The sequence below is a fragment of the Arctopsyche grandis genome, chromosome 2 (assembly GCF_051622035.1).
Source record: "Arctopsyche grandis isolate Sample6627 chromosome 2, ASM5162203v2, whole genome shotgun sequence".
Classification (NCBI taxonomy): domain Eukaryota; kingdom Metazoa; phylum Arthropoda; class Insecta; order Trichoptera; family Hydropsychidae; genus Arctopsyche; species Arctopsyche grandis.
In genome coordinates, this window is record NC_135356.1 from 15094761 (window position 1) to 15238939 (window position 144179).

At 32.8% G+C, this 144179-nt stretch overlaps 3 protein-coding genes across 4 annotated transcripts; 2 read left to right on the forward strand and 1 right to left on the reverse strand.

Moving 5' to 3' along the window:
• Positions 1–22997: 22997 nt before the first annotated feature.
• LOC143922554 (peptidoglycan-recognition protein LC-like) lies at positions 22998–49636 on the forward strand. 2 transcript variants are annotated; one of them, XR_013261589.1, is made up of 5 exons: positions 22998–23465; positions 46010–46207; positions 47225–47373; positions 48044–48828; positions 49580–49636. XR_013261589.1 is itself a non-coding variant. In XM_077445825.1 (4 exons), exons 1-4 carry the CDS (start codon positions 23105–23107, stop codon positions 48440–48442), a joined length of 1107 nt encoding a protein of 368 aa, XP_077301951.1. In that variant the 5' UTR covers positions 22998–23104; the 3' UTR covers positions 48443–49063. The 2 variants fall into 2 exon arrangements, 1 of the variants encoding a protein (XP_077301951.1); XM_077445825.1 differs by lacking the exon at positions 49580–49636 and having other exon boundaries at positions 48044–49063.
• A 3343-nt stretch (positions 49637–52979) lies between these two features.
• On the reverse strand, positions 52980–62693 carry LOC143922553 (zinc finger X-chromosomal protein-like). The gene is made up of 13 exons (XM_077445824.1): positions 61677–62693; positions 60685–60929; positions 60484–60595; positions 60296–60400; positions 60158–60220; positions 59917–60035; positions 59683–59764; positions 59476–59608; positions 58646–58768; positions 56913–57086; positions 56657–56828; positions 55122–55452; positions 52980–53528 (listed from the first exon to the last, which is right to left on the reverse strand). Exons 1-12 carry the CDS (start codon positions 61803–61805, stop codon positions 55284–55286), a joined length of 1626 nt encoding a protein of 541 aa, XP_077301950.1. The 5' UTR covers positions 61806–62693; the 3' UTR covers positions 52980–53528; positions 55122–55283.
• A 3264-nt stretch (positions 62694–65957) lies between these two features.
• Positions 65958–109929, forward strand: fax (failed axon connections). Its single transcript, XM_077445874.1, has 6 exons — positions 65958–66300; positions 108245–108380; positions 108463–108665; positions 109043–109180; positions 109264–109545; positions 109699–109929. Exons 1-6 carry the CDS (start codon positions 66007–66009, stop codon positions 109774–109776), a joined length of 1131 nt encoding a protein of 376 aa, XP_077302000.1. The 5' UTR covers positions 65958–66006; the 3' UTR covers positions 109777–109929.
• Positions 109930–144179: the final 34250 nt, after the last annotated feature.

Genomic DNA, 144179 nt, shown 5'->3' on the forward strand with positions numbered 1-144179 from the left:
TCCAACTGACTTGGTACCAATTACCGTTATAGATGAAGTAATATACTGCTGATATATTTTGACTAGTTGGAATATATTGATTCGTATGGCGAATTACATTCCAACCGGTCAAAATATAATACAACTGAAAGTACACTTCAACTATGATTTGGTATCAGGTTGGATGGAAAGGTTAGGTTTTCGTGAAAAGGTCTTTTAAATTAAGTTGGAAAGTCACATATGTATTTGTTTTGGACACATTTGTAGAGTTATCTTATTACGTTACTAATTACATAATTACGCTATTAATTCGTAATACCTAGCAAATATTTACGCATTATTGTATAATTCTAAAGCATTCCTAAAAACATCAGAACTGCCAAAACTCAAAGATACTATATTACAATTAGCGCACATTGTTGACAGTCTATTTGAGCTTATATAGTTAATTATAATTATAATTTGCTAGTTGGTTTGTATTCGAATTTAAATAACCTAAAATGCCAGTTGGAATATGTTACAACTGAAAATACACTTAGGCTGTAACACATATGTTAGTGAAAATTTTTTTACGTTAATTGTAGATTTTTATATTTCTTGTTATCTTATTGTCTTGTTATTACTTTAAATGACATGAAAAATAGGATCAAAAGTACCTAAACTATTATTTACAGTTGATGGATCTTCACCAATTTTTTTTTATTTTCGAAATTTCTCACGGAAAAAACATGAACTTTATTTGTTGATACGTCGTATAATTATGTAGACAAAGTAAAAATAAGGGTCTTAAGGCGCAAACACACTGAATCGTACGGCACTGCATTCCCAAATATTTTTTTTAATTAAAAATCAACAATTAATTCAAAAATATAATTTTAGAAAACTTTTTCACTTTACAATTATGTAACCAGGAGATTGTGTCAAATTGAAAACTGGATTTTCATTGGGGACGGACATGTGTATGTACATTTTTATTAATTTACTTACTCAAGTGCTTGTTCCGTTGAGCCACTAAACATAATATTATAGCTCGATTGTCAATCTCGTGAATGATCTAATGATGTTGTTGATTAATTATGAGTTGTAATGACGAATTCGTTGTGATAAAAAAACGAAGGCAAAGAATATTTATAAGAATTTCGTGAGAAAGATTTAATATATTGTTTCTCACAGTCAAAGATAAATATTTGCTCCTGAAGGAAAACTAAAACTTAGCTCAAGGTTGTTTTAGGAAAATAGATTTTTGGTCAATCCGATTCCGGTGACCGTCACTGCAAGGAAAGTGACTTAATGGAATGTCGAAAGATGGAAATAATTAAAATCGATTCGTCGACTTGTCATTAGCGTAGGTCGGGGTTAGAGATTTGAATGAACTTTACCATTTGACTGTCACGAACAAACAAACATATATATTATACTAAGTCTCTTTCGAAATTATATGTATACCAGAATCCGGCGCCCCCCCCCCCCGGTGCCGTCGCCCCCGGGGACTTCGAATCCTTTGAATCGAAAAAAATTGAATCGGCGTCTATGAATAGAAAAAAAAAATCGAATGTGTTGTCTACGAACCAACCAACCAAGGCTACATCTGTATATGCAAAGTCTATTTCGAAATTATATATTAGATGGCGTATATTTCGGTATAAAAAATGACGATGAAAAACATATTCCCAATGACTATTATTATTATGACCAATGACTATTATATAATGACCGTATTAATTTAATTTAATTTTCTCACAACTTTTTTTTAATATTGAACAATTTTTTGTCCTCAATTCACTGGAATACTAAAATAATATGTTTTTCAATAAATGAGGTTTGTAAAAATAATAAAATATGTTACGCTTACATATTATATTGTACTAGTGTTGGACCCGTTGATTTCAACGGGTGGTTTCGAAAAGGAATTGAAACTCGAATAAAAATAAAGTTAAAGATATTGAATCGACTGGTTTCGGAAAGAAATTGATGCACGAATTACGAATGACAAATTACGAAGTGATTACGAATTACATTTTGTGCATCGCTGACGCCTCCGGCACCCCGGGGCCTTCGCCCCCGGCGCTTCCGTCGCTCCGGGGCCTTCGGCCCCAGCGCCGCCGACGCCTCCGGCGGCCGCACCGCTCCCAGCGCCCCCAATGCTTTCGGCACCCCGGGGGCTTCGCCCCCAGCGCCCCCGATGCCTTCGGCACCCCGGGGGCTTCGCTCCCAGCGCCGCCGGCGCCCCCAGCGCCCCCGATGCCTCCAGCACCCCGGGGGCTTCGCACCCAGCGCCACCGACGCCTCCGGCGCCCCCAGCGCCCCCGATGTCTTCGGCACCCCGGGGCCTAAAAAAACTGGGAAACTGAAAAACTGAAAAAAATGAAAAAACTGAAAAAATGAAAAAAATGAAAAATATGAAAAAAAAAAATTTGTTCCCCATACTGGTTGATTCATTATGTTCGGCGAGAGTTAGGACACACACACACAGATTACCGTCTTTATATATATGATGTATGTACTGTTATATCTACATAAGTCTTTATTTGTTTTATGTTAGCTGTATTCTACTCCCACGACCTTTAAATCAATCTGCGAGACGAATTATGTTTCCCCCAAAAATATCAAAGCCCTTCTTAAGCCTGCACAACAAATTGCGTGCATCTACTCAGCCATTTCTCGATACATTCAAGACACATATGTTAACACTAAAAATATCGTTTTTCAACTAACTTTATCGCTTTTCTGCATTATTCTCACGACTCTTAATCCGCACAACGAATTGCGTGAAATCTACCCTCAAGGGATACATATGCAAACACTAAAAATATTGTCTTTAATTAGTTTACCAGCATTTTTCACACGACTCGACTCGAATCGTATTCCCTCAAAAACCCTTTTAAAGCTGCGTAACTAATTGTGTGAAAACCATTTCTCGATACACTCAAGGGTCAAAGTATTAAAGTCTTAAGATATTGTTTTACTTAACTCGAGTTCCCCCCTATTTTATCACGAACTATGATTGGTCCAAATTGTTACGTCTATTAAATATATACTGATGTTAAACATATGGAACATCACTTGCGATCGAACCGTCTGACTTACAACCGAACCGTCTCTTACTAATCACTGACTTACAATTGAACCGTCTAACTAGTGACTCGCGATTAGACGACTTAACTAGTAAACTACTAACTAGTAACGTGTAATACTAACTAATCTCGTGTTTACTTACTACTATTAAAGAAGATAATCATCTTATAAAATAAAGTGAGTTTTATTTACGGAGTAGCGTTCCGCAAAAACGCTTGGTGGCAGCGGAAATAATAATAACAACAAAATACACATCACCCACGAATGTAATAGTACATATGTAGTTTGCGCTTTTCAAATTCGAACATATGAATCTATGAAGTTTCGATGTTTGAATATCGAAGAAAAGTCAGGGTTGTATACATATTTTAGTAGCATTTTATAGAAGTAAAATTTTTGAAAAGCAGGCATGTAATTATCTATCTGTGTATAAAACCTTCCAATCTGTCAATAGTGTGTCACGAACGGCACGCGCTAATAGAAAACATGGCAGACATTCGAAAATAGTCAGAGTCAGAGTCGGCTTTTATTTGACTCCACCATAGCCCTGGGAAAAACTCAACGTTTGATATTTGGCACTGCAGAGCGCATTTTTCAATCGGAAAAATAAAAAATGAAAAACCAGTCGTTTTCTCTTTCACTCGCATATTGAACACCGACATCACCACGTACATATATATTTTTTCGTTCACAGTTATTTAGTTATAATTTAAGCTTGTGGATATCCAGTTTCTCTGTCGACGTGCTATCATCATCGTCGCTCACTCTCTGTTTCAAGTCTCGGTCCATTGATGAGATTAAAAATCACATTAACTCGTACCTATCAATCGTCGCGAGCGCATTTTCGACTGAGTGATCTCATCTAAACTCAAACAAGTCATCTGGAATCGACTTTGCTAGACATTGTTGAGACGTTTGCATTCCTCATTTCAATCCAAAAACGTGCAAATTAAACTGTTGAATTCAATTCAAAGACGAACAATGTATAATATTATTACATCAGAAAATTGTACATCTAATATGAATATAATTTCGAAGGATACTTTGTATATAATATAAGGTTTAATGTATATAAAGTTTGGGTGGCTATCGAAAAAATCCAATTTTCTATGACGACGATATCAATATCGATTTCGATTCCGTTTCCGGATTACTTTTTCGATTTCGATTCCGGTTCCAGATTCTTTTTTCAGTTCCAGTTCCGAATTCTTTTTTTATTTCCAGATCTGGATTCCTTTTTCAGTCCCTGTTCCGGATTCTTTATTCAGTTATGTATCCGGATTCCTTTATCAGTTCCAGTTCCGGATTGTTCATATAAAATATGTACGTATTCCAAAAAAAAAAAAAATAATAATAAGACTTACGATGTCTTGTAACATTGTAAAGAAGTAAAATAATTTCTTAATTTTATTCTTAATTAACTATATAATAATATTACAATATAAATCAATGCAAGGTCTTTAGTTGACTTTTATTTTTATTTTTAATAACACGACGTTAACAATTACTTCTATTGCCTAAATTAAAATATGAATTCCATTAATATAAAATAAATATTATATTTCATAAATATATTAATAATATCAATAATTTACGTGTTTTATATTAAAATTGTATTAATGTAAATATTTTAAAATACGAAACACGGACTGAAAACTAACAAAAAATAAAAGTCAAATTCTATCGATCGCCATATGCACGAACAATGTAGTATTTATGGACCAAAACGCAATGCGAAACTGAAACGAAATGTAATTGGCCATCGTGGGTCAAATGGGGGGTGAATGCAATAGCATGTACATTGTATGTAAGTCTCATACTAGATCCGTTCGACTATAGCATATGTATATATAAAAAATACAATAATAGAACACTTTACGATCTCAAATTAAACAATCCCTCAACCAGATCAGCATATTTTCGATTAAACAAATCCAAGTTAATAGAAATCTGGTTGAGAAGCTTAATGCCGCTGGCAACAGGCGACGAAACCATCGAATTGGTACGTGCGCCAGATGAGGAGAATAAATTTCGGTGTCTAATGTATCTGAGTTGGCTGGGAGCATTGAAGCTCAATTTTGCAAGAATTTGAAAATTGCTCAAACCAACCAGTAGTTTATAGAATATTTTCTGAGAAATTTAATGCTGAGAGCGAAAAAATTGAAATGGCAATAAGTACCCGAGAGAATTTAATAAGTTGTAAAGATGGCCATAAGGGAGATGATTGGATGAAATCAGAAAAATGTGTGGGATGAGTTGGATGAAAGTTGCTCAAAACAGAGACGAATGAAATCATGTTGGAGAGGCCTTCATCCATCCATGTATGCCAAATGGCTTTGTATTATGATGATGATGATGAGTTATTGCACTTACGAATAGCGGTCGGTAATCGGTTGACTTCAATTTTTTGTATTTCGTATTTTGAAACATTTACATTAATTAAAGTTTAATACAAAATACGTCAGTTGTTGATATTATTCATTTATTTATGTAGTACGCACATATTATTAAATAAATAAAGTAACATTATTAAATGCCTTGCATTGAATTATGTATATTGTATTCTAATATATAATTTCGAAAGAGATTTTGTATATATGTATGTATGTATGTAACCTTCGTTCGTTGGTTCGTAGACAACACATTCGATTTATTTTTTTTTCGATTCAAAGGATTTGAAGTCCCCGGGGGTGAAGGTTCCGGGGGCGTTGGCACTGGGGGCTAAGCCGTAAGGGCGAAGGCGCCGGATTCTGGTATACATATAATTTTGAAAGAGACTTAGTATATATGTTTGTTTGTTCGTGACAGTCAATTTAATAAAAAAGTCACTTTGTATTTTTGTTTGGTTCGTAAAATCCGTGACGTCATCGAACAAATGAATATTCAAATAAAATAAAATTCTATTCAAATAAATTTAATAAAATGTTTACAAATAACGAGCGAAGCGAAGTAAAACCAATAGTAAATAATATAGTCCTCTTAGTACTAAAAATATTCCCCTGAAAAGTTTGTATTCCACAGGTTTAGTATGCCCGACAATACCAAAACTCCACCACAAAGTCGATTTCTGTTTCAATAAATACACCCCTCTCTCTTGAGTGATTCGTGCAATCTTGACAGTAGAATTAGGCCCCGAGTCTACGTCGCGTTCGTCTGATCGATCGGTATGCGACCTCGCTGAATTTTCAAAGCGCCAAAATGATACCAGCCGGCTGTGGCGGCAGTCATTAGCGCCATCAACGTGGCCGCCTCTGTCGTCGCTTTCGAACAAAACCACCAAAAGACAACCAACTGTAAAGGATTAAATGAATCGTGGTCGAGAGTAGCACGTGCGCATTTTTCCGTGCTATTTGTGAAGAAAAAAATTTTTTCGACACACTATATGCACACGGACGCTGCCGTCGGCTAATTCGACAGATTCACAATTTTCGGATAGCAAGTGAATTTATTTTTTTATTCAACAAATGCTATGACAGTGCCATTTGTGGTGCTTATTGAGAAAAAATATATTTCACGACACTCATTCAGTCAGTATTCTTTTCATATTAAGCAGGGGCGTCATCTGGGGAGGGCTGGGATGGGTAGCCGCCCCCTCCACCCTAGATGTGAACGGGACTATCCACATTATTTAATGTATTATTATGAATAAAATGGTATTGTAAATAAAATTATATAATAATAACATTAAAGTTTCAACATTTATTTAATGCTAATTTTATATTTTTAATAATGTATTTTCAAGAGATTATTTTGTACTTCATAAATATGCGTTTATACCCAAATCTCTTAATAAAATTTTTAAAATTATTTTACTATTAATTTTTATCTTATGCTACTTATGAGTAGAGGTAGGATAGTCACAGTGCTATCCATTGTTCGGAAAACCTTTAACAATGCATTTACAACCTTTGAACAATACACGGCCCCCTCAGGCTCCGGTGACTACTTATGAGCCTTATGATAAACTAGTGTAGGGCCCGTTGATTTCAACGGGTGGTTTCGAAAAGAAATTGAAACTCGAATAAAAATAAAGTTAAAGATATGGAATCGACTGGTTTCGGAAAGACAAACGCACAAAAAAATGAAAATTATGAAAAAAATGAAAAATATGAAAAAAATGAAAAAAAAATTTAAAAACTTGAAAATAAAGAAAAAAAATGAAAAAAATGGAAATAATGAAAAAGATGAAAAATTTGAAAAAAATTAAAAAAAATTAAAAAAACTGAAAAAACTGAAAATAATGAAAAATATGAAAAAAAAAATTTGTTCCCCATACTGGTTGATGGTTGATCATAATAAATCGGAAATCGATTCGAACGAAAGTCGATTGTCGACGAAAGCCGAAGATACGCGAATGATTGGTTCCCCATACTTCTAAAGGATAATCGAATATTAAGTAATTTTAGAGCGTCTTTTCTGTCGAGGCCATAGTCTGATGGCTAGCGTACCTGTTCTGGGCGTGGGGGCCTTAGTTCGATTCCGTGATTTGGAATAAATTTTATTTTTCAAATATGGCTAAAATATAAATTAATTTCAATAATTTCAATTAAAAATATATATTTAATTGTTTTATATGAAAAGAAAAAAAATGGTTCAAAACCTCGCTGAATAAAATTATTATAATTACGTATTTTTATATGGCGAGAAGGAATATTTCAATTAATGTTTAAAAAAAAAAGGCGAAATGAAGAATTGGATTTGGCGTGATGCACGTGACCATTAGCTCAATTTAGACCCATATTTCAGGCTATTTGGGGTGATCGGTATAAGTCGTCTCGTCTAAAAATAATTTATCGATTTTTATCGATTCATTCATTATGTTCGGCGAGAGTTAGGACACACACACACACACACACACAGATTACCGTCTTTATATATATGATATGATATCTTTAAACATTAAATATAATGTTTTGCGTTTAACAATATTTAAAAATACTGGTGGCTTGCAATACGTTTATTCTGCTTTTCCGAGATTCTAGACATATCGATTCAAAAGAAGTGATAACAATTTGTGAATTAAGTCAAACAGAAATAGTGTTTTTGGAATTTAAAATTGGACTTGCGCCACTTTCAAATATAACGGCTCATATATTGGTGTTTATTCCCCACCCAAGGAGGGGGTGGGGAATAAAAGCAATCCCCCCCTTCTCCAAGTTTGGGAATGAAATTTCGGTGGGTTGATAATTTTAATAAGATCACAGATTTACATCAACGTTGTCTTGATATTTCAACTTCCGATTTGTACCTGTGAGGATATCTGCATGTTCTAATTGAGCAGCTCCAAGAGAAATTATGTACAGAAATGCAAACGTCAGGGCCTAAAAATTAAACGACGTTATGAAAACTGCAGTCGAAAAACTCCCACTTTGGAAAGTGGCTACGGGAAATGGACCTTATTTAATCATAAATGAAAGTGAAAAACATGGCTTTTTATGTAACTGTTTGCCCGTGAATTGTGAAGAAAACCATGTTTGGATAGCTAGCTGTCATCATTTCGAGTAGACACAGGATTCCGATGTAATTTTTAATGAGTTCGTTAATGATTCAATTCTTCTATGTACGTTCACGTCGGATTCATTAACAGAAATCGTATGTCGGTAAGATATCAAAGCGACTTGAAGAGTGGAAGTGGTTCAAAATCAGATCACAATTTTTTGATGGGCAGGAATGTCAATGAACTAATAGAGTGAAGCTTATAAAAAGCTTGTAATATAAATATGAATTCATAATTATCTGGTGAAAGTTAATTTTCGCCATAGAAATTTATAATTATGTTATGTTTTCTTTTTATCATTTTGTTTTGTTTCTTTGTATCATATGTTAATTTTTTTTAAATTTGAGGTATTTGACGAAGTGATGAAAAATGTCCTGAGAAGATTTATTGGGAATCGAAGAAAAGAGGGGCTGCGGTGCCACAATGTCTGTGACGATTCAGTGTCTAAATATATTTTCCGTCAGTTATGCTCAAACTGTGATTCTGTGATATTACATATACATATATGTATAATAATAGATTTTTTCAAGGTTGTTATATACGCACATATAACACAAAGCAATATTAAAAGTTTAATAGAAAAACAAAACAAAAAAATGTTGCGGTGTTTATTTTTAATTAAATTAATTTTAGACATAAATTGTATGCATGTATGTATGTATGTATGTAGTTAATTTTAAAAACAAAATAAAACATAATTTTTTTACTTAAGATTAGCTTGGCACGGGTTCGAATTGATTTCCTGGTACATTTGAGGACAATATTGCCATACAAATTTTATCCCTATTATAATTTATCAAAACTTTCCATAAATTTATTTAAATAGATTATTGTGTAACAAAAACCTACTTTTTATTTATAAAAAAATACGAATATAATATAATTTTGAATACTAATCAGTGATTAAAATTTTATCTTCGAGATCAGATTCTGATCTATCTGATTTTTTTAAAACACCAATGAACGTGTACTACTTTTTAAAATTTTTAAATTAAAATTCTACTATATAATTTTCCTACGTACCTACTACAGTCATATTCTGGTAAATTTGATTAATATATTTTGATTTTTTAATAAAGGAGGCATGTAAAAATTGTTATTGATATTACAAACATTATTAAAACACACACTATTTCCAATCCATGAAAATATGAAATTTCAATCAGCTTGAGTTCGATTTTTCACAACTTCATCTTTTGTTATTACGCATTTACATATAATACATACATATGTAGATAAAGTAAAAATATCAAATTCAAGATTTAAGAATACACTTTTTTCACTATTTAATATTTATAATATGATTTTATTTAAACTAAGCACTAATTTAAATAAGACAATATTATAAATATTGAGAATAAAAATAATTTCTAAAATACATAGATAATGATCACTAAATCAGTAGCTATTAAAATAGACTTATTTATTTGTTTAAAGTTTGGACCATTGTAGCATTACAGAAATTCCTAATACGCCTTATTCCTAATAAAAATATAACAGAAAAGAATCAAAATAATAACTAAAGAAATGAGACATGATCAAAACAAAACATATATATATATATATATATATATATATATATATATATATATATATATATATATATATATATATATATATATGTATGTATATACACAAACAACACATCTAAATATGATGTATTGTGAACATAATATATGAATGAACAATAAAAATCTTTTAAAAATCGAAATCAAATTTTGGGGAAAAATTTCTGAATTCGTAATATTCCACGAAATAAATCGTCTTGACACACGTCACAACCCTCGACATATTCCATTCGCAAAGGACCTTCGCAAAAAAAATCGTCCCCTTGTCCTTCCTGTTGCTTGAAACATGAGCCGGACACCCGTGAAGTCATGGGAAACTTAACGACATTTAAGAAAATTTTCACGGACCCACCCACCTATCTGTTTGCCATTAACGAATCGGAACGCTACTTGACTTTGACACGTGTCGTTGAATAATTTCGGCAGCAGCAAGTAGCCGAGATAGTGCCCTTATCTTTCTCTTTGAACGCAACGAAATGCAGCTCTGGCCAACGAGTGGTACTCGAGCGGCAAGAACAACGATCGTGATTATATTTTCTCGTAGAAAGGGTCGCCACTCCCTCGACTCTGTCAATCTCTCGTGTTATTCCAACGTCAAAATCAAAAACGCCATCACGCTCTCGTAATGAATGCCGTTCGCGTGTCTCGTTTCATCCGCTGATGCTTAGGATCGATTACGTCAGTGGGTCTCGAACGGTGGTCCGTGTGACGCGTCATGCGTCACGTCAAAATTTTGACGTAGAACTACATGAGGGTACCTACAAGTTAGCCTTCAACCCTCCCTCACCAGTGCCTCAATTTTTACGTTTTTCGTAATAACTATGTGGTTTTCAAAGCTATACACCCTATATTTCTTGTATTCCTAGAATGGCTACGTCCACACTACCGATATCTACACCCGATATTCTCGAATTTTCCATATCCAGTTCCTATATTGCAACCTGTGGTTGCTATTTCGGAACTGGTTATGTTATCGGTAGTGTGGATGTAGCCACTGAACTACAACAAATTTATTTTAATAGATTTTGTATGATTTAGAAAAAGGGTACATCGTAAAAAATACGTTTATAAATTTCTACCTTCCAAAGTATGATTTAAAGGCGGTAGCGATAAGTCATGTTTTTGACTGTTCCCTTGTATATTCTTGTTGATCGATGAATCAATGCGAGATAAAGAGACAGCTATGTTTTCGTCGTTTTTGGTGCGTGGCTATTGAGTCATGCAGTCGCCTGTTGGCCTTACCCATGTGCGTTTGCATGTCGATGCTTGTCGCTATTTTTTAATACAAAAATAGTCAAAAACATACTATACGACTAAAACTTTTTAATGTTGATGTATAAAATGATTAATAAGATATACATACATATATTGAACGCATTTGTATTGATTAAAGCTATATTTTGATTTAAAAATACTGGGTTTTACTCGACCCCGGTTCGGGACGCTCGTTCGATCTCGACGCTCCGTCCTTCAAAGGTTAAATTGCAATAAATCAGGGACTACCTCCTGCATATCAATAATACTTACATACATCGTCGAATTATATATGTACATATGTATATGAATGTAAATATAATCAAATTCCACAATAGTTTTTTGTGGTAACGCTATTAGATATATAATCATCATCATCATCATCATTTACAGCCATTCACCATCCACTGCTGAGCGAAGGTCACTCCGACACGCTTCCGTTCATCTCTGTTTTGCGCAATCTCACCCCACATGCTTTTAATTTCATCCACCAATCTCCCTTGCAGCCTTCCTTTCACCCTTTTACATTCTTTCAGTTACCATTCCAGCACTTCTTTGGTCCCCCTTTCATCCATTCTTTTAGTTACGTGACCCGCCATTGGCGTTTTAATATCTTCACCCTCTCCACTATATAAACCACCCTTGTCATACTTCTCATTCACTTATTCCGTTTCCTATGTCTTCTCGTTTTGCCGAGCATACAGTTTTCCAAACTCCTTCGAGTGCATTGGACTGTGTGTAACATTTTGGCGCTCAATGACCCAGTTTCAAATCCATACGTCATTAATATTATCAAAGATCGTCATTGGGACGGTGCTTTTTGCAAAAAAATGGTTCACAATTGTCAGCCTTGCTTTTTTTTCTTTCTTGCTTTGTACATAAATGTTATTTTACGAGCACCTAGCTAAAGCCGATGACTAGTCATCACCAGAGATCGACGGCCAGGATTCTTTTCAACACAAAAAATAATTCATTATTGTCAATTACTATTGTCCTTCGATGCAAGAGAGCAAAAAAAGGTAAAGAATCCTGGCCACCGATTTCTGGTCATCACTATCAAAACACAATGATCGAAGATCTTTTTCTCTTGGTTTATCACTAGTAAAATAATAATGACGTTTTGTAACAATAATAATACTAAGCAAAAAAAAAATAGTAAATAATTTAAGTTTTTTAAAGCAATAAAAAATCAGAATCAATAGAAAAAACATTTGACTATTGGTTCGAATACTGAATTTCGGTACAGCAATACTAGATTTCGCATTAATTTGAAAATGGCGTGAGTCCAATTTTCACTATTTCTGTTTGACTTAATTCACAAATTGTTATCATTTATTTAAATTCGATATTTCCATAGTCTCGGAAAAGCAGAATAAACATATTACAGCCCACCGGTATTTTTAAATATTGTTAAATATATTTAATGAGTTGCGGGATATTTCCCGAATCGAAGAAAAGTGAACTTATGCCACTTTCGATTATAACGGCTAAATTATTTGTTTAAATTCAGTTTTTTTTTAATGGAAGTCTGACATTTTTCATTCATTCAAAATAAGCACATTTCAATATAACGAGAACCTTTACAAACCCGTCATGTGACGTGGGGATACATTCAAGTGGTTTATTGTCGGATTTCAATGGCAAAGGAAAATAATAACGACTAATCAATAACCATCAACTAATTTTATTGTAGTATGAGTCATCCTAAAAGTATGCCAGAAAATAATTAAGAAAGTTGGATTATAAAATGTCAATTTGGACTATGTAATAAAACCATCACGACGTGTACGTATGTATGAACAAATCGAAATTGCAACTGAACAATGCGATTTGAATGGCTGGCACTGTATAAGCATAAACTACAAAGTATACAGAGAGTTGCTAACGACAATCACTATTTTTTTTTTTTTTTTGTTATGAATAGGATCGAAATTGTGTGATGGCAAAGTGGGGTCGACAATGCGACACCCACGGGCCACTTCATCACCACCAAAACCCGAAATCCTTTTCCATTCACATCGAGGATGGACGTGTCGACAATGGCCACTCCTGAACGCCTCGTAAATATTATATATATCCACATCTGGTGGGCAATTCCTTTCCCGCTTTTGGCCTCATCATCAAGTGCTTTCTTTGTCCCGACAAGGTGCTGACTCGATCAGAGCTGCTCAAATTTATTATATGCACGCATTCTTGTCTCAAGATTAATATACATACATAGGTATAAAATAACGCAATCATACTCGGATGGAGCGTTCAGCTCATAGATGAGAGAGAGAGGTGTTGGAAAAAATTGAAAAGTCACTTTCCTCAGGCTATTGATGCATTTTTTTAATGTCAAATATTTGCCAAGTACATAGTGCAGTTATCTTCAGAAAGGTACATTTTATCACCATTAGTTTTTAAAAAGAATGAATGGCGGGAAATTTTATTTTAAAATGCTTTTTATTGTTCACAATACATCTTCGGTCTATTGTAATAGCTACTGATCCAGTAATCGTTGTATATTTTTACACAGTATTTTTCTTTAGTATATATAGTATTATCTCATTTTAATGCTAGTGTACATATTTGTTACAGTGTATTTTCAGTTGTAATATATTCCAACTGGCGTTTCAGGTTATTCATATTCGAATACAATTCAACTAGTAAATTATAGCTCCACAAGCGCAAATATTCTTTCAATAATGTGCGCCACTTGTAATATAATATAACAGTTAGGTTTAAGACAGTTCTAATGATTTTACGAATGCTTTAGAATTCAATATTATGTATTATGAATTATGGTAATGAGTAGAGGTAGGATAGTCACAGTGCTATCCATTGTTCCATTGTTGTAAAAGGATCGGCAAACCTTTAACAATGCATTTACAACCTTTGAACAATACGCGGCACCTTCTGGGTCCGGTGACTAGTAATGAGTAAAGAGCGGACCAACTTTGCGCCGTTCATTGTTCATTGTTCGTCGTGCTTTGTTCATTTTTATGATGACCCTTTTTTAATGCTCTCTAGCTTTGTAATTTGCCCTGTTTCCTGGAAAATAGACCCAAAACGCACTGTTTCCTGGAAAAAGCACGCTTCCGGCCCTACCTCTAGTAATGAGTATCGCATTACGATAACTCTAAAAGTGTGTTCAAAACAAAAATGTGACTGTCGAATGATGTTTTCACGAAAACCTAACTTCTCTATCCTAACCTGGTACCAACTTATAGTCAGTGCCGGCCTTACACCCGATGGCGCCCTCGGGCAATTTTTTCTGAACACCCTTAGAAATAACTTTCGCCTTCGGCGTTCTAATCTTAAATTTTGAATAGCTTTTGGCGCTCTAATTTTAAATTTTAAAGCGCCTTTGGCGCATTGTTCGGCGCCCTAACTTATTTGGCGCCGCCCGACCTAGCCCCGCCCTAAAACCGGCACTGCTTATAGTTGAACTATTTTCAGTTGTAATATATTTTGACCAGTTGAAATGTAATTCGCCTTATGAATCACCTTAAGAGAATAACACACCTGGCGGTGGCGTCGTACGCTAATTGCCATATAAAATAACTCTAATAATAAGTACGCTTTATTTCAACACTGACAAAACGCAACGAAAATAAATCGAAAATAACTTCAATAACCAGCCATAAATTTCATGTACATTCCAATGTGTCTGAGAAGGATATAAAGTATAGATTGAATTTATCATTTTTGGTGATTATCATAAATGGTTAGGGAATCGATTTTTAATTTTCTCTATGGCGGAAAAAGAAATTAATAATTATGATGTATAGAAAAATTAATCAAACCCACTTACACAGAAGAGCTTTCTTAACTACTACAGTATTTTTTGATTCGCATATATGTATGTATGTATGTCTGTATATAAAAATTGAACAGATGTCACAATTAAATATGGCGCGATTTAAATTATCATAATGTAATGGGATTTCCACTGTAGAAATTGATCATATTTATAATTTTAATAATTTTATAAAACTATTTCCTCTGCGATTTTTTTGTTGTTGCTAAAATGAATTCTATGCTCGACTTTATAAAGATTTGTTGAAATAAACGTATGAATGAATTTGAACGTCAATGGATTTGTCATCTTATATTATGTACATATTATTCACTGGCGCTAAGAGCAGAACGTGTGGCCGTGACGTTGGGAGGTCTACTCAAAATGTGGAATATATTCAGTATACTTAAAATGCATTAAAGAGGTTTTAACCACATCTAATATATGTAGTTCACAGGGGAATACAACCATTTTTTTTTTGTGTAAACAATATTTTACATTTACTTATATGAAATAGAATGAGAAATTGTACCAAAGAGGAGAAATCTTTTTCTTCATTTATACAAAGTGTTACGAAATCACACAGCGGTGAATGTGGCACGTGGTTTTGGCGTGCGGTAAAACTCTTTCTCCCCCCGTCGTACATCCTCGCTTAATTTGCGCGAGCAGGATACAACAGGAACAAGAGGAATAGGCTTTTCCTCCCGTATCCTGCGCGCGCACATTAAACAAGGCTGTATGACAAAAAAAAGATAATTTCACCACATGCCACTCATATATATTATATATACATAGTACCGTTTACCATGCACCCTTTTTTATCTTTCGATTTTCGATCTTTGCCTTCCGATATTTGTTTTTTCGACCTTTTCACTTTTGGTGCCGTGAGGTAGACCCAGTTTTAAACATATAGAAAAAATGCAACGTTCATGGCACGCATGCATGGCACACGATGGACCACGTCCTTTCAAAACGACACATTCGACTTATGTCGTTGAAATTGTATGGTAGTATTTATCCTTGATTGACAGTGATCTATACCAAAACGACCCTTTGGACCATTTTCGGTAAAATTATATCCTTGCTTGACAGTGATCGATAATAGTGTATCCCTAAACTATCTAAAAAAAAAAACCACGTGCCACATTCACCCCTGTGTGATTTCGCCCTTAAACTTTTTTTTTTATTTCATTTTTAAATATATTTAGTAAAAACACAAATTCTCACAGTTGATATTGCCCAAGTTAAAAGTCATTTAATAGTAATTAGTCTTTTTTTTTCTTTTTCTAATGTTTATTTAATCAAATAAAAACAAATACAACCATCTGTGTCAATACAAAAAAAAATTTGAGGCACAATAAGTTTTCAAAATTTTGTCAAGAAGGAAAAATCTGATATTTTTTTTATATTCAAAAAAATAACAAAATTTTCTTTAAGATGTTAAGATGTTTCTTCTAAGATTTAGTAAAAACACAAATTCTCATAGTTGATATTGCCCAAGTTAAAAGTCATTTAATAGTAATTAGTCTTTTTTTTTTTTCTTTTTCTAATGTTTATTTAATCAAATAAAAACAAATACAACCATCTGTGTCAATACAAAAAAAATATTTGAGGCACAATAAGTTTTCAAAAGTTTGTCAAGAAGGAAAAATCTGATATTTTTTATATTCAAAAAAATAGCAAAATTTTCTTTAAGATGTTAAGATGTTTCTTCTAAGATATCACTCATGGAGATGTCTTGCCTATTATCAAAATCATGGTGTAAAAACCAAATTGATTGAGCGCGCCGAACAAAGGTCACAATTCACAAGCGAATTTAATTTTAACTTCTGTCAAATAAATAAAAAAAATTGCTAAAATTATTCACTGTTTAATTTCAAATGCATGCTAGAGTCCTTCGTCTCACTTCCGTGATGGTAATTTTGAGTTTTATCTCTTCTTCGTCGTTTGAAATGATTTTTATATATTTTTGATTAGATGTTATTTTGAACGATGAGTAAATGAGAACAGTATTGAAAATTGAACAATGAGCAATGTTGTTTTGCAGTAGTAAATATAACTTTCGTGCACCATCGGTTTAGAATCCCCGATGACACGTTCGTCACGAGGACTAAGCCGTAATCCTATTGCAAAGCCAAATGTGTCAAATAAGCGAAGAATGGACACATTTCTTCCGGTCAATTTTCACATAATTGCTGCCATTTAACAGGTATTTTGGGAATTATGGGATTTAGACATTGTCCTGTGACAAAGCTCCCTTTTCTGATCGAGAACACACGCATGCATAGGTACAAAAAATAAGTAAATACAAATCTATAGAAATGTCAGAAGATTTTTATATACCTACATATGTATTATACGTATTCATTTTAAAAGAAAATAAAATAATAATTAAAACAACAGCGTTGAATCACGTCGTTTCTATATTGAATACATATATAATAAAACAATTTCACTCATTATGGCCCAAATAGTCACCACAGATACATATGTATGCACCTGTTTATATAAAACAAAATGCATAAAAACTTCAATACATATATACTGTATTTTTCTAATCGTACGCATTCCATTATACTCATTTAATACATATGCACGTACATATGTTGGATATGTGAAATATTTAAGTTTTATAATTTGGCACGTTTCGAACGATCTGTAAGAAGGAAATATCAGTTTTCCATTGAAATGTTGGTCAGAAATTTGACAGATCTTTGCCAGGACAAGATTACGGTATAAATCTTTGGGTGTCGGATTTTGCACGTATATAACGAGTAAACAATGAGAGGAAGTGCATTTTTTTAAGCAACCTTTCTTCGATCCTTAGCGACTTAGGATAGCTTTTATCCAATAAATAACACCATCAAGCGTTGGAAAAAAAATCGAAATGTGTTTAAAATTAACAAGAAAAACAATTTATGTTCTTCCTTTACTAGTAGTTTTTTTCGTTGTATGCATTGATATTTGAAGAAAATATTGATTTAAATAAAAACAATTGTTTTACGACATAAAATTTATTAAGTCGATTTAATTCAGATATTTTTTTTACGATTTTACTACGACAATTTTATTACGACATAAAATTTATTAAGTCGATTTAAATAAATGACTGAAAACATCAAAATTTTCAAATAATATGTAAATTTACCGTCGTTGACCAAAGCGCACATAATGGCAAAGTATCAAAACGATCGGAAGACTGTAGGAATATATACTGAATAGATATCGAAGTGAAGCATAGAATAGGCTTATAAAAAATTATATTAACTTTATATAAAGATAGCATTAATTTTACATATACATATGTATGTATTGAAATTATTCTTTGTCTATTTTAAAATAAATCTCAGAAAAGTTAATAATAAATCAGTCTTAAAAAAACAGTCTTGCGTATTCTGAGTAAAAATTAAATGAACACGTTTTCATATTGCGTTTTAGGGATCACTTTTGCGAATTTCGTCGATTCAAAGTGATTCCTATATACGTATGTATCCATTTACTTGCTCAAGATGTAAGTATTTCGTCGAATTCGATTAAGATTCGACCGGAGATGAGGATGACAGATTTACGAGGTTTACCATACTCGGTGTTTCTAAGGGCATCTGGATCCGCATCTCGATCAAAGATTGACTCGTTTCGGTCTTCTCTCTATCTCCGCTAAATTCATTTCCGCTTCCTGTCCGATCTGGCATACAAATGTCGACAAAGCACGATATTCGAAGTGTTGATTTTGGTCGAATTACACTTCAAAGCTTTCGAATTTAAACAAGGGAAATTAGCTACGAATATAGTTCCCACTGACGTATAAATTATTATGTATAATAAATAGCTGTAAAGTAAACATCACGATCAGAATGATGAATAAATATCAATCTATAATGCTATATCCATACGTTATGTTGTAATAAAAAAAATCGGGTTGAATGAGAATGAGAATTAGAATTTTGGATTCATATTTAAAACACCTATAATTTATTTTATTTTATTTTAATTCAGTGTATAATTTCAAATGATTAAAAAACAAATAAGTAGATATATTGAAACTATGAATGTGTTGCACATTAGTTATTCAACTTATAATATAACTAATGTAGGTGAGATCAAATATGTGTTGTGCAAAACAGAAACGAATGGAAGCGTGTTGGATAGACCTACATCAAGCAGTGGATGGTGAATGGTTGTAAATGATTTATCATAAGTATTACGGAGATTTTGTATGTACGGATATCATCATAATCATCATTTACCATCTACTGCTTGATGTAGGCCTATCCAACACGCTTCCATTCATCTCTGTTTTGCTCAACATTCATCGATCTCACCTACATATTTTTCTAATTTCATCTACTGAGTTTCCTTGTGGCCTTCCTTTCACTCTTTTAAATTCTCTCGGGTACCATTCTGGCACTTCTATTGTCCACCTTTCGTCCATTCTTCTAGCTACGTGCTCGCCCATTGCCATTCTAATATCTTCACTCTATCTAATATATCCACTACCCTTGTCATACTTCTCATAGGAAAACTAACCAGTGATTAAATTGTAACACCCGATTTGTGATATTGTTTATTTCATGAAATTGTCAAATAATTGCATAGTTAATGAACGATGCAAAACCTGTTTTTTTTTCTTTCATAAAATTGTCAAAATATCTACCAATTCAATAAAAAATAATTTTCAATTTCAGGCGTATAAATTATACAAAATCCTCAAAATATATGACAGTCGAAATATTTGTTCAAATAACAATTATGTTTAATATGATAACATCTTCTTGATAAGGTTTAATTATTATAAAATGCTCACACTATGAAAGTTTAGTAAATATGTACTATCAATTGTATGTATTAATACCTATATATTCAGAATGTTATATTATTTTCAATATTGTAACTACAATATTTACTGTCCATGGATATGGATTCACATAAAGCCAATGCTGCGATTCGGAAACACGTGAGGGTCGGAAAGTAAACTCGCTGTGAAAGTTATGGGTTTCGTCCTGATTTATGGATTTTGCGAAACATTTTTCGGCGCGTTTTGTCCCCGAATGCCACCCAAATTAGTCAAGGCTCGGCTCATTAATTACGGAAGTATATTGTCCCTGTCAGATGTCCGCGAAGCTCTAGGGATGTTGTTCCAAGTGTTGGCTCACAAAAAATAATCAAAACGTCCGCATCCTCTTCCCCTGAAAAATTAAAAAAAAAACACATTCAAGGGTATGGACCTTCGTCGTAGGAGTAGAGGAGGTTTCGCGTGAATTTGGGCATTTCATATATACGTGTTTGGTGTGGTCTCAGGCCAGACTGCTTGCCGCCGGATGCCGCAATTAAAGTCAACAAAATTCCTCTTCGAGTGGCTCAGGTTGTTTTTTTTGCCCCCTCTCACTCACTTTCAAAGTCGAATTCCTGGCGTTTTGTTTGTTCACGGACCCTTTGAAGTGATGAAAAGGATATATATATTGGCCTGACGATGATGATCCAACACGCCCAATTGGCATCCAGCAGATCAGCTGTCTGCGCACCACATGTAGCAGGGGATGGGAGATAACAGATTTATTAAGACAGAATTATCGGAATACAAATCAATTGTGTTCTTATTTAAAATTAAATACATACATACTTAATAATGAGTGGTTATATCAAAAAACATGTATAGTTACATACGTAATTGTAATTTAGAATATGAGTAGTCGAACAATGAAACGCTTTTTTTGTTATTACTTTTGATTTTGCTTAGAAAAAACAATAAAAATAAATTTAGAATTATTATTTTTAAATATACCGCTCTTAATGAGACATCTTTGTAAGAATACTTCTAAAAGCGACATCTATGCATATTTATTTAAAAATATTATGTAAAGCTTTTATTTAATGAAGATAGATGTCACTAAAACTTTGTCAAAATGGTCAATGACAAATTTAATATTTGGCGCTAGATGACTCAAAGTTTGGTTAGTTTATTTTTAAATTTAATATTTGCGTAAAAATACCAAAATTTTAACGTAAACCTTTTTTCATCAAAATAAAATATGAACAAAATGAATTGTGACGGATTGCATATCTGTGTTTGGGTTCCTTGTGTATGTCCCAAATGTATTTATTAGAGAAACGAGTTATACATTTTGTTAAAATTTTTTGATTCAACAAGCTTTTTAATTAGCTTCAGGTATGTTAATTAAAAGACTTACTGGATCTGTTAAAATACAAGAGTTAAAAATTTTAACTTTTCAAGATTAATATAAGATAAATCTGACCTAATTACAAAAAAAAATCGGATGCGACCAACCTACGACTCGATGTGACCAGTGGTCTACCTATTTGAGGAATACAAGGATAAAAAACAAAATTCGATAATGAAACATGTATAAACACGTTCACTCATACCGGCTATGAGAGCATATAACAAGAGAAAACTGCCACTTACGATTGACGATTGCTCACCAAATTTTATTTATAACTTATAATTATTAAGCTTAAACTTCTAGATATGAAATTTCAATTCAATAAACAAAAGTTTTCTGAGAAAAACAAAAAAAACCTTTATTTTCTATAGTAAAAGTACTACTTTCGGCTGAGGTAAAATCATTTAAAAAATGTTAAAGTATAATTTATATTGCATGTAAAAAAATTCAGTCTGATTCGGTTAGCTGCTTGGGAGATAATTTAATGCAAAAACTTAAAAAAAAAAGAGGACATCTATAAGGGAAAGTACCATTTCCGGCCAACTTAAAAATTTGAAAAATATTATCGTCGTATCGATAAGAATATAAGTAACCAATACTAAGTTTCAGTTCGATAGGACGAATGGTGTTTAAAAAATCCCCAAAATACACACATACACGTTCACACACCGATGGCTTGGTGCACAGATATTGTATGTCTATTTGTGAATTCGTATCAAATTTTAAATTTGTAGATGCCGGAATAATTCAGGCCTTTCCTTTCAAGTTAATTTATGTACACCACATACATTAAGTATTCCACTAAAAAAATCAGTTCGATAGGACTAACGGTGTTCAAAAAATCCGCAAAATACACACACACACACACATATTTTTTTCTAGATCATGAAAACATGATCAGTGATCGATTCCGAGTTCGAATCAGTTAAAAAAAACTTCATCTATTGTTACTACGTACATACATAAAGTAAAAACTACAGAAGACACAATTAAAATGGCTTTTGATTTTTGATTTTTAAATGATTTTATTATTACGAAATTATGTTCACAATACATCTTATATCTATTTTAATAGCTTCTGATCTACTGATCATTTTCTATTTTACAATTTAATTTAATTTGGTTAGTAATCATAGTATTATATTATTCTAATGCTCAAAATAGCTCAAAAACCTATTTACAATCCTGTTAAAATGGCTTTGGGTCTTGGTGCAATCTTTAAAAAAGCTCCACTACTCAAATAGTCAAATCCCAACTAAACAAAGAATCATCCATAAATCTATATATGTATATATAAAACTGAATGTCTGCTGTGTGTCTCGTATAGGTTCCTAAACCACTGAACCGATTACGATGGAACTTTCAGGATTTGTTGTATGCATGTCCAGGAAGATTAGTGTGAAAAAAATCGCCCAAAATCGGGAATGAGTGTCATTGCAACGCAATAATTTCAAATGTGTTCTATGACTGCGTTTTTCCGACAAATGGGACGAGAACGAGAACAGGAACGGGAACGAGAACGGGAATTGCATGCGTTAATGTGGCATTCCAACGCATTCCGGGTTCAGCTAGTTTATAATATTATGTAGAAACAAACTGCATAGAGATCGCAAGCCACGGATTATTAACCTCTGTACATGCATGAGACTTCCGCTATCAGTATTCGTTGTCATCGTCGACAGTTGTGAGCGTGCCATTGTTTACTGCGGTTCGCGGACCTAGTGCCGCGGGCCGGAGGCGCCCTGGGATAACGTGTGCCAGCCCTGAAATGGTTACCAGGGACGTGTACGCGCTGGCTCCAGCAAGATGGGACGTCCAGCATCCCGAGGACCCCAACCAGGAGGAGGCTCTACCCCCAGACGAAGCCTTAACCCACATCATCGAGTCGACCAACACTGCTCACAATTTCGGCCAGATCAGCGTGGCGGAATCCAACGAGATCCACTTCGGAAACAAGACCTTCATCCACGGCCCCGTCACCATCAAGCAGTTCATCTCGACGGTCAACAATGCGTCCGAAATGGCACAAGACAATCCGACCTTCTTGCCCGATAGCAAGAAGGTCATCGAAGACAAGGAAGTGGTCCCCGTAACACCAAAAGAAGACCCACCTCATTTCAACTATCCGTGTAAGTCCTGTTCTATTATCTATCTAACTCATATTTTTACTTTATTTTCCTGTTATCTATCACTCAAACAAACAAACCTACGCAAAATACAGACTTTATATATGTATGTAGGTACATATGTATATACAAAGTATTCTTGTTGTAAGCGCAGGGCCGACGGTAGCGAGTTGGGAAATAACAATTCTGGACCCCCTTTTATGGGGGAGGAGGGGGGTTTAGAATTTGGAAAATATAATATTTCCTTTATTAGAAAGCGCGACTTTGACTCCCATTTTAATTGACAGTGCCGGCCTTACACCCTATGGCGCCCTCGGGCAATTTTTTCTAAGCGCCCCTAGAAAATTGTGACAAATTATTTTGTGATATTGAACACCGGAGATAAGTTTCAATTTCAAATAATCAATTTAAGTTTCGCCTTTGGCACTCTAATCTAAAATTTTTTAGGGTTTTTGGCGCCCTAATTTTAAATTTTAAAGCGCCTTCGGTGCATGGAGTGGCGCCCCAACATACTCGGCGCCCTCGGGCGCCGCCCGACCCTGCCCCCCCCTAAAATCGGCACTGTTTGAAGAGGCTTTTAACTAGTGGTGTCAATTTATTTTGGAAAAAAAAAAAAAAAAAAAAAAAAAAAATATATATATATATATATATATATATATATATATATATATATATATATATATATATATATATATATATATATATATATATCGAATCAATCGAATCGTCGTCATAGAAACTTTGACTTGTTGTCGATTCCCAACCAAAAATACTTACATACAAAGTCTCTTTCGAAATTAGATATATGTATCTCTCTAATACATAATTTCGAAAGAGACTTTGTATGTAACTATGTATTGTTGGTTCGTAAAATTCATGACGTTCACTTTAATAAAAAAAAAATAAAAGGAATATTCAAATAAAATGAAACTATTCAAATAAATTTAATAAAATGTTTACAATTAGAAGCCGGGTAAAACCACTAGTCTAATATATAATTTCGAACGAGACTTTGTAACTATTATATGTATGTAAGGTTTGTTAGGAACATCGAAAACAAATCAAAGTTTCTATGACGTCGATATCGATATCGTTGAATATTATTTTTTTTCGATTCAAAGAAATTTAATAAAAAAAATAAATGAGTGTTCACTATTAGATTATTTGGGATAATATTTTTGGCACGGCTGTAACATAAGTTACCCGACAAATGTCAAATCTCTAAAATAGCTCTCACGACAGAATCGGCGTTCTTCAGGCAAATCAAACGTCAAACGGGCTGCCAGTAACAAAAACTAAATTTTACGTTTCAATGAAATCATAACCAGTTAAATTTTCACTGGATAATCGTAATATTTTGGCAGCCAACACTTCTTTATTTAAGGTTTAGGTTAAGTTAAGTTAGGGTTGGCCATATTCATTTAAAATTAGGATGTTGGGTCGGTATTTATTTTTGTTACCGGCAACCCATTTGACGTTTGATTTGCCGGGCGAAAACCGAATCTGTCGTGCGAGCTATTTTAGAGAGGGCCATTATTTTTATTTGCCGGGCCGATAAATGGTACCCTAAGATTATTTTGCCATATTTAAGCTGTTTATATTACAAATACCGAGCCAAGCCGGGTAAAACCACTAATATATAAATATATATATGTATATAATGCAAGGTAATTTATAGGCGCCCGCGCACTTATTAATAGAAAAAGTTTAATGCGTGCATTACACGCTCCCGCAGATCTGACGCTGACGTCACCCGTCGCTCGGCCTGACTTAGCTCGGTGTTCAATATCATCCACACCCTCCCCCCCTTCCCCGCGTCTCTTCGAAGCGATCGCTCGTCATACCATATACCTATAGCCAGTGGCGGACTGGCCATACAAGCTAACATGCCCGATGGCACGTGGGCCCCACGATCTGTTAGAAAATAGGGGCCCTCAGTAAAGTTAAATAGCTTTTTCACTATTTCATTTTACGTGTGTAAAAATGTACAGGATATTGCACTTCGGGACCTAAAGTTTGGGTATTTCAACAAAAGAAACTTCTTACGATATACAAAAGCAACTAATACCTGCTTTAATAGCCCAAGGATCGGTTAACTTTTTTTATTAGGCTCGAAATGTAAGTTTCAACATTTGTGTGGGCCCTTTTGTCAAGCCCATTTCCAACCTCAAGATTATGTATATACCTATTAACCTACATATGTAACAAATACCTACTGAAATAAAAATGGGAATATACAAATTTCCGTGAATAAAATAAAGTAAATTTCATAAAACAATTTTGATACTCATCATCAACCAGCGATTTAAATTTACTTCATACTTTAAAAATAACATTTGATTATACTTCGACAATATAGTAAGATTTAAATACACAATTTTAAATAGTTTCCGAATATAAAATTTATTCCTAATCTTGCCCCCTCCTCAAAAGCCCGAGTTTTGATTAATATTAATCGAAAATATTATGCATTGTTTTCTACCGAAAGTAAAAGCCGCTTTTGTGCCACATTATTTTATGATGCATTCTATTTACCTAGGACAAGGGTTAAAACGAAATATACAATGTAATTTATAGATCTATTTTGCTTTTGCCATTTTTATTGCACCTAAATTGAAAACGAAACTCTTTAAAGCGACTTTTACCCACGATCTTTCGAAAGAAACCAGTTAAAACCGTTGAAAATCTATTCCAAAGATCTGTCGGTAACTTTGTACGATTCTCCGGCAAACCTTTTTATTTTATTGGCTAAATACGACTTCGAAAATTTCAATATTATCCTTTTATTTTCTTCGAAGTGGCATAATCCAAAACATATGTTTTCTTTTTTACACATTTAAAGCAACTTAATATCGTACAATTTACTTTAGTTGTGTTTCGAACTAGTACTATTCAACATCTAGTACAGCAGACAAGGCATAATTACAAAGTGTTTGTGAGAGCGGAAACATTCAGAATTTTATATTATTTTATAAAATTCACATTGATTTAAGGTAAGTGATTTTTTTAATTTTTTCATTGTTTAATTTTGTTTGTTTTGCATAGAAAACCAAATTACGGAATACAATAAAATCTCTCAAGGGTAAAAAAAACTATCGATAACAATAAAAAAAGGAGTTTGATGTTGGAAATTTAGACAGCTTTAAAAAAAGTACTAAAACTTTAGATATACCTATATTATATAACACATTAACTTGCTGTGTCGTCGACAGCCACTGAAAAAGTGTTCTTAAATTCGCTCAAGTATGAGTTTTGATCTATTTAATGCGTTGATATTTTAAAATTTAAACAACATTTTTCGTGTTAATGAATTTCAATTTCTCCCTCGCACTCATACGCGACAACGTTTTAGCGGATGTTTGTTTTAATTCGATTGAAATTCACGTACCGCTCGAATTATTACGTTTAGATAAAAAAAATATATTGAGAAAAATAAACCAATCCCTATAAACGTGTTGAAATAAAAAAAACTGTCCAAATGAACCCATAACAGCACGGGGAAAAGTTGTGTAAAAATATGTATTTTTGACTTTAGAAATTCGCTAGAAAATTAAGTATTTTAAAGCATAAAAATATTACAATCAATAGAAAAAATATCTAGTACAGGGTTTATTATAAGAACTTTTTAATTCTTCGTATTGATAAGGATTTTCGTTCAGTTACAATTATTTTTTTAATTGATGTTAATTATAAATGCTTTTATATGTAAAATAATCAATGGTACTATACAATATTATGTTTTTGTAGTTAATATATGTATGTTCAATTCATCATCCAAGACGGTTTTATTTTGAATTATTGTATCTAGATGTAAATAGAATACAATAAAATCTATGTTCGCAAAGTTTTTCCAATATATATACATATGTAGGTTCAGGATGTGAATGATTCCAAATGATAAGCGTGGATGCGGTTAAATACGCTTTATTTTTACATACCTCCTTTACGTTTTTACGTGTATCGTCGAGCGACCCCAAAGGGGAAGTGTTGCACAACCCACGCTATGCCTCAAATTTTTTTGTGAATATGAAAAATTGTAATGCTTGAATAAATTCTCCGCAGTGGAATCGAATATCGTGGCAAGTGTTGTTAACTGACATTTATTTGGTCAACTTACTAGAGAAAAGCAAATTTAATAAAAAAAAACATTGCCTTCACGATAGTAATTTTTAGTAATATTTTATCGATCAATACTTTAACTTAATTTGAAAAAAATTTAACTGTTATGTTTTCTCTACGATATGCTATTTCAACTGCAAAGTTTAATTATTTATCGATTTTTGGACATAATCTCAATTCGATTTCAAAGGCAAATCGTATCCGGTGAAATTGAGCCGGAGATCGAATTTTAATTTTAGTTTTTTTGATAATTCTTTATATTGAAAATTTATTTGCCGCATTTTTTCGATTTAAGTTTCTATTTAGTTAATGAACTATTTCCTCACGTCACATTTGTAATACATTTTTGCAATATTTTTAGGGAAAAGAAAGGAAATATTTATTGTAATATTTATAAACTCAATAAACTGAAAATAGAAAGCGATTAAGTAAGTCTGCTTCTCTTAATATTGGGTATCCTACCCAATACGATTTAATTTTAAGATTTCACCAAAGCACTATAAAAAATCTCAAAATAATAAAATGAGAAGAAAAATTATATACATACATACATATATACATTTATTTAAAAACTGCACTCTCTAAGAATGAATCCAAGGGCGGTCCAGGCTTTAGATGTGTAGTGGGAAGTCCAGTATGTATGTAGATAAGTCGTGAAGTGATAAATCCAAGGACGGCCAGGTCGTAGTTATTATGTATACGTAGCAGTTGGTTCAATAGTTAGGAGTCGCGAATTAATAAATAAAAAAACAGATCGGATGAAATTTGATCAGATAATGGATGAATGTCTCCAACGAAAGTTGAAGTAAGACTAAATGTACTTTACCTATCATATCTCGTAAAAAACGAAATTGTGGTTTTTCCTTTATTTCGAAAAGGTAGCGAAAAGTCCACTTTTGCTAAAACGTATTTTTACTAATCATTTTTGTCTTCCGGTGCATAAATATGAAACTTGCTAAAATTGTTATTTTGACATGGGTATTATTGTCAATTGCAAGATCATCTATTCATAACATAAATTTTTCTATAGACATGACAATTAAATAATAATTATAGTTAATTGTTGATTGTTCGCTGCGTAAAAAAATGTATTACATGATGTTTTCCAGGTATCGAGACACCCTTATTGTGTAAGCAGGTAAATCGATGCAAATGTTGGCCATTTAAAAATAAACTGATAGCATCATAGTAGGATCATCCATAATACATTTTGGTATATTCCCTTTTTTTTAAAAGTTTGGTAAAACCCATGGGGAATATAAAATTACATTTAGAGGCATTTACAATTAGCATCAGTTAAAAAAATAATTGTAACCATACGAAATCCTTAATCCCGAAAACCAAACAATTAAAGGGATAGGCTCGTTATATTCATTGAATTCGTTTCAAATATTGGTAACTTTTGCATATAAAATTATGTAGTTCTTTGATTCAGATACGAGGTGTTCGATTGAACATCATTTATAATCTTCTTACTATACCATAATAATTTAAATATTTAAAAGTCAATTGACAACACCTGCCATGGTAGTCGATTTAATTGTGGATTCAATCGTTTTATAATAGTCTTGGATGATGAATTGAACATATATTAACTACAAAAACATAATATTATATAGTCCCGTTGATTACAATGTTCGACAAATGACGACTTTTTTTTGGTTCAGAGACGAGATATGAGTTTTCTTATAGATCTATGCCCAATGAACACGAATCTGGTAATAAAAAATGTTGATTGGCTAGAGATTCGGAGATATATGTGTTTTTTAAATCACGCGATTTTTCTATATCTTGGTGTTGTTCGGTCGATGTCTCAAAATCTGTCAATTTCCTGTTCAAAATGATTTAAAATTCAGCACACTTCCGATTAACCCTTTTAAACGAAAAAAAAAATAGTGTGGCCAGAACACTATCTCAATAAACATGTTTCAATAGAAAATACTCAATATAAAATAGTATTAACAATGGGAAAAAATCCCAAATGAAAATACGTACTTTTGACTTTTGATTTGAACTGGACGACTATTTAGAGAGATTTGAAAGCTGAAAAGTACTACAAATGAAAGATAAAATACCCGACTATAGATTCCAATATTCATTTTGAACAGTAAATTGACAGATTTTGAGACATCGACCGAACAACACCAAGATATAGAAAAATCGCGCGATTTAAAAAACACATATACATATGTATGTATCTCCGAATCTCGGGCCAACCAACATTTTTTATTACCAGATTCGGGTTCACTGTAAATATATCTATAAGAAAATTCATATCTGGTCTCTGAACCATTTTTCGTGTAGAGCAGTGTTATTTTACATATAAAGAATTTGTAATTAGCATCGATTAAAAATATAATTATAATTGAATGAAAATCCTTATTAATACGAAGAATTAAAAAAATCGTATAATAAACCCTGTAAAAACAAAAAGAGAAGAAACTGCTTTGCAAAAATATAAATCGGTTTTGATTTTCAGATATATTACCCCTATTAACATGGAAAAGAGAAGGTATAAATCTGGATCACTAAAACGCAAAGAACGCCAAGAAACAAAAAAACAGAAGTCAGCCAAGTATTGCAGATCTATTACAGATTTTATAGTACCACAACCACTTCCCGCATCAATGTCCAGTTGCGCAACAAATAATCAAGAAACAAGAAACAATACTCATGGCGATGATGTATTGACAAGTGAGTTGCAAGAACAAGAAAGAAATTCTTTGGATATAGAGACAAGAATAAGTGCATCCTATATTAATCAACCCAGGCCCAGTACTTCAGGCTTCATTATTCCGGTATCTGTACAGACTATATTTCCTATAGTTGCAACATCCGCGCATATACCTATAGTTTCAACTAGTGACAAGGAATTAGATATTACTTCAGACATAAATTCTGAGGCACATGATGTTATTGAACCTACACAAGAAAAAAAATGTACTACTGGAATATTTCAATATCCATCGCGAGACAATCTGAAACAATTTTTTGCTGAACATCCATTTCAGCCTGTAAGTGATCTACCATTTGATGCTCGATTATATGAGAGAAACACTATGAATGATTCAGTCCCAAGAAATTGGCTAACATATAACATAGAAAATAAGTGCTTATATTGTTCATATTGCTTAGCGTTTGAGTGTCCCAAATCGGATTCATCATCATTTGTACATGGCTTTAGTGACTACAGACGTATTAGCCAGAACTTGGCTGTGCACGAATCGACAACAACCCATGTGCGAAATGTTCATCAATATATCAGTGTGGTTAATAATGGAACATTAGATAATTTTTTTGCGTCATCATTAATTCAAAAGAAAGAAAAGGTACTAAAGCAAAGAAGTATTGTCATGAGGATTATAGACATCATAAAGATGTTAGGCAAGCAAGCAGTTTCTTTTCGAAGTCACAGAAATGAATCGGCCTATACTCTGGATGATGAAGCTTCGAATCATGGTAATTTTTTGGCTTCAGTGCAGTTGATGGCAAAATATGACACCATTATAGCAGCTCACGTTTCTGCAGTGCAAAAAAAGTCATATCAAAGAATGAAACGACTTAAGCACCAAGGAAAGGCGGGAAATAAAGGCCGTGGTGGACTAATTACCTACTTGAGCAAAACAACTGTTAATAGGTTAATCCATATTATGAAAACTATGATTCAAGAAAGAATTAGTCATGAAGTTTTTGAAGCAAAATATTATTCTATCCAGGTTGATTCAACACAGGATAATACAATCATCGATCAATTTAGCATCATTATTCGGTATGTGCATAAAAGCATTGTCTATGAGCGCCTACTTTCAATTGTGCCGTGTAATGATGGTACAGGACAGGGACTTTTTAATTTATTGACTGAAAAGTTGCAACATCTTAATATTGACCCTAAAAATTGTATATCTGATAGCACCGATGGTGCTGCAAGCTACCATGGAGAGTATAATGGTTTGCAGAGTAAACTTGCTAACATGGCAGATCAACATGTTCATATATGGTGTTATGCCCATGTCTTAAATTTGGTAGTAACTGAAACCACAAAATGTTGTGTGTCTGCAGTTTCTTTTTTTAATTTGCTTCAAAATTTAGCAACTTTTATAAATGGATCATATAAGAGAATGTCTGTGTGGATAGGAGTTGTTGAAAAACAACTGGGGCAAGAAAAGATGAAAAGATTAAAACTAATTGGTGAAACCAGGTGGTCGGGAAAATCTAATGCAGCAACAACAATATTTGGACATTTTAATGATCCCACTGCTAGTACTTTCGTAAATCTACTTACATGCTTATCAATGATACAGGATTCAGACAAGTTTGATGCAAAAACGAAGCACGAAGCCACTTATTTACTCCAGAGTCTTCAAAAGTTTGAAACCATATTGACAGCATTTACTTACTTGTACATATTTGAAACCACAGCCCCCTTGTCTAGTTATTTACAAACAAATTGTTTAGATATGTTTACTGCATGGAGTTTGGTAGATACAGCAACAACAAAGTTGATGGAACAGAAAAGAACATTCCATAATGTTCACAGTAAGGCTTTCGAATTCGTAACAATATGTAATGATATGATTTCAATGATTAATATGGATGAAAATCAAACATTGGAAATTGATTCTATAGAAACAGCGTTGCCTGTTAAAAGACAAAGGAAGAAGAAAAGAATGGCAGATGAAGTAACTAATGATGAAGGAAATTCTTCGGATCCTCTGGCTGATTTTCGAATAACTGTATTTAACCTTATAATGGATCGCATTGTCCAATCGCTACAATCACGATTTATACATCACAAGCAGTTGTATAAAGATTTATCTTGGTTGGACCCAGCTAATTTTAAAATTATTGCAGAAAAAGGCCTTGATGATATTGCATTGGATGGTGTTGTGAAGTTCTTTCCACTAATCAAAAGAGGCAATGTAAAATTAGAATTGGTTTCATTTGCCTCAAATTTTGATATATTGAAGCTATTACTTCAAATTAGTGAGAGTGAGGATGACAGCAGCAGCTGTAAAACTTGCAGAACATGTCCATCGTGCGTTTTAAAAATTTTATCGTCGAACAGACTACACGACAAAGCGTATGATAACCTATATGAATTATACAAAATCGTCTCCACACTCTCAGTTACACAAGTGCAATGTGAGAGGACGTTTTCAAAATTAAAAATAATTAAGAACAGACTGAGAAATACGTTGTCTGAAGAAAATTTAGAAAATTTTATGTTCCTTTCTATTGAGAAGCAAATGTTAGATGATTTGGATGCAGAAGAAATTATTAACAGATATGCACAAGCGTCGAAAGGACTCAAACGTTTGCTAATATACTCTTAATTTTCCAATTTTTCTTTTAGATTTTTTATTATTCTTTTATAATTATGTATTTTATGTGTATGTCCTTGTTGAATCTCGGTTCAGTCCTATCTTGTAAATAAAGTTTCCTATATACATTTTGTATTTCTGTTAATTGCCAGTAAGACGTGTAGTATGTGTATATTCTAATTAATAAAAATAAAAATAAAAATTGCAAAATATAATTGCAATTTTTATTTTTGATTCGTGCATTTTTGAAAATTTGATTTATTTTTTACCCTAGATTTTTAGCGTGATAAAAAAAAAAGATTTTTTTTTTATATATGGGGGGGGGGGGAGGAAAATTTTTTTTTAACCCTGGGGGCCCCCTTTGACTCCTGGCATGTACTAATTTCAGTCCCAGTCCGCCACTGCCTATAGCGGATGCTTAAAATGCCCCCATTGGTCAGAAAGTATCGTCGTTGCTCTAATTGGTCAAACGTTTTACTTCAAAGGTTACAAGCAGGGCTTTGAACCAAAAACCGGAAATACAATATGACGCTTAAAGCCACTTATAAATACGTCTCTCAAAATTGCATCATGAAGTTTGAAAAATGAATCCTTTGCATCGCATCATGAAATTTGAAAAAACCCTTGAGTCCTTTAAAGTTGGACATCCCTACGTTAGTCATTGGCTACGTCCACACTACCGATATCTACACCCGATATTTACGAATTTTTCCATAACCAGTTCCTAAATAGCAACCACAGGTTGCAATATGGGAACTGGATATGGAAAATTCTAAAATATCGGGTGTAGATATTGGTATTGTGGACGTAGCCATTGACGGATACATCAAATCAAGAAGCACAAAATAAATATGCTGTTGTGTTTTATTTGAAACTAGCGATTTAATTTTGCGTATTATAAGAAATAACCACAGATCGGTGGGCGAGTTGCCGCCATAAAATAACAATAGACCTCTCCATTGTCCAAGAAAGCAGGAGAGCAAAAAAAATGGTTGACTATTGTCAACCATTTTTTTAAATTGACAATAGTGTCAATAGTGAACCATATTTTTTAGCCGTCCAGCATCTTGTCCGCCGGTCTCTGGTAATAACTAGAGCCCGGAATCTGAAGGGGCTGTTCATTGTTCAAAGATTGTAAATGCATTGTTAAAGGTTTGCCGAACCTTTTTTACAAAGGATTTACTACAATGGAACAATAGGGGGCACGTTTCCGGGCCCTTCAGATTCCGACCTCTAGTAATAACTACCTACCTACCTATAAAGAAACAATATAAAACAACAATGGATGGCACTAAATGCTCATGACAATATTTTACAAGAGGAAGTATTGGAAGCAAACAGTATAATCACAGGTTTTTTCTTAATTCGTTATTATATTCGTACGTTATGTTGGCAGTGTTTTAACTGTGACTGTGACTGTTGACTATTATCTTACGAAGAGCGTTACTTACACACACACACACATACACACACCGGCCCAACGAAGGCAAGCGAAGGGGATTTGGCGATGGATACACGTTCGTTGGCGATGACATATTTTTGGTTAATAAAACGATCGCTGGGCTAAAACCAGTGGCGTAAAAAATATCGAAATAAAAAATAAATTTGAAAATTAAAATTCTAACTATTATATTAAAATTAAATATCGAAAGTTAAAACAGAACATACACAATTTAAATAAATTTTTGAGACTGGGCTAAAATTAAATCATCGCCACAGACAGCAATCATATACTGGTAGTCCTCGACTTACAACGATTCGCGCTTAATCGACCGAGAAACAATCAACGATTCTCCGAAAATTATTTTTTAAAATCGTCACTACAGCTTCTGGTCCTTTGAGAAAAAATGAAATCGCTCATACATAACTAAAGATTAAGTAGGTCTCGCAGAGTTGTTGAAATGCGTTCGTGCTTCGTATTTTGAAATATTTACATTAATAAAATTTTAATATAAAATACGTAATTTGTTGATATTATTAATTTATTTATGGAATATTTTATATGAATAGAAATTTATATTTTTTAGACGATAAAATTAATTGTCAACGTCATGTTATGAACAGCAAACCTTACAGTAATATCATTAAAGACCTTACATTGAATAATATTGTGAAAATATTGTACATATACATAGTTAAGTAAGAAATAATTAAAAAAAAATAAAGAAATTATTTTACGTCCTAACAACACATTCCACGAATGCGACAGCATTTTCGGTTCTAGGAAGTCTTGCCCTACATCGGATCGACTATACCATCTATTATATTATAATTAAGTCTTGGGAGATTAATCATGCATAAATACAAAAAAATATATATTTGTTTTCGAAATGAACAAATAGCTTCCTACTACCAATTTATTGTAAGAAAAAAACCTTCAGTGATTTATAGATATATTTAAAATCTTCCTAAAATATGGTTTCAATAGGATAGGACTAACTCCCATACAGCTAGGTCCACAATAGATTTCCTGAAACAATTCATCCAGAACCGAGAAGAGGTTAATTTCATACATATTTATCTTTTCTCAAAAATATTCCATCATCAAAAACTAAAACCACATTGCCGGAAAGCGACCATCACAATATATAAATATTTAAACTATTAAAATATATAAACTTTATATATATAAATATTTTAAATTTGGATCATAATTGAGACAACCGTCTGATCACATTTATTACGATTCTGTTGGTCTGTGTTTCCAGTGAATTTATCAATTTGAAATTGCCACATTTAATACTGAAAATAAACAAATTTCAGACTACCTAATCCACAATACGCCATTTGCATCAATTTTTAATGTAATATTATGCAATAATATTCTTGTACATGTACTTCTTTCACAATAAAAGATGGTGAAATTTAAGCAATTTACCGGTTAACCCACAGTCGGCAAGCTATATTTGGGCATAATTATTTTTTCCAGGATTATCCTGTTAGCCTATTTTTTTCTATAGATGCAGTTGACAATATAAAATATAATATGTACATATAAATAAATTCAAAAATAAAATATAATATGTATTTTAATTAAATAAACAAATACTAGTTTATTTAATAAAATAAATCAGTAACGATGTAAATATTTTCGTGTTAAATATTTAAGATAAGATTCCTTTTTCTCTGTGTCGGGGAGGTTTACACCTACTTTTGTATTTAGGCCTGCACTTACATTTAGGGCGAAAACACACTGAATGCTATGGGATGTCACGTCCATGGCTTGTAAATAGTGCGTGTTCCGTGACCGTAAGCAGTAAAATTTAATGACAATAAACAACAGCCCACTTGCTGCTGTTGTGTCTAGTATTATTATATTTTTGTTTGATTTTGCTTTGTACAAAAAAAATTGCCGAAATCAAAAAATCATTTACTAAGAGTAGAATTCAATACGCAAAATTATTTTCATATAATTTTAGTATATATATATTAAGATGAATTGAATCGATAATATTAAAAATCTCGAAAAAAAAAATAATTGCGACCTATTTTGCGAGCAGTTTTGTTGCGACCAACTTTCCTGTGCGACCAATTTTCGTGCGACGGGAGATCTGCGTGAGCGATTTTCATGCGAGCGGTTATCCTGCTAGCGATTCATATTTGACAAGTAACCCGTTTACGAAGATGATGAGAGCCGTTGACGAATCGGTGGAAAGGCTTCTTGGTTTGTAAGAATAGTTTTCGCCGTAGATACTCCTTGGTATACCATTTGAAATGGTAATTGGACTATTCGTCACATTGGGGTGGTCACAAAGACAATTTTTGTCATAAAAATCGCGAATACATAATATTTGGCAATCAAGTTCTCGTTACTATGATAGTTATCGTTAGTATGATGGACTTTTCGGCTGCCAGATGTTCCGTTATAGAGATTTTAGTGACTTTGTGACGAGTAATTTGTGACCAGTAATCACCGAACCCTTTGAAATATCCCCTTTGAATGCTGACCAACGCCGATCGGTGTTGTATTTTGAGCATGTATAAAGTAAACAAGAATACTACCCCGTTAAGCCTTTACAGGTAGCATTGAACATGGGCCGTGTAATCCGGGTCTACCTCACGAGCCCGAATGTGAAACGCCCGAAAACGCAAATATCGGAAGGCAAAGATCGAAAATTGAAAGATCTTAAGTCCAAAGATAAAAAAAGGGTCCATGGTAAACGGTACATACTCACTTAATTTGCGCGAGCAGGATACAACAGGAACAAGAGGAACAGACTTTTCCTCCCGTATTCTGCGCGCGCACATTAATACGGGATACCACAGGGTTTTAAATTAGGACCTCTGTTGCTTATTTTATATATTAATGATTTAGTGAAAGTATTTGATGTACATATGTTAAATTCGGGTCTACGTGACTTGACAGAATGTTAAATTAAAGAAAACGCAAATATCAGAATGCAAAGATCGAAAATCGAGTTAATGTGCGCGCGCAGAATACGGGAGGAAAAGCATGTTCCTCTTGTTCCTGTTGTATCCTGCTCGCGCAAATTAAGTGAGTATGTACGTGAGTATGTATCGTTTACCATGCAACATTTTTTTTTGATCTTTCGACTTAAGATCTTTCGATTTTCGATCTTTGCATTCTGATATTTGCGTTTTCTGTAATTTAACATTCTGTCAAATCACGTAGACCCGAATTTAACATATGTACATCAAATACTTTCACTTAAGGTTAAGTTTATATGTTTGCGGATGATACGTTAGTTTATTTTGTAGGTAATGATGTGCAAGTCATGACTGATATTTTATGTAAGGAATTACAGTATATAAGTGATTGGTTATGCGAGAATAAACTGAAAGTTAACTTAAGTGAGACTCAGATATGGATAAATAATAAAAGCGTTGTTAGTGGTGTGATTATGTATGGGAGAGTGGTAGAAGTAGTAGATAATATTAAGTATTAAGGCATTTATTTGGATTGTAAATTAAGTTTTAAGGTGCACGCAGATTATATTATTAAAAAATTGGCAAAAAAGTTGGTGTACTTTGTAGGTTAAGAAATTTATTAACTATAACAAGTAAAATATTAATATATAATTGTATTTTACGGCCTCATAATTTACATATATTGCGCTACGGTGCTCAATCTATTTAGTGGACTGTGCATTGATAAACTGCAGAAAGTACAGAATAGGGCAATGCGTGCAATTTTGAATGTGAGGAAACGTAAGAATGTAAGAATTATGTTAGATGAATTGAAATGGTTGGATATTAGAAATAGTCTTAAATTAAGCACTTTAAAATTTTTATATATGTAAGGTAGATAAGGGTCTATTACCTAAATATTTTAATAATTACATAGTTAGGAAGAGAGATATGCGTAATAATAATACTAGAAATAGGAATAATTTAGTTATAGGTAGAGTTAATAAAGCAAAAACTGCAGGAGGTTTTTTCCACAGCGGTATTCAAATTTATAATGCCCTTCCTGGGGGCTTTCTAAATTTTAATTGACTTCAAAACAATAAAACAAATTTCGAAAAAATATGTTTTTCTCACTTTATTTGGTAATGAATTAATGTACATAGGTATACATATACATATGTACGTATTTATTTGTATGCGTAAAATACGCATACAAATAAATATGCACACACATTTTGACAAGCCACTATGTACTGCTCACAATCTCGCTTCATTATTTATTATACACATTTTCCTGTTATTTTATATCAATACTGTATCAATAATTGCTACATAGATACATACACATGTACATCAATTAATACACATTAATACAATTCTTATAACATTTTTACACATTTCTTTACCCATGCGTCCTAATCAAATGTACTTTTAATTTTAGTATTTTTTTAAATTCATTGGCGTTTCGGCAACATCACAGGATTTAAATTGGCATCCTGTTTATTTGGCATTTTGCATTTGGCATCCTGGCTCTCTCAATTTATCACTGATAATTCAGAGAGCCAGGATGCCAAATGTCGGGGTACATTACAATTATTTTTGAAGCTTAGAAGGATATACCAAAAAAGAGTTTATCGGTTCTCCGCTCGTGAATGTGTACATTTTTCAACTATCAATGGCAAGGGGATGTACGAAGTTCAGAAGAATTTGACTGCCGAATAAAATAAAAACAGTAAATTTACCGTGCGGTTAGCGTTTATTTCTATTTATGTGAATCATCATAATCTGCAAACTGTGACGCACTTGAAATTACCACTTCTCATACTCACCAAACCCGTTCTTTATGTTATGGGTCATTTCTGTTGATTTTGCGCGATGTTAAAAATGTAATTTGAATATGTAACATGTGAAAGCAGTCGTTTGAGATTTGGATCAATAAAAAAAGTGCATACCTCTACTGGGTGTAGTGTGTTTACAATTCACAACCATAGATATAGAATACCATAGATACGCCCTTACGCTCTAAGCCGGTCACCCTGTTGGACCATGCACAAACAAAAAAAAAAATACAGATCATGCACACTCTCTCTCAGTAGCTAGTTAGCTTCTAAGTAGGAAGGTCGATTGACATTTTTCGAAAATGCCAACGTGTTCAGTGAAATTGTGTTACAATTACTCAAGAAAACATAAAATGGCGGATGGCATCACATATCATAAGTAAGAATTAATATATAATGTCTTCAATTATAGTATTATTTTAACATATAATGAAATATCGGCGCGATGTATGTAGTGTTGTATGCAGTGATTGAACAACGGTCGACAACCTCTGCCACAGATGTCTCTAAATGCATACGTATATTTTGTTGGCACTGAAGGAAATTCAGAAATCGACATTAAGTTTAAAACTACAAACAATGAACTAAATATTAAAGTGTCAGCTTTAAAATTGATCTTTGTGGAAGTTACTAATATTTAAATATTGTAATAGTTAATGATGGTTTTATTATAGTTATATACATTTGTAGTTTAATATAGTGTGTATAGCTAAATATTTTTTTCTTAATATGGCTTTATTAGTTTGGTTTACTGTCACGCGGAGTGTCCAATAAAATAAAATAAAACTTCAGTGCATGTACATATGTATGTACATAAACTGGTTGCTGACCACTGACGATCGCTGCGTCGACCTTTTTTTTCACCACTTCCCCGCTAGTTAAACCCCCCACACCCCTCAGTTAATGGCGACAACATCTCCAACGAAATTTGTATGTAAAGGCATATCTATGTATATTCTATATCTATGTTCACAACTCAATCGGAAACATGTCTCTCTCCTTTCAATCGATTAATTTTTGATTACTAGACACCGGATAGTCACAGTACTATCCATTGTTCCATTGTTGTAAATCCTTTGTAAAAAAGGTTCGGCAAACCTTTAACAATGCATTTACAACCTATGAACAATACACGGCACCTTCTGGGTCCGGTGTCTACTGATTACACATAGACTTTTGTATACACGATGACTTAGTCGGTTATTATTGCATGATGATGATTTGATATTTATTTCATGGTAAACACTTTTTCTGCCAGTTATTGAAAGTCACAATAATTGATTCTAAAATATTGGATTGTTTCGCATAAAAGTACTGGCTAAATACAAATTCAAAATATGAAGAAAAGTGTTAAAAGAAGTTGTCATTTTAGTTTTTACTAGAAATTATTAAAAATCTTTCAATATGTAATGTATGATTCAAATGGGATAATATTGTTGGAACGGCTGTAAAATAAATTACATGCCATACATATCTCAAATTAACATCTCTAAAATAGCTCGCACAACCTAATCGGGGTCCGCCCGGCAAATCAAACTTCAAATGGGTTGCTAGTAACAAAAATAAAATTTGATGTTTCAGTGAAATCATAACCAGTTACACTTTGACTGGGTATATGTAGTTCAGTAGAATCATATCCAATAACATTTTCACTGGCCCCTATCAGTTAAATTGTAATTTTTGACAGTTGATAGCAGATGATAGCGCGTCGCTCCGCTTCTGTCCATTCCCACTCTCCTCGTGGTCCACACATGTAATATCCATCCAAACACATCGTAATATCTTAACAGCCAACACTTATTTATTTAAGGTTAGGTTAGTTTAAGTTAGGGTTGGTTTTATTCGGTTCGGTGATTACTGGTCACAAAGTCACTAAAATCTCTATAACGGAACATCTGGCAGCCGAAAAGTCCATCATACTAACGACAACTATCATAGTAACGAGAACTTGAGTGCCAAATATTGTGTATTCGCGATTTTCATGGCAAAAATTGTCTTTGTGACCACCCCAATGTGACGAATAGTCCAATTACCGTTTTATTCATTTAAGATTAGGTTATTAGGGTGGGTGTTTATTTTTGTTACTGGCAACCCTTTTGTCGTTTGATTTTCCGGGCGGACCTCGATTGGATCGTGCGAGCTATTTTAGAGAGGAGCACACTTTTTATTTGCAGGGCGAAATGTTTTAGAGATGGTCATTTGCATATTATGTCGTGATAAATATCTCATTTGTCTGGAAATAGGGCTATTTTGCCGGGCTGATAAATGGTACCCGATTCAAATCTGTCTATATTAGTGACTTTTGACCTTTTAATATCAGTGAAAAAATAGAGAAAGTATTTTGCGAACCGGTAAGGTAGAAATTGAAACCATTATTTATCCAATATATGTATACATACACAATCTTCATCTATGTATGTTCAAAGAATCTATACTGACAAATTGAAACGGTTCACCTTCAAAATAAATAAACAAACAAAAACGTACGCTACCAACCTTGACGGTGTACATGTGTAAATATACAGTGTGCAAAAATCTTCCATATTATGTATATCAACTGTTTACTGTTTAATAATAAATTTCTGTACTTACTCATTTTAACTGTATATGTAAACACCTTTAAATAAAAAGTTTTATTGAATACCCTATTCATTAAAATGTACAATCGTACATTTGTATATTATTTCACTAGATTACCTTAAGTGGAATTGTAGTATTAGTCAATTTATTTGTTTTATATTATAGTTCATTGAATTGCATTTTTACGTGATATTTGTCATATGCCAAAAATAATTAAACTAAATTGAAATACCATCGTTTCTTAATCTGTTTTAGTTCTTGGATTTCTTTCATAATCGGTAGAAAGTAGAAATAAATTCACTTCGATGACCACTTGGTGTTCTGTTCACATCCTAGTTAATTTCTAATAAAAAGATTTTGGTTTTTTAGCATACACATATTTCAGGACTTGATTTACCTATAAGCTAATAAGACTGAAGCTTAAGGCCTCAACGCTACATATGTTGTAAAGTTAGTGTTATCTCTTATGTCCTCGATCACATGTACCTTGATGTTAATTTGAAGAGTGATATCACCGCAGGGGCGTCATTTCAGCTCTTCCCAGGGGGGGGGGCAAAAATTTTGACCAGTAAGGAATGGCTTTCTAGGGGGGAGAGGGGGTGTAATATATAAAAAATGAGTATCAATTTAAACTATGTTTTTATTTATTTATATATTTTTATCAATTAAATTAATAGTAAAATAATAAAAAAAAAATCATTAAGAGATTTATTTTACTATATCATTTTATTCATAATAGTACATTAAACAACGTGGATAGTCCCGTTCAAATCTATGGGGGGGCAGATTCCCACCCCAGCCCCCCCAAATGACGCCCCCGGATATTAGGCCTAAAACTAACAATCTTTTGCGGAAAATAGAAGAATAAGAATTAGTGTTTATACCAGGGCTGTGGAGTCGTTTTAAAATCTACCGACTTCGACTTTATCTTATGATTCGACTCCAACTTAAACGATTTTAGTTAAGATCGACTTTTCTTACCAACGTATAAAATTTTCAGTAATAAGATTAGGGATTTTCAAAATATAAACAAATTTAAAATATCACTAAAAATTAAAGGAAAGTAAAGATTAGTTGAATTATTGGCAATGAATAAAAATGAAATTGAATTATTGGCAATGAAATAAATAAAAATTGAGTATGTTCATAGTGTATGTTTGTGTATTAATTTTATACACAAAAAAATCAAATATACATACATTAAATGTACATCATCTCCATCTATCTCAACTAATAATTAAATTATAAATGTAGCCGAGTCATAAATTTTTGAATTATTAAAAATATTTATGGAGCTTTGTTTATGTGTAAACCCCCCCCCCCCCATACATTTTATTTTTGAATTTATTGTGAATAGATAAAACAAAAGTATAGACTGAATTTCAGATATCTTCATATAACACATTGTGGCAAGTGATAAAATTCAACCGTTTGAAACATTTTTTCTCCACATATCCTGTTTGGTCTTAAATAAAAATTGCAATGTGTTTTTCATATCATAGCTTTGTTTACAGTTGCATAGTATTATGGTGCTTACGGACTAAACCAACGACGATTTTGGGCCAACTTTTTAACCAGCAGTAGCGTACAAAATATCGAAATAAAAATTAAATTTTAAAATTGAATTTAAATATCAAAATCAAGCTAAAGAGCGAGATTGAGCTAAAATTAGATCATCGTTGATGTTTTGAATTACAACAATGTTTTGAATTACGACGAAACGCATTTAAAACCAGAGAAATATTATAATTTCTCTGCTTACGAGCGAAAAAAAAAAATTGTTAAAGTCGTCACGAGATGTTACTTTATTTCCACGTGGATGATCGATAAAAAAAAACAATTCATAAAAAAACGCGGTGTCGGATGTCGGTGATTTGTCAAAGGGTTTTTTTCTTTCGTCGAAATAAAATTAATAATCACACATTATCCGATAAATTTTACCTCTGAAATGATTTAATTACTTGATTTATTTCGACGAGAGAAACAATTGAAGAATAAAAAAATCCGTTTGATGTGACCGACAACACCCCGGGTTAGCAAAAATCGTTGAAAAAAAAGCAAAAAAGTGAAATTATAGAAATAAGTATGCTCACGAATTACGTTCAGCGTAGACGTGCGTTTCTGCAAAGATTTTTTTTATTTCATTTCATTTGATTCATTTGTATAAAAATTACTTTAATTTATGTTTTAAATTGCTTGTGAGTCTTAAATACATTTCTTTAGATAAGTCAAAAAGTATATCTTTCTAAAGAAAGAAATGCATGTATTGTAGCATTAATAAAAAGTGGAATGTTTTACAAACGCCATTCAATCGGGTGGCCTAATTTTATGTAGCGGGACTGTACATAGTACAACATTTTGTTACATATGTATGCGGCGTTAAACGGGTTACATCTTACATACCAAATGTGAATCGCTAACAGGATAACCGCTGCTACGAAAATCGCTCGCGCGGATTTCCTGTCGCACAGGAAAATTACCATACAGAAAACTGCCCAAATATTGCGCAGTAAATGCTTTGTTTTTACAGATTTGGACAGTTTTCTGTACGGCAATTTTCCTATGCGACGAATTTTCGAGCGACAGGAAATCCGCACGAGCGATTTTCGTAGCGGCGGTTGACCGGTAGCGATTCACATTTGTAATCACTGAACCGTATACATTATGGGGGTAGGGCGATTGAGACGATGGTGTTATGCACAACAATTTATTCCGACGGCCGGGAAGGAAGTGATTGCTTTCCGCGAAGCGCTGGCCAACTCGGTGGTTTTACGGCCAGTACTCCGGGGTTGCCACATCATACATTTGAGCAGGATTTGATCCATGGTTTTTTTTCTTTTGACTGATTCACTTGAGTAAAATTCTATGTATGTCTATACATATGTTCTTTGTCAACAAGTCTGTTGTTTCCATATATAATTAAATAAAAATCTACCATTTCCTTTGGCAATAATGAGAATTGAAAAGATATCAGTCAAGCTTATCGGTCAAAGGAATGAAATATATCATACATAATTAATTGTATGCACTATGAATAGCGCTATTATGCATTGTCTTATGATCTACGATTATTTATGACTTCTTCTAAATGATGTACTTAGCAAAATCTCATGCGTTATTTCAAGTCATATAAAGTGTAAGTTCACACTGGGTGAATATTAATTCTAATAATAATTCCAAAAAATTTGTTAACATTAAAAGGTGTTTACATTAGATTTATCTGATTTTACTGAAAAATGTGCGACTTTCGTCGCCCGCAATTTATATGTATGTGGAGTTAACACCATATGTAAATATAACATTTTAGTGATCAAATTGTATGTACATACATATGTATGACTATTCAACATTCACCCAAAAAAAATTTTAGTGTCAGTTTCTGGTAGCTTATGTTTTATATAAAATAATATGTATATATTTCAACCGCATCCTGTGATAACAGTTATTGCTAAATTATTAAATAGTATTCATGTACATAAAATATTTTTCGTCACAACCACTTCAGAAAATACCACACAATAAAATTCATGACATCCAATATAATAGAAAAATACACAATTTCATTTGTATTTCGAAATCAATGATGAAATATAAATACATATAACTAGACATTTACAAGTGATTTCATAGATTTAACAGAATCTCTTTCTAAACAAATTTTAATATTTACTTCTAATGGTGCGATGAAATATATTGAACAAACTTTAATATTAATATGATCTAAATATAAACGTACATGACGTTTTGTACGTTTATATTCAGATCGTATTAATAAACGTTTATATTCAGTTTGTTCAATATATTTCATCACACCATCAATTATTAGTAGTAAATATTAAAATTTGTTTAATGTGTTACAAGTATACTACATACATATACACACATACATATCTACATAGTATATATTTTAATAATGGAGGATTGTGTATAAAATGGAGAGCTTTGTGTATTTTTAGCCACTTGGGTTCAAGCGCTTCATTTTATAAAGTCAAAATTTCAATTATGAAAACTAAAAACGATCAGACATTGACTACACCAGGTAGATGTTAAATTAAAAATTTGTTCAATTTAATCGATCAACTTAAGTTTTTATTTAATTTCATGTGAATATATGTATTTTAGGTAATTGGATTTACATTTCGGTGGTCATAAAGACTATTTTTTCCATGAAAATCGCGAATACGCAATATTTGGCGCTCAAGTTCTCGTTAGTATGATGGACTTTTCGGGTGCCAGATGTTCCGTTATAGAGATTTTAGTGACTTTGTGACCAGTAATCACCGAACCATATTTTAATACGTGGAATTGTCTTGTTTTTCAGATGGTGACATATTAAGAAGGCAATTCTCGTTGAAAAAGAAACTGCTGTTTGCATTTGGAATCATCTTCAGCATCCTATTCATAGTCGGTTTAATATATCTTATCAAAAGCCTACACATTGGATCGACATCTAAATTGACGGATTCGAAGCACAATGATGAAGATCTTGTAAAAAATATACCCATTGAGACTGATATAGGTTGTTTATCATACTTATTTCTTAAAAATTAGCCATGCGATATTTTCCAATTCTTATGAATGCGTTTATTTCTAACTTGTATACAGCTAGCGATATATTATTTCATTCCATGGTTCATATTGCCTTGCGTTCTCGAGTTTACATTCATATATATCTGAGATGAGTTCGAGTATTAACTCATCCGAAAAATACAATATTAAATTAATACATTTTATAAAGAAAAAAAAATATTGAAAATTTATTGCTATACTCTAATCCATTTTTTTTTGTAATTGCGTTAAATATGCTTTTTTTTAATTATCTGGAGGCTCTGTGAATTTACAATAGCATGTATTTTGACTACATATTCTAGTATCTTGAAAATTAACATATTAAAAAGTAAATATTCATTAATTATCTATATGTAAGATATGAAAGCATTATACCACAAATCAATTTTTTTGTAGTGTTATTCAAATATATTTAGTACGTTTACGAAAATTGTTCATCACTCTGAATTTCCGCTTGAATATTATCCTCTGGATGTTTGGCTAGCATACTTATCCTTTATCCTTCAAATAGTCTGCAAAAATAAACCGCACACTGATAAGGCAAGGGTTTTTAGGTCTGGTAATGTCTTCAAAATGAGACATAATCGCAGAAAAATTTCTCAGACAACTTGCATGGAATTGAATTGAAATGTTGAAACCAAACCATTCCAGAATTTTAAAATTTTGCTGACAAAAATGGTGGACAATGTTCGAAAACGCTTTGAGCTCACCCGAGTGACATTATCTTTAAAAAAATGTCTTTTTACATAATGCGTTTTGTATTATGTATCTAGTTAATATTTGCCTTTCTATTCAAATGTTTTTTATTAAAGATTTTTATTGTTTTCGTCCTGTTCTGTAGGTATGGGAATTTCTGAGAAATTTTGAAATGTTACAATAATGGAAATCATTGCACTAATACATAATGCCAGCGAGTTTTCAATAAATACTTGAATGTATTAATTAATTTATTTATTTTTATCCACAGATAAGGTACTTATATTGTCGAAAAATTTAAGAACAATATCTCGTTCGGAATGGTTGGCTCAACCACCAAGTGGTGAATTGGATGTCATGACGACGCCTGTTCCATACGTCATCATAACGCACACTGCAACAGAAGGTTGTAAAGATCAGGTATACAGTTTAATATTATTCTTTTATAATAAACTATTGGTTTTACCCAGCTTCGCTCAGTATTTGTTATATAAACCTGGAGAAATGTTATAATAATAGAAGTGGCGTTAGGCGTTATATTGTTGTCAAGTGACGATTGTCCACAGACATTCTTAAATAATTTCAGCATCAGTCGTATTTGATGCTTGGTGGTCGACGTATGTCCGATAAAAACTTCTCTGGGCAAGTGGGCGCTTCTATTATTATAACATTTCTCTGTATAAATCATAGATGTAGAATAGCCTAGATAGGCCCTCACGCTCTAAGACGCTCTACCTGGCATGCATACATACAAACAAAGATAACCGAAGCGTTTTTTTGCGTTCCTTCCTTTTATTTTCACCACTTACCCGCTAGTTAACCCCCCCCCCCGCACCCCTCAGTTAGTGGCGACCAAATCTCCAACGAAATTTGTATGTAATGGCATATCTAGGTTATTCTACATCTATGGTATAAACCGCTTAAACATGGCTAATCTAATCGTAAACATTTGATTAAATTTATTTCAATAGTTTTATTTTATTTAAATTTATTTGAATATTCATTTGCTCCATAGTTAAATTTTCAATACTGCTGTAAAAACAAGTGCGATTTAAAACTTTGTGTTTTATGTTATGTATGTATTTTTTAGGCCCAATGTACCTTCCGAGTTAGATTTATACAAACGTTTCACATTGAATCGAGAAGCTGGTTCGATATAGGTTATAATTTTGCCATCGGAGGCGACGGATCGGCGTATGAAGGCAGAGGTTGGGACAAAGCCGGTGCACACACGAAAGGATACAACGCCAAAAGTATCGGGATCGGACTAATAGGGACATTCACCAGGGAGCTGCCGCCCCAACGTCAACTCTTGGCCACCAAACAATTGATCGAACTTGGTGTCAGCTTGGGAAAAATTTCCAAAGATTATAAACTGTTTGGTCATAGACAATTGATACCGACAGTCAGTCCGGGCGATGCCTTGTTTAAAGAAATTCAAACGTGGCCTCATTTTTCAAATAATATAACCCTTTCCACTCGAAAATAATTTTAAGGTTTTTACGTTTTCCAAAAATTAAAATTAAATAAATCAATACTCTCCACAATATGATAAAAGAAAAATCATTCATTGACTCTTTCATATGAGTGCTTCTCAATTTTTATTTTTCAAACCTACTTTTTTCTCGATATAAGTACAGAGCTTTAGTTTAGTGTTGTATTCGCTGATTTTTCAGTAGGTAGTTGTCGAAAGGAATTGAAATGTATATATATGAATTTTGAATAAAAAAAATATTGACGAAATTTTTTTTATCACACAAACATTTTAGTTGAAAAAATGTAATTTTTATTTTTAATATATCACAATATGTATATTATAAAAATAAGGGTACTATTAATCGGCCTGGCAAATACAAAGAATGCCCCTCTCTAAGGGCCGGGCCGCACTGTGCAACTTTGTCGGCCGACTACATAGTTGCGCGACACGAAAAAATATATGGAAATGTGTGCGACAAACAAGTTGATGGGTGTGGCATGTCTAATGAGACCATTTATTTTTGTCCTCAAAACGGGACATCTACCAATTTTTACGTAATAGTATGTGTATTCAAGAAAACGCGTATTTTTTCATAGTTTTTATTTATTTATAAAAACAACAGGAATGTTGACGAAGAAAAGAAAAGAACAGGAATGAATAATATAAATATAAAAATTTATGTTGTTTTATATTTTTCTGATGAACAAATTTTCTTAAGTATTACTGGGTTTGCTTTTAAATAAGAATGAAATTCTTGGCAGGATTTCTTAAAATTGATTTTAATTAACAACATTGCTTTAAGAACTGCGACTTGCAATTGCGTTTTTCCGTCGTCCACAACTAGTTCATCTGTGAAAAGACTCTTTCTACGGGTGCATTAGTTCCGGGCAGGCATAAAATGTATTCAATAATTATACGATATATATATAAAAATTCAATAAATCTACTCTCTTTTTGAAAACGGGACATTTCGACGTCCCGAAGCTGTGCTTGGGGACAACGGGACAGGCTACCTAAAAAAGAGACGGTCCCGTTCAAAACGGGACATATGGTCACTTTAGGCATGTCCCATCTACCTGCATGCATTGGTCTGGTCGCCCTCAACCATGTCGCTCGCAAGTCACACGGTGCGGCCCGGCCCTAAAATAGCTCGCACGACAGATTCGGTTTTGGCCCGGCAAATCAAACGCCAAATGGGTTGCCAGTAACAAAAATAAATACCGACCCTAACAACCTAATCTCAAATGAATAGGGTCAACCCTAACTTAACCTAACCCTTAAATAAGTGTTGGCTGCTAAGATATTACGATTACCCAGTGAAAATGTAACTGGTTATGATTTCACTGAAACGTCAAATTTTATTTTTGAAGACTGGCAGCCCCTTTTGATGGACGGACACCGATTCGGTCGTGTAATTTATTTTACAACCGTGCCAAAAATATTATCCCTAAAAATAATATACTGTGAAAGTGAGAGTTTTTTTTTTAATAAGTTTAGAATTTAAAAGTGTGCATGCTTTCAATTTGAATATGAATGGTCGCAGTGGAAAGTTTCATTTATGTACTTGTGTATGTAACTTCATGTTGTGAGAGCTAAATGTGCATGAAATCAACATTGTACTAGTATATTATCGTTTTTGAACTGAAATTTTTTATGTGTAAGCGTTAATTATAAATATATATATATATATATTGTATAATTAAGGTGCGTATATGTAGTTTGTGAAAAAGCTCTATTGATTCATTTTATTTTTGAAATACCCTCCATATTAAATACATATGCTTCAGCTCGATAATAATTTATATAGTATTCGATTGAATTCAATAATAGACACATACAATCAATTTATGCTAAATTTCTAAAGTATTTTTAAAAAGCCATAAAATTGCTTATGTGCGTAGAAAAAGTCTGTGTTATTAGTTTTTTTTTTTACTATACTCACAATGAATCAATTTAATGACGGTTAGATTAATTTAATATTATCATCCTTTCAAGGTCCACTACTCTTAAAGGTTGATTTGCAAAATGTTGACAGATTTGTCTGAATAATAAACGCAAAATCTAGAAAATTTTGAGGCTTCATTAATTAAATTGACACTACATAGTTCATAAAATAGTTTTGTCAGATAAATAATCAACAATTCAAATCAACCTTTTAGTTTGATTCCATTGATGGTGTTGTATTTTTGAGATCTTATTACAAAATTAGTCATTATATAAAGAATTATTTTTAAACAAAAAGATCATGTTATGATCAAAATCTTAAAATATGATAGAATGTTGATTGTAGCTTTTGTACATATGAAATAAACGTATTAATTAAGGCATATTGTTTTATAAAAATGTACATAAAAAAATTCTAAATTAAATATTTTACATACGTATAAATATGTATATCTACCATTTGAACATCCACGAGTTTTAATTATGAGCCGATCCATGCTCTCGAATTTATCAATTATGACGAGCAAAGGTCGGCCACATGTGGAATAATTGAATTAATCAAACATGGCCCATAGTTTTGATGTAAATATTGTTGAAAATATACATATTTTTAAATAAATAAGGTTTTTCATTGCATTTGTATAGATTAAATTACCAACTTTCAATGTACATTCTTCTTCTTCTACCTCGTCGATTATTTGAAGATATCCGCATCGGTCTTCAGTGGCTCGGAACAGTTTTTCGGCGCTCATATCAGTCCACATGCGCATGTTTCGAAGCCAAGATCACGTTTTCCTGCCAATCTATTTTTTTACCCATGGTTATCAAACGGAGAAATTCGTATTTTGGACCCCATATCATGAGTCCGAGGTACTCCATCTTTCTCCTCTTGATGACAGAAACAAGTTCCCTGCCTCTCCCCATCATGCCGAGGACAACTTCGTTTGGTATCTTTTTGGTCCACGAAATCTTCACACATGCGCCTGTAGACCCACATTTCAAAATCTTCAATGCGGCTGATCATCCTGGTCTTCAGAGTCCACGTTTCGCATCCATGTAGTAATACTGTCCAGACGTAGCTCTTCGCGAATCTCAATCGCGTACGAAGATTGAGATGCTTGTTTATAAGTGCTGCCTTCATTTTGATAAATGCTGTTCTAGCCATCTCGATGTGGATTCTTAGATCTTCATCTGGGTCCATCTCTTCATTCAGCCAGGTACCTAGGTATATGAATCTTTTTACTCTCCATCCAAGGTTAGATCACCGATGTCTGTTTGCATTCTATCTATTATCATGAATTTTGTCTTCTTTAGATTTATGCGCAGACAATGTTCAATGTACATATGTATAATATATTCTTCATTTTAAAATTGCAACAGTAAATTTATATAAATTTGAATGCTTGCACATTGTAATATTTTAATCTTTTTTTTTATATTTTTAAATGATTTCAACTTTACAGACTGCCATAAGGAACAATCGTTTGCAGTAATCTAAGTAAATAAACTGCCACTTCCGGTTGACGGGTGTACACCAAATTTTATAAATAACTTGGTATTAAGCTTAAACTTCTGGATATGAAATTCTAGTTCAATAAACTCAAAGGTTTCTGAGAAAAACATAAAAAGCCTCAATTCTCTAGAGTAAAAGTAATAATTTCGGTTGAGGTAAAAATATTCAAAAAAATATTAGTGTATACATTATACAATTTACAATTTCTATCAAATGTAAAAAAATTTCAGTCTCATCCATTGAGCAGTTTGGAATATAATTGAATCCAAAAAGTAAAAAAAAAAGGAATAAGGGAATGTATAATTTCCGATCAACTTAAAAATATGAAAAAAATTTACGTCATTTCAGTAACCGATATCAAATTTCAGTTCGATTTGACTAACGGTGTTCAAAAAATAATGAAAACGTAATCAGTAATCGATTCTGAGTTTGAATTAGTCAAAATCTCGAATTTTTATATGATCACAAAACTTCATCTATTGTTACTACATACATACATAGATAAAAGTAAAAATTAAGTGAATTAAAAAAACCACTAAAAATTGACATGTAACTAAATTTATTGAATTATTGGTAATGAAATAGGTATAAATAAAAATTACATTCATAATGTGTGTATAATTTCATACACAAATAAATTGATTTAATAAAGATAATGACAGTAAAAATTAGAATAAAAAAAAGTATAAGACGGGGGAAAAACAATCAGTTTTTTACATTAAAATATGTGCAATTCAACTACTTTATTTATAATGTAATTTTAAATTCATGATTTTTATGAAGAAATTATTAAACATCAATTAGTAGATTTACTTGAATGAAATTGGAGACTAGTTGACGCATACTGTAATACTATCGACTAAAGAAAAAAATAATAAAAAAAGGAGTTGGAGTCGGATGATTTTTTACGACTCTGACTTCGCTTGAAATGCTGACTCCGCGACTCCAACTCTGACTCCACAGCCCTGATAATTATAATGGAATCTACAACATTGTAACATAATATCTTGACTAGTCTAAACTTGGCGATTCACCTTCAACAAATTTATATGACATTTTTTTCCATTTACATTTCTTTTATCTGGGAATTGGTTCATTATAAAGTCCGAAAACCATTATGAAAATTTGGTCTATTCGATTCTTTTAATTTATCAATGAGCCCTCGAATTAATTTTGATGACGTATATTCGAATATCTTGATCTCTTTTCTGAAGTGCTAAGTTGATCCTATTTATTTTATCTACATATAGTATCAGATTCCAAATGATTTGAAATACCACAATCTTATAATTACACATCTGATGGTATAATGATCAATGATGGAGTAAATAAAACAATCGTCATCTTTCATATATCTCAAGACTGAAATGATATCCTCAAATTCATAGACTGCTTTTACTGCATTTGTATCGGAATGTTTTTTCAGACTAATTTTAGTAATCAATGATATTGTTTCCAATCTAACAGTAGATGAAAATTTGTTGTAGTTTCGATTTGACATTTACAAATGCTGCATAAACACATACAAGACTTAAACTGTGCCTGCAACATTTCATCTGTTTGAGATGTCGCTCAGATTCTTTCATAATTTTTTCAATGCCTTGTTACGGCTCTGCCTATAGATACAATAATTGTATTATGCTGCGTACGGACCAAACCAACGACGATTTTGGGCCAACTTTTAAAACCAGTAGCGTACAAAATATCGAAATAAAAATTAAATTAAAAAATTGAAATTAAATTTCAAAATTAAGCTAAAGAGCGAGATTGAACTAAAATTAGATCATCGTTGATGTTTTGAATTACAACAATGTTTTGATTTATTTCGACGAGAGAAACAATTGAAGACTAAAAAAATTTCGATTGATGTACCGACAACGCACCGGATTGCGACGATCGCTCGATCATCCATACTAATACATGATTTATTCTCAGTAACTGTGCATTACGGGGAAGTAAAAATAATAATTCTTTGATTTTTTTTTCGATCTTAGTGCGTATCTTCGTAAGTCAAAAGATCTTCGACAAACAAAAGTCGAGGATTACCTGTATATGATTGTTGATGATCTAATTTTAGGTCAATCTCGAAAATTTATTTAAATTGGGCGTGTTCCGTTTTAACTTTCAATATTTTATTTTAATTTTAATGGCATTATTTATTTATTTATTTATTTATTTTAAACAGACCATTGTGGCATAACAGGAATTCCTAAAGCGCCACAATGGTCAAAAAATATAACACAAAAAAGAAAAAAAACAAAATAACAATTAAACACAAATATAAATACATCCATACATACATAAAAAATAGCATTTATAATAACAGATAAAGTAAAAATATCAAATAAAATATAGCATAAGGAATGCCTTGCACCTACAGCCAGTTTCAATAAATATGTAAGAAACAACTACAAATACAAAACATCCCTGTAAGGCCCAAATGGAAGAGAGTTAATCAAAATTTCACTCATAAATCACAATCAATCATGAAAACAATGATGAGCGCAGACTACCAGATAAATGGGTTAGAGTAATTTCCGACAATTTACGCTCACTAAGGTGGAAAATATCACATTCAGTCTCGGCAGCAACGATTTCATTAAGAAGTCGGATAGCTCTTGGAATAGGAGCCATTCGAAAAAGGACTGTGCGGGCAGGAGGTACAGCCAGCAAATGATGATGTCTACCACGCACATAGTGATTAGGGACATAAAGCCCCAACTGCTCCAGCAACAACGGGCATGACGTATTACCACGTAAGAGCAGGAGAACGAAACGAATTAATGAGAAGTTTCTTCGAAGTTCAAGGGAATTATACCCAAGCATGCCCAAAAGGAAAGGAGTGGGGTAGAGATATGGGTAATACCCATATTCTTTCCTATATAGGAAACGAAGAAATGCTTTTTGCACTTTCTCAATCATCAGAGAGTAATTTGCTTCATGCGGATTCCACACAATCGCATTATACTCTAGCTTACTTCTCACAAGCGAATTGAAAAGCAAGCGAGAAGACAAAGGATTGGAGAATAATCTTGCAATAATAATTAATATATTGATTATAATTTTATTTTGATATTTGAATTTAATTTTAATATAATAATAATAGATTTAATTTTGATATTAAACTTCAATTTTTAAATTTAATTTTTATTTCGATATTTTGTACGCTACTGGTTTTATCCTGCTGGTTAAAACGTTGGCCCAAAATCGTCGTTGGTTTGGTCCGTACGCAGCATTAGAAGCAGATGATGAAATAATATGTCATGTTATGTCATTGCAAGTATTTTTATGTAATAACCATCGTTGAATATTCAATACTATTTAATTTTAAAAGCTTTATATTGAATTTTGCAAAAAAGCAATATAAAGCTTTTAAACGGTCATTTGGCATTAAGATTATTTATTCATAATATCATTTGGCATCACATCGTCAGAAATGGATTGATTTGTGATAGTCGCTGGTGTAGTAGTTGGAATACCATAAGCAGGAACAGGTTTGGTATCTTTTGGTTCTATATTATGAATCTTACGGAGATGTCTATTCAGTACACTCTTTTCAGTAAATCTATAAAAAAAAAAAATTGTAGTAAAAATATATAATTAAAAAAATATATAGAAAATATTGGCAAATACAATTTTTACACTTCGAATTCGTCATTTTACAAATAAAATTCGTCATGTTGCAAATAAAATTAAACAATTGAATGTATTTTATAATAAAAAAGGAGAATTCGTTTTTAATCAGAACTTTATACTTTAATTAATACCATTATTAATTTTATACTTAATTATGAAATTATATTATTTATTATAATACTATATAATTATATTATTTATTATAATAATATAATTTAATACTTAATTATATTATTTCATACTTAATAAAAATATGAAATTAGTAATGGTATTAATTATTAAATTAATACCATTATTTATTTATTAATTAATAAATGAAAAGTATGATATTGCCTGCAGCTGCAGCAAATGAACCTTTATATATTATAGATAATACATTCTCTATGTATGAATAATATATTCTCTATACATAAATATAGTAATGTTACGTATACTAAAAGGAGCCGCCGAGTAATTGCGATCGGATTAGGCCGGGTAGCGTCCTGAGAGACCGTGTGACCGGTGTAAGTGGTTTTAAGGATTAGCGACAGGCTAAGTGCAAGTAAGCTAAACAATGATTGCACTTCCCAGAATTGACCTGTTCCGCGGGAGCGAATGTCGTGGGAAGACATATCCGTACGTGACCATAACAATAGGTAAACAAATTAAAAGTCGAAGATGTCCTGAGAGATCAATCCCTTATAAGGCGATATCATGTCATTCTGGACTGAGCACTGCCAGTGCGTGTAACTCCTTAATCATCAATAAATGCTGTGAAACGACTGTTGGCCTTTTACTTGGATCCTCCACCCACCCCTACGCAACAGTATTAAATATTCTCTTTTTCTCTATAAAGTTCTCTATGTATAATAAAATGAATATTAAAAAAATACATCCAATTGTTTAGTTTGATTTGCAACATGACGAATTTGATTTGTAAAACGACGAATTCGATTTGTAAAACGACAAATTTGATTTGTAAAGTGACGAATTTGATTTGTATAATGACGAATTTGAAGTTCAAAAACTGTACTTGAAAGTAAGAAAAAATACATATAAAGTAGGACTGAAATTAGATACTTCACAAGTCACTAACTAATATTTGCATTGTATTCACCATATTTTATTATAAATATAATGATAGCTTAACTGACCCTTTTCCGCAAATGTGACAAACTTCATCGCGTAATTTGGTGTGTATGGCTTTAATATGCGACTTTAAGTTTTGCATGCTCAAATATGTTTTATCACAGTGCGGGCATTGATACGGTCTCTCGCCTCGGTGAGCCCACATATGACGTTGGTAAGTAGAAAATGCATAAAATCCTAAAAGCATAAACAAAACAACCATATTTTCATTGCTGACACACCGAGTGGCTTTTTTTCTTCTTTAGCATATGTAAATTATACCTTGGTTACAACCACGAACATTACATATGAATTTATCTTCACCAGTGTGTCGCCAACGATGTGCGTTTAAGGTTGTCCTCGCCGCGAATAATCTGAAGCACACGTCGCATTGATAAGGCTTTTCACCTGTGTGTACTCGTTCGTGCTGCCTTCTTTTGCCCGACACTGGAAAAGCTGTAAAAAGTGAATTTTTCAGTACAAAAATGCATTTTTTACAGAAAAAAATTTTAGCTCTCGTGGATAAATTCTTGCTATAAGCTGATGATGAAGAACAAAATCACTATCTTGCTGTAATGGGAATCTGACCATGAAGATGCCAAATAAATCTTAACTTGAGTTTTTACAAATATCATAATTGTTGAATTATGAACAGAGTGTGTAATTACATATATGTTGCAGTGAATCTGTATTCGTCTGTGAAAGTATACTTTCACCAAGTCAATCGATGAAAGCATTACCACACAGTAGATTTATAATGCGATCAGCCTCTAACTGCGACCCAGCCTATCCATATCGGTACTAGTTTCTAAATTTATACAATTAACCACCCGATTCCCTTTTTCATTAAAACCACGCTTGTCCATGATCATTGCTAACTTATTGATTGATTGACGTGAACTCTGCAATATTCAGAGTGGCCTGTATTAAAAAAGTCCATGGAAAACCAAGATACAGTTGTTTTCGTTTATAATATATTTCTAGTCGCTTTCCTCATGTCTGAAGATCGTGACTTTCCGTCTTTTAATTTTCATAATATGGCCTGTTATGGTCTTCCAGCCCTCTCGGCACCCTGCAGCTCGTGGTGACTCAGTTTTCCCAGTGGCAGCCCTGACCTGGTCTCTCCATCTTGTTAGGGATCATCCTCTTCCTCTGCTGCCGTTAACGCTTAAGTACGACCAAATTTTCCGGGCTGTCCTGGTCTCACCTCGCAATGTGCCCAAAGAACTGGAGGATATGACAAATGGATGATAGCCTATTGCTAGCCTTCGGCTCTTGCAGGAAAGAGGCATTAGTTCTTCTCGCTGTCCAGGGGATTCTAAGCATCCGTCTCCAACACCACATCTTAAAAGCATCTATTCTCTGCCTTTTTCGAGCTCGTACCGTCTATGTGCTCACTCCATATATAAATATGGGGAAGGCCAAAGCTCGTAACAGACGCATTTTCGTAGACACGGCGACGTACCGATTCGCCTTTTTATTTCAGCATCACACTCTCCATCATCCGAGATAAATGAAATCTTGTACAACTACAAGATCAGATAAAGCATTCGTCCTCAGGAGTTGACCTTTTCGGTCATGCAAGTTGACCATCATAATCTTTGTTTATAGTATATAATAAATAATAATATACGCCCTAAAACGCCAATGGAAGTATACTTTCACTGCTAGTATGAAATCATTGTAACATATATGTACACACAGATCTATATTTACAATAAGTTATCAAATTCAATTTAATCCAAGTTACTCATTAGACCAATATGATAATAGAAAGTGAATTATAAGTCATCTCTAACTAGGAAAATATAATGGGTTAATAATTTGTAATAAAAGTATTAAATTCAATGGTTGAAAAGTTTTCTGATTAATTTGTATTGCTTTATATGCTCTTCTATCTATAGAGTGCTTTCAACAAAAGAGAATTTGGTGATGTTTAAAATACATATGTATTATTAATCATAATATATGTAGAAAAGAAAATAAAAACTAAAGTCTAGATAGGAAATAATTACCTTTTGGACAAAATGAGCATTTGAATCGTTTTTCACCAGTGTGAACGGCACGAACATGATTTAGCAATCCTCTCTGTTCTGTAAAACTTTTTCCACACCATGTGCAGAGGGCTGGTTTTTCTCCTGTGAAAATTAAAATAATATAATATAATAGTCAATAATTTAAAATATCTGATAACACTGAACAGCAAAAAATACTTTTTTACTTAACGGAGCGGAGACTAATCAATCTTTACTAGTTTAACGCAAAAATCATTTACCGCTTGAATTGGTGTTAAGATAAAAAAAAAAATATTGAGATTGAAAATCAATCCTTGTAAACGTAGTGAAATATAACTATAAATATTATATTATATTAAAGACAATAGATCGAGAAAAAAAATTTGACTTAAAAAATTCCCTATATGAGCCAGTATATTTGAAAGTGGCATGCCAATTTTCAGTTCCAAAAACACTATTTTAGTTTAACATAATTCACAAATTTTAATGTCCAGAATCTTGGAAAAGAAGAATCAACTTATTACAAGACACCAGTATTCTCATATAATACGTATTTTAAAGCAATAAAAAATCAAAATCAATAGAAAAAACAACTGACTATTGATTCCAATACTCACTTTTGGCACAACAATACTAGATTTTGAGTTGAAGACGACAAAAGTAAAAAATTGCACATTTTTTAAGCGTTTATACCTCATAAATGAAAGGAGACCGACAAAAATCATTTTCATATTCGATTTCAAACTTAGTAAAGATTGATAAATCTCCACTCTGGTCAATTTTTTTTGTTGCTCAGTGTTATTAGAACAATTTTACATATATGTATGTACCTTTATGAGAGCGTATGTGGTAACGAAGACTTCTAGCATACTTGAATTCGCGCATACAAAAATTACAGACTAAAGTTTTCAAACAATGCAATTTAGAAATGCACATTTTGCCTTTGGAGATTTTGAAATTCACCTAAAAATAAATTTATACATATATCATTGAATTTTATTAAATTAATTTTTGAAGATTCGTAGATATGAACGTACCAAGTTTTCAGTGCTTAAATTTGAGCTGCTGCATTTTGCATTCTTACACTCGTGGCTTTGAAACGACTGTATAGTTTTGAACCTGACAATTATTAGAAATGTTAAAAATGTGTTTATTTTTGTGGCATATTGTCCAAACTCGGGTATTTTTATTATGAGCGTAAATTGAATTGTGTATATTATATACAAATTATTATATTTGAATTAAATAAATAATTTAAATTGTGCACTAACCGATTTTGACAGAGTTTACATGTGTACGAATAATGGTTACACATATGAATTTTTAATTGTTCCTTGCTTGTGGCACTTTCGTTGCAGATATTACAAATAAATTCACTATTTTCTTCCTGCTTTATTTAAAAGTACAAAAATAATAAAATCGCAATTAATAAAATATATTTCGCCAATGCAATTAGAAATTCAGTCGCCAAGCTATCTATCGCATAGCTAAATAATCTCAATAGAATATTACCTTTATATCTGGTATATAAAGTGCTTCTTCCTGCTGTGAATTCAACTTCAATATGCTCTTTTTCTAAATCAAAAAAATAAACCAAAATATAATACAGTCCATGCTACGTTTATACAATTGAAACTGATTTAGACCTACAGATATTTTCTTTAACTTTGTTCTGCACTTATTAGACAGTAATACTTTTTTATCTTTTTTATCAACGTCATCATTCAAATTAATCAAAGTATTCCTCTTTGTTAGCTGAAATATCATCAATCATAATTTACATGAATGCAGATATGACAGTTTTATTTAATATTAAAAAGGTACATTACAAAAATTACCTTTCTTTTCCGTCCTTCGTTTAATATTGAACCATTTAAATTTGTGTCCGACACATTTTGTGGATTTACAAGAGACGATAGTGGTACATCTTCATCTGATGATTCTCTTTTCCTAATAATAAATATTATCATGGTTTAATAATGAAAAACACAAATCGAACCAAGAAATAACATGCAAAAATTGCAATCAAGTTTACTAACCAATCTGTAAGGTTTTCTGCTTCTGAATAGTTGTATTCGAATTTTGTTTCATTTAGATCGTCAGATTTACAAGCATCGTCGTTTGGTGATGGTTTTTTATTTTTTTTAGGAATCAATTCACCAGATATGCGAAGTTTTAAATAGTCGTCGGAGGTTTGACATTGAGTGCGGAAGTCATGAAAGGACATCAGTTTGAGGAGGCACCGCTCGCACATTTTTTCCGGAAGACCGTCTTTGTGGGATACCTGTAATGTTTATTACTGCATATATTCATGGAACTTTGCTTAGAATTTTTGATACATCCTTGATCCTTTTTTACATTCATTCGGAAATTATTCGAGCACTACTAGTCATATAATCCATCCATTGGGATTTCAATCTCTCATTCACTCCACTATGTCGGCTACTCTTTCATTCCTTGCTTCTCATTATACAATGTTATATATATGTACTTCTGAGCGGATTGAACTGTATGCAACATTTTTCCACTCAACACCTATATTTTGTTTATATATGCGTCATTATTGGCAAAACATTTATAAACAGAATTAATTCGCTGATATGTACAACATCCTAATTTCATTCATTTCTATATCACTATCTCCTTACTTCAAGACATGCTAATGGTTTGGTCTAAACTACTCCTAATTACAGTATCGAATGTAATATTATCAGACATGTAATATGTATATACAACATAACATTTGGTAAAAATACGTAAATTAAGAATTTTAATGACAATTGTGGAATGAATTTTGAGTCCATTCTCGATATATAAACATCCACGAAATGGTAGCTGAAAGCACTATTGGTAGATGAATTTAGATCAGTTCACTTTCGACATATAGCGTGATTTATTATTTCGATTTCAAGATAGAAAAATCAAATATATACAGGATAATAGTCTGATTTATTAGAAGCATTGAATGACGTATCATAAGTGATATATATTTGATGGTGTTTGTTGGCGTATACATGAATTGTAATGTTACTTTTATGCTTGCGCAGATAAAGAGCAGCTTTGGCAGATTTTTGTGGATTGTCGAGCTGAAGATGGAAGTGAGTTCGTCAGTGCAGGCGAGGCATAATCGGCAGATCACGTCAAACTCATCGGCGGCCATTGCACCGAACTGTCATTGGCTTAATTTTGAATATTTAGGCCGTAACACACTCTTTCACGTTCTGCGTATGTCAAGTGTAAAGACCACCGATAGAACGGTAATTGGATTATTAGTCACATTTTGATTGCCCAAAAGACAATTTTTGCCATGAAAATCACGAATACGGACTTTTGTGCGAGCGCTTTGTGACCAATAATCTCCGAACCGATATATAGGGCGGGTTAAAGGCTTGGACCGTTTCCCGGCCTATGAAAATTCAGTTGTATTTTGAAGAGAATCTTTATTTGCTCGATTAATACATGTGTATTTGTATGTATAGCGAAGTAGGTAAGGGATTCGCTGGAATGAGCCGGGTCGAGTTCCTGAAACTCACTGGCATCTGGGGTCGATGCGTTGGTTAATAAAGGTGTTGCTTGAGCAACGTGTAGCTGGGCTGGTGAGATCACGTTCTGAAAGGTCTTCCTCTGTGTTCTATGTTTGATGCGTAGTTGCGTAGCTCCTTAGGATTTCCCGTGTACTCGTCATTGCGTATTTGGAGCGAGTCGAATCGCCTTTATGGGTAAGCTGGACGAACTATTTCGGCCAAGGCTGACTTTCGTGTACGATAACAGGACGCGATGATGTCATTTGTACAGATTAAGTTCGATGAGGGAAATAGGTGATATCATCGACCTAGCTTCGTATGGTACAAGTCGTGCTATATCCTTACAGATACATCAGACATTACAAATATACTTGCTGGTAACTAGAATTAAATTAATATGTAATCACTAATTTACAATAATTAAATATACTACTATGGGGGATGGACGAATGAGACGACTGGCATGTTAAAATAAAAACTAGTAGAATTGTAAACCATGGTTATACATATATTACATTAAATATGGAGATAAAAGTTGTTGTGGTTTCTGTTCTGAAATTATTGAATGTTGAACTTTTTCTAATTAGCCGCATTTTGGATAGGAGCGTACATTTTTCAGGAATCGGGCGTTTTGGGTCTTTTTACAAAGCTAGAGTGCAAAAAAAAGGTTCGGCGAACCTTTATCAAAGCACGGCCAACAATTAAAAATGAACAGCACGCTTTCGTTCCGCACACTACTCATTATCAGAGATCGGGGGTCGAGGATGCTTTTATGCACAAAAACTAGTTCACAATAAATTGTCAACCTTTTGTTTACCCTCTTGCTTTATAGGGTAATGGAGAAGTCTATGTTCTCGTCGGTTGTACAATGTTTAACTTGCCTGGTGAGATCATACTCTCGGGGTTTCCTAAGGGCTCGAGGTTTTTTTTATCTGGAGCGAGTTGATGGTGTCTTTGCCCTTCTTTGAACGAAGATATTTCGGGCAAGGTTGACTTTACATGTTCGTACAGGAACTCAATGATGCAATGGTATGACTTGTGTTTTAAGGTCCGAACGCACTAGGTGACACAGCGCGGAACATCGGAATTGGTACAAAAGGCAACTTTGACGCACAGTGCTGCGATGTGATGTGCTGTGCTGCGTCGCTGCAGCGCAGTGTTGCCTAGTACAGTCAGACCTTAAAAAGTAGATCAACGACCTCGAATCGGGATAGTATAAGTGGTGCTAAATTTCTGATAACCATACATACTTTATTTAAGAGGTCAGGCCATTATTTTTTTTACTGCTCTGTCCTGGATTTGTGTTTTTTAAAATTGACCTTTTGTCCTTATTTTTTTGTCGACTATAGCTGTATCACTAGGACGATCCTACATCGGCGAACCTTAAAAAATCGGTTCTGTTTTCTGATATACAAAAGTTAAAGAGATGTAAAAGATCGAAGAATGACGACAAAATGACAAGCCCTGCCAACATGGGTGGGTTGAAATTTTTGGATATTTCACAGATAAAAAAGTTCATTTTAAAAAACGGTGAATTTTTCTTCCTGGATCTAATGCCACTATTGAACGAATATTTTCATTAGTGAACAATATGTGGGCCAATGAAAAAACTGAATTAAAAATAGACACATGCATGCATGCATTTATACCAAATGTAATTTTGGAATGAGCTGTATACAATTTTTTGACTATTTGAAGCACGAATCCGCGTCATCAAAAAAGTTAATTCTTGTGAAAAATATCATCATATATGTATATAATATCGGGGCTTACGTGACGAGCCAGAATGTTAAATTACAGAAAACACAAATATTGGAAGGCAAAGATCGAAAATCGAAAGATCTTAAGTCGAAAGATAAAAAAAAAGGGTGCATGGTAAACGGTACATTGATTGAACCACAGATTAACTGGATGGCTGCTTTAAACGCAATTCTCGACTTCACGAATGATATATTGCATATAAGATGACGAGTAACCTTTCGATATGCACAGATGCAATTATTAAAATGGTAATTATTAAAATTGAGTTGGATCTTTCTGGCGAGTTTAATAAGGCAAAATTCGGAACTAAAGTATCAGAAGCACATAACGTATACAGGGTAGGTATGTCGGGACTTCGGGTAGATTTCGCTTTGTGTAAGTGCGAGCAGTGCGCTCGCATAAGGTACACGTGTCGTTAATCTGTGGTTCAGTCTGTCTGGCGCTTTTCGATCGTTTGCACCGCATCGATTTCGTTTCTATGATACAAATAAAAAAATTCGGGTGTGACCAACCCATGACTTTATCTATGTATTTGAAGAATATAAGAAGGTTACAAAACAAAATTCGATATTGAACTGATGACTATGATAGCGATACAAATTGATGGAAATTTATGGAAACTTGCACAAAACAAAAGTTCTACTTCCGGTTGTCAGATTTTATTACTAAAAATCACTATCAGTATTATACTCATTAAATATCAAAAAAATAAAAATAATTTTACAGGTCAAAATAAAATAATGAAATATTGTTTTAAAAAAAAATACTACTTCCGGTTTACGAATTCTGACCAAAACCCTACCAGATTTAAGTTAGTACATAAAGGATAGAAATATAAATTTTCAGCTTAATACGTTCAGGGGTGTGGACAGAGTAGTGGGCACAACATTTTCAACCTTTCTAAGAGAAAAAAATCCCACTTCCGGTTTATAAAATTTAATAATTTTTTTTTATTTTCATCACATTGCTACAAGAATTATACTTGAATTTTTTTGTGACGAACACACATGTTTAAGGGGTCGAAAAAAATAGTGGAAGAAAAAATTGAACAAGAGTAAACTGCCACTTCCGGTTGACATATGCTTACTAAATTTTATAAATAACTTGGTATTAAGCTTAAACTTCTAGATATGAAATTTCAGTTCAATAAACCAAAACGTTTTTGAGAAAAACATAAAAAACTTCGATTCTCTAGAGTAAAAGTACTACTTCCGGTTCAGATAGAAATATTTAAAAAATATTAGGCTATAAAAATTATTATTTCTATCATATTTAAAAAAAATTCAGTCTGATTCAGTTAGTGGTTTGGGAGATAAGTGAATTCAAAAGCTTAAAAAAAAGAGGACACCTATAAGGGGAGGTACCATTTCCGGTCAACTTAAAAATTTGAAAAAAATTTACGTCGTGTCGATAAAAATTTCAGTAACCGATACTAAGTTTCAGTTCGATAGGACTAACGGTGTTTAAAATATCCCCAAAATACACACACACACACACAGACACACACATACACATTTTTTCTAGATCATGAAAACGTGATCAGTGATCGATTCTGAGTTCGAATCAATCAAAATCTCGAGTTCGAATTTTCGCATGATCACAAAACTTCATCTATTGTTACTACGTACATAGATAAAGTAAAAAAATAGTAGACTTCGATTCAAAGGTATCAAAGATCGCATGCGAAGGTAGCACCCATCTGCCTCTCTGCCACCATCGCACTTTGTCAGATTGTAATTGTTTCGCATGTTTGAAAGTATCTAAAAAAAACCACGTGCCACATTCACCGCTGTGTGATTTCGCCCTTATTCCTCTTGTTTCCAAAAACGGCAATAGAAAAAAAGTCCAGTCAAAGCAGGAGTCTGCTTGATCATTTGAGAATGGAGGGGGAGAAGGGATCGCGTAGGGGCGAGAGGGAGAGGGGTGAAGCTTGCGCGCGCGGTGCGAGCGGGGGATGCTGGCGGGGGCGCTGGGCGTAGCCGGTCGCTAGGCAACGTCGGTGACGTCGACTGTGCGGCGGCGTCAGTCAGCAAGCGGCTTTCAGTGCGGTCGGACCGCGTTGCAGAATCACTAGCCATGGCTGAAGTCGCGCCTACTCCCGAACCGCCGCGCGAGGAGCCCGCAGCCCCCGACGCGGCGCCTCCCACCCAAGAGAAGCCCCCAGCCCCCGTCGCTGAAGAGGCCGCCACCAAAACGGAAGCAAAGCCGCCAGCCGAGGAGCCCAAGCCGAAGCTTCAAGTCCACAAACAAAACTTCGACAAGGATGTCGTCTACCTGTTCCAATTCTCCAGGACGGAACTCCTGCCATCCCTGTCTCCGTACTGTCTCAAAGTGGAAACGTGGCTGAGACTGGCCGGACTCAAATACGAGGTGAGCCGATTTTGAATTTGCCGCTCTAACGTCCGCATATATATATATATATATATATATATATATATATATATATATATATATATATATATATATATATATATATATATATATATATATATATGTATATATATATATATATATATATATATATATATATATATATATATATATATATATTCATATCGTACTGATACTTTCGAACCGCGATCGATCTCGCCTAACGGTTATTATTAGGTGCGAGATGCGCCGGCGGGGGGAGGGGGAGGAGGGTTAGGGTGCGTTCAGTTCGGGGTAGAGGGGTACGAGGGTGCGCGCGCGCGCGCTCTGGAAAAAGGGGGCGATTTCTTTGTCCCGGCTTCGCTCAATTATTTCATACATGGCCGACGTGACAATACTGTGGCCAATTTGTTCTGTACAATGATTCAATCCTCGTTTAGATTCAATTTTTTAATTTTTACTTGGTTTTAATGACCGCGAGCGAATTACGCCCTTAACGCCTGCTCCGTAAGCGACACTATCGCGCAGAGCGCTCTGCCTTGCGACCGCCATTTTATTAAACAAAAGAAAATCAATTTAAAATATAAAAGATTATTTGTATTTTTGTCGCCGCTTTATTATTCACATGTATGAGCTGCGCCAGCGCATATTTTTGTTTCATGTATTTTGTACTTGCATTGCATTTTGCGTATTTTTTTTTTGTTTGTCATGTATTTTCTTGTAGCGCATCTCTTCACCAGAGGAATCTTGCACATCTCGCTGGTAAGTATCTGTCCTGTTCGAATGAACTGTAATCTCGCCGAGCGCACGTTTCAAACCAACGGTAGCCGTGCTACATGCTTATTAATTAAATAAATAAATTTTAATCATACTAAATCTTCTACGTTCGTTCTATGAATTTTTCATTCGAAATTTATTTATTTTATTTAAATTGGCACACATACAGAATAAAATATATAAAAAAAGCGGTACATTGAGATAAAAAAAATTAACCCTTTTCCATTTCGAATTAAACCTTTTTCATTTAAGAAAAAGCCTTGTAAAAAGCGAAAGCAACCTGATATGAGGCTTGTGAAAAAAGGGTCAATTTGAAATGAAAAAGGTTTAATTTAAAATTAAAAAGGGTCAATTTTAAATGAAAAAGGCCAATTTGGAATGAAAAACCCGTATCAATCTCTGCTACCGTTAAAATAAAATAAATAACAATTTCAATAACAATAAAATAACAATTTCAAACAAAGATAGAATAGTAAGCAAATAGCTCAAGTAACAAAGCCGGAATTGAATTGGAATTCTAAATGAAAATCAATTAATTATGAACAATACTATTCTTATTGTAATAATAGCAATGAGTTCCATTTTATTGGTTGTAATAAATCTTAGTATAAAACTTTTCAGGTCCATATAGGTACATACATATGTTCAAATGATGAGGCACTCGTAAATGTATATAAATAAGGACCGCGCCCATGATTTGTTTCGTAGCTAGCTCTCCAATCCTAGTATAATAGCTGTTGTTATCAGTGAAAATTCCCATCACACATATTACTCTAGTAGAGTCAAACGATTCATTGACCCGTCTTTGAGAGGGGACCATATTGATAAAACTCTTGGAATTGAAAAGTTTTTTTTTTTTTTGTCAGATCTCGTTCGTCGACCTTTGTGGGGCGAGTCCCTTCGAGAGCGCTTATACATACATATATTCTTTAATTAAAGTTATTATTTGCATTGTGTTTCCCTTTCAAAGACCCGTAATGTGTATAATAATCGTATCGCATTAAAGCTAATAATTTGTTAACACATCCTTTCTCGAACACAATGCAAAACGTTCGTTTCGTTATTACTACGCTAATAAATATCGAGCGAAGAAACATGGGCGTGTCCCTTGAAGGGTTTTCACCGCAAACCCTTCATCGTAATGTATCTCTATGTATGTGTACAATATACGGTCTGCCTTTTTATTTATTTCCATTCGGATTGATAAAATCATCAAGAAATTTCGATTAAAAAAAAACAAAATGTTTTTATTTTTAAACATCTCCGTAGAAGCTTTTAAAATAATATGTAATTTTTTTTTAATCATAAATCTCGACTGCCTCAATTTATGATATGGGAAATTTATGGACGTAATTTTGCTTAAAAATCACATCTAGCTACTACTGCTACCCAATATTCAAGTCATGAGTCTAATATTTGCTTTTATATTTTACAAAAAATACTTATTTGGGCACAATTGCGTCAAATTTATTTCAAAATTGTGTTTCAAAAGAGATTACAGTTCAATCGTTAAGACAGGATTGATTTCATCGTTGGATAGATAGCAGCGGCGCGATTTAACGGTTTGAGAGCATTGTTATTATATAAATGTACTTTTTGATGAATGTATAAATTTATATATGTATACTTATGTATTTATTTATGTTTTGCGAAAAAGATCCGACCAACATATTCTTTCTGTTCTTTGTACAATGTTAAAGCAATTAAAAAAATCCTTAATGACGATCAACAGACAATATTTTGTCGCCTCTATTGCTTTATAATACAAAATTTCATTATAGTTTGCCTTTTCATGGTATAGTTTTGCATAGCTTGATTCCTTTATGCGGGACCATATATATGAAGGTTTGCGACATTATTTGTCATATAGTTTTTTTGATTCGATTATGTATACAGATTGTACAATGTCGGTCTTTTTAAATGGGTGTATACCCACTTTGAATATGCATATGTGCGTGACTCGCGATGCTCTCACGGTTCAACGCTCATCACACTTTTCTTTTAGATGTTGTTTCTTTTATTTAATTTTACATCGTCAAACATGTCTCGCGTTTTATACGTGCATCTTTTTATTTGTGTGTGTGTGTGTGTGCATTCCGTTTTGTATGCACTTTGGCGGTCTGTCTGTACTGTCACGATAACCCTGGCGTTGAACTTTTTTCTTGTCGTTTTATTTTTACTCTAATTATTTTCTTTGCTATGAATCGTTTGACCAATATTTGTACGCACACATTCTTAATTGACTCATTTTCAATCAATGACTCGATTCAAAGGTTGATTAAGCTCGTCGTATCATTTTTATAATAAAAAAGTCGATACTTGTTTGTGATATTCAAGTTTTATCGCCGGGTGACTCAATTTCTTGGGTTTCATTGACAAACAAAAAACTTCTTATGCGCCAGTAACTCGTCATTGTCGTTGTTTGAATCAATACAATAATTTTGATTATTCCTAAATTTGAGTTGCGCGTTTTACAACTATAACGGTTTTTTGAAGCATTTCTGCAATTTTGGCCCCCTTGAATTTCATAAATTCTTTATTTTAAGGTATATACTCGACGAAGCTATGAACGAATTTTATTTTTGAAAAAAATAATTACAGGAAAATGAAAAAAATTACGATTTCCTGAAAATAACGCTTCCCCCATACAAACTCATTGCGGTCGCTTTGTATGGGGACTTTCGATCGAAACAGCAGCTTTGAATTCTCGTTTATCAGTCAAAACGTATTAGAATCGAACCAAAAAAATTTCGATAGGTGAATCCTTTAGGGCGTTTATTTTTTTTAATAGTTCGAAACTAATCTCGAAAAAGAGATATACATGTATTAAAATTACGAAACAGAAATCTGTGTTGTAAATATGATATATTATATTCGAAACTAAGTAAAATTTTGATGATTCGGATTATCCGAATCCTTCCTCCCCAGCATTAATTCCTCCACCGGATAATCGAGAGTGTAAACTTTTTCGAAATGTTTGTCGAGATAACTTGATTGATTGTAGGCACAGTACATTGTTTAAAACCAATGCAATTTTTATTCAACGATCCCTTGATACGTCGAAAGTTAGGTCCATCGATGAAAATCCAAAAATTGCATTTTTCTCTCCGGCTCATCATCCGGTACAATCATACCTGAAATTTCTCTATTATGCATCATTGATGCGAGGAGATTTTTTACAATAATTTGGAACACTTAAACCTTTGTACAATTTTGGTGCAGGTATAAGTTAACCCTTACTACTATTTTTTTCCAATAATTCAAATTCTGAGAAAATTTTAATGCTCATTCTGATGGATAGAGCTCACGCTTTAGGTTTACGTATATCCGATTAGTAGATATTACGCGATTGGGTCTCTCGTCAAATTCAATTAAAATGCCAAATGCTTATCAAATCTGAGTAGTATTATTTCATTTGACAAAATATTTATTTCATTCTCGGGAATGAAGTTAGGAAACTTATCTTTTGATAAGTTCGTCGTAGCAACGTTGGCTGCGATGAGTTTCGTAGTAAGTTATTTATTGACAGACTTGTCTGCTAATAAATTTTCTCAAATGAATTTGTATTCCTTTCAATTATACGTGTCATCGAACTGTAATAAAATAAAATTGCATTATCAGTAGAGACCTGTATTATTAGCATACATTTTTTTCTTCAATCTCAATGTTTCATTTTAGCGAATAGAATGTTCAGTTTTGACATATTTATTTTATATATAATTTTTAAATTAAAAATCATTTCAATTCCTCTATCAAATACACATAATATATTAAAATAACTACGAAAATAATGGCACAAATGCGATTTTTATCATCTGTCGCAAAATGCTAAAAATATACTCTATTTGTCATCTACACGTTCATGATTTCAGTTTGAACTGTAAAAAAAAGCTTTTAATCACCTTAATCGTTCTTCATACGTAAATATACAGTTAAGTCTTATAGTGACGCAGCCCTTCTCCAGTTGGACTTACATAGATGCACTGTTAAGTTGGTTTGTCGAAAATAATTTAATTTTTAGCATTCAAATAGGCCTCAATGTGACAATATCTTCAAATCGCTTGATTTAATCCCTATAAGTGGTGTTGAATTTAAGTTTTTGGATGAATTTTACGATTTGGGGGATGTTCTCAAATAATTTTTATTTAATTTTACGGCACATAGACAATATTTGTTTGCGGGCCACAAAAATGCTGGGATTCTTACTACGAGTTAGTAAACCTTTCCAGAGTGCGTTGGTGCTTAAAATTCTTTATGAATCTCTAGTACGTAGCATTCTACAATTTTCTTCCATTACATGGAGTCCTACCCATATGACTCATTCATTTAGGATTGAAAGAATCCAAAAACGACTTCTCAAATATCTTTATATGAAATTGTATGGTTATTATCCTTGGCCATATCTGCGGCTTCAACTCATTGGAGCCTCGTCGTGTTATGTTTCTGGGAAAGCATTTTTTGAGCTATTAAATGGGACAGTACAGAATCTTCAGGTTCTTAATGAATTTAAGTTTTATCCACCTAGTAAGTACAGAGATAAATTTGTTTTCTCCTCCCGTGGCTCGTATAAATATGTTGGCAACTTCTCCGTTATCTAGAGCGATATATCTGCTCAACCGGGTTGCTGGTGAAATTGACCTCTTCAATGTAATCTGTGTTAAACTGGTGGAGTGGTTGTCGAGCAACGCCAGTGGTTGATTTTATCAATTATAAATGTCAATGATTTTTCCATCAAGATATAACAGGTCGTTATTATTATGATTGTATGACTGGCCACAGTGACGCGTTAGAGCTCTCTGTAATATCACTGTGGCTAATATGTAAAAAATGAATTAAAAAAATATAAATTGTACTTTATATTGTATGTATGTATTTAAAGCGTGTGGGATAAATTCACTATCATTGTTCGGGGTTCGCAAACCATCGATTACTTTTTTTTATTTCATTTTTTTTCGTTTTTTATTCTTCTTTGAGACTTATAAGATCACCAACCGACCGGGTTCGGAGACCCGTCTTCTCGTTTCAAGCCAAGCAATTCGATGGTGTAATAGCATTCGTCCCACGATCGCCATGTGCGCTCGCATCTCGCCTTGCCCAGACCGAAAGCTCCCGTAAGGAGAGAACGGGATCAAATTTGTATACGTGCATACATATGTATGTATGCATATGTATTTATGTACATGTGTATGTAGTGTGCGAGTTCACGTCGGATGTGAAGCCGCAGAACAGTCGGGGTATAATTGATACGTCCGTTGCGACACAGCGATGTCTTGTCTGTAAGACACTCGCACACACCATTATGTATGTATGTATATATACATTTATATATATATATATATATATATACATATATGTATATTTAAACCAGTTTTTTCGATGCTTCCATTAAATTTGATCTGTTCGGTGAGAGAATCCAGATCGAATTTTTCATTGTTGGCCCCCTCGCCGAGTCCTTCCTCGTGACCCTGCCCACCTGTCTTCGCGAATACATAGAAGTTTTGGTCAGTTTGTCGCTTGAAATTCGAGATTGGAACTTTTGGCTCGGAGCTTTCCCGAAGTGCGATTGTATTAGTTGAGGAATCGATTGAAACACCAGTTACTAAAACAGTGTATGCAAATTTGGGCTGCTTTCCAATTGTGTTAATTTTGGAATATATCTGGAGTAGGCACTATTTTTATTTATAATATGAATACACTAGTTGTTTTATTAGTTGTAAATGCTAGAATTTTCTAACGAAAAATTTAGTCTAGTCATGATAATGATATTATCAAGATTCGAAATATTTAAAAATTGATAGCAATGGTAATATGAGGATAGTGGTATTTTTCGCCTCTTTCCGCTGACGCTTCAATTACAGCCTCTTCTGAGAAGCGATTTCACGTTTTTAAAAATGCCTCGAAATGTGAATATTCTCTCGGTTACCCCGGTCGAAGATGACAGTGTCTCGTGGAATTCTGGTTTTGCTTAACGGAACCAGCCCACGCCTATTTTATTTTGAATCACGCAACAGTATGAATCTTCATTACTACGTATGTATGCATATCTTCGCTCACTATTAAAAAATTGACAAAGTTGTATCTTGTATGTGTTGAAATTGATCGTGCGGGTTGGTTCTATTGTTCAAAACTAGGATGGCGTGTCGTGATATTCGGAAGTTGTAAATTATAAAATAGTTTATTACCATTTTGAAGAGCACTGATCTACGACAGGGCACACATATTTCACATTTGACTATCACACTATTTGACTAAATATGAAATAGTTTTGGGGGTATAAGCGAGTTTCATATAGGTTTCTTTTTTTTCCTTCGTTGGGGCTTCGATTGTAAATTTATCAAAATCATTATTGAAATCAAGTCAATTTTAAATGACATCTTTGAAAAAAAAATTTTTTCAAAAGATATTGATAAGAACACCGAGTAACAAAATAAAAAGTATTTTAAAGCAATATAAAATCACAATCAGTACAAAATATATCTGACTATTGATTCCAATACTCACTTTTGTCAATACTAGATTTTGAGTCAATGGCTGCAAAGGTAAAAAATCTGTAAAAATTGCGCATATTTTTTAAACTATAATATCTCACAAATGAGAGGAAACCAACAAAAATTAATGTCATATTCGAATTAAGTGATTCAAATTTAGTAAATGTAGATCAGTTTCCTCTTCGGTAAGTAAAAAAATGTGAGTTTTGGTTGCCCAGTGTATTAAGTCGTACATTATCGTGCACACAGCCGTAGGTTCTCGACCACTGAACTAAAATCTTTCGACCTCCTTCCGGGTATTGAATTGTGAATTCACAGTTATTATTGGGTTTTGTGTTTTATTTTAAAATCTGATGTATGTAGTTAGTTTAAACGTATTTCGGGTGATCTTGTCTTGCTAGTGTAGTACCTTTCGGTACTACATAACTCCTAGTTACTCGTTTCCAAACGAATTATGCTTTCTTTCAAAGTTATTCAGAATGTTTATTTTGTTCCCATATCATCGTTGCTACATACCTATTACATGTTCACAATTAACTTCAAACCTTTTATCGACGTATTTCAAAGCGAAACTAGCGCGGGTGTATACATTTTTTATTCATATGTATGTATGTAGTAGAGCTCGGTGTTTTACGATCGACTCGGGTCGTTGACTAGCTCTTCTCGTGTGCGCTTTTGCAACGCGAATGCATCCCGATATCTTTGTGCAAAGTTAATTTAACGGTTTAACTCGCTATGTGTATGTGTGCTTTATTGGCGTTACTACTATGTTTTTAATTACTATTCATTTTCACGTAGGTGTAATTAGAGCGTTCGTTCAACTCTTTTCAGACGTGCGAAACGGTTCGTCGTCGAAAATATTTGTTTTTTTATTAAATAATAATTATGTAAGTATGTCGATTGCCTAGAATCATATCGAAAATGGGATAAAAAAGCTTATGATACTTATAGTTGGTCTGCTGTAGGTCGAGGCAAAAGCTTACACGCTGTCTCTTACACCGCTTCCCGATCAATAACATATCTTGCAGACAGTAGAACATTGTACGCGCGAAATGTTATTGGTCGAAATGGGGTGTAAAGGACAGCAAGTACGCTATACAAAGCCAGGTGTTGAACCCCTGACCACATAATTGAAAGCACTACACGCTTACCACGCCCCTAAAAATATTATCATCATCATCATTTACATCCATTCGTCTCTGTTTTGCACAACTCTCATCTATCTCACCCTACTCATTTTTCTAATTTCATTCATCCATATTCCATATTTATTTTTAGTTCCATCATCTGGTCATTGTATAAATATATCAAGATCAACCGTCTCCTGTCGGAGTTTTCATCAGCCAGTATTTAGGGACAATTCCATTTAAAATGACACCATCAAAATCATTATTTCCACTCTACATGAGATACAAGGCTTTCCCCAGACAACTTAACTTCAAGGAAAATACAGTCGACTCATTAATTCAGCAAAATATGTAAGAAAAGATAATACATGAAAATGTATGAAGACGTTATATTCCGTCTCATGTTTTCTTATGGCTTTTTTCTTTTTACTTTTTTATATATCTAGCGTGTTATTATACACATGTACATACATATATGTCACAGTACAAGTGTACATTTCGTTCGTTCATGAACATACTAGTTTGTCCATACACGAACCAATCTGGCTAGTTATATTGTTCACAAAAACAAATTGACAAACGATGTATGTAGTTTGTTCACGCACAAACTGTTATGCTTAAGTTCGAGTATAGTAAATGGTTTGCCCCATACTCCAGTGCCTTATGTTTATCATGTACGCGTTGGAATTTTTAAAAAATTAACGGAAACGAGAATTATAGTCACTTTGTATTACGGTTTCCATAGTATTTCCCTTTTTAAATACTTAGGCTAAAAGTTTCATGCGCCACCTGGTGGGAGTCTACATATTTGAGCATTACCACTTTAACTAAACCCAATAGTTCGTGTATGAAGGAACCAGAGTGAACACTTGGACTGTAATATGTGTACATATGTACATATTTCGAGTTGACTAGTACACATTTTTGAGACGGTTGAGTTATCTGTGCTTGAAATCTAATGTTATGTTCTAGAAAATCTGCCTCTACATATACATAAAATGCATATAAATATAGTTCTTTCGATTTAGTTTAGTTTGTGTATGTACATATGTGGTGGATTAGATCGTATATGCGATACGCGATACTTCGTCCTATTTCACAGAGTGCATATGAAAACGACACCATCGAGACGCGGTGCAATTGCACTTACTGCACAATGCGTTGGCCAATTTCTCTTCAGGTATTCGCTCGCTGGCGAACACAGATCACTTCTGTAAACTCGACCCACATCCGTACGGGCTGGTTCTCATCGTACGCGTCGCGGAACTCGTAGATCAATGGTAGTTGCATTGCATACCAGTTTGTGGCGATGACAAAAAAATGACGCCTGGTTGAAATGTGTGTTGATGCAGTTTTGCGCGATGAAACTAACCCACATGATTTGTTTTTTGATTGATGTTCGCAACTTCGTGAAACTTGCAAAGTTTCGTGACAGGGATCAATTGTATAGCAATCATGTGATGTTGCTTTTGTATGGTACTTAATAGTCGACAATGTACGTTGAAAAAAGTACTACTAGATAGTATCATAAGTTGAAAACTATGTATTTATGAAGTGGCGGATGTTAAAAAGTTACTCAAGTGGGCTAGTTCCGTTGCGCTGCTGAATGGTATGATATGTAGCTCAATTGTCGATCTCGTGAATTATGTGTTGATTGATTGGAATTCGTAATGACGAATCTACCGTGAACGGTTGGAAGAAGTTTATAAGTGTGAAAGATCAATACATTTGTTTGATTCTCACAAAGTCAAGTATTTTCTCTCAAAGTTTAAGTAATAAATAAAATGAGTCACAGCCGATTTAAGAAAAACAGAGGGTTCGGATAATCCCATACATAAGTGGCTCAAGTTTCCCGACTCAATTTAAAACTAAGTGTTTCGAATATTTTACGACACTTCTGAACACGTTTTTATGTCCCAATGGCGTAGTTATTTTATGCACTAGAAAAATATTGGGGTTTTCTTCCATCGAAAAGTCTCTTTAAATGTTTTATATTTTATCATTGATTACGTATACAATTTCAATGTACTTAAATGCATTTGTTTCCTATACATTTTATACTTAAATAAAATGTAAACAGTACGAACAATGAGTTTGGCTCATTTTCAGTGCCAGGAATTCTCCGTATACACTTCGCTTGAACGTGTAAATTTTGAATCTAAAATATCCGAAGCTAAATTTAAGACCGATTTCGTTTAACCGTGTGCCTTGTAACTATTGTAAATATTATCGTTAAAATGGCCAACCTTCTATGATTGTTCGACGGTAAAATGCGGTTTGGGATTCGGATTGGATGACTTCGTTTGTCCCAAAACTTAGTCAAAACATGGTGGTTCCGAAAGTTTAGTATCCTTCGTGATCGTCTTACCTTCGCACAACCCAACGGTTCAAAGTTCGACTTACCAACTTGTTAACGTCTGGGTTAAAAAATGCACTTCATGTTCACGCATTATGTTATGCGAGCGTGTATAAATATGGTTAAACGATAACGACTCATCGGTATGTGAAGTATTTCCTGTTAGCGTTGGTGGTTTAGATTCTCGCCGGTTAAATTTCGTTTTACTTTTACCAGAAATGTGCTGGACCAATTTTCAGAACTTAGGGACGCAACAATTTCGTTGTTACCATGCACGTTTTGGCAGTATTATACAAATGTATCTGTGTATATAGTATGTCAGATGATGATAAAGATTTTTTTTTAATAGTAGTTATATAATATTAATATTAATATCATCATCAGCCGTTCACCATCCACTGCTGGATGCCTCTCCAATACGCTTCCACTCGTCTCTGTTTTCTGCAACTCTCATTCATCTCACCCCACACATTTTCCTAATTTCGTCTACCCATCTTAACATGAACATCTGCGGTCGTATTTTTACCCTTATGCATTCTCTCGGGTACCACTCTAGCACTTCTTTTGTCCATCTTTCGTCCATTCTTCTAGCCACGTGGCCCGCCCATTGTCATTTCAGTCTTTTAACTTTATCTACTATGTCCCTTGTCATACTTCTCACCCACGTGTTCCGCTTCCCGTCTTTCCTCGTTATGCCGAGCATACAGCGTTCTCAACATACTTCTTTGAGTGCATTGGACTTTGTGTAGCATCTTGGCGTTTAATGTCCAAGTTTCATATCCATACGTCATTATTGGCAAAACGTATTGATCAAAGATCTTTTTCTTCAGACAGAGTGGCATTTTTGATTTAAAAACAACATCGATTCGTCCAAATGCTCTCCATCCTAATTTCATACGTCTCTTTATTTCTTCTTCTTTACTACCGGACATGTCTATTATTTGACTCAAATATAAATATTTATTTATTACTTTTACTATGATTTTATATACAAAGTATCAATAGATGAAGTACATATTGGGATTATAAGAAAATTCAAAAACTAAACAAGGCAATCGTTTTCATCGGGAATTTGACGTATTGACTGATTTTGCGTAGCGATGTATTATGCGGCACATTTTACATGTAGTAATGGCGAAATTGAGAGCATTGAGTGAATTTTTGTTGTAGCATATTTTTGTACTACGCAATATCCAAAGTTCACACAGTTCATCTAGTGTTCTCTCGATTCTTTAAATTTCGTATGGAGATTGACGTATGTGTATCCGCGTGTGCGTCGGCCTTCATGCGAAAGCGCACTTTTGTTAATTTATTTCTGTCTTTTTCTGTCGGGACAAAGTGGCCACATGTTGATATGAATAATTATGTACTCTAAAGTGAATGAGCGACGATTGTTATCGAAATCATTAGACGTGAATGAAATAATCAATTGATGATGATTTTGTCGGTGGCAGGTGCCGGTTCCATCCTCAACCTGGGCCTATAGAGATCGATCCATTCGCTATAAATAAGTAAGACGAACAAATTAATAAAATAATATCCGAGCGAGAGGGCAGAACGTCGCAATTTCAGTGAAAATTTGCGAATATATGTATAATGTAATATAAATATTCAACAATTCGAACTTTTCAGTTTTGTTCAACGTTTGGAGTGTGTTTTTGGGCTTGGCACGTTTCGTGTACGAATTCAGAATGAGTTTCTAATTTTGCAAATGTAAATATCGTCTTTGTTTGCCTCCAATTTCATTATTATTTATTATCATTTGTGTATACGAATCGTTTCATTATTAAATTCGTATAAACAATGTGCTACTTGTTGCACTACTTCAAACAATTCCGAGATTGAAACAATTCGACAAATGGAAACGTTCTAATGTAAATATTGAAATGTAGCATTGCATCGACCTGCATAACAATTTCCGTTTTTCAAATGCACCGAAATAGAAACGCATTCCTCCTTGTGCCTACGAAGAATTCTCTGGTCTAATTTGTACAGTTCAAATGGTTCGAATTGTAGAATTTTATTTATTTTTAAAAATACATTTTGATTCGAAATAGCGGAGTTCTTTCCGATGCGCTTTTATTTATTACGTACTTGTGCATAGTTTATTATTTGTTTGTTTCCGAAATCCAAAGATCAACATACACTTTATTCATATGTATTTTCTACTTGAGCGTACCCCTTTACAGACCGTTAATGGCAACATCTGTATTTAGCAGGCTTAGGTAGTGCAAACCTTCAAAATTTTGAATCTTTTTTGGTAACTGTGTATGTACGTATTAACCAGCAGCGTTAAGACTAGTGGTTAGCAAATTATGTTTTCGAGCGGAGTGGTCACAGTTCGACTTCCACTAGTAGCTGTTGGCCAGACCTTGGTTTGTGACTCCAGGTCGATCGTTTCCTTTCAGAGTTTGTTAATTTTTCTGAATTTCATTGAAACGGTTCCTGTAAATTGGCATTTCCTTTCCAATCTGTCTTGAAAATCTCAAGTTATTCCGCGTCTTGAGGTTCGCCAATTTCTAAAATAAAATGCTGCGGTATAAATTTCTCCATATATGTCACTCTAGATGATGTTTGTATGCATTGGAATTTTATAAAAATGCTTGTATTGATTGTATTATTGTATTGTATCTGTATAAGTAAACTCGTCGCTTTGGAGCTTGTGATATTCGATTGAAATAAAATAAAATATGTATACGTATGAACCAATATTTTGATGCACGCAAAGGTTGAATGACAAATTCATATTTTTAAATTTGATTACAGCAATTTGTTGTTAATTGTAAGACGAGTCTTAAACGTAATTAACTGGGTATCAGCAAAATTGCTTTGTTCGCTTTATAGAGAACGTTTTATTGTAATTGTTGAAGTACACACATAAAAGGTTCTTTCATCGAAAGTTCAAAGTAAATTAAGCCCATACATAATTAAACAATAATTTATAGTACTGTTCATTGTGAAAGTATAGTAAATAAGTAATTGCATTATCGATGACTATTCGATTTGAACGTATCGTCGACGAGATAGGTGTATCGCATGTGCTTTCGTTAATTATTTATGTTTTCGAATGGCACAAAAGTGAAATAGCACTCTAGTTAATGACGATGGCGTGTATTTTTCGTTAAGTGAAGTATGCACGTTTTTTACGAATTGGTAATTTTTTATCTCGAACTTCGCTCATTAGCTTCTTTTAAGTAAAAAAAAAAAATTGCCACTGACAAAAGTTTGACACGCTGCAATTTAGTACCCTTAAAAATTCTAACGGAACAATTGCGTTTGTTCAATATTATTTCATATACCTTGTATCGGGGCAGGTTTGCTAAATTCACGGCTCATTACTTCGTTCAATGCATGATCTATTTAACAAATCAGTGGAGTATAAAGTGTTGAAAATAGCATCGATTTTTTACGGTACGCTGTGTAATATTTTCTAACCCTTTGCGCTCGCAGGACTGCCTCAATTTACTACCCTTGTGACTGTAACTGAAACAACGTTAGAATATGATTGTGATGTACGACTTTGTTTCAACAACATATTTATCCTCTGACAGTATAAATAGTAAAAAAGTAGTCCAGTGAGGGCGAAAACACACTAAGGATGATTATATAAAACATGGAAGGAATGCATTTAATGAGTGCCATTTTTAAGTTAAAAATACTCTTCAGAATTTTAAAAGTTTTTGATGTATCGTTTCTGTTTTGCAAGTGATGAACTTGGGCAATTGAATGCCAAAATATTGCATCAAAGTTCGATGCATTCACAGAAGTATGTCATAAAGCTTAGACCACACTAGGCGGCAGCTGCACTGCAGCGACACAGCGCGGCCAAATATCGTTTGTATGACATTTTATGAGGTAGAACGCACTACGAGTGACGCGACACTGCGCGTCAAAGTTCCCTTTTGTATCAACTTTGACGTGCCGCGCTGTGTCGCTGCAGCGCAGTGTCGCAAAATGCGTTCGCACATTAAAACTCGATTTTATTATCGTGTACAAACATATGTACATCCTACAATAACCCTCGTCGTAAACAGTTTGCCGTTTGTATATAAGATTTCATATAAAATGACCGTTTGAATTTGAGACTCGACCTTTGCCAATTAATTACCGGGTATACATAAATATTATATTACAAATGACGAAGATATATATATATATATATATATATATATATATATATATATATATATATATATATATATATATATATATATATTTTATATTTTGTCATGCCTTTATTCTTTACTTTTTAATTTGTTTTCCTTATATTTATCTTTTTCATTTTTGTAAAAATCTATTATTGGACTCGGATGTTACATATATTATTTATTTACTTTTTGTTTTTTTTTATACCTATCTCTGTACATCCTGTCTGTTGATTTTTCAATTAATAAAATAAAATAAAATAAAATAAAATATATATATATATATATATATATATATATATATATATATATATATATATATATATATATATATATATATATATATCTTGACTTACTAAAATGTGGCGGCCCCCCCCCTAATTAATATCTTAGCTAGGCTTTTCAGCAAATGCATCCAGAACCAAGCTATACCAGAAGGATGGAATAACGCAACTATCATTTTAATACACAAAAAAGGCGACAAAAGCGATATCAAGAACTACCGACCCATTAGTCTACTTTCAGCGGTCTACAAGCTCTTCACGAAGGTTATTACAGAAAGGCTGAAGAATATCCTCGACGAGAACCAACCTGTAGAGCAGGCAGGGTTTAGGGCAAATTTCAGCACAATGGACCACCTCCAAGTAGTTGGCGAACTAATCGAGCGCGCCAACGAATATCAACGGCCATTGTGCCTAGGTTTCGTCGATTATGAGAAAGCCTTCGATACAGTTAGTCATAATGCAGTACTTAACGCTCTAAAAACACAGGGAGTGCCGGAAACCTATGTGGGACTGTTAGCTGCAATATATAAGAATGCCACAGCTTCGGTTAAAATTTTTTCAGGTACAGATAGATTTAGCATAGGAAAAGGAGTAAGACAAGGAGATACAATCTCGCCCAAGTTATTCAATGCGGTGCTTGAGGGAGTTTTCAGGAAATTGGATTGGGATACAGCCGGAGTAAGCATCAATGGTCGCTTTTTGAGTCACCTTCGGTTCGCAGACGATATAGTTTTAGTAGCTCGTGATTCAGCTGACCTACTTATCAGACTAACACAGCTGGACAGGGAAAGTAGAAAAGTAGGATTAAAAATTAACGTAGATAAGACTAAACTAATGTTCAATAGTTATTGCATGCCTGATAGCATCCCCTTAGATGATAAACCAGTAGAAGTAGTAAATAATTATTTATATTTAGGTCAAATAATTGACATGTCTGGTAGTAAAAATGAAGAGATAAAGAGACGTATGAAATTAGGGTGGAGTGCATTTGGACGGATGAATGCTGTTTTTAAATCAAAAATGCCACTCTGCCTGAAGAAAAGGATCTTTGATCAATGCGTTTTGCCAGTGATGACGTATGGATGTGAAACTTGGACACTGAACGCCAAGATGCAAAATAAAATCCAATGCACTCAAAGAAGTATGGAACGCTGTATGCTTGGCATAACGAGGAAAGACAGGAAGCGGAACACGTGGGTGAGAAATATGACAAGGGTAGTGGACATAGTGGATAGAGTGAAGAGATTGAAATGGCAATGGGCGGGTCACGTAGCTAGGAGGATGGACGAAAGGTGGACAAAAGAAGTGCTTGAATGGTACCCGAGAGAAGGCAAAAGAGTAAAAGGAAGACCGCAAGGAAGATGGGTGAACGAAATTAGGAAAATGTGCGGAATGAGATGGATGAGTGTTGCGCAAAACAGAGACGAGTGGAAGCGTGTTGGAGAGGCCTTCATCCAGCAGTGGATGGCGAATGGCTGTAAATGATGATGATATATATCTCACTGCAACAATGTGTAGTTTGACTTTATTTTGGGCCGAAGGAAATAATAAAAATCTTTTATTTTAACTATCGCCTAGTGCGGTCAGACCTTCAGACCCCAAGTATAATGAAGTGAGTGCGTCATGTCGTTGGAAGAATGGACGAAAGGCACTTGAATGGTACCCCAAAAAATGTAAAATGATTGAGATTTGAAGCGAGAAAAACGTAAAGGAGGTATGTAAAAATATGTGGGAATGGATGAGTCTTGTCAGAACAATTTATGGATAGAAGTAATGCTTGAAAGACAATTGATTATGATGAAAAATTCATTATATAAACGAAAGATCGATTTCTCAAATGCGAAATAATACCAACAGTATAAACATGGCAAAACTACAACCAACTATTTGAATAGTTTATTACTCGTTGCTGTTAATGCTAACAATGTATTTTTGATTGAATTTTAGATTTATTTCAATTCTAAATAAGCTCAAGTTGAAATCTATGTACTTGGCAACTATGTGTAATTGCTTATTATTAATCAAACAGTTTATTGAATTCAAATCGTTTCGAGGGCCTTAAAATAGCTCCAGAGCTATGCGATATGCATACAAAGTTTCCAAAACATTCTTGTTATATTTTAAAATGGTTGGCATACTCGCCCTAACAAGGGATGCCAACCGGAAGCTCTCGTCCATATACACTCGGTCCGGCTTCCGTTTTCGGTCACGGTAGACATTTTTGCACGTCGATGGTTGGCGATCGGCGATTTGAGGCACGTGTCGCGACACACATCGCGTCGTAAAGTCAGTGGTACGTGTTTTTTACGCACTTCGTGATCTGCAATTTTCGCTGTGACCATGCTCTCGGACCGCGAAGATGGACACTATCGGAAATGACACTATTGAAGAAAAAAATCAAAAACCTGTTTTAGGGGAGATAAAAAAAGAATCAGATTCTGAAATACATTTCAATAGTTTTTTTTATCCATATGATAGTAGTATTGAAAATTTATATTTGTATTTGTTATGTACTAACTTAGATTTGATAAGGTTTTGGTTAGAATTCGTAAACCGGAAGTAGTAATATTTTTTTAAATAATAATTCATTATTATATTTTGACCTTTTAAATTATTTCCATCGTCTTCATATTTTGTGCTTATAATATTTAGTAGTGAGGAGTATCGAAAACGCTCGCATAGCCGGTATTTGTGAACGTGTATGTGTGCGTTATTATCGAATTTTGTATCTTATATTCCTCAAATACATACATAGATAAAGTCGTGGGTTGATCATATCCGATTGTTTTTTTCTGGGTGATGGTGGTATTGAAGAATTTATCAAACACGCTGTTGATTGAAAAGCTTAAGCCTCAGCAATTGCGTTTCAATATACAGAATATAAATTGTGCAAATGCAAAGTATTCACATTTAAAATAAGGAAGTGTTAATTAGAGTATGGAACTTAAATATCTATCTTTTATCGCATTTTTTATATTTTTTTACATTTTCATATACTATATACTCTTCGATAATTGATATTCTATATTTTGACCCTTCACGTTAAGATTTGTATTGTAGTATTCAAGAAGATTTGTATTATTGAAGAATTTGTCAAACACGTTGTTGATTGGAAAGCTTTAGTGGGATGCCTCAAGAATTGCGTTTCAATATACAGAATATCAATGGTATAAATGCAGAGTACATATTCAAATTTAGAATGAGGTGTAAATTGGAGAAGGGAACTTAAATACCTATTCTAACCTTTGACTGATCTCTCTTTTATCGCATTCTTTATTTTTTTTTTACATTTTCATATACTATACTATTCAATAATTGATATCCTTTATTTCGACCGTTCACGCAAAGATTTGTCTACAGATAAATCGACAGAAAAGTCTAGTAGCGAATAAAGGTCCTTTTACATATGTATGTATGTCGGCAGACGTACGACGCGGAAATATCGATAGTATCGGAAATGAAAGTACTAAAAATAAATAAATCATACGCTTGTTTTATGAAAAATACCTAGTTATAAGCGAATCAAGTCCATATAAACATTTCATTAGTTTTTTCTGAATGATTGAAGAATTTGAGTTAACATTCGATTGAAAATTTGAAGTGGGATTCTTAAAGAGATGCGTTTCAATATACAGAATATCAATCGTATACATTCAGATAACATATTCAAGTTTAGAATGAGGTGTCAATTGGAGTATGGTACTTACATATGTATGTAGATACCCACTCAATCCATTGACTGATCTTCCTCTCATTGCATTCTTTAAATTTTCTACATTTTCGTATATTACTTCGATAGTTATATTTTGTATTCTAAATTTTGACCATTTACGTAAAGATTTGTCTACAGATAAATTAACAGAAAAGTCTGTAATTGCGAATAAAGGTCCATTTACATGCGTGGCGCGGAAATATCGTTAGTATCGGAAACTATCAGAAATGAATGTATTGAAGAAAAAAAACCATACGCTTGTTTTAGGTGAGGTAAATGAAGAATGCCATGTTTTTCTGTACGATTGAAGAATTTGTGTAATACACTGTGTATTGAAAATTTGAAGTGGGATCCTAAAGAGGTGCGTTTCAATATTCAGAATATCAATTAAGTTTAGAATAGGATGTCAATTGGGGTATGGAACTTATATACCCACTCTCTCCATTGACTGATCTACTAATCATTGCGTTCTTTAAATTTTTTACATTTTGATATATGTACTATATATATTCTTCAATATTTCTTAATCTATATTTTGAACATTCATGTAAAGGTTTGTCTACAGATAAATCGAAAGAAAAGTCCATTTATATATTTTACACCAAATGTGTGCTGCAGGCGCATGAAGCCGAACTATCGTTAGTATCTGATACTCAGAAATGACTGTAAATGTTGTTGGGAAAATCATAAGAATGTTTAAGGGGAGCTAAATCAAATTCAAAAAAATGTATTCTTTGTATGATAGTAGTATTGGAGAATTTGTAAATCGCTATTGATTGAAATGTTTAAGTGGGATAACTCAAGAGGGGCGTTTCAACATTCAGAATATCAATCGCACAAATGCAGAGTACCTATTCAAGTTCAGAATAAGGAGGTGTCAATTGGAGTGTGGTACTCAAATACCCACTTTATCCATTGACTGATCTAGCTCTTATGTACATATTGCATTCTTGAAGTTTACTACATTCTGATATACTATGCACTTCTAAATGTCGAGACTGTTAGGTACGACGAATATTATTTCAGATACTTGTCTGCTGACAAATCTCCGGATTGATTGCCACCTTTTAATTAATGATCTACTCGAAATAATGTTGGGCTATAAATCAATCAATTTTTATAGTAAAGTAGTTTATGGTATGATTTTTTATTGAGGAATTTATACGGCATGCCGTTGATTTAAGTTCAGTGGATGCCATCTTCATCATTGAAAAATGGACCCGATTTCGTTAACCTGTAACCATATATGTACATACATACGTTGAATGAGATAGGTTTGTTTATCTTAGCTATTTTCACTTCTATTTGACTAGTTAAAAAACATTTAAAAGTAATATTTTATACATAAATTAGAAAATGAATACCAACTTGCGTTTTAAAAAATTACAAACGTTAAATGTACATATAATTAAACGTTTAATCTTTCAGTTTATTTACTACCTAAACGCTCTTAATTTTCTTCTTTTGATGGGCATCGCGTTTCAGTAATGGACGATTGTGTCTATTCTCGTAATAATCGATACGATATATAGGCGCAATAACTTTTCCCTTTTCTTAATGGATACAACTTGGGTCGTTAGGCGAATCTATTTTTCGAAACATTTAGTTCGCACACAAAAGAGTTTCTTTGTGGTATATGTATTGATTATGTTTACCGACATACAAGTAAAAAAAATGATTTTCATCCTTCGAATGTTCTAGGTAGCTACAATATTACTAAAATATGTATACCCTTTGAGCCGTGTGTATTGGCGTACATTCAATACGTACATTCGATTTCACAAAAAAATCACTCAAAGGGTTAATAATAGATAATTAAAACATGTATTTATTTTAAAATATGTGAAGGATGTCGTCACAGAATGTCATACATATTTAAATAGATATTTCGATTCAAATTATCATCTAGGTTAGATATAAAGCTTTAATTGGTTATTTAACTGTCGTTCGGGCTAGTAGTTACATACATATCAGTATTTTCAATTAAATGGTCAGTTTATTTCGACATTTGGTTGAGCCCTTATATTTAAAATAAGCGGAAGTCTAATTTTCAGATCAAAAAACACTATTTCTGTTTGACTTAATTCAAAAACTGTTATCACTTCTTTTAATCCGATATGTATAGAATCTCGGAAAAGCAGGATAAACGTATCACAGGTCACCAGTATTTATAAATATTGTTATAGACAACGTTATATTAAATATTTCTCGAAATGGAGAAAAGAGACTAATTGGTATTAGTCTCTTTTCTTCATTTCGAGAAATATTTAATATAATGTTTTGTCTTCAAAAATATTTATAAATACTGGTGGCCTGTGATACGTTTATTCTGCTTTTCCGAGATTCTGGACGTATCGGATTAAAATAAGTGATATATAGCGGCTCATATGCAGTTTAATTGATTTGCTTAAAGTCAAAAACACGTATCGTCTTTTTTGCATACGATTTGTAATATGAGCGATTTTTTTCAATCATTCGATGCATCTTGTACAGTGCAGGTAGTTAATCAGCGATGTTTTTTGTGCGCTTTGGTTTTGTAGCGTTTTGATTTGTAATCAATTGATGGCGCGTGAAATGTTTGTCCTATAAATGAAACTAACGATTTCTCAAAACACCATTGTTTCGACTACTTGTTGTGTTTATATTGTTTTATTTTTTTTGTGCGTTTCATTTGAACAATTGGCGCCAAATTTACACAATGCTAATTACTAGTTATGCGGAAATCATAATGGACGATTGGTAGTATTGTACAGTAACATCTTGCGCCAGATGACTATCTCCTTTCTCGCCCGATGCCGACACGTTTCGAACCGGAAGGAAGTAGTCGACGATATGCGAAAATGCAATCGACGCATATACGGATATGTATGTAGATATTAGCTGGGTGCGTTAACCCCTTCCCGTCCGTGACCCGGATTTTTTCCAACTCTGTCTGAACCTACTCGATTCCAATACCGGTATGGTCAACAACTTTAACAGATAAAACAGGCGAATTCAAATCTTTTTAATACACTTATTTTATTTATTTTATAATGTTGCAAGATATATTAGATAGTCTAAACACACCTTTACAAAACTTAAAATCCTTGGCGGTAGTTATTTAGAGTAGTGATCTAAGGTTTGTTTGGATTAGCTACAATTTTTATACCTGCTTTCTACAGAGGTGTGACACAATGGATGGACCGCTAAGGTTAAATAGTAAAACAGGCTACTGAATGCAAATATGAACAAACATTTGTGAAATTTAAGAATGAATATGCTAGTTAGGGTTCAGGTAGTGACTCGAGTTGAAAAGAAAAATAAATGGGTCGAAGGGGGATGCAAAATCGTCAATTAGCAGTTTTTCGCCTTTGGCGGTGTTAATACGTTTCGGGAAAAAAAATCATATTATATTTCACATAAGACAAAGTATTTATTTAAATTTTATTTCATTAATAAACCTTTTCTTGTTCGTTACTAGTTTATATAACAATTGTTCACGTGTTTTTAATATTTTTTTTTTTGTATATTAAGTGATTTTTACTTTACTTCAAAGACCACCTAAAAATAAAATAATTGACGGTGTTAAATTTTCAATCGCTAAGATGGTTAACAGTGCATGCTTGATTGGATAAATATAAATATAAATAATATTTTTACAAAATTATTCATTATACATATCGATATTTAGATCAATTACCGCATTTTTGACTGATTTAAAGATTTACTTGTTTATTTACTGACATTGTAGTCTTCTCTTTTATCTTGTGAAACAAGGCTTTACTGCAGAATCTTCTCTTAATTGATTCTTCCAACTTTGATGTTAACTTTTGATGCCATAGCTTTAATAATAAAAAGATTGAGAAGACTTTTTGATGCATAATGTCAAAAATTTCTCCATGTCATGTATTTTTGAACCAACGTTTGAAAAGATATTTGCACAACTTTGGCGTGCATTTTTGCTATATCAATTTAAATACTATATCGTGTACGAAAGTATGCGATCTGCATTTATGGCATTTTGAATTGCAGCTCAATTGATTCGATTCGATTTGTCTGATTTTATCATGTAATACTTCAGATCTTTTTTGACTTATTTCAATAGTTATAAAGCTCACTAGTCATTATTCGGGTAATTTCGTGTGTTTCGATTACCTTATTTTAGGGTATAATTTTCTTATGTATGCATGTTTGTACATTTACATACGTATCATATACATATAAGCTATAGACATTATCCCAAATGTATAAAGATAGTATAATATAAGTAAAGATATCTATTTACAAGCTTTTTATTATTTTGCATTGCTTGCGCGTGGAAGTATTTTTTTGCGCAAAGCACAAAGCATGCATGTTCGTAAGTAGGTACTTTCAAGTACATCAAACAATTTTAACGACTGACGACTCTATCTTTTAACGATTTCCTTAACGAGTTTTCTTGAGTCCGATTGTCAAAGGATATAATTTTAAACCGCAGACAATTTTGTTGCAGACTGGTTGCAGATACATTTTCCGTGGCCGTTTATTTTCATCATCAATTCCAGATTTAGTCAAACGTACGAGTAACGAACTTAAATACGTAACCATTTCTTAAATCGTTTTTTTTCGATTTTCCTTAGAATGACTTATAAGGAGCCTTGTTTATGTAGATATATCATCGATTTATTTACAGTATATGTACTCTCAGTTATTCCGGAGAGTAACGTTTCATTGACGATTAAAATCGGTACGATTGAACTCGGTAAAATGATCTCGGATTTGAATTAAAATATCTTCACAAGTACATATGTAGATCGTTTACATCTTATGTACGTATTTATGTACCTATATAGATATCGGTAGATCATGGTAATACCGTAATAAATATGTCTGTGTATTAGAATCGGTTTTTAACACTCCATCTATCACAATTTAATTTGTTATCATTTCTGTACCGAGGTTTGACTGGTTTATTTAATATTTGAACTCGCTCTGTAAATATCAAGTTCATTTAACTCGTCTCTCTGTCGAGAATCTTCTTTTCTATAAATAGTAACTTGTGATTCACTTCTAATGTTGAATTCATTTCCATATCGTTGAACTCTTTATCATTTGAAAAAAAATGAAAAATTTTTTTGAATCAATAATTTGTATTTTGCCTTTGTTGTAAACATTAAATTAATTGTGTTTTATTTTGCCATGATAGTTTGTATGACTTCTATATTATCGTTTCTACATATTTTATATATAATTTTGTATTATTTTTTTTTTATTAATATTCAATACTATTGTTTTTATTATCTATATATTATTTATATGGACAAATGGGGATTGCACTATTCTCCCTATCGTCTGGAATAAAAAAAGTTATTATATTTACAAAGGAAAACTATGTATGTATTTAATTTGTTTAGAAAATGGTTACTGTTGTTCGTTTAAGTTTCGAGACTAATCTATCTTTAATAAATTTGACCCACTAAATTCGAATACGACTATTATTTTTGTTAGTTTCCTCTCGTTTATGCGATATGAGCGTTAGCAAAAATGTGATTTTTTTTTACATATTTATGGCTTTTGCAGTCTTAAACTCAAATTTAGAATTGCTGTGCCAAAAGTGAGTATCGGAATCAACAGTCGGATGTTTTTTCTATCGATTGTGATTTTTTATTGGTTTAAAAAAAGCATAATTAATTATCTAGCGAATTTTAAAAATCAATTTTTTTTCTCAAGCTATTACATATCCATTGGGCCAACTGTCTGTCACAGCTCTGGTATTTTTTTTTTTGTTGCTCGTTGTCTATCGAAAATTAACCCTTCAATTGATACAATTATAGTGAACGCTAGAGATTCTATAGATTCATAACAAAGGCTTTAGACCAATTGGAATCGAGATTTAGAATTTGCACACCGCAAATATCGATGAAATGTAATATGGCGGAGAAAGCGATGAATTGCGGTTGTCGAAAACTGCTCTTTGTTTTAAATTACTCTCCTCTCTCTATGTAAACCGAGAGTTGTGAATCATGCGTACACTTAATCTATATAAAGAGTAAGTTTGCCGATTTATTTATATCTCGCTATGTACATATATATGTTTGCTATAAACGACGTGTAACTTGGTAAATCCGGTATAGTTCAGGTACATATTTCTATACGCTTTATTGCTTAGATTCTCTAGTTAATCTCATATGTCCCTAGCAACTGAAGATACGTTATAATCTTTTTCAGTAATTGTATACGAATTTTAGCCCGAACGGAGCTGGTTTTTTGCTAAACACACATACATATGTATTTATGTTTAGTTCTATATTAAAAAAATACATGTTGAAAACGTTTTGTCTATTTGTTTTTCTTTGAAATTTTTGAATTTTAAATCACGTATCAATTATTTTTTAAAATACCACTTATTGAATGTCAAAGGGTAGATAAGTTAATATTAGATATACATATTAATGGATAATGCAACCAGTACTTGCATTGCTTGTTGCAAGGAAAACGGAAAACGGATGCAACAAGCGCGATAAAATGATTTATCTCTTTGTATCATTTCCTGTATTTTTGCCGAGTGCAACAGACCCAGTTCTAGGGTGAAATCGATTCTTAATATTAACGCCGTAAAATGAAATAAATTATTTATATATTTATCATTTAGACCCATTTGTCATATATGCACACATGTTTACGGTAGTCACATTATTTTGACATTGACCTATATACGGGATCTTTACTAAATTTTATATATAAGGTATTAATTAACCACAAATTTCTACATAAATATAAAATTTCAGTTCAATGTATCGAAAGCTTTCCGAGCAAAACACAAACACTTCGGTTATCTAGATTAAACGTACTATTTTTGGTTGAGGTAAAAATATTTTAAAAATATTGTTGTATTAATTTGATCACATCTATTACAAGCATTACATATATGGTTCAGCCCAATACTTTAAACATTATTTAAATATACCAAAAATGTTAATATCTTATAAAAATTGTTATTTATTATTATTATTTACATTATTTATTGCTCTATAAATTTAAGCCACTACCGCGATGCGGTAGTTGGCTGTTTTAAATACTCGAGTATTTTACATCAAAAGCATTTTTGCAAGTGGCAAATTTTTGCAAGTAAGTGGCCTAATACATTTGTTAGCAGCTGCATGTATACCTTGAAATGTTCCAACACAAAATACAGTAGAACATCGATTATCCGGACTAATTGTGGATGAAGGTAGTCCGGATAATCGAAAAAATCACAATTGTCAGGGAAAGACGTGTACATTTATTTTATTTTTTTATTTTATTTTTATTTTATTAATTGAAAAATCAACAGACAGGATGTACATAGATATGTATAAAAAAAACAAATAGTAAATAAATAATATATGTAACATCCGAGTCCAATAATAGATTTTTACAAAAATGAAAAAGATAAATATAAGGAAAACAAATTAAAAAGTAAAGAATAAAGGCATGACAAAATATGTAGAACATTGCATAATTAAACTATAGTATTAAAATATTTGGAAAAGGTTATAAAATAGAATATAAGAAGAAATTGAAATTTACAAATATAAAACAAATGAAAAAGGTAAATACAAAAAAAACAAATGAAAAGGAAAAAAATGAAAGCTATAATATGATTAAATAGCACATTACATAACTAAACTAAAGTATAAAAATATTGGAAATATTGGAAAAATAGAATAGGAGAAGAAATGAATCAATCGGTCAAGATTCTCTTGATGTTAGACCTGAATTGATGTAGGGAAATACCAAATAGATCAACCTCATTCAGCTCTCCGTTAAACATACGATAAACGCGCTGCAGATAAAAATATTTTTGGGAATTAGTATTGAAAGGATCAAGTGAAAAGAGTGCAACGCGTCTGGGATTCTGAAATTAACCTTATTCAGTAAATCAGAACAATCAAGGAAACCATTTATGAGCTCAAAGAAGAATATTAGTATGAACAATTTTTGTTTGTCTAAATTTTACATGTATATAATAATCGCGAATACTTTTTATACAATGGACCAGATATTGGCTGTCCAGACGATTGTCTTTGAATGAACCACATAAAAATATACTCTTCGACTTCTTCATTCCCTGATTTTTTCTTAGCCTCTTACGCTCTGACCTTTAAACTCTTAGCCTCTTACGCATTAAAGAATCAGTAAACTTCATAATTTTTCACTTGGTTTTTTTTTTATCCGAAATCGTTGACTTTCCAACACCATATTTATTTGATACTAAGACACCGCTTTTTAAAGCATTGATTTTATCTTATTTGTCTTTTAATGATAATACAACACGTTTTATTTTCCATATTGGTAATATTAAAAATAAATATTAAATCGCGTTCAAGTTTTCAAGAAACAAACATTCTTTGAGTATTGAATTTTGTAGACAACTAACTGATTTTTCCTTCTCTATGTACTGTACTGTATAGGAACAAATTTGAGACTATTTTTTTTTTGAAATCGTTGTCGAAGTCCGAGTAAGCTCAACTTTTAACGACTCCGCAACCCAACACAGTACTGAATACACATCATTAATTGAAATACAACATCGCTGAGAGGAATCTTCTTCCTCAAGGACTTCTGGGGTCCGTAGCGATCGATCCATGCTCCAAGACTTATGTTTATCGTATCAGGGTCGAGTTGAGTGCAACGGCCGCAGCGTTACGTCAAGCGGCCAGGGGCTGCCAACCGACGGGGTGCAGATCCCCTTTCCTGGACCCTAGACCCCGGAAATCGATAACACGGCACCGGGTATGTGCATCGGGTGGGAAGTGATGCACTTCAGGGGCTTCGAGCTCGATGGCTCCTCCCCCGCCTTCGTCGCTCGATATCTTTCGCCCGGGACTAGGGCGACCGTAAATTCCGGATGCAACCGGAATGGCGGGATCGATTGGGTCGAGCGAGGCTGTGTTGCTGCGCATATGTTTACACATACATAAATAACACATGTGTATACATATTATATGGGGTGGCAACTATAAGGGTGAAAACACACAGAGTGGTGCGTGATACTTTTAAACATGCGAAAAAAACGCAGTACCTCTAGCCTATGTACATGGTACACATTCTTAAAAATCACCCCCTGGAGTGCTTTCGTTGAAATTTTATTGTATTTATCTTTGCTTGACAGTAATCAATAATACTGTCACAGCGTGAGTCAAGGACGTGACGTTCCGTACTATTCAGTGTATTTTCACCCATATATAGTCATAAAGAGCGGACCCAGAGCGCGCTGTTCATTGTTCACATGTTGTAAATGTATTGTTAAAGGTTTGCCGAACCTTTTTTACAAAGCATTTACAATAATGGAACAATAAACGGCGTGCTTCCGGTCCTACCTCTACGGTTATAGATCACATATTTTCTCGACAATGCAAACTTAATTATACTAATAAGTATATTTATTAAGACGGCGCGAAAATGCTAATATTTCATTATATTCACGATGCGTCTAAATAAAATTATCGATTTTGAACAACGTTCCAAACAATCGATCTGTATCGATAAAATACTAAAAATTGGATTGTTTTATACATCTTTCTTTTACTCATATCATTATCATCATCATTATCAACTCTCATCCATCTCACCCCACACACCTTTTTATTTTAATTTCATTCACCCAGCTTCATTTTTCCTTGTACAGTCTCTCGGGTACCATTCCAGCATTTCTTTTATCCATTCTTCCAGCCACGTGACCAGCCCATTGCCACTTAAATCTCTTCACTCTCCCTACTAAATCAACTACCCTAGTCATACTTCTCACCCTCGTTATGCCAAGTATACAGCGTTCAAGACGTCTTTGAGTGCATTGGATTTATATATAATTTTGGCGTTCAATATCCAAATTTCACATCCATATTACTGCGACATTATTCACAGTAATATGGATTGTATTATTAATACGAATATGAATACGAACCAATTAATCACGCAGTTTAATTGGTTCGATTATGAATAGTTCTGACTACTAAAATATATCGATCAGATTTAAGGTTTTAAGGAGTGCGTCGAACCCGAAACCGACTAATAACGTTTTTATAATAAGCCGTCGTATTACTAATTAGGGTGTGCGAGCATATGGCGTGTCTAGACGTACACTGCGGTTTAATAATAAACATTGGCGTGTCCCGTCTCGACGTACGGTCACCCCACTCGGGTGAAAAACGACCCGCATCGACGCATTCGAGGGGGAGGACGAAACCACCCGCACTAGAACAAGCACACTCAATTGAATTACCATTAGTGAAGGATGACACAATGCTGCTCTTATGGACACCCTATTTTTTATTTTATATATTTCAAAAATCGTATCTTCCTTATCTTTTATTTATCGGTGACGGTTAAATATGCCTTATCCTATACAAACATTCAGTTTTAAATTATTTCGTATGAAAATTGGAGTTTTATGGTATAAATGTCGGGAAGATCGTGCTTTGTTCGGTGAATAGGTGATTAGGGAGAGGATGATTTATTTGCAACAAGTCCTGTGGTTGAGTTTCATGGTCTTAAAACTGACGGGCTATTTTAACGTGGGCGTGGCTTTCATCTTTTATACGCAATTAAGCTTGCATTCTGCTCGTATACAGATACAATGCTTTGGTCACGTGATGACGAAATGTAATTTCAGATGACATATAGATTTGTAGTTGTTGAATCTCAGCGAATAATAGTTTGTCTATTAAATAAGGCTTCTATTCGTAACGGTATATAATAATATCTCTATTAATCATACGTGTAATGGTCTTTCAAATACTAGAAGTTGTATTTAACGTACATACGCACAATACTTGTTTTATTTACATTGTATTATGATTGCACATCACTCAAAGAAGTATGGTACGCTGTATGCTCGGCATAACGAAGAAAGACAGGAAGCAGAATACGTGGGGACGAAAGGTGGACAAAAGAAGTGCTAGAATGGTACCCGAGAGAATGCAAAAGGGTAAAAAGAAGACCGCAGGGAAGATGGGTAGACGAAATTAGAAAAATGTGTGGGGTGAGATGGATGAGAGTTGCGCAAAACAGAGACGAGTGGAAGCGTGTTGGAAAGGCCTTCATCCAGCAGTGGATGGTGAGCTGGCCAGACTTTGGATATGTGATTCCAGGTCAGTCGTTTCCTATCAGAGTTTGCCAATTTATCTGTTTTTCATTGAAACAGTTCCTACACCCTCTTTCGCAAACCTCGAGTTATTCAGCATCTCGATTTTTCGCTGATTTGTATAAATACTGCAAATTCCTCTGCTGATACTAATCGTTATTTGCCTTGTTTAATGCTTACAATACTTCTGTACAATGTTTGACCATAGACCATAGTGTCTAATGTAAAAATATATAATAGTTAGGTATTTATAATTGATATTTCTTAATCTGTATAGTGATCTGTAAGACGAGTGTGCATGATGGAATATTTTTTTTAGAAAAGTCGTTCGTATGGTCTCTATGTTAAATGACGTCTATCCATGTTAAGTAACGCAGCCAGAAACCTTACGGGAGATTAATCTGCCGACAAATCTATCCTTGAACTTGTGTCGGTTCTTATTTTCGTCGTAACTTAATAACGATGTTTTCCACATATTTTTGAAAATACACATACATATTCTGGATTGCTTTGTTATTACGCAGAAACATTTAAAAGCATGACTTAATATGTAGATATGGTGTTGTAAGATTTCTCTCTAACTGCAACAATGTAGTTTGACCTAATTTTGGGCCGAAGGAACTAATAAAAATATTTTATTTTAACATTCATTATTTATTTAATTCCACAGTTCAGTTGGTGGAATGAAGATTCTTAGAATTTAATTCAGCTAATTTTCTTTGAAATATTCGTACATATGTACATACATGCATGCGTATTTCCGGTAACAATACAATATTCTATCAAATTTTTAATTGACTCTCCCTCTCTATAATGTTTTGTAACTTGTACGCGACAGTAGATAGAAGTTATGTTTGATAAATGGTATATATAATTATGTATGTATTTAATTGGTTACCATATCAATCAATAGACATTCAGTATTACACTATAATTAGGGAACATTCTGTATTATTCCAATAGTCTGAAAGATGAAATCATTAGCTAAGTGTGGACACAATTCAGTTTCGCCTATTAGAATCAATCGCAGATCGTATATATAGTATTGTAGGTATGTATGTTATTTAAGAGGTGAGAAGAAGGTCTCACCTGCCTCTTGAAATAAATGGATTGCCCTCTTGAGATAAATGGAATTCGTCTTGAGATAAATATTTTAAGTTGATTCGCAGGATGTCGATTGACAATGTTTCAAGTATTTTGTCTGGTGGTACAGTTTGGGGAACGCCGTTTTAGTATTTTATGTTGCATTTTACGACGAAGATGGACCTATTATACTTGATGAATTGAAACGAAGACACCTGAACCTACCTCACCGTGCCACCGAGTGTCTAAATTTATACCGCTCTTAAATTTTACAACATCCTTTATCGTCACCTGTATAACCCATTCATTATACGCGCGCGGTACAGTATCGGTCATTTCAATTCAGCATTATTATATTATATTATCACTGGTTCTATTGAAAGATTCCAGTTTAACTCCTATTGTAGGGTATACATATGTTAACTCTTAATGTCAAATGATTGTTGCTCGACACATTTCTTATAGTGCATTGAAGATAAAAACTGCTCGCTTTTAATGATGCACTATGCGTCAAGAATTTGCGTCTGTTAAATTCAAGTTTTGTCAGTGATGACCTTTGTTTGAAATTTAAATACATATGTATCTCGTTCATGAAAATATCAAAATGTTAGAAATATTCAGATATTATAATAGTATGTTTTTCAACAAAAATATATTGTTCTTTTCTGAAATAAATTTATGAGAAATGCAATTTTAAATATAAAATGTGTAGTTGGAATATATTCCGTCTAACCCACATCAGTTGATTCATATGGCGAGTTATATTCCAACTAGTCAAAATATATATCAACTGAAAATACAGTTCAACTATAAGTTGGTACCAGGTTAGATGAAGAAGTTAGGTTTTCGTGAAAACGTCACTGGACTATTAAATTCAATTGGAAAGTCACATTATTGTTTTGAACACATTCTTAGAGTTATCTTAATATGGTACTTATTATTTTTATTCGTAATATCCAGCAAACATAGAGCTGTCAAAACTCAACTTTTATATTACAACTGGCGCACATTGTTGAAAGTGTATTTGCGCTTGTATTGATTTAATGTACTAGTTGAATTGTATTCGAATATGAATGACCTAAAACGACAGTTGGAATATATTACCCCTGAAAAGACACTTATATACTGTTGTCGTATGTATTGGAATTATTTATTTTTGTTGAAATACCATGTTTACGGGAATCGGGTGACATCACTCATCACTGATGAGTCATTAGTCCAATGCTTATGTTATTAAAAATGAAAAAAAAATATACTAAACCGAGTCCAATTAAAAATTGTTATTTTTGACTAAGTCATACATCCATATAAAGAGTTCGATCAACATTCGTAAAATTTTAATGTAATAATAATTTCAACAGTTAAAAAAAATACATGAAGCATACGAAATTTGGGGCATATACGTATGTAATCTGGGTTAATAACTAAAAAAAATTAATGTAACAACACATTAATGTAACATCAACGATCGATACCGTACAAAGTAAATACATACAAAAATACACCGTCTGTTTACAATTGTATGAATGGATTTGAATTTGAATAGTGCACATGTCGAGGCGTAAGAATTGGGTCTTTGCCATAACCCAATTCGTTTCACACATTTGTATGTATAGTCCACGGTCACTTTCGTTTGAATGTCGCTGTACATACAAAGGGGGCGAAAATGTAACAGTGTCTACAAAGAGTTACATTTCCAGATCTCTCAAGATGCATATACTGACCATTTTATACGTGCAATGAAAAGCTTAATGAAGTGCACTGGTTATAACCACATCGTGTGGATTGAATACTTTATACAGAACTACGTCAAAATTCAGCTCAATACGGTCGGTCGTACATACGTACATATGTATGTATGTTTTACGATTCCATCGTTAAACGGTACAATCTGATGTATAGTTAGTGTTCGATGCGCGTCAACCCTTCCAAGTCTGATTCAAGAAACGCTCGGTCAGTTGCATTGTGTATGCAGTGTTATCATTTTCCATATTGTGAATGCAGTCGTCGACCGACCGAATGAATACATTGTTAATTGAGTGTGGAATGCAATAAAAAACCCGAGAAATTCTCTTATGTTAACGACGACGTCAATAAGTGTGCACGCACATGTGTCATTGGTCTAATGTTGTCAGTCACGAAACGACTGATTGTTTCGCTTTCGGATTCGGTATGAATGGAATTTTCAACGCGTACACGCATACACGTGTATGCCATTGCATTCAGTTGGACTTTTGCTTCTTCTCAAAGCTGTTTCACTTTTGCCGAATGATATTTATTTTAGGCTCGTATTTTTCGGGTCAGAATTTTAATCCGTTTTTGTTCGGAATATATTTATATATTACATTGGTAAGATTTTATATTACATTGGTCAGAATTAATATTACACGGTCAGAATACTAGAACTAGAATAAATGGTCAGAATTTATATTGAATGGTCAGAATTTATATTGAATGGTCAGAATTTATATTGAATGGTCAGAATTTAAACTGGATTGGTCATAATTTGTATTAAATGGTCAGAATTATGTTGACAGATGGTCAGATTCATTTTTGTCAGTTGGCACTAGTATCATTACTAGAGGTAGGACCGGAAGCGCGCCGTCTATTGTTCCATTATTGTAAATGCTTTGTAAAAAAGGTTCGGCAAACCTTTAACAATGGATTTACAACATGTGAACAATGAACAGCGCGCTCTGGGTCCGCTCTTCAATCATTACTAGTGCGTGCAACGTTGAAGATTAGTACAAGTGGTCAAGACGACAAACAGCCAAACAAACGTCAAACGAGTATCATTCGGATGCATTGACAGTTCGCATGCGCTCATGCACTATCTACAACCCTCTTCAACAAAACATCTACCTAATTAATTGCAATATTGTCTATATACTTTTATTTTCTGCTGACTGAGTACTTGTTATTTTTGAATATTCTGACCATTTATTAATTTTCACATTCTGACCATCTTATTATTTTTGGTTCTGACCAATTGTTACCTTTTTCTGTCCATTTATTATTTTTATTCCGACCATTTATCATTTTTATTCTGACCATATACCATTTTTATTCTAACCATTGATTATTTATTAAAATTCTGACCGAAATTTGATTTTTATTCTGACCCAAAAATGATTTAAATTCTGACCGTTTAATTTGTTGCCTTTATTTTATAAAAGGCGGTAAACCAGCGATTTCCAAACTGGAAGGCGCGTGGATTAGACTAGAAAAGAGGCGCGAAAAGTTAGTTTATAACATAACATGATTATCATCATCATCTACAGCCATTCGCAATCCACTATTGGATGCTGGAGGCCTCTAACATGCTTCCATTAGTCTCTGTTTTGCGCAATTCTCATCCCTATCATCCCACACATTTTCCTAATATCGTCTACCCGTCTTCCCTGCGGTCTTTCTTTTACCATTTTGCATTCTGTTGGGTACTATTCTAGCATTTCTTTTGTCCATTTTTCTAGCCACGTGGCCCGCCCATTGCCATTTCAATCTCTTGTCTGACATTACCCTTGAAGTATGGCACTACCCTTGTCATACTTCTCATCTACGTATGCTGTTTCTTGTCTTTCCTCGTTATGCCAAGCATACAACGTTCCATAAAGGCACTAAAACTAAATTTTTTTACAAGGGAGGCCTAGTAGCAATAAGTTTTAAAACCACTGCTGTAAACTTGAAAGCTCAGTCTGTTTATTTAAAGCTGTTGTCGTATTCGTTAACACTTTGTATGCGTGAAACAAGAATTACGGCCCACTCATAGAAAGTTGGAAACGGATATCACAGATGCGTTTTCGATACGATATTTGTATCGGACTGTTTTCAATTGTATCAAAACTAGAGAGCTCGCTTTCATTACATACATATATATGGACCGTTATATTTGATATTAGCTTAATTTTATTACTAACCTCTTCTTACTTTCACTTACGATTACTATTAAGGAAAAATTTTGCCTCTTATCCGATCGTTTTCATACTTTGCCATTTTGCCCATTTTGTATCATCCGCAATTACGACGGTGAAAAAATATCGTATTAGACACGTTTGAAAATACTTCCTCTCGTATTTCTCCGTGACGTTTATCGACCGTTTTTTTAGCCTCTTATTATTCTTTATTTCGAGAAATATCTCTCAAAACATAAATATAATGTTAAGCTAAATTTGACATTAATTTATTAAAATGTCGTTTTATATTTTTTGTGATATTTTCATGAAATTGGCAATTTAGCGAGTTGAGTATAACGGTATTGGAAAATCTGTAGCTTTATTAAAATCATTTTTCTTATTTATATTTTAGAAAAGACGTACTTAAACGAAGTGACTTCAAAGAAATTTTACATTTTCCATTACCGTCTGAAAGAAAGTCTGCGTAATTCGAGGGTTGTTTATATTCAAGAGTAAATGTACCCTTTCAAATAAAATTTAATATTCTGTTTTACGATGTAAATATTGTAGACAGCGATTTGTTCAACAACAAAAAAATCGCTTCATCCTCAAGGATGAAGCGATTTTTTTAGAACTCAAGTTCTAGAATGTTTTTATATCGACTTAAGTTCTCTATGTATAAGTTGATTTTTCATTTTCTAAAACATTTTGCTTCCAGTTTGTAATTTGTATGTATTCTGCTTCAACAAATAACTCAATGTGTATTCTTTGGATTGTTTTTATAAATTGACGATTTCTTCGAAAGAAATGTTTCTTTTTATTTCACGATTTTATATATAAAGTAAATTAGACTATTTTCGATGTAAGCATGTTGTGCTCTTATAACGTAATCCTGTTTACTTTGCATAGTTAATTACTCGATAATCTTTCGAGCGTCTCTCCGTCGAATCCCTCGACTAATTTGAATAATCTAAAATTATCGTGTCAGTTTTAGTATTCGATTATATTATGTTATATGTACATATACAACATTATATAATCTTAAAATTTCTTCAAAGTTGGCTATTCATTTCGCCAAGAGTGAAACTTTCATTAAAGATACCGTTACATTCTGAACGGGACAAATAGAGAGCGAACAGTAATTTGATTGGTAATGCATATTCGATTTCGAACGACGAAGCTTCATCTATCATGACTCGGGAAAGATACATAATATGCTTATACATACTTATGAATAGTTTCCAATTGGCTTGCGAATCGAGGAAGGAAAGGGAATTGGTGGATTTCTAGTATTCGTATACTTAATGTTAGGATAGATTTACAGCGCTATAATAAAGTGTCATAGGATGTGCTTCTTCAGTGGTTATTCGTCAAATTCTTTAAAATCCTTTTTATTGCCTTTTTTAGCTGGGTGTCGTGAGTAGCAATGCTTATTACTATTTGATTTTTATATACTTATAGTTGGTCTGCTGTAGGAAGAGACTTATGAAAAACTTACATGCTGTCTCCTACACCGCCTCTCGACCAATAGCATTCCGTGCACAGTAGAACAAGGTCGAAATGGGGTCATCCTACAGCGGTTGGGCTATAGTTAAATTTCAAATAGTTTCGCGTTTGTGTAGAAAGAAAGTAATAATCGAATAATTTTTTCGATTTTTGTAAAAAATTCTTACTCTTGCCAATTTTTTTTTAATTTAAGCATTTTAATTTAATTTTTTAATTTAAACAAAATATGTGAATTATCGTAAATCGTTACTTATTTTCATTACTAATCAATATAATAATAATAAAGCCGAACTTACTAAAATCGTTCAAGTAGGAGTGGGGAGTCAAATCTTAAAAAAAAGTAGGAGTCTGAGTCGAATCATAAAAACGTGTCTCTTACGACTATTTTTCCCAATCGCAATTGCGGATGATACTTCCACTTATATTGATGACCAAACCGAGTAAAATGGCAAAGTATGAAAACGTTTGGATAAGAGCCAACATTTTTACTGAATTGTAATCGTAAGGCGAAGTAAGAAGAGGCATGTAAAAACAAGAGTCGGAGTCGGTAAATTAATCGAAGGAACTCCACAACCCTGGAAAATACACACATAAATGTGTAAAAATCGTATTTATTTCATAGTGCTAAAAATACGCTTGTCTAATTACAACCTTTCTTTTACTACACGTGAGTCAACATTAACGGTCGATTTACGCGGTCGTGAAAATCAAATAAATGTTACTACTTCGGGTGGGGAGCGAACCCGGAACTCTTCAGTGATTTGGTTTCTAGTGACTTTTGGTCCATTCAGAATTGGTTCGTTTCGATTTGACCGGTCATCTCCCGGCACCCAATCTTGTCCGGTGGCGCTCCTTTGAGAGGGCGGGGGGGCGCCGGGGCTCCTGAGGGCGTAGACCCCGACGTATCCCGGGGATCAATACAGCTCGTTGCCATGGGAACGCGGGATGAGGGCGCGCCACCCTGCGCGAACTACCCGGTCGTTAACTTGATTCATTGCCCGGGATGTGCGTTCCCGGGAACGCGAGATTCCGGGAGCTGCCAACACTCCCCCTTTTTAGGGCCAACGTCTCGACAGTCTCCGGAAAAAATAAAAAAAACTGTTGTCGACAACGCGCGCGAAACTCCTCTTTTCGATCGATATCTACGTACATATGTACATATACATTTCTTCTAAAGGATATATTCTCACTACCCTTACTTATTGCGGCTATATTACGTTGATCAAAAAACACGTACATACACGTATTGAATTTTAGGCTTAAACGATTTGTATTGTGCAGGACGGGGTTTCTCAACTTTCTTCAAACAGTCCCGAGTTTGATCATTGCCTTCCGACAATTGCGATTAGTATTATCTACTAACTTGTACTAATTTGTAACTCGGGTGTGCCTAGGAGTTCGGCCGCCTGTGTGCAAACTTATCATAAATCATTTTAATAAAAAAAATAATGCAATAATCTTAACACGTGAGAAATATAGTGTTGAAAATCACGATAAAAATTTTATCAAGAAAACCAAAACGTTTAGTTCTGAACAAGATCAGACGACAAGAGATACTGAACGTTTTAAAGTTCATTCATGAAAATATAGTGCTTTTACCCCCAATCCCACATCTAGGACATTGTTCTTTCGATGACCAACCAATACTCAACATCCTTGAGGAAATACATCTGACAGTCGCAAAGATAACAGAACATAAAAGACTTCGGTGCGGACCGAAGCTATACCTGCTATCCCGTTATTTCCTCAAATTATAGTTCGAGTGTGTTACAAGTTGTACAACAAGAGAATCTAAATGCATTTTAAAAAGTACGAAAAAGTCTTGTTTCGTATTTTTAAGTAATATAATTTTTTTGACTCTCATTTCTTTCGGCCGCCCGTGTGCGTTGCATACACATGGTAGGTGTGGCCCTGTCAAGAAAAGTAAAAAAATTACTTTTTCGAAAAACAAATTGAAATACTCGAGAAAATTCAGCATTCGCACATACATAGGATCAGGGAATAAAAACTTAATAACAGTTAGATCAGCCAGTGGGTGGAGTGGGTGTTTTAGCGCCCCCTTTCTTTAACCCTTCATTCCAAATTCGAATATTTTGCATTTAAAATTCTGATACGCACCCGATCTCATCAGATATTATATCTAATTTATTAGTTCCGAACTATTTATTGTATGTAGATATAGCAGACAAACAAATCTTGTAATGTGATGCTTTCAATTGTGTCTCGGGTTCTATCCCTGGTGTGTGCTGCTGGCCAAACCTTGGATAAGTGACTCCAAAGTCGCTCATTTCCTTTCGGAGTTTGCCAATTGATCTGATTTCATTGCAACGATTCCAAAAATTCTCGCTAAAATTCGAGTTTACAGCATCTCGATTTTCGCCGATTTTGTATAAATGCTGCAAATTTGTCCATAGATGTCTCTGTGGATGTTAATCGTTGTTTGTATTTGCCTTGTATACTATAATACTTGTAATACTTCTGTACAATGTTTGAGTATAGTCGTCGTGTTTAATGTAAATATATAATTAATAATTATTAACACACTAGTTGCATTGGAGCAATCTGTCAAGACGAGTGTGCATAATTGATTGAATAAAAGAATATGTATTTCTTAGTCTAATAGCCCGGTGTTATTTGCGTAATTTTTACGTAATGGTATACAAAACTACATATACATACTTACGTATAATTAGGGTGGGCTGATTATTATTTCTCAATGCTAAATTGGGACGGAAATAGTTCTCTGTAATGAATAGGATTATTATAGCCGCATGGCGGGAGATTTATCTACGGGATTATACATTATCTACATTGATGGGATTGAACGAACGATACAAACATGCTATATTTACTGACAGTCTATACGTGCATAAAAAAGCAACAGTTGTGTCTCGTTGGAAATGGAACGAGTAATCCTGATGTAAATTTTAATTATTTTTCGAATTTGAACTGATATGGGATTAGTTTTTTTCGATGATTGATTAATGTCTGCGCTTATCGAAAATTCTGTTTGAATTTATTGGTTTTTATTCAAGTAAAAAACGCGACCCTCCCCTCGATTTATGTAGTAGATACGTTCCACAAAATTTTCCCGTTTTTCTTTCAATTTTGGGACTATAACTAATCGTCGTCTGTTATCTCATCCCGAACTGATTAGTTGACATATATTTATCATACGGGCTATAATTTAGAAGACTCCGTATTATTTTATTTTTAAATGCTTTTTATTATTACTTAATTATGTTCACAATACATCTTATATATATTTTAATAGCTACTGATCTACTGATCATTTTCTATTTTACAATTTTGTTAGTAATCATAGTATTATATTATTCTAATGTTAATGTACAGCATAATAGGAAAAAGAGCTCAAAAACCTATTTACAATACTTATAATTACAATCAGCATGGATTTTACTGTGTGAATTACTATTGTAATTTTTTGCAGGCTTTAAAGTCTGAAACTTTCAACATGTTTCATATCATAAATAAAAAATGTCAATCTGGACCGACGAGGGTTAATAGAAAGAAGGTGTATAGGATATATTCAACTGTTGAATTCGCATTGTTTGCTTATCTAAATTATTTGGATCAGACGTGCTTTGTTGCAACGGCAACTTTTTTGAGCAACTATATAGTTGCTCAAAAAATGCTTTTTATTAACTCTTAGTTGACCGCAACAGAAAAGTTTTCATTTTCTAGGTCGCTCTTTTTTTCCTCATTCTTAAAATGAGAATATGAACCAATAAGGACGAAAACACACCGAATCGAACGGCATCAGCGCGTTCTTGACATCCTGCTGTGAAAAATCTGCGTGGGCTATTTTTTTCGATACATTTATTTTTCAAATATGGGAATCATTATTATTGATCACTCTCAAACCTACTATGTCAATACAAGGATTTAACCCTGGGTGCCATAGCATAGATTATGCATACTAGCGTTTTTTACATGTCCAAAACTATTTAAAAAAAACCCATTCTGTGTGTACGCCCTAATTATTTTCCATCAACACCGTTTTTGTACTAAATTACAGTTTTTACTCAATTAATTGACAACCATAGAAAGTCTCCATATAATATAATATGAGTAAGTACTGATTGTTGTATTATTAACAAATCAAGAGCTACAAACTGACCGCACTATGGCGAAAACAAACTGAATCGAACGGTATGGATACGTTCTTGGCTTCCCGTGGTGAATAATCTGCAAGGGCTATTTTTTTTTTGATAGGTTTCTTCTACATTTCTTCAAATCACCCTCAGAGCGAAAACTCACTCAGAGACGCGTTTTTTTTAGATGTTCTTAAAGATGCGAAAAAAACGCAGCACCCATAGCCCATATACATGGTGTACAGTCCTAAAAAATCACCCCCTGGAGTGCTTTCGTTGAAATTTTATCCTCGATAACGGTGAATCCCATATTTGAAGAAATATAGGAGAAATATATGCACTCTGCGCGTGCAATGACACCGATTTCGGTTTAGGGATCACCCGCTGTCACAGCGTGGAGCCAAGAACGTGACGTTCCGTACTATCCAGTGCGTTGTCGCCCTTATTGATCTCTCAAACCTAGGTTAATACAAGGATTTAAGGTTGGGTGCCATAGCAAAGATTATGCATGCTTTTTTAATATGTGCAATACGAAGTGTGTGCCTGCGCCCTTATAGTTTTGAAACATCTGTCACTAAACGCCGTTAAACAGACTTTTCTTCCACTTTTTCCAATGTATCGAATAATTTCAAAGCTTGAGTTTTATTCTACGTACAGCTGAAGTTTAGTTTAACAATGTCTAATTTGCACGTTAACATACGCAAGTTATATAAATTGGATGTCAAAAGTCCAAATTTTCGTATAAAATCGTTATAATTTACGATCGTCTGGTCTTTTTACGCCATTCTGTATATAGAGAAAGCATTTACATATTTAATTCTGGCATTCTGCAAACTGTTGAAACGATCTACACATTAGGAGACGTGTTTAATTGAACCCAATCACAGCTGGATACTTCGTCAGCATTAAATGGAATAAGTGGATCGTTGTCAACTCAGATCTGTTAACTTACCCAGCATTGACATGAAAAATATAGTATTACAAAATTGCGAAATTGTCGTTGGAAATTGAATTACACACACACACATACACTTCGTAAATTGTGTGATGTTATTGTATGTCATGCGTTTGATACGTATCATGCTGTGACTTGGCAACGTTTATTATAGGCAAATTGAATACAATTCTAGATATATTCCCCTCATGGACCGTTCATAGGGGTGTATTGAAGTGATCAATTAATTGATTGATAGATTCATAGTGAAATGAATGCTCTATTATTTGTGTTTTGTGTATTATTTTATCGCTCTCGTGTATGTTGGTCGATGGTCTCGTTCCCCCTTTTTTATTTAATTTATTTATAATGTACACATTATTATTAAGTTGTGTTGTGAAGTATTCGAAGTACTTATGATGATTTTTTTTATGTTTTCAGAACATCGATCATAAAATGAAGTTGCGATCGTGCAAGGGACAGTTGCCATTCGTTGAACTAAACGGCGAAGAAATTCCCGATAGTACCATTATCATCAAAGAACTATCGCAAAAGTTCAATAAAGACTTGGATGCGGGTATGCAAATTATCCTACGTCATGATCATGATTTGTTTTGAATTATATAATATGTAATAGTAAAATTGTATCGTGATTTTAGGTCTGACGCCCGAGCAACGCAACGTAGCGCACGCGATGATGTCTATGATTGAAAATCATTTATTGTGGATTGTCACCTGGTGGCGTACTAAATACATCGACAGCTTCATCAAAGGTTGCAAATTGAACTTGCAACACGCGCTGGGTACTAGAATACCCAATTCTATTTTAAACTTTGCGTTTAAAATTTTCTATGCTCGCAAGGTACTTAGATCTTATTTTGGGTTTATTTTCACGACACTGTTCATTTTAGCTCAGTAGATTTATGATCATATCCTTTACTTCACTTTATTATATGACTAGTTTGCTAAGCATTCTACGAGTAAATTTGTTAAGTCGACTTTATCACATCTTTTCTATCGATTGTTTATCCTAACGACCCAAAACTTTCATTTTAACAATTGACAAAAATTATACATTTTTGATTAATGCATACATATTATGACATTTTGAATATAAAAATAATATTCCATAAGAAAAATCAAATCGGTTATTTTTTTTAAATTTATATACCTTGAATTAACTAATCAACCAAAAATTGATTTTATTCATGTTTTTATTTCGAATTGAATGTGTTTCAGGGGATAAAGAAGGTGAAAGCGCATGGAATTGGTGTTCATAAGCCTGAAGAAATTGCCGAATTTGGGAATAATGATCTGAGAGTGCTGTCAGATATATTAGCCGACAAACCATTCTTCTTTGGAGATGAACCAACTAACGTAACCATTGTTTTAGTGTTAATTTAATTTGTATTGTATTTGTTTTTCACACCATTCTAATGCATTTTTGATTCGTGTTACAGCTGGACGTAGTCGCTTTTGCAAACCTTGCTCAAATTCATTTCGTGGATAAAGAAATATCTTACTGTTTGAGAGACTACATGACTGCGGAGTGTCCGAATCTTGTAGGTCATGTGTCGCGCATGAAGGAGCGTTGCTTCCCGGATTGGGACGACATATGCACCACTCTCGATCTGAATTCTCATCTTCCGAAACCAGTTAAAGACGTTAAAGAAGGCAAGGAGGGAACGGGACCCGCGGAGAAACCTATTCTCATTACTGATACCGATTTTGAGAAGGAAAAGGTCATCTTTTATTCCATTTTATAAATGATATTTATTTTTTTATATATTCATTTTTTTTTTTAATTAATCTTGAAAATGTATAGTTGATATGTGTTGCAAGAAGTGCGTAAATATTTCCATTTGTGATTAATTATAATATATTGTATTTTTCAGCTGGATCAAAAAGAAACTGGAAAAGAGACGGAGGAAAATAAAGAGACGGAAAATGAAAAAGAAAAGGAAGCAAAATAAGAAATATCATTTTAAGACCACTGCTTTGCACAATTGTCTACATGGAAGTTTATATCTAAATAATACGTAAAAAATTAAAAAAAATTATAAAGAACTTTTTCATATATAGATTACTTATTATAAACAAAAAAGCAGTGGTTGAGGAATGTATCCAAAAATACTATATAGTTATATCATTATTCCATATGTGCATTTTTTATATTGTCTCATTCCATTCAGTGCAGTTTAAAAAAAAATTCATATATATAGTATACATTTTGAAACTGATGATAATTTTTAAGGTCATCTTTTTTATTCATAGACTTTTGTATTTTTTTACTTTGGAAATATTTTTTAATACAAATGAAAAAAGTCTGAAGACTTCTGAAGACTGTTTGAAAAATTAAAAATAGGTCTTGAATCATTGAATATATACTCATTTCTATTTATATATATATACTAAATTCATTGCACAATTTTTGTAACGTTTACAATTGATTTTTTACAATCATCGCCATTTTAGATGTTTTTACCAAACCTTTACTATTTCGAATCGGCGTTTCGTGTCGTCAGGCGAAATTTTTCGCCGCGCCGTAATTTTAAAAATACATTTTAGACTTAGATATGTTGGATAGATTAAAACTATTGTCAATCTTTTTGATTTTTTGTATACATATAAATTGATCTAATCTTAAATCTGACCGGTTATTATTCAAAAGAAAGAATTTTCTTTTTTTTTTGAATAATAATCCATTACATCAAAGCAGCCACGCTTGGTAATGAGATGTGTAAGTAGGTATACAGATTATGGTTAAGCCTTTTATTTGTTGGTTTTTTATTATCATAGATTTAAGAATATCGGTGTAAGCCTGCCCGACAGAGCTCACCAAACAATCTGCTGATCACACTGCCACTAGTATGAAATGTAAGATAATGGCCCGAATGGCCGCCATATATTTAGGATAGCAATAAGTTACATACATTTTTTAAACTATTTGATGGTTTAACCTGATATGTAAAATATATGTGTAAAAATCATTATTATTTGGTGTTTATAACATACTTATAATTATAATATTCTAGTAACTAAAAAAAATTCTATATACATATATATAAGTACATATATATGTTACGCCGAATCCATAAAATCGCTGATTATGCATAATCGGTGAAAAATTGCCCAATTCGTGAAAAATGCAACGCCATTGCCGAATTCACGTATTCAGCATATCCTTTAGCGATTACTCGTAATCAATTTCATCAAGCAACTTCATGGTTTCGCCGCAACATATACATATTTATATATGAATATACAATAGAGCTCGCTTTTCATTATAAATTTGTTCCACCAAAGCCAAGGAATGGACTGATTGAAAAAATAATCTAATATTTTACTTTCCTCTATAAATATTTAACTCGTTTCATCCATAGATCAATTATTTGCAGTCGACTGTGATATATTGTAAAGCAATGCTGAAAAAAAGAGTCCAGTTCAATTGCAATAAACATTTGTTGTGTGTTAATGTGGAATGATTGAATAATATTGCTGGCTTAGATTACCGAGTTCAACTGTATAAATATGTATATATATGTATACATATTTATATACACGAGATGTTTTGTCAGTGTTTGGAGAGATGCTGGATGATATTTTTAAGTATGTGCACTATTTACTAAATAATATCCATAGTGAAAACGGAGCAGCCATATATATTGAAAAGGACTTCACTTTACTAGCTCCTTATTGACTACTTATTAACTGGAATGACACTTAGTCATGGAATATTATCATATAAGTGTATTTAGAACAAAAAAAAAGTAGGATTAGTGTTACATCCATTTCGCCGATGAGGCAAATTTCTCAATGTGTTGTATTTATGTGCGCATACGCAATTTTGAGCATGCATATGTTGTGTATGCAAGGGGGTGCGTATCGTGTGCAAGTGCAACGCACCCATGACAGTTATATTTCATCGCTATAAATGTATGTAGCTATTGTTTTTGTAAGTGTATCCTTTATATGTATTAATGAAATTTTATTTTAATAATTTTTATTTGATTTTGTTCATATAATTATTATTTAAGTCAGAAAATTGTTCTTAATATTTTTATTTTTATTTTATTAATTAATCATAATAATTTTACGTTTCAAATGAATTTTCAATATATCTATATATATATTTTAGGTGTAATAACATATAGTACTCATAGTAAGATATTTGTATTATACATCATTTATATACATACAATTAATGTCTGAGCTTTTTTTCATAAAATTATTTGCGTGGTAAAATATGTGTATCTTAAATTTTATTGCCAATAAAAATCATTAAAAACCAATCGTGTTTTTATTTATTACATTGGTATTTCCACTGAATATGTCAAAATAGTCACAATTATTATAAAATAAACACTTTTTCTTTACTACTGGACCAATTGCCTGAAGAAAAAGATATTTGATCAATGCGTTTTGCCAGTGATGACGTATGGATGTGAAACTTGGACATTGAACGTCAAGATGCTTCATAAAGTCCGATACACTCAAATAAGTATGGAACGCTGTATGCTCAGCGTAACGAGGAAAGGCAGGAAGTGAAACACGTGGGTGAGAAGTATGATAAGGGTAGTGGACATAGTGGATAGAGGAAAGAGATTGAAATGGTAATGGGCGGGCCATGTGGCTAGAAGAATGGACGAAAGAAGTGTTAGAATGCAAAAGGGTAAAAGGTAAGGCTTCCAATCCCTATCGAGAATCTCTGGGCCATAATGGGTTCTAAAATCAATGATAAGAAGCTCAGTAGCACACGAGAACTGCATTCAAGTCGAAAATGTGTGGTGTAACGAAATATCGGACGATTACATAAAAAATCTGATAGAATCGATGCCTAGAAGAATAAAGGCAGTCCAACTAAATATTAAATTGTGTATTTTGTATAGCTTTTGTAGTTTTAAATATAATTTAAGTAAAATTTTTTAGATACATAAATTAGTTTGGCAGAAAGATTTTTCATTGAACTGCGAATTTTTTTCCCAAAATAACTAATTTACAAGAATGATGATAATTTCATTATATATAATTATACTATAGTTTGAATCACTTTAAAATATCATAAATACATTGATTTCAAATATGAATGTACATTAAATATATTAAATAAATATAATAAATAAATTTCTTCGCTATCTCTACATGAGAGAGTTTGGGCGCTATCCCTACTTATTTCCCAGTAAGTTTGTCATGGGCTCCTTGGGCTTTGACTCCTTAGCTTCACGTAGAAACAATCATCTTGGTAAGCTTTTTCTAAAAATTCTAAGGGGTGAATGTCATCTTCCTGAAGTTCTGTGTAATCTTAAACTTAGAGTACCTGAGAAACTGAGAGAATCTCGCTCCAGAACTCTATTCCTGCCTATTCGGGCCAGAACTAATGTGCTTGATGACTCACCCCTTTCAAGAGCCATTCGACTATTTAACCTGCTTTCTGGGAACCTTGATGTTTTTACTTCATCATACAGTTCTGTCAGGCAGCATATTTTAAATGACTTCTAGCTACATACATATTTACACATGTTGTTTTCATTTTGTAATTTTATTATTTAGCATAATGTGTATGTATGTTGGTTTTATCTTTATTTATATATGTATGCTATTTTTTATTTTTATATATATATGAGTAATTTATCTTTATTTATGTGCATTTATGTGTTTATGTGTATATGCATGTATAATGTTTGTTTATGGATGTATGTAATGTATGTGTATGTGTATATGTATATGTGTATGTATGTATATGTGAATATATATATATGTGTGTATGAATGTATATGTATATATGTGTATTTTTATATTTATGTATGTATGTATGTGTATTTGTGTATACGTGTAAGTATTTGTGTATATATGGATGGTGTACATATAAGTTTATATAATTGTCTTTGGCCAGGAAGGCGCATTGGGTTTACCTGTTAGGCCTTCTTGGTGTAAATTAAATAAAAAAATAAATAAAAAATAAAATAAAATAAAATTAGAAAACATATACATCAGTATTCAACAAAATATCGATTTTTGGAGGTGAACACCTTTTCGTGACCGCTACTGTAGGTTAAATGCAATTGAAGTTTTTTTTTATATTAGGTGGATTGTTTCGATGAATAATTACTAGACGGTACAAACTATTTGTACAAAACGACGCAATGAATCAAAGCGATGTTTTTTACTTTATTATTCTAAACCTCCTTATTCTAAATTACCTCCTTATTCTAAATTAGAATATAGACACCTCCTTATTCTAAATTAGAATATACTGTATTTCTACTTTTTGAAATATTGATATTCTGGATTTTAATGCTAACCCACTGCACATAGTCTGAATTCCACCAACAAATGTAATGAGATCTAATTTTCGAATCTCGAGATCTGTGATATTCAGTATTGATGATTCACCATATCCGCAGAGTTATGAAGACCTACACATTTGGTACTCACATTTACTTATACTTATATATACATTATATACACACATCAAGATTTAGAAAAATTCGATTAAAATATGGGAAATAGAGTGGGGAGCAATGTTTTGTTATAATATGTATGTGTATTTTCGATAATTTTTATCTGTACACTAATTTGATTTAGTTTATGTTTTTCAATAATTAAGTGACTTTAAAATAATTTGGTTCGATTAATTTGAGTATTTAAGAAGTTCTTGAAACCTACATACATAAAGTACTTGCATTTTAAAAAATGGTAGAAAATCTTTATTCCAAAAGACTAATTCATCAAGATAGTGGGTTATAATTTATTAATTTTTACCTTTCAAATTCGTGTGCTTTCATTAAAGTTCAATTACTTCTTACCAATTTTATTCAATGACGCCAATTTTATTCAATGACGCCAATTTTATTCAATGATGCCAATTCTGAAAAATTGTGCATGCTGCCTGATATTAAATATTTTATGCCGAAGATTATTTAGTCTGATATTAAATATTTCACACTACATTATCAGGTCATTAAAATTTTCAACTTGATCTTTATAATAACATATTAAATAAGATAATTTCTTAATAAAACATTTCACATGAATATCTGTGTGCTAGAAGCAGGTTCTCTAAAGTCGGTTGCTCTAGAAAATCGAAAAGTTTTTAAGATCGTTTTTCAAAATTTAAAAATAATACAAGGGTCAACCATTTTTAGACAGAATATATTCAATTTTTCAACAGTCCAATGAAGACCTAGCCGAATTGGAAGTTATAGTTAAAGAATTTAACTTGCTGTATGGTGAACATATCCAGCATTGTACAAGCATTTTTCCCAATCTATATAAATCATATTTCACAACGGCTGAAATGTTAGCGAAAACTAACTTTATTCGAGATTTGGCACTGCTGATCGATATTTTAGAACTCGCTTTATGTACTTTCTATGTATTGGGTTAAAATTCAGATCAATTTACACAAATCAATCGATCAATTCAATCAATCTACATAAAGCTGATAAACTAATAAAACGTTCGGTAAGAGCAATAGGAGGTTTAAAATGTAGTTCTTTCAGATAAGTCTAAAAATATTCCATTCCAAAACGTCCATCAATTCCATTCTCTTCCTAGAGAACAGTTATTGGACGGTATGTCAGATTATATGAAACGTCGATTATTATCTACTTCCGATATAAATTTTAATGAGGAATTTACTAATGATGAAAATTCACATATTTTTAACTACTTTTTGAAATAATCCATCTTTCAACTTGGCCACTTGATGAAATTGTTTCTCCGTAGTCGTGGTGTGAAAATTTTTTTTATAAAATTGTGTGAAAACTGGAATAGTCATTAATAATTTTGAATCTACCGAGGATAAAATATTTCAATTGCAAAATTTTGGTCAAAGAGAGGGGAGGGGGGAGGAGGGGAGGCTGAAAATTTGAGAGCACACCGCTATGTACAACCACTTTGCCTCGTTTAGGTACATCAATGAAGAAGCTATTTATTTATATATTTATTATAATTATTAATATAATTTACATTTATATATTTAATAAAAAATAATCAGGTATAAAAAAATTATATAAAAAAAATAATGCCTCTAAAATAGTTCCTAAAACAATTAATAATATACATATCAGTAAACAATTTTACGATTAAAATAAACTAATTAATTAAATAACCAAAATTGTGTAATAGGGAGGTGAAAGGATATTCTTAAATGGCAAAGAAAGGTTATATGTATAATAAAAATGCGATGAGGAGAAAAAGTAAAGCAATGGGTTATTGCGAGCAGGAATGTTAACAGAAAAATAGGATCTGCTTTGAAAGTCAATGAAGAATTACAGAGGCATCCCAGTGGATAACGAATCAAATCTTATTTTAAAAATACGGTCTTATATACTAAACTACACATTTATAAGCTTAATTAAATCAAATACCATAAATTTTCCACCTATGTAGCTATGAGATGAAATTTGGAATTGGAGTAAGCACGGAATATTTTGTTAATATTCTTAAGTTTATACATGTATGTTTATATGTATTATATTTATAAAATATATCTTCAGCTAATTATAATTAACCTAAAAATGCAAATGACTAATAAAATTGACTCGGATGACTGATTGAAATTTCAGATGACTTATAATAGTATGAATAGTTTGGATAATTTAATTTAAAGATACATAAAGCTTACATTGCTCTCTTTTAACCTAAATTATATCAAGACATACAATAAGAAAATATGATAATTTATTATCAAGTTAAATGTTTAAGTCTTGCACTTTAAACCTTATGTAGACAAGTAACATCAGGGATAGCTAAGCAATATAGGGGATGTAAATTTAGATAATGTTAATTGTAATTGTATGTCATTTAAACAAAATATGTCTACTGTCATATATGTATGTATATTCATCAAGTAATATATATGTTTATATATATGTATATATATATATATATATATATATATATATATATATATATATATATATATATATATATATATATATATATATATATATATATATAAATATATATAGATTGTATATAGTTTAATTTTAAAATTAAAAATAGGAAAAAAATAAACGTACATATGTACATACATATGTACTTTTAAGATTTGTATAGCACCTTTGGATAGCTCTATAAGTTAATTAGAGAATATATTGTAAAAATAAATACACGTGTACAAATATATCAAATTATTTTGTAATGAACTCGTATAATTCTTCGATTCTTAAAAAAAATCTTCTTTAAAATTTTTTTTAAGAAAGGTTTATTTTTATTTAATTTTAGATAGCATTCTATTGGAAGTTAAATGAAGTAAACAAATTTTTGAATTAATGATTACATTGAAAAAATATACAATATTTACATTACAAAGACAGCATTGTAGAAATAACTAAAACTTAACACAATATTGCAATTATTCCGGCCAAGATATTTATGTAAAAAAACATCAATAAAATGAATGTTTTAAAATTATATTTATCTGCTACCTACACATTAAATATATAAAGATATTATTACCTTCGTAAAGTTGCATATAACATTAAGCCTTATAATTTAATAAAGTTTTAGAATAAATCAAAATAAAAGATTTTTTAAATATTATAATATAGATAAAAAAATTTATAATAAGTATTTAGCGTTGAGTTGATTAAGAAAAGTCTATTTTGAATACTAAGTAATTGTAATTTTTAATGTGGATTTGTTATTTAAATGTACAATACTAATTTAAAATGCGAATTTTATACTATACATATTTATATAGCTTTTTTAAGACATATATATGTATATATATATATATATATATATATATATATATATATATATATATATATATATATATTTATTTATTTATTTATATATATATATATATATATATATATTTATATATATATATATGTATGTATGTACATATGTATAAGAATTCATTATAATTAGAGTAATATTTTTATTTAAATTTATAAACAAAATATATATGGATAAGCTGTTTTTCATTTTGATACTAAAAATGAATTGTACATTTTATTGAAGATTTATTTAATAATATGCATAGAAATTTTGTATTCCTAAAAGTAAATAAATGATTAAGGAAAATGTCCCACTTCTGGTATATCAATTTTTTTAATTTGAAAATTGATATATTACATATACTATTATGAAATTGGATTATATTATATTATTATAAAATTGATTATATTATATTTTATTATTATAATAAGGATGATATTATGATATCATAAAAATAAAGTTTTTTTGTGAAAAGCATACACATTTAATAAGTTGAAGAAAAAGCGAATTAGATTAAACTACATACTACCACTCTTGGTTTATAGAATATCACCAAATCTTTTATGTTGCTTAACATTAGGCGGAAATTTATATGTACAATGTATGTATGAAATTTCAGTTTGATACATTGGATACAGAGTTACAGTATGATAAGATTAACAGTGAGTTATCTTTAAAATATTATATATAGACACATACTAACACACATAATTTTTAAAAACCATGAAAACGGAATCAGTGATAGATACTGAATACAAATAGTCAAAATCTCAAAGTAAAATTTTATCACAATCACAAATAACTATTGATACTTCGTATTGTAACAGATAAAGTAATAATATAATTAAATAACTTAAAATAATATTGATTTTACAGAAATTTTTGAAAATATTAAATCAAATTTGTACAACTTAGCATTTGGAATCTTTAGATCGAAAGAAAATTAAATATAATAATATTTTTTTCATGACGTTTGATGAAAATGCTGTCTAATTTATTAATGAAATAATTTGACATTCTACGATTACTGTGTATTTGCACAAAGGTTACAATTCTTAGTATATATGGAACTAATATTGAAATATACATGCATATATAGATATTAAACATGATAGTGGATGAATAATTTTGAAATCATATTTATCCAAAAATAATCAGTTAATTTAGTCGTTTTAATTATGTAGTTAGTTATACTAATACATATTAAATTGGAAATTGTGTTGGCGCCGGCCGTCAACGGCAAGTCAACGAAAGTCATCAAGTAGGCTCTCAGGCAGGAATTGGTGAAGAGATGGGATAAGCCGTCCTGGAAAAGTCCACCGGAGCATCTTGCTGCTGAAAGTCTTCAGGATGGAGCTGCTTGATCTCTGGAGAAGTTCCGCCGGCCCTCATGCAAGAAGCCTCCTCATGCTTGCAGAGATAGGCTTTGAGAGCGAATGTTTTTCCACAGCGTTTGCAAACAAATGGCTTTATGTTGGAGTGGGTCTGAACGTGAGCCCTAAGATTGGACTTATCGGCAAAAGCCTTCGAGCAGATAAGACACTTGAATGGTTTCTCACCTGCAATTAAAACTTCCAAGATAAAAAAAAAACTCCTGGAAACCAGTCAAACTAACTGAATGAATGAATGGAGGAAAAATAATTGCGCTGCTATTAGTCAGTGGCGCATGACGCTAGTGCAAGCTATAAATATAAAACATACATAATATACGTATAAAATACATCCAACTGACGGCATAATATTTTTTATTGAATAAGTTAATTATATAAAATTTATTTATGACTTTTTCTCACGCACCGATTACACCGAGCAACAAAAAAACATTACTGGAGTGGGGACTAATCAATCATTACTATGTTTGACTCACTGAATTCGAATATGACAATGATTAAAAGCAATAAAAATCACAATCGATAGAAAAAAACATCTGACTATTGATTCCAATACTAATTTTTGGCACGGCAATACTAGATTTTGTATTAAAGGGGTATTCTAGTCTAGAGGCATGAATTTTAGGTATTTTTTCAGGTGCAATAAAAAAAAACAAAAAATATTTTTAGTAGATATTATTTTACCAAATATTAATTAATGTTTGAAGAATACATAGAAAAAAAATCAAAGGAAAAAATTCAGGCTGATGAAGTGAGGGGTCTCAAAAAAATGGTGCGCCCTGGTTGACACGATTCCAACCCTCCCAGTAATCCAAAATCAAAAAAACAAATTAATTCTTAATTCAAACAAATGCTGCTATGGCATGAACTACGGAAAAGTCAAAAAAAAATTTTTTCGCAAAATAGCGGCTGTCTGAATTAAAAAATCTTTTTTTACCAGTTTTTTTGACTTTTCCGAATTTTTTAAAAATAGTAAAAATTGGAATTTTGTCATAGTTCTAGTTCATGCGATAGAGAAATGTATAGAATAGGCTCACACCAAATTTCAAGTAAATTGGTTTAGTAGAACATGAAATATCATGTCAACCGTCTCGAAAAAAGTAGTTTCGAGAAAAACGCGTTTAAAGTTTCGGGTAAAGATACGCGCCGGTCAGATGCACGTCACTAAAGCAGCTATATCTCCGAAAATAATTTTAATTTTGAAAAATCCTCTTAAGGACATATTCTTAAAGGATTAAGCTTTGAAATATGAAAGAAAAAAAAATCGATTTTTTCAAATTTCTACACTAGAATACCCCCTTAAAGAATCTGGAAAATTGCATTTGTTTAAACGCTCACATCTCTTCAATGACAGCAAACCAACAAAAATTATTTCCATATTCGAATTCAGTAGTTCAAATTTATTAAAAATTGATTAGTCTCCGCCCCGGTAAGTAAAAAGCGTGATTTTTTGTTGCTCAGTGTTATTGATTGATATTATCTCTTTTGCAAACGTTGCATGGGACGTTTTTTTTTTATTGGTATTCTTATACCCATTTTATTTTATGTCAAAAATAACAATAATAAATTAAAAAAAATAGTTAAATAAAAGAAAGCACTAGACCAATGAAGTAGCATGACAACCGAAGAATTATTTCAAATGAAATTTGACTGACTAGACAAAATAAAAGTTGATTTTATATGAAATATTTAAATATTGTAAGTATGAGTTTCATAAGGTTGGTAGGGTTGAGGGTAAGGTCCATTGGGGGTTCATTTAACTAAAGCCAGCAGAATAGCTCGGTGTTTGCGTTAATGTTAACCTCTGAGAGGTCTCAGATTCGAACCCTAGTTTGACCTCGATTGAAAAGAATTTATTCGGAGTATTTCTGCAGTGCTGCTGGTCAGATTTGGATATTTGTGACTTCAAGTCAATCATTTCCAGTCAGGGTTTGTCAATTTATCTATATATTTATATATGTATGTACAAGTATAAAAAATCATAGTTATCGTTTTGGCGCACCGTGGTAAAAATTAAGTATTGTTGGTTGGGAATTTCGTTAACAAGTCAAAATTTCTATAACGACGAGTCATTTTTTTTTTCGATTCAAATAAATTTAATAAAATAACAAATTAATATTTACTATTAGATTCGCCATGTTTACGCTGTTTATATTACAAATACTGAGCAAAGCCGGGTAAAACAGTTATATATAATTACAAAAAACTAATATTAAGGGTACAATTTATGGGAATGGGTTGATGAGGAGGACGCAAGTAAAAAAAGATTGGGAATCGCTGACATAAATGATAAAATAAATATTTCAAATAATTTAGCCGTTATATTTGAAATTGGCGCAAGTCCACTTATCTTCATTTCGAGAAATATTTCGCAAAATATTAAATATAATTCATCGCGCTTAACAATATTTAAAGATATTGGTGGCCTGTAATACGTTTATTCTGCTTTTCCGAGATTACGGACATATTGAATTAAAAAAAGTGATAACAATTTGTGAATTAAGCCAAACATTAAATAGTGTTTTTGGAACTGAAAATTGGATTTCCGCCATTTTCAAATATAACGGCTCAGATGTTGATGTATATAGAACATACATTATGATTTTTTTTCAGCAAATTGGAAGCTTTAATTATTTATTTAATTATGAGATCTAACCCTTTGCCCACGGCAACTTTTGCGATGTTTTTTTTAGCGAATTTGAAAACCAGATTTTTGAACATAAATATGTATATATTGCAAGATTTATACAAGCGACCAAATATTTTAACTGGCACCTGAACTATTTTTTTTAATAGTGAATCACGTCTGAAGTAATTTGTTTCCACAGAGATTCACGTCATTCTCGCTACTGGCATTTTACGCATGACTTATATAAGTATGTAGTCATCCGCGGGCAAAAGGTGAAGTATAGAGGTCAGCTAAGGATCAATTCTGAACGAATTAAGATAATAAGATATATGTAACATGCATAGTTTGCAGTCTTGAAATTGCATTTATTTACTGATGCAAATGTAAACGAAACCATCCGATTAGCTAGCGAAAATTGTTGTGATAAGTTATCTTCTATCATCATATAACTGATAACCTTCGACCCCAATTTCGTTTTTTCTTCAGCAATAAATAGAGCGATCATGCTTTTAGTCAAATACAATTTACTTATGCAGGGCCGATGAGGGGGGGGGGGGGGAGGGAAGCCGGGGAAGTTCCAGGGCCCGGACTACTAGAGTGACCCTGTGTAGGGATGTTCGACTGACCGATACTGATATATTTTAACAGGTTATTAATTCTAAATTGACTCTTTTTCATTTCAAATTGACATTGAAAAGGGGTGGGTCAATTTTAGATGAAAAAGGTTTAATTTTAGATGAAAAAGGGTCTAAATTTTTATTATTTTTCAATCCGCGCATTCTTGTCAATGTGAACTCGTACCTTTTATATCATACTTTCTTATTCAATCATTTAAAAAAATAACAACCAACATATACATATGTATATGTATATGTAGGTGCTTTTCTAGTAGTTTTGATATATTTTTCGCATATTAAAAATATATCTATAATATCTTATTTTTAGTTTATCATAGGGTCCGGAACTATTTTTCCAGGGCCCGGGATTCCTCTCGGCGGCCCTGATAATATGCAATAAGTTAAATTTCATTATTGTCTGTATTGATCCAACTATAGGTGGCGATTTTATTAAACAAGTGATGCGAAAATAAGAGGTCGCTTTGATTTCTAAGGAGACAAAGGGCCAATCAAAGGACAAACTAACTGGTACTTTCGTGCATCCGTGATTCATTGGTGAGTCTACGGGTTTTTTTTTATTTTGCGAGAGTGCACACATATGCAGTGCCGGTTTTAGGGGGGGGGGTTGGGTCGGGCGACGCCCGAGGGCGCCATATAAGTTAGGGCGCCACACGATACGCCAAATGACAAAATTACTTACGAGAGCACCAAAAGCCATTCAAAATTTTAGATTAGAGCGCCAAAAGCGAAAGTTTTTTCTAAGGGTGTTTAGAAAAAATTACCCGGGGGCGCCATCGGGTGTAAGGCCGACATTGCATATATATATACATATGTACATACAATAACTAGTTGATAATTTGTCCTTCGACAAATCTCTCGTTGGGTTAAGGCGCTCTTCCACCGAATACGTTGACGCAGACGTATCGTTTTTGCCCATACGAATGCACATACGTCGCGTTGACGTATGTTCTGTCGCGGTCGTCAGTTGTGATACGTCTGCGTCAACGTATACGGTGGAATGGCGGCTTAGCGTCGCTTGCCACGGAAAGTTTCAGCAATGAGTTTGTCCCTTAATTTTTTTTTCATAAAAGCAGATTCAAATGTACTAAAATGGGGATCGCTCATAAATCTGGTCAATACGGTAGCTTAGGAATTGTTACACAAATTTTATGTTAATTTTAATGTAAGTGGGTAGGTGTCACTAGAGTCGCCGAGCGAACCTGTGTGCGTGCGGATGTGGCCTTGCAGCAGCCACAGCCTGGAGAATCTCTTGCCGCAAAGGGGACACTGACAAACGCGTGAGTGGGTTTGCACATGCATGGAAAGTGCTGGAAGTGAAGTGTACGGTTTGGCACAATAAGGGCACAGGCGTAGGGGTAGAGGCATCTTATGCATCATCTTGTGTCTCGCCAGATTGGATGCTGAGCTGTAACGACGACCGCATTCGTTGCAGGCACGAGCTGTAGCCCTTACAGCGGCTGCATCAGCCAGTTGACGTAGGTTGTACAGATCCTCGTTGAGACTCATCCCACCTGAAACAAACAGTTAAGACATTGCGTGAGCATTTTGTGGATGCGTGCGTGGGTTGTAGATGCGTAAGTACGCTATGGATGCGTGAGTACACTGTAGTTGCGTGAGTAAATTTAAAATCTGGGGATCCAGCGTGAGCGGTGCCTCGGATTCAAATGAGAATTAAGTGAGTGGAGCTAGAAATGGCATAAATGAGATAAAGTTCCACCGAAAAATAATTCTGTAAACAGCATTGGCGTCATAAATTTACAAAGGAACATTTAATCTTGTGAAGCAGAAAATTTTTCGAAAGTCACAAACAACCCAATTACAATGGTAATTTTTATATTTTTCACTTGCTTGTAGCCTTTGGGGGTGCGAAACGAAAACGGAATACGTGGGCTTGAACTTCAAACCCACGTATTCCGTATTGTCATGAATTTGAATTAAAATACTAAACCGACAAAAATAGAACATTGAATTTCTTTAGCACACTGTCAGGTATAAACACATCGATTTTTCCCAGAAAAAAAATGTTAGCTCCAAAATATATTTTGTTTTGTTGTATATCTTGGTTTGAAAGATATTTGTATGACTCGTTTATGCTTTAAAATCAAATAAAAAAAGATTCAAAGAAACAGTTAAAATTGAAATGACGCCCCTGGGAATGAAATAGATGAAACTTGCTCCAAACAGAGACGATTGGAAGCGTGTTGGAGAGGATTTCATCCAGTAGTGGGTGGCGAATATCTGTGAATGATGATGATGTATTCTTCATTTGGTGTCATCCCCTGGATGGTGTGACCCGGTGAACTCCGCATCTGCTGAGATTCTAGGATTTTTTTAACGATGCATTGATGTATGTATTTTGTTCACAACAAAATACAACCCGTTTTGCGAGATCGAAAATAGATTCTTAAAAAAATATCGAAAAAAGCAATTCATCGGTCGATAAATATCAAGGTGAATGGAGGGAGTTGTTATCAATGATTGTTAGTAAATAATATTATAAAGAAATACATCAATTGTCATAAAAAAAATCTAAAAGAAAAATTAGATATGAAACAATACTACACGTGGGGGTGAGACCTCGCCTCGCTCCAGAAATCGTACAAAAATTAAACGAAAAGAAAAGTAAATTAAAATGCAGTACAGAATAACATGTTTTTCCACATTTTATTTTCGTACTAAGCTCGCTGAAGTTTATTACTGAGTTTCTCACATGTTGATTGTATTATATAAAAAGTTAATACGTAAAAAATTATGTTTTTCTTTAAACCGTTTAATTCTTTTTTTGTTTAATTACACTGAACAACATAAAAATACGCTCTTTGCTTACCGGAGCGGAGATTAATTAATTAATGCTAAGTTTGACTCACTGAATTCGAATATGTAATTTTTGTTGCCTTGCTCTCGTTTAATAGATATGAGCGTTTAAAACCTAAGTGAGTGTAGATTATCGGATATTATTTTAAAATATTTATCTGGTAATTTACGCTCATCATTATTTTCTTAATTTGAATGTGATTCTCTTCCATTTGGGCCTCGCAGGGATGTTTTGTATTTGTAGCTTGTTTTTTATTTATCGGAACAGAACATTCCCTTCTTTGTATTTTTACTTATTTTAATTTAATTTTATTTATTACTATAAAGTTTTTATGTTTTTTTGCTTTTGCTTTTTGTTATTAATTTCTATTATTTTTTTATTTTTTGTTCTCTCCCTCTTATTTTATTTTATTATGTAGGCCATTGTGGCGCGTTAGGTTCTTCCTGTAATGCCACAATGGTCCAAAATGTTAAATAAAAATAAATAAATAAATAAAAAAACAATAAATGAAACATAGAAAAAAAGCCTTGTAAAAATGAGCAACTTTTACAGATTTTTGGCTTTTGCAGTCTTGCAATTTCTAGTATTGCTGTTCCAAAAGTATTGTAATAAATAGTCAGATGTTTTTTTTTCCATTGATTGTGATTGTTTCACTTAAACACGTTTATGAGGATTGGTTTTGATAGACGTTACACCAACAATGCACACGCGTTGACGTATTATTTTATTCTATTTCATGTAATACGTTTTATTCTTATTGCATTTTTTTGTTTTTGTAAATCTCTTCAATGCTACCAAATAGCTCGAGATCGTGTTTACGTCTCTTGAGATATGAAATAAGAAGATATCGAGTTCGATAATTAGCTCGGGGTGAACCATCTTTCCACTTTATGGATTTGAGATTCGTTTTTTAACCAGTGCACAAATGTATGCAGATATTTAGTATTTTATAAATAAACTACACACATTGTATGTGTGTAAATAAATTTCGCCTTGGTTAAAAGCAGAAGCAGTACTTATCGAGCCAAAGTAAATTATTGCCTGTCGTTACCCTTTAGTTATTAGTATGACGCTTAAGATATTAATAAGCTGCACTGTCAAAAGCTTGACGCAAAAGCTCAAAGTTGTCACGAACAAAGTCTTCTTGGCGAAGAAAGTGAGAATGTGTGAAAAAATATAACGATTCCTCGAAAGCAGCTGAATTAGATTGTATTTCGGTTTTGTACACTTTATACGATTAAGGCATTCTCAGGTGAAACTTATTATGCTGCAAATTAACTGAATTCTTTATTATCAATTTTACTCCCCAGCAGCATATGGATTTAGTTTTGCACTATCTAATGGGGCCATTCCAAATGTACATATGTACAATCTAATACTACTTCTATGTATGAATCACATCCCGTATAGAAATTTTATCTTACGAGAGCATTTTATGTATATAGAAACTTGGACACTGAACGCCAAGATGCTGCACAAAGTCCAATGCACTCAAATAAGTATGAAACGCTGTGTGCTTGGCATAACGAGGAAAGATAAGAAGCAGAACACGTGGGTGAGAAATATGACAAGAGTAGTGGATATAGTGGATAGAGTAAAGAGATTGAAATGGCAATAAGCGGGGCACGCGGCTAGAAGAATGGACGAAAGGTGGACAAAATAAGTGTTTGAATGGTACCCGAGAGAATGCAAAAGGGTAAAAGGAAGACCGCAGGAAAGATGGGTGAACGAAATTAGGAAAATGTGTGGGGTGAGATGGATGAGTGTTGCGCAAAACAGAGACGATTGGAAGCGTGTTGGAGAGGCCTTCATCCGGCAGCGGATGGCGAAAGGCTATAGATGATGATGATGATGATGATGATATGTACATATAACAATTCGCACTAACAGGGACATACTCTCTTCTATCGAAAAAAGTTTTCATAATTGTAAAATAATCGGTGAAAAGGCAAATTTTTCACAAGAAAACTTCAAAAAATCACATAATAAATGTTCGACATGATTATGAATAAAAATATGAATATGAATAAAAAAATGTTCTGTGAGGGAAAGAGAAAAGCAAGGTTAAAGTATGTAAGTAGAGTTTCTGAAACTCGAGTCTATTCATATAAGAATACCTTCAAATGGATTTTATTTTTGAAAGTGTTGAAGTTTCGAGTCGGTGGTTGCTCCTTGAAGACGAAGTGGTTTTTCAGTCAGCAGGATGAGGATGGGGAGTGTATTTTTAGTCGGTTGTGGTGTTGGGTGCACCCCGCACTGTTCGCCAGTTTATTTTAGCTATAAATGGCCACATAGCCACGTGTGAGAGTTGTTAAACCATCTGCTGGGGGGCATAGTGACGAGGGCCAAATCCTCGGACAGTGGTTTCTGTACGCCCTTTTTGTAGCTTAAGCATCATATTCCTCATATTCTATGTATGTATAATAGCTAAGTTGGTTTTATAGGTTCCAGATTGAAATATTTCGAATAAAATATAAATTTATTTTGTCTGGTCCTGGATAAAGACCATAAGCTCGAAATCTAGTTCTCATATCCAATCTCTAATTACAATAAGAATACACACAAGTGTATATTTACATACACAAATAAGTGTTAAAAACATTGAATGAATAGAAATTTGACTTTTGATCTATGTATGTATTACTCATTTTAAAACAGTTTTTTTTTTAAATACATAAAGGTTGACATTTTACAGCTCGATATCAATATTGGAATTCGGTTTTGGTTCAACGCTAATAAGATGCCGTTTTTGATTTTGAAATGATGAAAATGGTATTGGTTCGCAGATAATAATTTGAATTTTTGATGCAAATAAAATTTTCCAAGACGCATTAAGAATTTCATCACAAAGCGTATTAGCAGAAAACAATGAATCTTTTATGTATTTTTTTATCAATATTCGATTTTTTGTTTTCGATATACATATGTACATTCGTACACATATTTAAATGTGTACATTATATTCTAGTGCCTGATAACCCTATAGGTTCTAAAAGGGTTAAAAAATCTTTTTTTAATACAATTTATAATTTAAGTGCATTTTAATTATAATGTACACATTATGTATGTATTAACCCTGGAAATTTAACAATCTCGTATTATCAAACACACTTTATTTTAATCAAAAATGTTTATTTTTAAATAATAATATAATAATGTGGTCAAAAGGAAACTACATAAACTACTTTTTATTGTAGACTGCATTCGCAAGAATTTATTGTAGACTGCATTCGTGATATAAACATACATACTTTTGACAAATTTTATATGTTTTACATGTGTAAGATCTTTCAATTATTTTTCTCATAACGATTTTGAAAAAGATCATATTATAAATAAAGACATTATTATTATTATTTATTATTATTATTATTTATTATTATTTATTATTATTATTATTTATTATTATTATTATTTATTATTATTTATTATTATTATTATTATTTATTATTAGTAATATTTATATATTTAATTATGTATTTATTTATTTATTTTTTGTTTAATATTTTTCAATATTCTTTTTATTATATATATTATTTATATGGGTTTTGGGGATTGCACTATTCTCCCCATCGTCAGGATTATAATCTATTATTATTATTATTATTATAAAATTATTTCAATTACAAAAAACAAGTGAGCTAATAAAATGCTTGTAAACACATTTCTTTTAACTTTGTAGAAGAAGAGGGTAGCTTAAGTTACCATCATAGTTTCAGATTACTGAACTAGAACCGTGTTTGCATAAAATAAACTGAAAACATATTTTTCAGAACACAATTTAATTTAGTATTTAATGCAACCCAGTTTATGTTAAAACTAACCTCATGTAATTAATTATAAACATTCAATCTGTTCTCGTTTTCGTAATAGGGAATGCACTAACTGTCAAGTATATTTTCCTACTGTTTGAAAGTTCGTTGAATAAAAAAATAAATCGATTTTCGAAATAAAATATGACCATCACTTTTAGCAAGATCTGGATGATCCTAAAATACACATTTCTAATGAGTTTAAATTGTCAAAACGGAAACTCAACAACATTATCGTATTCTTCTTCATAAATCAACAATTTTTTTCCACGAAATATTCACCGTGGAATTTGGTTCCAAATCAAATATGCAGTTGAAAAAGGAATTAAAATACTGAATAGGTAATGTGACAAGAAGACACGTATAACTAAATCAAGAATTGTGTTGTCTTTAGTATATAACTTAATTAAGCTCTAATTACACTTTATTTATTTTTTGTTAAGTAAACACAAAAATAAAAATGACTAAAACGTTAATCATCTAGTTAGATAAGCTCGATTTGAATCATTTAATTAATTTCTGCGAATAAAAAATAATGAGAGATTTTATCAGTCAATTAAACGTTCATTTTAATAAGCTTTTTGAATGCGCTTTTACAGGAGATAAAAATATAGACTAGTGATGAAATCGCCATTATCACTAATTACACTGTTCGACAAACGACGACTTTTTTTTTGGTTCAGAGACGAGATATGACTTTTCTTATAGAATTATGCCCAGTGAACACGAATCTGGTAGTAAAAAATTTTGATTGGCTCGAGATACGGAGATATATGTGTTTTATAAATCGTGCGATTTTTCTATATCTTGGTGTTGTTCGGTCGATGTCTCAAAATCTGTCAATTTCCTGTTCAAAATGAATATTGGAATCTATAGTTGGGTATTTTATCTTCCATTTGTAGTACTTTTCAGCTTTCAAATCTCTCTAAGTAGTCATCCAGTTCAAATCAAAAGTCAAAAGTACGAATTTTCACTTGGGATTTTTTCCCACTGTTAATACTATTTTATATTGAGTTTTTTCCATTTTTCGTGTCGAACAGTGTTATCAGTCTTATGCGGTCGATGGATGCTTTTCGAACATTAAATAGTTTACTATTTTCAATTTCCATGCTTTTTTGCTCTCTGGTATGAACACTAATGGAGTGGTCTATTGTTATTTGAAAAACATCCATCCAACGCCGATATTTACTTATAACCATCGGAATAAAATCGCATACATGTAATTGATTAAAAGTGGTTGAAACAATATAATTGTTCTGTTTTTAATATGAATGTTTACCTTTTATCTGGCTGGCTTCGGCTGTTTATTGCGTGGATCGGATGAAAGCTGTTTAGATTATGTTGTTTATTGTTATTATTATCATTGTTATTGATATTATGTCTTTCAATCGACACTGTGAATATAATAAACAGCAATCGAAAACAAAATGTTCCCGTTAAAAAGTAATGTTTATGACAACGTAAATTATTGTGCACGTCACTTGTCCATGTCCAACCGATGGGAAATGCGTTCGTACACTGGCTTAATGTTTCGCGTATCGCGTAAGATGTGATCCAGCCTCAGTTGGATCCAAATTGGTCCACTGGCGTCCGGGAAATGTGCCAATTTAATTAAAAATAATAATTTCCAATTTAAATTATCACCCCTTTCACTTTATTGAAAAAAATAGGCATCAATGTTTTTGGCGCCCTTGGCGAATATTTTATTTAGCACATTTTACCTCATTTTTTAAGTAGCACAACAACAGGAACGTGTAATTAAATAATTGATTTTATTAAAACAAATATATAGAAAAATCTAAAATAAGTTTTATCCCATTCGGGGCTGCGAAAAACAGTATTAAAAATAAATATTTAATTGGAAAAGATTACCATTATTATTAAATACTGGTGATAAGCCTGATGGAGTATAATCCATAGGTTATGGCAAATTAGTTTAACCCTCCAGAGACGAGAGATTTTTTTCATTAATAAAAGAATATTTCAACCATATTTCTTTGACAAATATTCATCTTAATCAAGCAAAAATAATAATAAAAAAAAAATTAAAGCGCTTTCAGGTAAAAATCCATGTAGCCATATGGCTACGCTCGTCGTTACAGGGGGCGTGTCAGTAATTCCGCGCGACAACAGATCGCAATACGCGAGACGAATATCCTGCCCTCCAAAATATTTTTAGATAAAAGAAAAAAATCCAAGATGCCTTTAGTTATGTGCTTAGTCAATTTATAACCCCATATATATATTTTTTTTTTCATAAAATCAATATTTTTTTTTTTATAAAATCAGTATATTTTGTCAGATACAAAATATACCTGCAAGCTAAGGGTTTGAGTAAAAACAATAATTCGGTGAATTGTTACAAACATACCACACCCCAAAACATCGGAATTTTGACCAATTTGACCAATACCAAACCCTTAAAAATAATCATTATATATGTAGGTACTTTGAAGGACCAAGGAGAAATAAAAAGCAACCATTTACATAAAAGAAAACATTTATTTAATATATATGATCTAAATCTCCATCAATCCATATGCGTGTTGTACTCGCTTTGTAGCTCGTAAAGTTGTCGTTTCCTCCGACCTGTCTCCCTCTAATTCGCATTTCTGCATTTGCAGCAAGTTGACAACGACTGAGATTATTTACAAGACCGCCATCATCTTCTTCGGCACTGTCTTCATCGGTCAATACGTTCGATTCGGGAGGACAAATAAATATATCCGTTTCCATCTCCATCTCCATATCGAGCAAATCGTCATCGTCAGTCCCAGGTTCTTCTAACAAATTAAATATGTCTCCAACAGTTAAGTCTTCATTAGATCTGAAATGGGCCCAAAAATTGGCGTTAGATTTTGTGTATGTATAACAAAAAAACATCGAACAGTAATCAAAATAATTTGACACGGGAAAAGACTAGCGTAGCCATATGGATACGCAAGCATTTGGGATTGAATTATAGCTATACAATACATATTTGAAAGCACCTAAGTATGTACATTTATAGCACTACACATTGACATAATAAATGTATTCATAAAAGTAATGAAAGGCATTTAAAAGTTTAAAAATAAATGCACTTACGTTTTCGAACAGTCCATTTTTGGTTAAAAATTTCAACCGCAAATTGTAACTCCTCTCTTTGTTTCTGGTAGCTGTTCCCTCCACTGTAGCACACCAATAACTGTTAAGCGTATCCAAAGGGACAAAACTCGCGCAAAAAAAACCGTAATCAGGTATAAGTGGGGGCGCTGGGGATTTAGTTTCGCCATTGCATATACTGTTGCCGTATGGCTACGTACGTACTTGGAGGGTTCAGTAAAGAAATTTGTTCCACAAAAAAATAAAATAAATAATTTAATTAATGGTAATTGGATTATTAGTGACATTGCGATCGCTCAAAAGACAATCTTTGCCATGAAAATCGCGAATACAGAATATTCGGCACTCGAGTTTTCGTTAGTATGATAGTTATCGTTAGTATGATGGACTTTTCGGCTGCCGGATGTTCCGTTATAGAGATTTTAGTGACTTTTGGGCGAGCGCTTTGTGACCGATAATCACTAATGTAATAACTTTGAATGCTGACCAACGCCGATCGGTGTTTTGCTGATAAGTCTATGGGCCTGCAAAGCGTCGATAGGCGTTGTATATTGAGCATGTACAAAGTAAATAAGAATACTACCTACTAAGCCTTTAAGGTAGCATTGAAAATACATATATGCCTGATATGAAAATATGTATAAGAAAATATAAGAAAATATAAGAAAATAAGATATGAAAATGGGTCGTGTAATCTGTGTCATTCGTTTGTCAACGTTTATAAACACTGGCTTACACCGGAATTTCTGAATTTGTAACCATAACATAATTATCCTATTTTAGATTGTGGCTTGGAATTTAGATTCTGAGCATTACATTTTAACAACAGTTAAGAAGATGGAACTAGTTTTGAAAAAATACATTCATTAAAAGACTTCTTTTCTTTATTTTATAAACAAAACTTGAAATCCTCGGCGGTAGTTATCTAGGGTTTGTTTAGATTAGCTACAATTTTTAAACCTGCTATCTATTGGATTTTTAAATAATTCTAGCTGTAAATGTTGGCGAAATTTTCAGCGTGGCGGACTTTCAACAGAAAAGACGTCAGCACTCAAAGGATTAAATAAGTTGAATCGCAAAATTGTTTAAATAAACTGAATATAATAGAAGGCTTACTCTGAAGGTCAACGTTGTAGAACTTCGCAGTGGTGGGATTCGTAGACGTCATCGGAGTCCTGATGACGTTTATGAAACCCGTGTGGTTGGACTGTTGGGTGACCCAAATGAAGCCTTCAGAAGCAATTTCGATTAATATTAACAATTGGGACGCATTTTGAAGAACCCATGATAGCTCAATCGGGTAAAGCACTGCAATCAAATTTACCTGTGTATGTTTGTATACTACGGTCTTATCCAGGCGGGGGGGTATGGGGGCGTTAGCCCACCCCCCTAGATTTAAAGAATAATGTTTAATTATGAGAATTATGATATAGCGTATGAATGTTCCATTCGTTTCCAAATATACAATACTAGTGAATAGCCCGATGAAATATCATCGCATGGGTATAAAATTATTATATACTCGTATAAAAATAAAAAAAAATCCGGAACCGGAACCGTTATTTTCGTAGAGTCTTTATTTGTAATAATTTTCAATTCTTAAAGTTAACGTTAACAAAATGTTAATTAAAGTTAACAAAATGTAATATTTTCCGATTATACACAAACGGTCATTGACCTCGTAACGTTGAATATTATTATTACACATAACAAATTACGTGCATATACATATGATGTGTATTAACAACACGTATTCTGGGCGAGGATATGGCGTGCGGCGCGGGCTCATGAGAACATTGCGTTTGGATCGGAGGGTCCGAGGTTCGATTCCCGGCGCCCGCGGTGAATGAAATCAATATTTTTCTCGATTATCGTCAAAATATAAATAATTTAAATTTAAATTTAAACTTAGATAAAAATAAATATATAAAAAAATGGTTCAAAACCTCGCTAAATTAAATTATTAAAATTACGTATTTTTATATGGCGAGAAGGAATATTTCAATTAATCTTTTTTTTAAAAAAAAAAAGGCGAAATGAAGAATTGGATTTGGCGTGATGTTCGTGACCATTAGCTCAATTTAAACCTATATTCAGGCTATTTGGGGTGATCGGTTCGAGTCGCGACAAAGTCGTCTCGTCGAAAAATGAATTTAACGATTTTTATCGATTCATTCATTATGTTCGGCGAGAGTTAGGACACACACACACACACACACACACACACACATACACACACACACACAGATTACCGTATTTATATATATGATGATTGGTCTGGTACTTATCGAACTAAAATGAGTCATACAAAATGTAAAGAATGTTATATTTTATTGCTTTCTTTTTATAAATCCCGAAGAAAGCTCGGTCTACTTTTTGATCGTTTTTTTTCAACAGTAATACATTTCATTTATTGTGGTTGTGACTTTTTGGTGCTTTCGATTTGATTTCGAATTTTGAAAATTATATTTTCGTTAATATACATATTGTGAACAAGGATTTTGCTGTATACAAAACTTTATCAGAAGAAATTTTGTTTTTTAAGAATTAGATTAAACGAGCACATATAATTTTGTAGATATACATACATATATATATATATATATATATATATATATATATATATATATATATATATATATATATATATATATATATATATGTATATATATATATATATATATATATATATATATATATATATATATATATATATAAATATATATATATATATATATATATATATATATATATATATATATATATATATATATATATACATATATATATATATATATATATATATATATATATATATATATATATATATTTATATATATATATATATATATATATATATATATATATATATATATATATATATATATATATATATATATATATATATATATATATATATATATATATATATATAAATATATAGTCATAATGCAGTACTTAACACTCTACAAACACAGGGAGTGCCGGAACCCTATGTGGGACTGTTGGCTGCAATATATAAGAATGCCACAGCTTCGGTTAAAAATTTTTCAGGTACAGATAGATTAAGCATAGGAAACGGAGTAAGACAAGGAGATACAATCTCGCCCAAGTTATTCAATGCGGTGCTTGAGGGAGTTTTCAGGAACTCGCTCCCCAGTTTTTTAAAACAACATATTTTATAAAAGGTACATGTTGAAGAAATTTTAAGAAAAAAACAAAATTAAAAAGGGGTGGGGGGGGGGTAACACCCATGTTTCAGCCTTCTCCCCCCTTAAAAAAATCCTGGTTACGGCCATGATGTATACATATGTATGGATATTTGACAGACGAAAGTTCGAGTCTTCGAACGTTCGAGTTTTGAGTCTTCATCATCTCAGAATTTGTGCCGTAAAGGTCACCGCTATAAATTCTACATATGTATGTATGTATATTCTTCCAATTCAGGAACTTGGTTGAGAGTCATCTAGTCGAACGCATTGAATTTTTTGGAATGATCGTGACCATTTATCAATATATTCCACAGTAGCAGAAAACTGGACAAATAGTAATACAGGACTGAGTAGTGAAATAAATCCCGTATATAAAGTCCTGTATATACGGGACGTATGAAAATCCTAAGTATAGGTCAATATTGGTTTGACAGTGAATTTTGAATTGACAATGAATTGTGGCGATTAAATACTGGGTATATTAAGGATTTTATTTATTTTTTATTTTTTTATTTAATTTACACCAAGAAGGCCTAACAGGTAAACCCAATGCGCCTTCCTGTCCAAAGACAATTATATAAACATATATGTACACCATTCAAATATACACAAATACTTCCACGTATACACAAATACACATTCATACATACATAAATATAAAAATACAAATATATACATATACATACATACACACCTACACATATATATATATTCACATATACATACATATACATATATATACATACATATACACATACACATACAATACATACATCCATATACATACAAACATTATACATGCATATACACATAAACACATAAATCATTACAATTAGTTATTGAGTTCAATTGACTCATATTAAATAGTTCTGACATAAAAATTAATTCATTAGGAACAAAATTCAAACTCCTAGGATTAAAATCACCCAAGATCATGACTTTCCTGCCAGCCAAAACATTAAAATTATTTTGCAAATTTGAAAAAAATGAATTTATAATTCGGAGGAGATTCATTCGGAGGAAAATACAGTACACATATTCATACCACGATATACCACGTATCGCCATACAGTTCACCGCCTAAACGTGAGAGGCCCATTTCATTCTCTTATCGAATGTTTCTCCTAGATATTTTATTACAGACTAGCTGAACCCTGCATGCGTTGCAATGCCACAATAACGCATGCAATTCCCGTTCCCGTTCCCATTCCTATTTATTGGGAAAATGCGGGCGACGAACTTGACTTGACTAAAAAAAATAATAGAAGGTGGCGAACACTTTTTCAATTATTCAATTGTTTGTTTATTTTACCCTAACAACGTAGGTCGCGAACTGATTTGATATTATTTGCCATGCAATGCCACTCATTCCCGTTTTTGGGGGATTTTTTTTACAGAAACCATGGTGGACATGCACACAATAACTCTTGTAAGTTACATCGCAATCGGTTGAATGGTATAGGAACGTATACGTGACAGACAAACATTGTAATATATATATATATATATATTTATAATAATAATAATAACAATAAAATGACCAGTGTGATCTGACAGGTTGCCTTAAAGCGTCACACCAGTTCTACAAAACAACAGAAAGAAAATAACAAAATAAAAACAATAAAAATTTCAATCATTCATCTCATTCAAATAGTCTCGTGTCGAGTCTTAATAAACTAACCAGCTCATCAACATGACAATTGAACAGGTCCAAATGCCCATCAATCACATTAAGGAAACGGATAGCCTTTACAAGAGACGAGTTATTGAAAGCAGACGTTTTCACAGGAATAGGTTGGAAAAGTAAATGATGACGCAAAGCTCTACCGCATTCAGGCGCCGAAAATTTAAATTTCAAATATATATATGTATATATAGAAGAAGATGGATCTCTTCTATATATACAAGATATATACATATGTATATATAGAAGAGATCCATCAAAAAATATCACTTGAATACATATTTTGGTTATTCTAATATGTGAATTTTTTTTTCGCACTGAGCGAGCTTTGTTTCGTGTTGTGTGTCAATTAATGTATGGAAATACATACACAAGTGAGCAGAGTACTATTTCACGTTAATCAATTTTTCATTTAAAACGCTTACAGTATTGTGAACACTTTTTTTAACACGGGGAGACACTGAAGTTTCTATATTGGTCGCGCACGTGGCAATATTAGGCCACGTGGGGCTCGACCACCGCCAGGAGTTAGGATTAAGCACGCACGGCTATTCTGTCTCCTCAATCGCGTTTCAAAAAAATAAATAAAATCGAATTTAAACGACACGTCCTAAATGTCAATATTTGTATTTTGGTACATACACATTGTGGGGAATTTCAGTGTAAATCCGGTTTCGTTCTATATCACATCTAGACGGACCCGCCTGAAATGTTTACATTAATTTATGTATGAACAGTGAGATTATCACTGCGAGTGAAACAATTAATGTAAATTATATTATTATTTTCTCTAAATCAGGTAATGAGTAAGGTTCGGCGCGACCCAGGGCTATTTGCACAAAAAATGGGTTCATCATTGTTTATTACAATCGCCAACTTTTGTTTTTTTGCTCTCTAGCTTTGTATTTCATTGTAATAGACCACTTGGTGGTTTTAAATAATTCATAAATAATATCTTAATTAATCATTAAACATAGTCGACGTCAATATTTACAGTCGATGATCAAAAATCCGGCATATATGTATGTATGTATGCAGTATTTGCATGGTAAGAATGTGTCGATATCATTGTTATATTTTGAAACTATTCTTTCAATACATTTGAGTTATTTCAAAATTAAAAAATAATTGAAAATCTTTAAGTAAACTATCATAAATTGAGTTCCTTCTCAATACTTCTGAAATTAATGCATCGCAGATAATGTTATGAATATTTATTATAAAGTTTTCATTTTGACTAAAATTAACTTCAAAGGGATTTTATCAATCTTGTTCCCAAGAACAAATTGTGCTGCATATTTTGTAATGATTTATTTGTAGCATTGACCACAAATAAATCATTACACTTAGATTTTGACTGATTCGAACTCAGAATCGATTACTGATCACGTTTTCATGATCTAGAAGAAATGTGTGCGTGTCTGTGTATTTTGGGGATTTTTTGGGCACCGTTAGTCCTATCAAACTGAAACTTAGTATCGGTTACTAAAATTCTTATCAACATGACGCAAATTTTTTTTAAATTTTTAAGTTGACTGGAAATGGTACCTCCCCTTATAGGTGTCCTCTTTTTTTTAAGTTTTTGAATTCGATTATCTCCCAAACTACTAACTGAATCGGATTGAATTTTTTTGGCATGTACTATAAATAATAATCTTATCTTAATCTTAAATATTTTTATCTGAACCGGAAATAGTACTTTTACTCTAGAGAATCGAGGTTTTTTATGTTACAGAAACCGTTTGGTTTATTCAACTGAAATTTCATATCTAGAAGTTTAAGCTTAATAATAAATTATTTATAAAATTTGGTAAGCATCCGTCAAGCGGAAGTGGCAGTTTACTCTCGTTCGATTTTTCTTCCACTATTTTTTTCGACCCCTTAAACACGTGTACTCGTCACGAAAAAATTCAAGCATAATTCTTGTACAAATGTGATGAAAATAAAAAAAAATTATTAAATTTTATAAACCGAAAGTGGGATTCTTTCCTCTTAGAATGGTCAAAAATGTTGTCGCCTGGATTCTGTCCACACCCATGAACGTATTAAGCTGAAAATGTATATTTGTATTCTTTATGTACTAACTTAGAGCTGCTAACGTTTTGGTCAGAATTTGTAAACTGGAAGTAGTATTTATTTAGTACACGATGTTTGAGCAAAGTCTACTTCATCAAAAGGCGCGAGTACAAAATGGCCTGCTACGTTGGAAGCCACGGTGCAACGGCCCGCAGGTAGGACAGGTAAAAACATATCAGTTTCAGCATGTACGTCGGTTATTAGCAGCTCCTTTATTTATGCGATTTTCCGACTTTCCCAAGCAAGCTATGAAAGCTCGTAAAAATAGTACTGAATAGAGTTGTCTCTCACGGCCGACTGGCAGCCGTATCATTCGACTGGTATTTATTATATTAAAATAATCACAATATCTAAAACTAATAGATGCTTATAAATTCACCGAGTCTGAAGTGGGATTCGGTTCTTTGATTGTTTGCCATACGAGTATATAATTCATGAAATAAATAGTAAATAAAAATGAAAATCTCAGGCAGTAAGTACTGTTGTGGACGATCCTCTTCTGAGGAAACATCCGTTCACTTTGTGACTTATTATATATGTACATTAAGGCTTCCAATCCCGGGATCCCGGTGTTTTCTGGTACCGTGAATCCCGGTGCTGAAACTAGTCGGAATACCGGGATTACGGTGCTGGCAGAAATTTCTTTAAAAATAATATGGAAAAATCGTGTAACAACATTATACACCGAACAATAACAGTCATAATACATTTGTTTACACTGAAGCGTTTCACCCCCAGCTCACCGTTTCCTTGAAATATTACGCACGGCCTGAATTGTATTGCCGATTTTGTCCTCAACTGCAATGATATTCGAAGCATATTGACATTTTTTTATTTTTATGAGACCTGTGTTATTTAGGATCGAATATGATTTTCTCAGTCATACAGAGGATTTTCAAGTGTATAGATCTCGTTACGCGGTGTGTGTGTTGTGCTAAGACGCTGTTGTTTCTGTTAATCGTACGAAGATTATCTATTTTGATGTAAGTACATTTTATTATAATATTTATATGTCCAGTTCTTCGATATATACGTAGTACTATAAACTATATTAAAATTAATTATTGAATAAAATTCGCTGGTGTGATATTTTTTTTACATAAAGTCAATTTAATTAGAGTTTTTATATTAGATGGATTGTTTCGTTTAAGCTAACTTCGAACTTATTTTAAAATAAAAAATTAAAATTAAATTCAGATCTGTATAATAAAAATAAATAAACAAATACTGTATATTGTATATTTTTTTCATATAGTACACAGCATTCTATATTATTTCTATTTTAATAAGATTTTAAATGTATGTGTAATTGAACTTTTTTTTTAAATGTATGTGCAATTGAACTTTTTTTCCTTATACACCGGAATCCCGGTGCTAGCACCGGGATCCCGGGATCGAAATTTCTCAGCACCGCAATCCCGGTGCTGACGAAACCTTCCGGGATTGGAAGCACTAATGTACATATTGCACAGCAGTTACACGTATGAAAGGGTATTATTTTTATCTTACATACACACATATGTACATAGATGCAGGCTAAAATGCACTTAAATGCTGCAAACGGACCATTTCTGGCGTTTGATAAAAAAAGCTTTTTCTCTCGGACAAATCATATGACTTATAACGTCTGTGGTTGTGACAGAATATTGATAAAATAGTCCAAAAGTGAAATGTTATAAAGTTTATTTCAGATTTATTTCCTTTTCCTATCAAAAGATAAATACAATTTATATAGTATGTTTATATAAAATGTGTATTATTGATTTATTATTTGGCCTCAGAGTCATATTGGGGTAACCTGTTAAGACACTGGTATATGTGTATTAAAATAAAATAAAATAATTCGTGCACATATGTATACTCATAGTCGAAATAATTATCAAGATAAATTTAAAACATTTTAAACGCCGATTACGTCAAGGTTGGATTCTCACAATTAATCCAGGCGACAATATTTTTATATATATATATATATATATATATATATATATATATATATATATATATATATATATATATATATATATATATATATATATATATATATATATATATATATATATATATATATATAAGCATACCTCAACCGGAAGTGGCAGTTTACTCTTGTTCGATTTATCTTCCACTATTTTTTTCGACCCCTTAAACATGTGTGATCTTCACGAAAAAAGTCAAGTATAATTTTTGTATTAATGTGATGAAAATAAAAAAATGACTAAATTTAATAAACCGGAAGTGGGATTTTCTCCTCTTCTGAAAGGTCATAAATGTTGTCGCCTGGATCCTGTCCACACCCCTGAACGTATTAAGCTGAAAAAATATATTTATATTCTTTATGTATTAACTTAGATTTGGTAACGTTTTGGTCAGAATTCGTAAACCGGAAGTAGTATTATTTTTTAAAACAATATTTAATTATTTTTTTATTATTTTATTTTGACCTTTTAAATTATTTTAAGCGTCGTGCTATTTATTGTGTATAATAAAGATAGTGATTTTAAGTAAAAATAAAATCACCAAATTTAATGAACCGGAAGTGGGATTTTCTCCTCTTAGAAAGGCCAAAAAAGTTGTCGCCTGGATCCTGTCCACACCCCTGAACGTATTAAGCTGAAAAATTATATTTGTATTTTTTATGTACTAACTTAGATTTGCTAACATTTTGGTCAGAATTCGTAAACCGGAAGTAGTATTTTTTTTTAAAACAATATTTTATTATTTTATTTTGACCTTTTAAATTATTTTTATCCTCTTGATATTTAATGTGTATAATAATTATACTGATTTTAAATAATAAAAAAAAATTGAACAAAATCCGACAACCGGAAGTAGAACTTTTGTCTTGTGCAAGTTGTGCAAATTTGTATCGCTATCATAGTTATTCGTTCAATATCGAATTTTGTTTTGTAACCTTCTTATATTCCTCAAATACATAGATAAAGTCATGGGTTGGTCACACCCGAATTTTTTTTTAATGTGATGCCTCCACGTAAGCCTTGAGTCAAGATGCATGCCTAAATATTTGGCTGACAAAGCTTGTGGAACTTGGATTCCGTTTATGAAAGTCTGAATGCTGACACTATTTCATCGCAGTGCAAATGTGACCTGCATTGATTTTAGCTCGTTGAGTTTCATTTTCCAGTCCTTGGTCCATTTGTTGATCTTGGCCAGTGCACGCTGCAGGCGTTCAAATGCTTCCGCTTGCGACTCACTCGATGACATAATGACTGTGTCATCTGCAAATGTTCCAATGAATGTCTCTTCGCTTGTCGGGATGTCAGCAGTGTACATATATCAGTGGCGGCTCGTGACAATTTTTAGTGGAGGGGCTGCACTGAAAAAATGTCAGGATTCATGTCATAACAGGACAAGATAAGCACAGTTTTTGGCGTACGACCACTTACATGTGGATTTAAGTATTATTGAAAAAAAAACTAGCAAAATTCACCACCCATTAAAGGGGTGGTGAAAAATTGAAAAAAAATCTTTTATTTGAAATTACATTCCATTATTCGGTCCGGTATTTCCCCAACCATTTCCTTTTCTATGCTAATCATAGAATTTATACACTATATGCGACTTTTTCGGTAAGTTCTAGTCGCGAAAAGTGTAATTTTTGTTAATATTTTACTGAATTATTTTGTATACTTATTTTGTATTATTTTGATATACACTGTATATCAGGTACAGTATAGGCCCTGTACAGACGCCAGGGTCCTCAGTCGAGAAACACCTGCGTCGGTTTTGTGAAGTTGCTCAGCAGTAAAGCGAGGCGCGTTGTCTCCTCCACGGGATCTGCAGGTCGTCGTCTGCGGTCTGGTCTCTGCTGATGTCGGCTCGGCTCCATGTATATCTTTCGTAGTGTGCGTGGGATGCGTGATGTGGAAAAGGGGACGGGAGAATATAATAACAACAGGTTGTAAGTCTGTTTGTATGGCGACTGTACTTTATATATATAAATTATACAGAGATCAAGCAGAGGGGTAAGGGGGGGAGTAAACAAAGATACCACGCGTGCTTTTTGAGGTTAGCCACGCGTAGCTGAGTTGTCTGCCTTCTGGACGAAGACAGACCAGGCTTCCTCTGGCGCACACCGGACGGATACTGGAGCTGGTCTCCAAGTATCGTCTCAACCCACCAGGGTGGGTTGAGACGATACATATAAAAAATGTCCTTAGCATAATTTCAAATTTAAATTGACTCACGCAATAAATGTTAAATTATCATTAGTATTATTTCTTTTTTTTTATGATTAAAATATTAAATGTATTATTTTACATATTCTTCTAGATCATGAAAACGTGATCAGTAATCGATTCTGAGTTCGAATCAGTCAAAATCTAAGTATAATGATTTATTTGTGGTCAATGCTACAAATAAATGATAACAAAATATGCAGCACAATTTGTTCTTGGGAACAAGATTGATAAAATCCCTTTGAAGTTAATTTTAGTCAAAATGAAAACTTTATAATAAATATTCATAACATTATCTGCGATGCATTAATTTCAGAAGTATCGAGAAGGAGCTCAATTTATGATAGTTTACTTAAAGATTTTCAATTATTTTTTAATTTTGAAATAAGTCAAATGTATTGAAAGAATAGTTTCAAAATATAACAATGATATCGACACATATCAAAAACGAAAATAATCCTGTCGATAATTATAAATTATTAATTGAAGGTTTAAAAACAAATTATTAATTGTTTCAACGTTTCCAAATGTTGAAACAATTTTAAGAATATTTCTAACGCTTCCTATAAGCCAGCGGTTCCCAACCCTTTTTGACTCGCGTACCACTTGGTAGTACATTACGCTCAATTGTACCACCATATAAAATTGATTGTATTTCATGAAATTTGTTATTGCAAGTGTAATTACATATAATATAGGTAGTATTTGAATTGTAAGAAATTTGAAGATAGGGTAGAACCGTAGACGCAATGAATCTGTTTTGTTGAGAAATTTTATGAAAAAAAGTTATTTGCGGAGTCACAATTATTAATTGCGGACTAAATGATATATCTCGCATCATTTTAATCGAATTTTAATAAACTATGTTCCTCGAAACAAGCACAAGGATCTCATTAAATTTATTTTGTAAGGAGATTTAATTCAAAAAATAAAATATATTATATCTACTTTGTAATTTTGTGTTTTTATTAAAACCATTATCAGTAATAGAAGTATGATGAAATAATAGATAAATATATTCAATTTAAATTTTGTGACTATGCAAATAACTTTTTTTCCATAAAATTTCTTAACAATTCCTTACCA

What these genes read in the sequence shown, in the direction of transcription:
- LOC143922554 (XM_077445825.1), top strand. Translation starts at nt 23,105, where the DNA reads ATGGTTACCAGGGACGTGTACGCGCTGGCTCCAGCAAGATGGGACGTC. An exon ending in ACCTCATTTCAACTATCCGT is followed by an intron (nt 23,466 to 46,009) that starts GTAAGTCCTGTT and finishes CTTGTTTTTCAG; the next exon opens with ATGGTGACATATTAAGAAGG. An exon ending in ACCCATTGAGACTGATATAG is followed by an intron (nt 46,208 to 47,224) that starts GTTGTTTATCAT and finishes TTTTATCCACAG; the next exon opens with ATAAGGTACTTATATTGTCG.
- LOC143922553 (XM_077445824.1), bottom strand. Translation starts at nt 61,805, where the DNA reads ATGGCCGCCGATGAGTTTGACGTGATCTGCCGATTATGCCTCGCCTGC. An exon ending in CAAAGTTAAAGAAAATATCT is followed by an intron (nt 60,221 to 60,295) that starts GTAGGTCTAAAT and finishes TTTTTGATTTAG; the next exon opens with AAAAAGAGCATATTGAAGTT. An exon ending in TGTTCGTGGTTGTAACCAAG is followed by an intron (nt 56,829 to 56,912) that starts GTATAATTTACA and finishes TTATGCTTTTAG; the next exon opens with GATTTTATGCATTTTCTACT.
- fax (XM_077445874.1), top strand. Translation starts at nt 66,007, where the DNA reads ATGGCTGAAGTCGCGCCTACTCCCGAACCGCCGCGCGAGGAGCCCGCA. An exon ending in CAATAAAGACTTGGATGCGG is followed by an intron (nt 108,381 to 108,462) that starts GTATGCAAATTA and finishes TCGTGATTTTAG; the next exon opens with GTCTGACGCCCGAGCAACGC. An exon ending in TTGGAGATGAACCAACTAAC is followed by an intron (nt 109,181 to 109,263) that starts GTAACCATTGTT and finishes TTCGTGTTACAG; the next exon opens with CTGGACGTAGTCGCTTTTGC.